This window comes from Kogia breviceps, chromosome 19 (assembly GCF_026419965.1).
Source record: "Kogia breviceps isolate mKogBre1 chromosome 19, mKogBre1 haplotype 1, whole genome shotgun sequence".
In the NCBI taxonomy this organism is placed as follows: Eukaryota; Metazoa; Chordata; class Mammalia; order Artiodactyla; family Physeteridae; genus Kogia; species Kogia breviceps.
This window is the reverse complement of record NC_081328.1, coordinates 13891422-13993219: the sequence shown is the minus strand read 5'-3', so window position 1 is coordinate 13993219 and position 101798 is coordinate 13891422. Positions and strand designations below refer to the sequence as shown.

The following is a 101798-nucleotide window of genomic DNA, read 5'->3' as shown; positions in this document are numbered from 1 at the left end:
TCCGTTTTGCTTATGGTTTCCTTTGCTGTGCAAAAACTTGTAAGTTTGATTAGGTTCCATTTGTTTATTTTTGTTTTTCTATTGCCTTGGGAGACTGACCTAAGAAAACATTGGCATGATTTATGTCATAGAATGTTTTACCTATGCTCTCTTTAAGAGTTTTATATGGGTGATGATTTTAAAGAAAGACATGCAAGTAATGTTTGGCCTGCAATCAGAAAACCTGGGTATAAGGCCTGTTCTAGAACTTTCCAGCTGTGTGAACCTGGGCAAATCAACTGACCTCTCTGAGCCTCAGGCTCCTTATCTGCAGAACAGGGGAAGTAACACCTGTCATCCATGTCACCCAGAGTTCTGATGATCAAATGAGATGATCTGTGTGAAAGCACATTATAAACTGAAGCTCTGCACAAATTGCAAAAATTGTAGTAATTTATTTAGCTTTACTGAAATTTAATATCTCTAACCCTAGGTACTTTTGATGCTAAGTATTTACAAATCACATGCAGTGATTTTATATTTATTTATTTGGTTGCGTCTGGTCTTAGTTGTGGCAGGCGGGCTCCTTTTTTGCAGCAGGCAGGCTCCTTAGTTGTGGCTCGCTGGTGCCTTAGTTGTGACATGCGAACTCTTAGTTGTGGCATGCATGTGGGATCTAGTTCCCAGACCAGGGATCGAACCGGGGCCCCCTGCATTGGGAGCAAGGAGTCTTAACCACTGTGCAACCAGGGAAGTCCCAAATGCAGTGATGTTTTAGGGGATGTGTAAATGTTTTGACAATATACAGTTAAGATTTTTCTTTTAACCTTAAGAGTTTGGAAAGGTATTTTTGATTTTGTTCTGTTTTGTTTTTTAATGAGACAATCTATTCATCATGTTGTTACGAGTTATTACAGTAATAGTTCACAACAAAAGGCATTTTCTGATGTCTTAAAATATAGTTTGGAACATTTATGACTAAACTGCATAAATGTATACATGGGCATTTCATGCATCTTAAAGAGGGGACTCCTATTTTGTATAAATAAAACAGGTTTAATTCTGTCACTAAAGTTTAAAAATAAACATGCTTCATGTAAAACATGTTTCATGGAAAATTTCATATTACTCCTGTTGACAGGTGAATAGTGGAATAAATTTATTTTTCTTAGCTCTAAATAATGTGGAAGAAGAAAGGAAAGATGAGGAAAAAGAAATACCATATATATAATTCAACTAACTGTATATAATCCACACTTTGAAGCACCTCATTGATATGTTCAACACACAAAGTATCCTGAAAATGTTTTTTGTAAATCAAATCATATTTTAAATGCCACTGGAGAAATAACTGCAAATTCTTATGTAAAGTCCCTAAGTTTATCCTTTAAACTTTGCATTTTTCATGTATCAAGTTTGTTTTTGTTTTCTTTTGCGGTACGCAGGCCTCTCACTGCTGTGGCCTCTCCAGTCGCGGAGCACAGGCTCCGGACGCGCAGGCTCAGCGGCCATGGCTCACGGGCCCAGCCGCTCCGCGGCATGTGGGATCCTCCCGGACCAGGGCACGAACCCGTGTCCCCCGCATCGGCAGGCAGACTCTCAACCACTGCGCCACCAGGGAAGCCCTATCAAGTTTTAAGGTAAGGTACACTTATCATATTAGAATTTAACTAAGAGTCAAAGTTTTTTAAAAAAAATACAGCAAATGTTATTTATTTATGGAAATTTAGGTATTTTAGCATAGAGATGGGCTAGCTGCTCCTTCCTAAATATTTGTTGTTTGGACTGTCAGTGTTTACAAATTGTTAGAAATAAATTATCTACTATAATTGTAGTCTTCAGCTGTAGAACTGAAGGACTGAAATCATCTTTTCTCTCTCCTAAATGATAAGGTTCTTCTTAGTTCAGCAGACATAAAACTTTCTTCTGATGACATGCTCCACCAATGCACACTGGTTCCAAATTAGATTTGGCCAATGAAATAATTTCTTTTTGATAACTTCAGGGAAAAACTTGGCATTGGTGATAGAGCAGTTTGGTGTGAATTTTATGATGTGTTGGTAGGAGAAATACAACCTGAAATTCCAATTGAAATATACTGTGAATTATTTCCAAAAAATAAAGACTTCTGAAAAGATGATTTGTTTTGAAACACCTAATGTAGAAACAGTACTGAATGAATTCCAACTGTATGTAACAAAAGGAAAGACATATTTAAGATTCCATCTTTTCCATTGTGGTAAATGCCTACTAAACAATTGAGAGGGGCATTATTTCATTCTAGGAGAGGAAATAACACTTAAGCTCACCTTCCTTTAGAAACTTCGAGATCCCAAGAAAAGTAGAGAAATTAGCTAGGTTTGTTTCTGCCTCTAAATATAGTTATATGAACTTTAAAATATTGTTCTATCGTTGAAATTTAGAGACAGTTAAGCAATGAGGGGGGAAAGGTGATACTATAAAAAGTAAGAAAAAAAGATTTAGAGCTTTTAAAATAGTCCTTCCATGGAACTGAATGTGACAAATTTTAATAAATATCACTGACTTATCTCTGATATTGAAGAAAAGAATTCAGAATGTTTCAATTGGACCAGGAAAGCTTTCCACAGTGTAAGAATATTCCCTGTCTTAATGGGTTTTTTCCCCATATTTGGATTTATAAATTTCAGTCTCTAACATACTTCTCAAACAAGCATTTTCTAAGTTCCCCTTCCTAATTTAGAGCCTTTTGTGTAACTCTCCTTGCGTTTTTAACTAATGATGACTTTAAAGTATACAACTTCTTCCGCTTAGTATAGGACTATTTTGCTTTTATTGCTTTATGGGGATGACAGGTTGTAGTATAGTCTGTCTGAGGAATCTACTATTTCACTTCCCCACCCATCTTGGACAATAGAAGAAAAAAGGGAGGGTAGAAAATATCTTCTGAATCCTGCCTTATTTAATGATATCTTAAGCACCAGGTGTTGATTTATGAGCAAAGAGACATGCTATGAAAGGAACCAGGTGTGGATTGTACCACTGGGTAGCTAAGCATTGTCTAAAATGTGTAAGAAGAGCACAGTTAAGCCACTGCATTCCATGGTTTTAAGCTTTGCTTGACAGTGACCTCCAAATCAGTTATACAACAGATACAATGTATCAGGTCAGCCTTTCCTAATTATCAAAGGAATATGGTTCTAATTCTAGGAGAATAATCTCCCTTTTAAGGGGTATGGGTGGGGTGGGTGAGTTAAATGAAAATTCATACTTACATTTAAATATTGAGATTGGTGGCACCAAATTAACAAGTTTTGTAAACAGCAGGGACAGTGAGAGAGTGACTCATCTCAAGAATAACTTTTTGCCTTAATTTGAGATTCATTATTTGATTTGTCATTCTTTGATTTTGGAGCTAATACATTGACTTTGGGTTCGTTGGGGTCTTTGCATCCATCTCTACATGGGGCAGCCAGGTCAATGAATTTAGGTTACAAGTCATATGCATTCCACACAACAAATGGAATAAGTTTTAAATGGGTTGCAAATTTTTTGGAATAAAGATGAATTCTTTGGACTCCATTACATGTCAACATATAGGAACAACCTCAGTCAACTGAACTGCCTCCATGCCTTTGCTTGTGTCTTGCCCATTTCTCAGGTATTTCTCACTAATAAAATCACAGGGAAAAAAATTAACTTCAGTACTTAAATAACTTTACAATTCATTCCATTTTTATTTTTTACTTTTATGTAAATGCTACATTAGATGTAAAAGGTCTTTAAAAGATTATTTTAAAGTCCATTTACCAACTCAAGTTTTCCTTAAAAAAAAAACCATGGTAGTATTGATAAATAGGGGTCAAGTAAATGCAAACTATGCTGAGGAGAGATTTTGGATTTTTTCTGTCTAGTGACATTTGAAAACTTCAAAACAACTGTATAACACCTGGCTTGACAAAACTTTGAAAATGTACTTTTTAAAAAATGGTATCTTTGGAAAATGCATAAATGTGTGTGGGATGGGGAGAATACATATCTGAATATATTTATAAAGCAAGTTCTTAAATTTGCAAAGGTATTTACCACCGAGTACGCTGCCACTTATATAACCTCTCTCCTTTCAGCATGCTAGAAAGCAAAGAGAATGGACGTGAGGTAGCAGGAAGGAATGAGTGAAGATAATGAAGGTAGGTCAGTTAAGAGTCATTTTTAACTCCCCCTCTCTTTTCCTCTAATATTTTGGGAAACTTCTCAGCAGCTAACATCTATGAGGAAAATATTCTGCTGGGAAAAGCAAAGAATCAGAAATAGAAGAATGTAGGGGGAATACAGGAAGATTGGCCAGGGAATAGTGTTGGGGAAAGGAAGCCAAGGGAGGAAGCTCTATAATTGGATTAAACTAGGCCTCTGCTGTATGGATCTTCTTTCTATAAGGTTGTTAGGATTAAGTTAGATTTATATAGAGGACTGATGTGATATGGGGCCAGATCATTGAGTCCTTTTATCATTGACTAGGCTTTACTCCCTTTAAGATTTTGGTAAGGAAATCTCACACTACAAGGTAAAATTTGCTTCTCTACCTATGCATCTGAGAGTCCCAAGCCACTGAAGGTCAAATATACTTGATCTGTATTAAGGGTTTTATGTGGCGTGTAAGGTTATTCACTTAACTGACCCTTTTCCAATCAGGCTTACTTAGACTCAGTCTTGAAAATTATCTGGAGGGCTCACTATCCTGGTAGCTAACCAGGAAGGGTCAAGGGGTTGGGAGGAGGTTCACTTAAGGCTAACCCAGACTCTCCAATTACTTTTGGGTTGAGGATGTCCTTGGTTTAGGTCAGGGTACCAGATCTCTACACCCTGTGAAAATTTGATTTACCCACTCTTCACAAAGCCAAGTAACCTTAATGGTTAAACTGAGTCATTTGAAGTAGACAGAGCTTAAACCAGATAGTCAACTGAACACTGAAGATGCATTTATCAATATTCATCTTCAAAGTAGTTCATAGCCAAGCCACAGTGACTAATGAAATAGGCCAGACTTGCCTGTGGAACATTATCCTGAATGTTTAGCTGAGAGACAGGAAGATGGCAGTGAAGTGCAGGAAATACTAAAGCATGGCCCATAAAGGAAGATGTATGGGCTAAAGTAGTGTCATTGGAAAAGGAGCAGGTGGCAGAGCATGTTGTAGTAATTATACCCTTCAAATAATAACATACATACAAATTTCAGTAGGTGGAATTTGTTAATGTAAGAAAAACTAGAGGAAATTCATATAGTTTGTAACGGGCCCAAAGTATTAGAATAGAGATAGGGATACACTGGAACAACAGTATACACAGACACACATGCTCACACGTACACATTATTTTTCAGCTTAGCTTCTTACATCTTCCTCTCCTGACTCCAGAGCAGCACACAGGTTACAGGGTTCTAGTAGATTCCAGCTATAGAATTCTATGCTACTCAGGAAATATATGGCTAGCAAGACAGTATCCCTGTTTTCTCCTAAATGGTTTATGCATTCATGAACAGTGAAAGCTTTGGAAGCAAACGATGTTAGATACTGATGATTGTAACAAGGAATGATACAGGAGACTTGCACAGACTTGATCCTAAACCTAATCCTAGCTGACGATATTGTGGTTTTCATCACCTCCATACACACCGTCACACATCCAAAGCAGTCCACTTCAGCTGCATCACAGAGTCTAACATGATAACATGTCTGGGAGGTTTCACAGAAAGAAGTGGCTGGAGGCCGTAAAAGTCTGGGCACCATAGTCTTCTGGGACTGTGTCTCTATAAAGAAGGCCCTTCCGTCGGCAGGCTTAGCTGGCAACTCATTGACTTAGAGGGAGAAGGCGAGGTGTGACTTGTCAGAACTGGAGGAAGAGCTTGTTGGGAAGCCATTTTCCTTTCCTTGATGTTTTACACAGCGTTCAAGTGGATATCCCCACAGGGAATTTCTGTCTGTGTTTCTGGAGTGATACCTTTAATAAGACGCTGTTAGGAAGAAAACATGATGTTATAAATATTCTTATAGTTTAACAGTTTAAAATTTTTTCAATATTAATATTAATAACAATATTTTAATATCAATATTAAAACAAAGGTTAAGTAGCATTTAAATGGCATTTAATAGGAAATCGGAATAGTCATACTTACTTTCCTTAAGAAAGGAATCAGCAATTTATTTGTTTATATGGGTAAAAATGGCATATTCAGGAACTATATAAGCATCTGTAAACTAAAGTCATCATAACACTAATAGGAGAAATGATGGACCTTCAGTAGAACCTCTGCTGGCCTGTAACATGCCTTTGATGGCCTGGGAAAGGGCATCCTTTTCTCTTGTCAGAGGAGGCTTCATGTGGCCCACAAGGCTTGGGGAGCAGAGTGAGCTCTGGATTCTGGCTCCCCCTGCCTCAGCCATGCTCCTTGTGCCCACATACATGCTACAGGCACAGTGCGCAGTGCCGTCAGCCACTGTAACAGCCAGGATGTTACTGATTTAATGAATTTACCTGTAAAGGAGCACTGGTTAGTTCATACAAGGGTGCAAATTATTACATAATTAAATTTTTAAAGATGTGCCCATTTAAATCATCATTCCTAAAGCAATCTCATGTTGACGTAGTACTTAGCACAGGGAAAAAAGGCTGAGAATTTTTACTTTAGAAACAGCTGAGGTACCCAGGAGCTTTGGGACAGATCTGAAATATGCTTGGGCTTGAGTATGAAATATACAGCCTGCCTTGCAAAACTTAGCATCAGTGACATGAAGCAGCTCAGGGATGTGGGGAGCATTGCAGAAGCTTAGAAAACTTTAAGTAAGTTGCTCAGTAAAATCTTTGATGCCAAAAGTCTGTACATATGGTGAGCAAGGCAAAATTGGATCTGAAAGCATATTTTGATTTATTGATTTTAGGTGAAGCTCTGCTACTTGTCCTTTTTATTTTGGATTGAAAAAGTATGTAGTCCCCTTCAGTCTTTTTTATTTCCTGGTTCTGGGGGTTGATTCTTTAGGAAGCAGGGCCTCTGGAATCTTAAAAGTTCCCATTCTCATAGGTAATTAAGTTCACAAAATTGTACATGTTGTGTTCCTAATGACCTTAATGTTCAAGAACTAAAATCTCACACTGGAAATCCATTTAAAAACGAGTTGCTGCAGTGCTCATCAACTACCTCGACATGTCAAGTCATAGAAAGCAAAATTTCACAAACCATCCTTTCCCATAGATGAATCTGTAACCCATAACTGATTAAGGATAATTAGGCCTTGCTAATTGGGAACTGGACACATCACTCTAACTAGTCTTCAGTGGAGCTTTGCTGTGCAGAGAGAGAAGAGCAGTCAGATGTAGGGTAGAGGCAAGACCCGCAGTGAACAACACTGTAAAGTAGAACATTTGGCTTTTGTGCCCTAGCCCTCACCTGCCCATTCTCCTGCCCTTCTGGCTGTTGATCTCCCAAAATGCCAGGTCCACCTTCGGCTTCCATATTTCAGCAGCATTCCAGTTGCCACATTACTATTGCTCTCAAAATTTGCCAGTCCCTGGCCTCTGCAAGGCAGTCATCTAAGCAATGGATCACTGTTGCCATCTTCATGAATGCTTACTTATTAGGGACCATCTTCCCAGGGTCTTTGTGCAGGTTACTAGGGGCTTCTGGGGGGGGCAGTGACCTAATCCAGTCGATGACTCCAACCTTGAGACTTCCAGGTTGCAGATGCACATGATAAGCCTCCAAATTACAGGTGAGCAAGTGGTGGCTCACTCCACAAACTGTAGCCTTGTATATGGCTAGGGCCCAGAAAAGTTAAGAAATTTACTTTTTTTTTCTTTTTAACCATACCAAAATTTTATATGAGTTCTCCCTCCCTCATAGATAGAATGTTAAAGACTATCAAGTCTGGTATTCACAAAAAATTTTAGTCCCTTGGGGTGCTTGGCAAAAACATGGCATGATTTATTCTTCTCAGAAATTAAGCATGCACATAGGCATGTTAAGGCTTTTGAGAAATCCTGTAGTAAAGAGACCTATTTACCTTGCCTTAATCCAGCATTCTCCAAAATTATTTGACCACGTAACCTTTCTCCCCCAGCAGTAACACTTACTGATATCCCATGGAACTACTACTACTCCTTAAAACATACTTTGGAAATGTTAATCCAATTCAATGAGCACATTTTAAAGATGAAGAAACTAAGGCCCAGAGCAGGTAAATGACTTGCCATAGTCTTTTCCCTCCTAGGCCCCCTTGACCAGCTATATCATGATGCTTCCTGGTAACCCACTGTTTCCCATCTGGTGGCCTATGACAAACGTGGCCCTGCAATTGGCCTTACCTCTACTACTAATGGATCTGAGCTCTGTTAATTATATACCTTTGGGTAGCATTTCCTTGTAGCCAACAGGGGGAATTTGTAAGAAAGTTGATCCAGACTTGAGGTACAGTCTGTGACCAAAGAATACTGAAATTTATTAACCTAACTAGAGGTCCCATCCCCGACCTTGGCCTCTGGGTTTGAGTCAGCTGGGCCAGTGGACTATCATGACTGCCATAAAGGACAACCTGAAGGAGCGAGTACAGTGACTCTTGTCTGAGCGTGTATTTCAGGCAACACCAGAGTCCAAGCCCCTTTGGGAGGAATGAGGTTGTGATAGGACTATTTTGGGTGTAGGAAATTAGTAACTCCTTGCAGAGTTACTAATTCTGTTCACCTAGAATTCAGTTTTTCTGTTTGAAAAAAGCAGCAATCTCAGTTCTTAGTAAAGAGATGATGTTTAATGGCCTCATGTTCTCTTGCTTCATGTTTCTTATGAAATGTTTTAGGAAGATGAGTATGATGATATATTTAAGTTTTGCTTCTGAGAGCCCATAGACTAACCCACCTATGCTCTCACATCATTATAGAGCACAGTCCCTCTAGCTTTCCCCCAAATACCACTCTTCTCCTTTGAGCTTGTCTCCTACAAAAGCACCCACCTACAGACTTGTAAGTGGCCACTCCTTCAGGCTCTGCTGCCACAGTCACCTTACTATGGCAAGAAACACAACCAAACAAGTGACGATCCAAGCATTTTCAATTCTGGTAACTTTGCTGGGAATCCTGGCAGCCTGAACACTAACTCTGGCAGTACAGGATGAAAAGTGGCAACTCATCTCTCCCTGACCTCTAGAGCCAATTTCTACATTAGCAAACTATTAGTACCCTGAGGACACAAAAGAGAAGCTGCACCTAAACATGAAAAAGCATTGGACCAAAAACCAGAAGACTTGGATTCTGAGCCTCCCTGTACTGTGTATCACTGGACAAGTCACTGAAATAAGGAAACTATGAGCAGCATTATTCCCAGACTCAGTATCTTTGTCTGCTAATGATACCTGCCCATCCACCTCACAAAGTATTTTGATAACAAAATAAAATAGTCTACACGAAGATGCTGTAAAATATATACAATCTTATACAAATTGTAAGATTCTGTTATTGAAATTTTTACAGCACATTATTCATTTACTGACATGAATCTTGCTAAAATGGCAACTTGTTTTTCACTCCAGTGACTTGAACTAAAACTACGATATTGTTGCAACACCCTTATTTAGTGATGATTTTCAAAACAGCCCTTGTCACACTGCTGTTAGAAAATGACCACAGACATTTTCCATCATAATCTCCACTTAAACCAAGTGGATTTAATTTAAATCCACTTAAATCCAATTTGCGTTGTTGCTCCAGACACCACTGATCTGATGTCCATGCCCAATGCCATGCAGGAGGCAAAGTAGTTTTCTGATATGTTTAGAATGCTATACACCAAGCTGTGTGCTATGGTGCATCCAAATGGCCAGCTCACTCTTTCACCTTTGTACTTGAGGCTTATGGGAGATGCCTTAAGGTTGACAGTGGCAGCTATTAGAGGCTACACGATGGTATAGTTACATAATTATATAAGACTAAGAGCCTCCTGGTGAATTCTTGTGGTGGACTTACATCCTTTGAATAGAGCATAAGAAGAGAACCCTTTTCTCCCCAAACAGTTACCAATCTGAACACACACAGACACACACTAGCACATACCTCCTTAAGTGCCCCTGGAGTGATGATCAGCCGATAAGTTATATACATCGGGATGCAGATGAAAGACGAGGTTCCTATGCAGTAACCCAGGATGATACTCCACTGAGGATAATTATACTGAAAAAGTCGTAGCTGTGGTGGGCTCATCAAAAAACTGCAAATGATGAACTAAAACAGAAATTCCAAGAAACATTTAAAAATCTTCACGATATCTACACAGACAGTCCGGATACCACACACACTGAACACTAAAGCTAAGACACTTACAGGAAATTGCCTAAGTGTGATATATCCTAGATTGAACTCTGACACAAAGAAGTCACTAATTTCTGTGCCTCAGCTGCCAACAATGAAGCCGTTAGGGGCTTATCTTGATTTTCCTCCCTACCCCCCACCTCAACCCCTACAGTGCGGATGCCAAGGCCTCACGGTTATTTAGGGGGGTTACAGCGCCCCTTTCAGGTCAAAGGAGAAGAGACTGGCATCCATCAGGAGTGGTTCAGGCCCCGATTTGTGAGACAGTGGAGGAATAAACTGGGAGACCTCTCCACAGCTCCTGCCAGTCCTAGGGCTTCATATTTCTTTCTGCTTTGTTTTCATTTCCTCGTGCATTTCTCTGCAGTGATTGTTTTTGGTAAGATGGAAGGCACTTAGGTCCAGGAGACATAATAAGGTTCTCAAGACCTGGAGAAGACTCAGGCTCCTAGGTAAGTTCTCCTTCTCCCCCCTGTCCTTGCATTAACCCCAGGCTAAGAACTGGGATTTCAACAAGGATGGCTCTGCCGTGAGGCATCTTGACAATAAATGACTGCCTGCCACAGGTGCTTGTAATGAAAGGAATAATGGAAGGAAAAAGCAGCTCAATACACTTTTTACGTGAAAATTCAGTGAAGATTCTGACCAAGAAAAATTCCATGGTGTGCTCCCAACACTCGGTTTATGAGTTTTCTTATTTCAGTTTGGTTTCCAGAGACAGCATAAATACCAGTTTTTGCCTAGTAACCGCTGTGCTGAAATCGCTATTGCTCTTGATTTAATTTAATCTTATTATTTCAGTCATAAAGAAGACAGTAATGTAAATTATTTGTGGGCTTAAACATCTATTTATATCTTTTTTTTCTTTCTCTTCAGATAATAAAATGGGAAATTGTTAAACACACATTCATCTTCAGAACAGTGAGTCCAGGAGGAAGCTTTCAAAACAGGAGCCCAGCCAATCGCAAACGTTTCTCTGGACAGACTCTCCTCAGCCCCAGACCTGGCTACTAAGAAAGGTAATTTTGGGGTCTGGTTAGGAGCCATCTCTGCTGTAACTCGTCTCATCTTGATGTCAAGTATGTGAAACCTAATGCAGTTCAGGGAGGCCTCAAGCTCTCATTGTGGCCACTAAGTATTGCTCCAGACACCCCCTCGCACATCCCCACCTCCTCTTGCTCATATACGATATTTTTCTTTTTTATAACTTGGCTTCAGTGAAAAAGAATATTTTTAGTAAGCTACTCGTTGTTTACCTAAAGCAGCTTTAAAAAGCCCAAAGCAGGGGATCTGTTAAGTAAACCCAGAAGTGGAAGACAGATTTGCCTCCTCTTAATTGGGCCCTGGAGCACTAGCCTTTAGAGGAAGTGAGTAGAGTAAACATCACAGGAATTATGTCATGTCCCTGAACCCAGATCTGTACCTGGGTTTTGCTGGGCACAGAAACTCATTGGCTGTACACCAGGAGTTCACCCAGTTTGCCAGACAACCACAGAAATGAAAATACTAAAAGCCTGGGGCCAGGACTAGGGTAAGGCATATGAGACATTCACCTTGTGCACAACATTTAAGAGGATGTCAAAATTTTCAGTAATCAAGAAATAATAATAATATAATATTTTAGTGCAATACTTTAAAAAGACAAGCTCTGACAGGGCCAGATTAGGGCAAGGTGAGTGAAGTGAGACATGCAAGTATATGGTTGGATCCTGTGTTTATTTGAAACGTTGGTATTTTGTTCATCAGGGATTTTTTTTGCATTAATTTTGATATTTAAAAACTACTGCATAAAAATAGTATTTATTGGGACTTCCCTGGTAGTCCAGTGGTTAAGACTCCATGCTTCCACTGCAGGGAGCAAGGGTTTGATCCCTGGTCGGGGAAATAAGATCCCACAAGCTGCGCGATGCAGCCAAAAAAAAAAAAGTAATATTTATCTTGACTACTGAGTTTTTTTGGCACCCCCAGAAATTTTACGGCCAGGATGAGTGCCTTGCTTGCCTTCCCTGAATCTCAGCCCTGAACATCATTCCCTCCCTGTGTGGAGAATATGAAAGTAGACAAACAAACAAACATGGCTTCTTCCCTCAGGAAACTAATCCAATATCTCTCCTTCCTTTGAAAAACAAATGAAAAGATTCAAGTAGATTATCAAGAAGCACTGGTAACAATATAATAACCCATTTATGTCAGGACTTCTGCTTCTAGTAATGGCAGACTAGTGATCCAGACCAACCCTCTCACTGAAAACAACTAAAATTTCTGGATTTAAAAATACATTGTTTTAAATTTGCCAAAAAGCAACAAACAGCAAGCTGACAAGGTAGTAAAGAACTACCAGGCCAAGATCTAGAGGAACACTGGAGCCCACAGCACACACCAGAGCCCCCAGGCCCTGAGAGTATCTGCTGCTTGGGGCAAAGGTTGGCTTTGGTTCTAGAAACCTCCAGGGTCCAGGGGAATGGAAGTCAAGGAGGGACTCTGGAGTAGAGAGAGACACGTGCAGCATTATGGAGGCAAGAATGAGCACGCTGTCCATCTTATAGGTTAACATCGAGATGTACAGGTACAGAAAAGCACAAAAAATAAAGAACTACCCCGAGAAAGTCAAAATAGAATGCAAAAAGGGTTGTTTTGAAAAAGGGGAAGGCACAGCTGCATACATGTCCTAAGATGAAATGGATGGTCCAGATATCCTAATAAGCTGGAACTGGACTGAAGGAACAGTCTCTGGCTGTAAAAGATCAAAAAGCTCCTCCCACCCCAAATCAAGTTACAGATAAATGAAAGAGCTGAGAGTAATCCCTGCTGATGTGCACGGAGTCACTTTACCCCAGGCTACCTCAGAGTGCACTTAGGATGTCAGCAGGGTGCTTATCCATCTTTGGGCAAACATCTCCTTCAGACGGGTACCAGGAGGGACGTAGGGGCACACGCGGCAAGGATGGAGTCAGCACTGAACACGTCCTGGCAAACAGGCAACCCTTGGAGCTGAGCTCTCTCATTCTACAATGAATGGATTCTACTTTTGACTCAGATCTACACCTGAGAAACCTGGTGGGGTGTGGGGGTGGTCTTTAAGAAAATGAATATAGAATTACTAGGACCCTTGTTAGGTCCTTCATGAGCAGCACAGTAAATACTTCCCCAGCCTTGAACAGTTCTTGTCATGTGACCTTGGACCCTAAGCCTCAATTTCTCTGAAACTGTGAAATGGGGAACTAGAACTCTACTTCATAGAATTGTTGTGAGAGTTGAAACAGCAATGGGTGTTAAGTTTAGTGTAAAGTCTGGCCTGGCACTTACTGCTCAATGAACGTTATGTGTCATTATCATGGAGCAGGAGGGATGAAATAATGTGACAGAAACCAGAAGAGTGGTTAACTATGGGGGGCACAGTGACTGGGAGGGGACACAAGAGGGGCTTGTGAAGTACTGGTCATGTGTTTGTTTCTTGGTATAGTTTTAGCTACAAAATGGTGCTCAGTTTATAGAATTTCACTGAGATGTACACTTATGATTTGCACACTTTTCTGTATATATATGGTACACTTCGATAAAATTTATTTTTTTATGAGTGTTTGAGGGTGAATCTTTCGCCAGGGCAAGAAGGAGAAGGGAAGTGACAACTCACCAGGAGAAACAGAGGGCTGATGGCTACCCAGCAGATCCTCCAAAACCATCCAGGGCTGAAGCCAAGCATTTCCTTCACATCACTGCAGAACTGATTGATGCCTAAAATCATCCGAAAGAGAACGAGATGGACTGACTGAGAGAGGAACTAGACTGTCCTCCTATCCCTTGACTCTCAGAGAGAGTAGCAGCTCTGGAGTTTCTCCAAAGGAGGTGCTCGGGGGCACCAGTCTGGTCTGAAAGCGAGATGGGGGACTTGTCACAAAAATGCACGTTACAGTAAGCAAAGCTCTTTGTACACAGAGTGGGAGGATTGGTGGACAGCTGGGGAGGGACCTAAAGCCCCCTCTTGGTGCCCACACTGCCTTTCTAGGGTTTTAGCATAGATCTGATGTTATCGTTACTGTAGAAAAGGAACTGGAATTTTGTCTAAAAATGGTGAACCCACTTGACAGAGACTGACTCTGACCATATGCTGGAAACTTTCAAGAGAACATTTTAACCACACTATTGCTCATTCATATGTCAGCTCAAGATAAAGGTTCTTCTCTACGAAGTAACTGGCATGGAAGTGAGGACTCGGGGGAGAAACTGACAAGGGGAAGGAAGGGTGCTCTGCAGTTGCTTCCCTGAAAGTGCCCAGCAGGTCTGTAACATCACACACCTTGAACTTGGTCGTCCAAAGTGCTGAGGAGGTGGGGAGGACTTCTTTCAAAAAAAAAAGCGCTCACATGCAACTCTAAATGTGGGCCCTCCCTTCTTTATATTATGTGTAATGACACACATGCTAAAGCTGTTCTGCTATCATAGAAACTAGGAAAATATTTTCAGAATGAAATCATCACGTCTTGATTTTAAAGATGAAGAAAGGCATCTCTGAACTTGGTTTTCTTCATTTCCATTGCCTGTGTCCTCCTCATCCTCGCTCAGGGGCTCTTGGGATCCTGCCCATGAACCTGTGTCAGCTCGCTCTCTCCGCTCCTGGTGGTTTCACCTTTATCAGATTCCATCCCACGATCGGGGTGCGGGGGGGTGTAAATTGGAGGCTTTACCAAGACAATCCAAACAGGAACATTCTTGCCTCTTCCCTAGAAGATAAGCTCCTAAACTCTGTCTCAGGGCTCTGGAGGGAGTGCTCGTTTGTGAAATTTAAAGTGGGGTCACTCTATGTAACAGCAGAATATTGTACACTCTGCATTCACTGTGCACTAGTTCTTTGTTGTCTGTCCAATTCTTAGAGCCTGTTGGGATCTTAAGCAACCACTGTGGATGAGCTATAGTGAACCACTTCAGCCTGTCTCCACTGGGTAAACATATAAACTCAGAGGAAAAAAACGTCCTCCCAGCATGCAGGCAGTCTGTTGCACAGAGTGTGGAGGAAGTGATGACCTGTTTTTGAAGAAGGGATGCAGGAGGTGACGTCTTGTGCACCGGCCTGCTTTTCCCTGATGACATCAGCCCTTCTGTATTCTGGTGGCTACATGGGCTGGTGTAGGAAGGATCGTGGCTAGTGCAAGGGAGCATCTTACCATAGAACCAATACACAGCAATTGCTTCTATCAGGGCAACAGTGAGCACTGCAGGTCCCGTGGCAAACTCCTCCAGCAGCTTCACCACGTAGGCCCCTCCCTGGAAATGAGACCACAAACCCGGTTAAAGGCCCTCTGAGGCACTGCCTTCTCTTTATGACAGGAGCAAAAAGTACTTCTTAACTTAGGATAATTCTGGAAAATTCTCACCTTGGATCTAACATAAGTGTCCCAGAGCCTACTTCTTGGACTGGCCTTGGCAGGTGGGCAAGATTTCATCCCATCAGACACACCTCTTACCGCCCTACAGGTCAATCTCGTCTTGTTTCCACTCCCCACTAAGCTTTAAGAGACAAACTCAAAAGCGCCTCTCGATCTGTTTTCAACTTTCTTCAATTTACTGAATACCTACTGCGTATTCTACCCCAGAAAATCTACAGTACCAGACACACTGGGCCCAGTGGTCATGGTTTTGCCTCTGTCCTAACTCACAAATCCCTTGGGTCCTACTCAGGGCCCCACAACCCTGCTGAAGCTCCAGAGCCATTGGGGTCATGGCTTGAAGATGTTTATCTACAAAATGTGCCTTGAGTCAGAAGGATACACGCCTACAATGCCTATGGGTACTATCTGATGCCTAATTTACAGTTTGACAGTATTTGCCTCAGCTACCCCCCCAAAAATCAAATCACTGGAGAAGGTCTGACTTCTTTACCATTACAAATTCTCTGGAGGAGACGAAGTGACATTACAAACATGAGATGCCGGCCTCCAGATGTTCAGCATATCAGGACATCAGGGCACTATTCCTATGAAAGCAGCCCTAAGGGCTGGCAATAGACTGAAAAGGCACATCTTAGTTTTCCTCCAGATAGTCTGTCAAGCCTTAAATGTAGCTGGATTTGCTGTAAAATGCTGAGCCTCCAGATACCACGCCCAGATTCTTCAGACGGATGCCACTAGAAACAACTTTTCTTCTTTTCCTTGATGACTAACTTGTTAACAGCGGTGACAACTTCTCTCCCTTTGGCCCCAAAGCCAGGGCACCATGTGGGATGGAAAGGAACAGCTTCTGGTAACATTCTGTTGCCCTAGGGGAGGCTGACTCTAAGTTTAGGGCTGTGGTACTCACAAAAGTCAGGGTGATCAGGGAGCCAAAGAAGCAGGTAATGACCACGCTGAGCACAAACCACTCCCGGCGCTTGGACCAGATGTGTGGAAATTCATCCAGCACAGCTGTGATCACCCCCTCCAAACCTGCAAACTGACAGGGGCACACAAATGGTCACTGTGTAGACTGGGACAAATGTGCTACCTCCAGGACAGTGAACGGAAGGGAGGGGTTAGATTGCCAAGTGACCTGTCAAGCTGACCGTGACCAGTTCCCCCTACTCACCAGCCCTCACTGGAAACATATCTCCGTTTTACCCCATCGTTTAGAACCCATTCCTAAGGACATCAAGGAAAGAAAGTATAGCACGTGGACAGGACTTCTTTACATGAGGTCTCTCGGGGAGACTTTGGTTGCACCAGAAATGCCAACTCAAAGCTGAGACTCATTCCACACTAATGATATGAATGCTGGGCCGCAGGGCACTGAGACACAAGTGTGACCTTGCCCTGGCCTTCAGGTGCTGCCAGTCTGGTCAGGGCACAGTGCACAATGAGTGCACGACAGTTCACATATGCTGAGCTCTTGGCCTGTGCCTGGCACTTTACCCTCATTATCCCATTAATGCCTCTAACGTGCTAGAGGGCAGTAAGCACCCAAGTGAACAGGGGCTGAGGGAGCACCACGAGGGAGCAGCCAACATGGCCTGGGGTGGCCAGGATGGGAAGGAATGGGTATAGCTTCCTTTCCCTCCTCCTCCCCCCCTTCTCCCTCCTCCCAAGAGCCGGATTTCCCTCCCCATTCACTTACTGTGCTGTCCAAGCCCAGCGTGATTAACATCAGGAAGAAGATGATGGCAAAGAACGTGGATGCCGGCATGTTGGCTATGGCTTCCGCATATGTGATGAAGAGCAGGCTGGGGCCTGAGACAGGGCGGGAAAGAGGAGGAGGTGGTCGCTGAGACCTGCCCTACAAAGATGTCTCAGGAGGAACTTGGCCACACCAACAATTACAATTCCTGTCACAAAACCTTACATGTGAATCAGGGTTGGACATGTACCAAATGCTTCCTCACACCTCACACCATCCTACCTGGACATCCTGGGAGGCAGGAAGGGAACAGTATCCACCTTGAAGAGTGTGCGCCCTCAACCAACATGGAGAAACGAAACAAACCTGAGACCTCAAGACTAGCAAAGCTGAGCACATGAATTAGAGTGTCCACTATATAATAATTCAGTGCTTTTTTTTTTTTTCAACATGAGGATTGATATATCTCTGAAGTCTCACAGTGTTTAGCTCTCTCTTTAGCTCTGGAACAGTAGGAGATGTTATATTGATTTCAGAAGAGTCATAGCGGCCTCAGAATAAAGACCTTCAGCTACTTTGAAGTCCTTTTTGATAGTATGAGGGACATGTCTTCAGCCTCTCATGGACTAGATAGGCCGCCCTTAGTTTGGGGCATGGAGTTCATCAGAGCACCGTGTCGGGCTAAAGACAGATGTATGTTTGCAAGAAAGCCCTGGAACTCCATCCACAAGATCCCATAACCTCTTCTTCAACGTCTGTCACTCTTTTTCCATGAAACCTTACCGTATAGTAGAGTGCTACATCATCTACATTTAATTTTTCTGCAAAGGATTAATAATCATATGCTTACTAGACTTGGACCCATCACAGGACCCAAATACACTTTTTTTGTTCTGTTTTGGTTTTTTTGAATAGGAATTGCTATCTATATTTATTTATTTAGGCTGTGTTGGGTTGTCGTTGCTGCAAGCAGACTCTCTAGTTGCAGCGAGCAGGCTTCTCATTGCGGTGGCTTCTCTTGCTGCGGAGCACGGGGTCTAGGCCAGCAGGCTTCAGTACTTGTGGCTCGCAGGCTCTACAGCACAGGCTCAGCAGCTGTGGCACATGGGCTTAGTTGCTCCGTGGCATGTGGAATCTTCCTGGACTAGGGCTCGAACCCATGTCCCCCGCACTGGCAGGCGGATTCTTAACCACTGAGCCACCAGGGAAGCCCCCCACCATTTTTTAGTTTGTTTGTTTTATTTGGCTGCCGCTGGGTTTTAGTTGCGGCATGGGGTATCTTTTAGTTGCAGCATGCATGCGGGATCTAGTTCCCTGACCAGGGATCGAACCTGGGCCCCCTGCATTGGGAGCACGGAGTCTTAACCACCGGACCGCCAGGGAAGTCCCCCAAACCCACTAGTTTTAAAAGCCATCATCCAAGTCATATTTCCAAGCCCACAATGTATTCAAGGCCCCAGTACTGGGTGCCAAGGGAGCTGCCCCATTACCACCATGGAAAGAGTTGAAATTTCCCAGGCAGTAAGTTTCTCTAAAACCTTTGAGAATTTTAAGAGGAACATTTAGAAATAATGCAAAAGTTAGATATTTGTGAAGATCCAAAGAGCAGCAAAGCAATTCAGTGGGAGCCAGGAACCCAAACAAAACCCGAGGTCCTACCTGCATCTTTGGCCACCTCAGACACATCTTCGTTCCTCATCTCAGCCATATACCCCAGCACTGTGAAGATGACAAATCCTGAAACGAAGCTCGTCATGCAGTTCACCACACTGGTCACCAAGGCGTCTCTGGAGCAGAAAACCCAAGGGGCCTGAGACATTTGCGAGTCAGGAATCTAAGAAGCATCTGTCTCCAGCTGTGACAAGGGTGAGTGGGCTGAGCTCACAGGGACTTCAAGCCTGTCCAGGTGTCTCCTCCCCTCCTCCCAGGGCCCAGCCTCTCAGACGGGTTGCATTACCTTGAAGCACAAGCTGCTGTTATCACCACGCATGACATGGGGAGAACAGCAGTCAGGGGTGGTTTTAAGAGATGATTTTGTTGTAAACCAGCACAGCACAGACCTCTGGATTTCAAACAAGGCTTGCTCTGAAGCAGGGCCTGAGTTGCAGCGGAGGCCAGGAGGAGGCCTTGGGCTTACATTTGTGAAGACCTCAGATTTAGACTTTTGACATTATGTGTGAATGAGGTTATAAGAGTGCCACAAAGATATCCTGACACTTTTAAAAGAGGACCTCATACAACTTTAGGCTGCTGTCCTAATGCAAGGCCACATTGCTTAGGGTGCGTGTAAATTCTTTTTTTAAAAAAAAATTAATTCTATAATTATCTTACAAATAGCACAATCAAGACTGCTGGGCATTGCCATCTGTGATAGAATATTAAGACAAAGTTAGCTCTAAAGATGAGGAGTGACATTTAAATCATAATTGGCGCCATGCTCCCTGTTTTGTCACATTTCTGAAATGAGATTTTGACATAAAAATTATGACATTCTATGTTGGTCAAAATAGTTCCATCATTCTTTTTGTGTATATATACATAAATAAATTATCACAATTTTTGTTGTTAAATACATTAACAGGTCAAATCTAAACACTGAATGTATGTTGTGATCTTTGTAAACCTGCTTTGGAATTTCTTAATTTTTCCTGACATATAGAGAATCTCACAAAACAGAAGTGGCCTGGAGCCTCTCTCAACCCCTGAGTGGCCTGGGTGAGGCTATGGTCTGGGTGAGTGGTCAGACACCTGTGGCACCCCTGAGGGTCAGAGTGTCAGTGTGGCCTAAGCCTGACCAGGTTTGAGGCCATCGGCTTGATTGCTTTCCTCCAGACCAGCTGACTTACACTCACTCCACTTGTAAGCTTTGCTTGGGGGGCCCCAGATACTCACTGGTAACAGTTGTTGTTGAATTTGTTGTAGCTCGCAAAAGCCAGCAGGACCCCAAAGCCAGGACCGAGAGAGAAGAAGATCTGGGCGGCCGCATCCACCCACACCTGCAACACAGCAGAGGTAAGGGCCAGGGCCGCGACCCAGGCCATCACTCAGCACCAGCGGGGCCAGTGCCTTCATGCCTCCGTGTGGCTACATGCAGAGGCAAAAAACAGGCTTCTCAGGGCTGGCCACATACCAAGTGCAAACAATGTGAGTTCTCTTCCTATCACTTAGACATAAACCAACGCAGTGGCCTCAACTGTACTTTTCATGCTTGTATTTCTGGTTTAAAGCATCACTGCAGACTTGCCGCTGAACCCAAATTTCAGTTGTTCCTACTGTCCTATTCGGAGGACTAGCTTCAGTCAGTAAAAAGACAGACAGGTGCACACTGCTTTCCTCATTATCTTACCCCTGTCTCCAGGAGTTTCTGCCAGTTGGGTTTCAAATAGAAGAGAACTCCCCTCCAGGCTCCGGGGAGGGTGGCCCCCCTCACCAGCAGGATCAAAAGGATGATGTAAGGGAAGGTGGCTGTTACCCAAACCACCTGTAAGGAAGGAAACATAGGTTATCACCACATGAACGCTGGTGTCTTATTCTTGAAAACCTCCAAGAAAGAAGATCTACCTCCTCTTTTTTTCCTGTAATTTTAGGAGGCAGGGTGACAGAAAGATCACAGCCTTTAAAAATCATACAGGGATCTGATTCCCTGCTTGCTGGTACTAACTACCTCTAAACCCACTCTCCATCTGTAAGATGGGGAAAATACCTAGCAGGAGACAAAGTAGCCAGTGTATAGAAAACACTGCCCATGGTCCATGATGGGTTTTCAGTACATTATTGCCACTATTATTAGTTATGACACTACCAGCGTGTTAAAGGAATTTTTAAAAAATCATATAATGGTTCTTGGGATTGACCCATTTCTAGAATTTTCTAACCGATTTGGTGACGAGAGACTGAAAATCATGGAATGTGTTTGGTGTAAAGGAAAACATGTCCCCCTGTCTCTGGCTATCCAGGCCACTGAATTCTGAGTTAGATCCTCCAGGGCCCCTTGGTAGGCCTGGATCAGCAGCCAGAGCCCTCCTCACCTTGCCAGATGTTTTGACACCTTTCCAGATGCTAAAGTAGATAATAGTGAAGATCAGCATGATGCAGAGGGCAAGCTGCCAGCTGATGCCCCCCAGGTCCTGGAGCCCCTTTGACCGGTGAATCTGCAGGACGTGGCGCCTGAGTGAATGAGAAAGAAGGGCCAGTGACGTGGTCTGAACAGCTACCTGAGCATACTGTGTGTGATACCTCTGGGAGGATGCCGAGAGAAAAAACGGACAGAGCACTGCAAGGATCAAGTGGTCAGCAAGCCTCGGGGAAGAGCTGGGAGGGGCTCTGCCCGTCCTGAAGGAGAGAACAGGGCAGTCAAGCCGACCAACCCTGGGAAGAGCGCTCGGCCCAAAAGCAGGCTTCCCGGTCTCCTTCCTAGGCTGGGACCCAACGAATGACTAACATGACTGGCTTCTGGGTGCATGAGGATTTGTATGTGTGGTTAGTGGGCCCCTTCCCCACCCCAAACAGCTCCCTTTGGGCTGCTATTGCCTGAACTCCCAGTATTAAAAAACTACCTACGCCAGGCATCTTCTTCCAAAGGGTAGATCCCACATATTAAGTGAATACATGAAACCAGAAACTCTTTGCGTAGTTTCAAACTATTGAAGTAGTGGGAGGCTTTGCTTCCGTGACAGCTGGCTGCAAGGAGGACCCAGGAAGAAGGGCAGTTTTGATGCAGGGGAATAATTTTGGAATGTGAAGGTAGTGACTGGCCTGGGCACAGCAGAGAAGAGGGGGATGGCGCAGAGGCCCAGACTGTGGAGCACTCAAGGTAGCCTCCCAACTCCCTCACTCACGTTTACTCCCCCTCCTCGATAGCTTCGTCTCTCGGAAATCCATCAGCCAAGACGTGAAGAGCCCCTGGCTCCCACCTCCCTCCTAAGAAGCCGAAGCCCAGGGGTGTGGCCTGCCCCTAACAGGCCACCCCCTCACTCACATGCACTTACGTATAAAATTCTTCTGCAGGGGATGCTGAGTGGAGCGTCCAGGTGATGTTGTCCTCGGAGAAGTAGTTGGTGCAGTTGCCAGTGTTCCAGGAGTTCTTACAGCTGGTCCAGGGCAGCTGGGCCGCAAAAGAGGAGATGAGGTAGTAGAGCGCCCAGGCCATGATGGTGTTGTAGTAGGAGGCGATGTAAAAGGCAATGATGCAGATGGCGTAACCGATCCCTGGGAGAGAGAGGGTGGGGGAGGCCAAGTTTCAAGGGCAGCCTAGCAGTTAAGTAGGGCATCGGAGGCACTGCAGCCCGGGTGAGGGGTAAAGGTAGGGCTGCCATTCGTTTCATCCTCCAAAGACTCCAGGAGACAGTGGAAAAGTGGCAATATGGTAGATTCCTTATTTGTATTTGCAAGGTTACATGTTTTAGAAAATGTGTACATGTGCTATTAATGCTTTTTCTATTTAGTTTACTTTTAATTGCCATTTATTCTACTTTGCTTTAAACAATCTCATACTGCTTGAGCAGTCAAAACCTTAATTACTCAAGTTATCTCCGAGGGATACCTAAGGCCTAACTGATTCCAGAAGAAGGTCCCCAGCTCGACCCACTGATAGAAATCATCACTTCCTTGGAGGACCCACTCACCCACCCAAGCCTTTCCGTTACCTTTGAAAATCGGGCAGATTTTCCTCCATATCGAAATGCATCCATTTCGGTGGTACTGGCCCAGCGCGAGCTCCATGTAGAAGAGTGGGATCCCCCCGAAGACGGCCATGATAGTGTAGGGGAGGAGGAATGCCCCTGAGGCAGATGAAAGACAGTTTCACCCCCTGCCCACATCTGACCCAGGACAGCCCGGCTGATCTGGACACACACAGCCACCTGATGCTCCAGAGTCGTGTAGCCACCCTGGCCCGAGTCACCGCACACGGTGCTCCCCTGGCCTTAGTCCTTTGCCAGAAGTAGTAGTAGACAGAGCTCCACAGTGAAGTGAGGTTTGGGAGGAGGCAGAGAGTATGTGGAAAGGAAATTGGGTCTGGGAGTCAACAGAAGAGGCCCTAGGACCAGTTCCGCTTCTAACTGCCTGGAGGACCCTTCTCTCTGGGCCTCTTTTTCTTCCACTAGAAACTGACGGGGTTGAGGAGAACTAAGGTACCCAAACCAAGCCACTCATCATAATCACTGGTTAGCTTAAAAACACACACACACCCTGACCTCCTGAATCAGAAGCTTCAGGTATGAGTAAAACAAAGATTTTTTTAAGCTCTCCAGGTGATTCTGATGCAACCCGTACATGGACCAGCATTTGGAACAGATCTCCTGTGACAACCTGTACAACAGCTGCAATAGTCTGTTGACTACTGCAAGTCACTGAATTAGTATCTTTGTTCATCTGTATCCCTGGCTCCAGACACTTGACTACTGATGTTAGGTTATATTTCCATAACTCCACAGAGCCAGAATGCTCCCTCCTGAGCCAGATTCTCAGGTGTGGCTGAAAGTTGCAGGTAGTTTGCTACAGAATGAGAAAGTGCAGAACTGCTGCATCACTGGAGATGCTGGTGTCTCCTGGCTCTTGCGGCTGAGGCAGAATTTGGGTTCGCCATGCTGGGGATTGCTCACCTGCAGCCTGAGTTTCAGCCCAAAGGGTGAGCCGGCTGTGATTTTTCCCTGATAACTTTCCCTCCCATAAAGTGTTCTGAACCTAGAAATCTGAAATCTGTGCAACTCAGGAAGGTTTCATCTAACTTACAATCACACTGGGTAAATCTGGCTTGAGAATAATAACCATGTAGTGTTCTCATGATGACAGTTGTCCAGAGGGTTTGCTTGGCTGGCTTTACAGTAGGGAATGAGTGTAGGGGAAACATCACTGGTGACCCAACCCCTTATATAATGCTCAGGCTACAGGCGGGTCCTCCCAAGCTGGAGATAAGATGAGTCCAACTTCTGCCCCTCCCAGGCCAGGAGCGCTGGGCTTCCCTCAACTCCTTCCACCCCCCACCCTCTCGGAATAGCCTTTGCAGCTGAATGGACCCAGGTCCTTAAGAGATGCAGCAAATCCAGACAACTCTGTGTCAGGTCATGAGGAAATGAGGGGGACACAAACGAATTATCCCTCAAACCTCATTTTAGTTGCCCTCCTAAATCTGTTGCCAGAGCTCCTGTCAAAATAAACGGCTGGGACTCCCCTGGTAGCGCAGTGGTTAAGACTCCACACTCCCAATGCAGTGGGCGCGGGTTCGATCCCTGGTCAGGGAGCTAGATCCCACATGCATGCCACAACTAAGGAGCCTGCGAGCCGCAACTAAGGAGCCCACATGCCGCAACTAAGATCTGGTGCACCCAAGTAAATTTTATAAATAAATAAATAAACTGATTTGACTCCCACTTCTGGTCCTTTTCCTATTCTGATAGCAAGTCCGTTGTCAAAACAGAGGCCCCATACCTACCTGCTCTGCTCTCTGGGGCTCCCATATCTATGCCTACAATCAGCTACTATTTTTCATAATCTGCAAATAAACTGCTCTGTAGGCGTTAGGGATAGTAGGAGGAACAAGACGTCCGTCTCTGGCCTCAAGACTCTTAACACTCTTGTAGGCTCTATAAGGCATATCCATATACGGTTTGGTGCTGGCATTAACGCGGCTGGGTTCAGCTACGGATCACACCCAGATTGTAACTTAAGACTGTGGACTTGAGCTGACGCCCTCTCTGCCCTCACACAGGTCCAAAGGCCCAGCAGGGTCTGGGAACATGGAGCCACTTCCCCATTTTTCCTTTCACAGGTCTAAGCTCTCTGGACTCTTCTGAGCAGAAGCAGCCGGCAGGAGTGAAAGGCTCGGCGTAGTGCCGGTGCTCATTCGCCCACGTCTCACTTGGAGGAGAGCAGGGCTTGTATAATGCAGGGATGAGAAGGGGGCTCTTCCACAGATGGAGCATTGTGACGCTGAAAATCTGGTGAGGTCAGGTTCAGGAGAGCTTTCCTTCAACTTCATGACCCAGAGAGCCACAGACATGCTGACTTAAAGTTTTGGCTTACTGGAGATTTGTCTTTTAGACTAGCTTGAAAGTCTAAGCAACCATGTTCCCAGATGCATCATCAGTTAAACAAGACAGAAAAGACATGATTTACCCTCTGGCCTCCCAAGAGGATCTACAGACCACCCCTGGGTCACAGCCTCTGCTTGCAGCCCATGATACTGACCCCCTCCATTCTGGTAACAGATGTAGGGAAAGCGCCAGACATTGCCCAGGTCCACAGCGTAGCCAATGACGGAGAGGAGGAAATCCACCTTCTTGCCCCAGGTCTCCCGTTCCCCTGGATGAACCTCAGCCACTAGGGAGGTGGTGGCAGCCGGGATGGAATGCTCAGTGTCTTCTGCACCGGGGCTTGGAACTGCGGAGTACCCATTCGAGATTTGGCCGGACTCCGCCTTATCCCCAGGGGCAGGGACACTCTTCTGTAGAACACCGTTTCCTTGACAATCTTCTCCATCCTTATATGCTGATAGCTCCTTCTGGGAATTTAAGGGTGTGGTCTCCATCCTACTAGCTAGTAGATGCTGCTGACGGCCCTGTGCTCAGATCTGTGAGTCTCCTCAGCACTTGATATCAATGGGGTTGAGAGCTCTGTTGGAAAGGCACACAGAGAAAGGAAAACAGAATTAGGCATTTTACTTGTCTTTGGTAACTCATCATACATCTTGAATTACATTAGTTAATGGGATTACGAAGGCATCTGTTAAATGTGAGACACCCTATTTGCTATATGAGACAGAGTCAATAAAATCAACTATGGTCGCAAAAAAAAAAAAAAAAATCAACTACGGCCACTCGCCTTCTGAGATGGATCGCATTCTGCCTGTGGAATGTGTATCTCTCAATAAACCTGCTTTCACTTTACTATGGCTTGCTCTTGAATTCTTTCCTGCACGAAGCCAAGGACCCTCACTTGGTGGCTTGTCCCAGGAACTCATCCGAGACCTGGGACATGACCATCCTCCCACGATCCATTTTCTGTAAACTCTTTACAAAGGATATTAATAAATCTGCTTCTTGCCTATCAAAAAAAGTTTTAAAGTAAAGTAAAGTCAACTACATTTTTCAACCTATGCAAGGTATCAAATCACAACCAAGTAAATGAAAAGGAAAAAACAAAACAACGGGACAAACAAAAATAGCAAATAACCAAGGTTTTGCCTAGGCTCTATTAAGAACAAAGTATTGACCTCAATTTGAGGGACTGGAATCCCACCCTGGAGTTTAGCAGTGACTCAGAAGAACAAAGCTTCACTTCAGCAAAGTTTCACAGAGCACTTACTTTGTCTTGGATGCTGTGTTGGGAAAAGAGTAACAAAGAAGCAGTTTCTGGCTGCAGATAGATAAGCACAGTCCTCTCCATCATTTAAACTGAACACTCAAAGTATATTTTATATAAACTATAGGTGTGACTTTAAAAGGAAGAGAGCATAGGAAAGAGATGAAAAGGCCACCCTTTGCAAGGCACCCCTAGCTCCTTAGCTGTAGACTTTTTCACTCTTCCTGGAGCCCAGCTCTTAGAAACCTTTGGGCAGATTCTAGCTGCCTCCAGCTGTTTCCAGTCTGTCTGTGCCTTGCCTTTCTGCATTCCCATCATGCCTCTGCAAGTCCCACTGAGCCTTAAATGTCACTGCTGCTCACTATTCATTCTTCTTGCCACTCCCCAGCAACTCCTGAGGCTAATCCACTTGTGTTCTGCAACAGTGGGCAGGCAGGGTCACCTCTCATCCACACTGGAAGAGCCAGAGAGAAGAGCGTGGAGGTTACACGTGCCAGTGTGACTGGTGTCTCTGTCCCCACATGCCTCAGGGCTGCCGTGCCTTCGTGTCACTGCCGTGGGCCAGGCTACAGGGAAGTCAGCTCAGCTCTCTGAGACGTCAAACATCGGGTAGAAATCCGAGCCCTTTCAGACTTTAAACCTATGGCCTGTTATAAAGTAGTAAGGAGCCAGGACCTTCCAGCTAATTTCATTCTTCTGGGCTTGAACTTTGTTTCTGCTTAGCTCAAATCACATTATACCTTTCTAGGAAAAGATGTCCAGGGATACTGCTACTGCTATTCATAACTGCAAAGATCTGATACTAATCCTCCAAATCCAACAGTAGGAGGCTGGCTAGGAACTGGTAGCTCATAAAAAATGTGAGTGTATGTCTCCTACCCTGGTGGGGCTTTTGATGACTACAACTTAACTATCCACGTGTGGAAATGTGGAGACAAAAATGTAGTGAGTGAAAAATTAGAACACAACGTATGTAGATTCACACTGATGACTATGCACATAAATACTGGCAAGGATCAGAAATGAACACGGGACGCCACTAATTAGAGTTTCGTGTTTACTGGGTAGTTTCTTTCTGTGAAATAGGAAATAAAAATTTTAAAGGGATTGATTGATGCCAAAAATATCACAGCAACGAGAAACCATCTCTATGTAGCGAGGGTGTGTGTGTGTGCATGTGTTAACGGGGTGGGGGTAGGTGTCCTGGGTTCTACCCTATCTAACTGGCTCCTGACCCTGACCCTATCCCGGGTTCAAGGAGGCAAACATGACCCATAGAAGGATATGAATTTCTGACAGAGTGATATAGATAAAAGCCTGTTCTGCTTATCCTTATGCTGCTGTCCAGCCTTCCCTGGCCCCACCCATTCCCTGAGACCTCAACTAGACTTCATGGACTTTTAAAATAATCACACATCCTCTCATCCACCATGAGGTACCATTTACCAGGCGAAGGGATTTTTATTTTAAGGTGTTTCTGGTTTTGTTTTTGAGAGAGATGAGTTGTCAATAAATTTAAATACACCGCTAAATTAAACTTGAACTTGGCAGTCTCTGGTTGTGTTGTTTGAAGAAGGCCTCTGTACTTCCCCCCAGCCTATATCAATGGCATGTTTTCCACATTAAACAGTAAAGAACTCGCAGACCAGATGGCAGAAACAGAGCTTTACCACATGCGGATGGCCAGACGGCACCCAGCTGACAGATCCTGCCTGTGACAGAGGTCCCCCTTCCCTGGTCTTTCTTTTTCCACCTTCAAAATTTTACCCCAAATTTTCTGTAGAAACATCTTCCCATCTGCAACTTTCCTCTCATTTAAATTGAAGCTCAAAGAGCAACTGTATCACCCACCCTTTCTCTGGCATGTCCACCACAGTCTCTAGAAGGCAAACATCACCCATCTCTGAAGAATACATTGGCGGGGGAATAAACATTTAGCCATACAGTGGCTCCGTCACCCTCCTGCTGCAAAGAATCATGTGCATTTTTCTAGATTTCATCTACTTCCTCCCCTGGGGCACTCTGCAGGAAGTTGGAAAATGTGTGTGGGCTGGTGAACTTTGGTTGCGCAATGTATGTTCTTCAGGGCTTCAGCCCCCAAGGTATTTGATCTTGATTTCTCGGCAACTGTTATGAGCAACCCCTAGAAGAATAATACACCAGACTATTTTTGCTGAGCATTACAAAAGGTCTTATTTCCTAAAATATCCCTCAGCACTATAAAAAAAAAATTATCAACAGCTGAAATAGCCCAAGTCATAAGAAAACCTGTTCAGAGGGTCCTTTAGCCCAATCATGACTTCAGGTTGCCTCTCCCCTGAGGCTGGTCTCTCTCCATCCAGCTGTGCTTTCTGGGGTTCTCTTATTGGGCTCCTGCCCCAATCATAGAACCCGGGGTACAAATAGATAAGTTACAGCCACACAAACCACCAAACAGGCAGGCGATGCACATCTCCTTTTCCTCAAATCACTCCTCTGCCTTTTAGAAGAAAGCTCCTCCCAAAGACTAATCTGTCATCCAGGAGCAGATGGCCGGGCCTGGGTTCCCTTCTGCCTACAGGATGCTGCCTGTGGATCCAGACTCCTTTCCCATTTTCCTGATTCTACAGAGCACTGACCAGCTTTTCCTACTGAGACCAGCAGATAGCAATAGTTGAGAGCAAGCTGGCCCAGGAATATAGAAGGAAGAGATGTTAAGAAGGTTGCTTTCTGGGCTTCCCTGGTGGCGCAGTGGTTGAGAGTCCGCCTGCCGATGCAGGGGATATGGGTTCGTGCCCCGGTCCGGGAGGATCCCACATGCCGCGGAGCGGCTGGGCCCGTGAGCCATGGCCGCTGAGCCTGCGTGTCCGGAGCCTGTGCCCCGCAACGGGAGAGGCCACAACAGTGAGAGGCCCGCGTACCACAAAAAAAAAAAAAAAAAAAAAAAAGAAGGTTGCTTTCTAAGAATGTTGTCTTGAAAGCTTTCTTTTTTAAAAGGTATTTTTGTCCTGCTGGGTGGAGAGACTGCAAATGAGTCCAGTATTACACCTGTGTCCTCTTCCAGGCAGACTTGAGTTTCTCCATGGCCAGAAACAGCCCCAGAAGCCTTCCTGTGCACCTTGAATGTATGCCATTTTCCTGGGCTGAGCAGGTAGGATGACAGCTCGACACGGAGGAGCCTCATCCCCCAGGGGTCCGCACACGAGGGGCCGAGCAGTGACGCATTTGACAGAATGCTCGCATTGGCCCAGGGAGTGGGCTAGTTCACTCCGCCTCCCCTCCATCCCCCAGTAAAAAGGACTGTTTCTATTTAAACTTCTCCTGATCAAATCTCCATTCCTCTTTCCACGAACTTGGTCTCTGTAGCCAGGGGAACCAGTATCTGAACAAGCATGTAATTACAGCGATTAGTCGTGAAACCACCCAGCCCTTTGGAAATGCCCGTGACCCTACTTGTCTGTTTGATGCCTCAGCATGTCCTAAGCAGAAACACTATAGAAATTTTGTACTTTGACTTCACATGTCCAAATCAAAGTGAGTTCATTTCTCAGGACACTCAATTTTCATTTTCAAAAAAAAAACAAACACAAAAACCAAAAAAGAAAACCCCCCAAAACCAAAATGAATTATGAGTTTACCACTGAGATAAGATTAATTATAGGTCATATACCCAGGTGGCAATTGGCACTCTCTATTCAGAGGGAGTCTAAAGTTCCCAAGACACCAAGGATGATAGGAGTTACAGAGTCCTGGTGCCTGTAATGCAGTAAACACTGGACCTGGTCCTCTGCCACAGATTGGCACTAATTCAGCAGATACATACTGTTTGCCTACTCTGTGCTAGGCTCTTGCAGACAAGGCAGGCTCAGTCCTGCCTTCATGAAGTTTATGGTGTAAGGCCAAAATATGACTGGTAGGAAAACGCCAGCATGCAGAACAAGGGAGAGGCTGGTGCGGCTTCCTCGTGCTGTCACGCAACCTGTTGTAAACCAAGATTTCCGCTGACTTGACGCAGCATGTTCAGATACCTTGCATTTTTAGCTTCCAAGCTGCCCTTGGGTTTTAAAGGTCTTCCTTTTGTTGTTACTGCACAGCTTCTGTCACAGGATCCTGGATTTTCGCTGCTTCTGGCTCATGTCTTCACAGTGCAAAATGGTGGCTTGTATTTGTACCTGTTGAAGGGACCGTTGAGTTCTCTGAGGGTCATAAGCCATGGGACTCCGACTCGCCTTTCAAACAAAATAGAGACTTCATGATCTGAACAGAGAGAGTAGAGAAAATCTCCTTGTTTTTTGGACGTAAGGGATAGAAATGAACACTATCACAGCCATCTCCTTATCCAAAGAGTGCCTTGTATGAGACAGTTTAATTTTTTGGAGAGGAATTAAATAGGCTATAATCTTCAGGGCCATTTGGGCCAGTTACCATGAGAAAGGAAAAGGGTCTCCATCTAGAACTTTCCCTGGGGGAGGATAGCTTCGAGCTTCTCACCACACAGGGTGTAAAATTTAGAGGATTAGCCATTTGTGCTGGGGTTGAGATCACTCCAGAGGCTGGGCAAAAGTACAATGGATTATTTATTTTGACTTTAATAAAAAGAAGTGGATCTGGCATAGATAGGCATAAATAGCCCTGCTGTAGTGAACACGAACAGGAAAGCCTAGACTAATTAACTTCCTGAGGTGTCTTTTTTTTTTTTTTTTTTTTTTTTTCCTGAGATGTCATTTTTAACAGTCCTTGCATGTCCACAATCCATGGCTCTCCTGTTACACAGATCTGCACTGGAATCCCAGACCCATCACTTACTGGCTGTGTGACTTTGGGAAGGTTGCTTAACCTCTCTGAGCTTCACTTTCCCCACGTGTAAAAACAGGCCCTTAAAATTCCTGCTTCCTAAAGGTTGTTGTGGAAATTAAATAAACGTATGACAAACACGTAACTCAGTGTCTAGCACACGGAAAGCATCAATAAATGACAGTGAGTTGATGGCCACTAAGCCACCACATATATGCAACCCATTATGCTTTTCTACTCCTCACCCCAGTCCGTGAAACCGGGGCCCACAAGGCTAAGTGATTCATAGCCCACAGCACAAGTGGGCCACTTGAGCCAGAAGCTACAGCCTCCGTCCCCTTCCATAGGCCCTCACTGGTTCTTGCTTGTTCCTCTCAATCAGTGGCTTGGAGTCACTGGGAAACTTGTAAACAGCAGATTCCTGGGCTGCTCTCTCGGAGATTCTAATAAAGAGATTCATGTGGGTGCTGCACTGTTAACAAGTACCCCAGGTTACTAGGGGCAGGTGGGCCACTGAGCATGCCTAGTGCATCGCCACCCTGCCCCTTCGCTCCCTCTAATCATCCTGCATCCTCCAGGCGTGGCTTAAGTTTCTATCCACCCCTGCCATGTAGCTTTCTCTCACCACCCCAGCCCAAGATGATCTCTCTCTACTCATTTGTCATTCCTCACTGATTTTCAAGTATCATTAGTTATCCTTTTATGTCTAGTTGCTTTGCATCCCCCTGGAAGCAGGGGCCACGGCTCATACATTCTGTACTCAAATACTTGCTGATGGGTGTGTGCACTGCACAGCTCCCAGCACAGAGGGTCTATTTCAGGTTTCCTGGGCATGGAACCCAGGGAACCACAGCTGCCATGCTGGCAGGTGTAAGCCTCGGGTGAGGCTCTACTCTTTCTTCCCGGGGTCCCAATCTCAGGGGCCTGCCCCTCCTTCCTCCTCACCCATTAGGAAGACCTGCTGTGCATCTCGGGGGCCGAGGGAGGACTGTCACAACCATAATTTTAATGAACTCTGGATTGGAAAAGACTGACATGTCTAGGACTAAAGAAGAGCACAGGTTGTGCTTTTAGAACATCGAAACAAGTACCAGCAGGCATGTCTGTCAAAGGTCTGTGTTCCAAACATTCATTTGTGAGTCATTTGTCTGGTACTTGCAATATATTTTCTACCTACAGAAAGAAATGTCGTAAATGGTGGTTAACTTCCTAACCTAGTTTACAAAATCCTAGTTTAACCATAAAATACAAAAACACCTAAAATGCAAGCTGTAGAACACAGCATTCTTAAGTACTACAAAAGGGGGTGGGAGGTGACAATTAAACTGATTAGAAGTTGTTTATTTTAACATTCTTCCTGGTTCCTGAGGAAAACTAAATTTAAGGAGAGAAGGATAAGGAGGGAGAGAGGCTTGTGTATAGAATCTGTGGAGGTGCCTTTAGAAGTTGAGGACACAGATCCCTTATTACATTTAACTACACAATGTACAACTTTTTGCAGAAAACAAAACTGCCTTCACTCTGTTTCAACATGGACAAGGCCAGGAAAGAGGCTTGGGAAACTCAAACAGGTGGTGTGTTAGATTAGGCAGAATGAGGAGTCCCGGGCTTCCTTTGTGGCGCAGTCGTTAAGAATCCGCCTGCCAATGCAGGGGACACGGGTTTGAAACCTGGTCTGGGAAGATCCCACACGCAGCTAAGTCCGTGCACCGCAACTACTGCGCTCTAGAGCCGCGAGCCACAACTACTGAGCCCATGCGCCACAACTACTGAAGCCTGCGCGCCTAGAACCTGTGCTCTGCAACAGGAAAAGCCACCACAATGAGAAGCCCGTGCACCACAACGAAGAGTAGAGTTGCCCCTGCTCCCCACAACTAGAGAAAGCCCGCACAGCAACGAAGACCCAACGCAGCCAAAAAATAAATGTAAAAAAAAAAAAATCATTAAAAAAAAATTAGTTTCCTTTAAAAAAAAATGAAAAAAAAGAACGAGGAGTATCACTTACACCTTCTAAATACTCTTTTATTGTTATAATGCAGTTTATGCAATAAATAGAAATCAAGATTTTAAAAAACATGGGAGCATTTCCAAACACAGATTTTTCTTTTCCTTAACACAGGTATATTACGAAGACTACTTTTGTGTGAAACAGACACGATTAGACCCACAAAGAAAGCCAAGAGAGGGAGAGATGGGAGAGAGAGAAAACCAGCCCCAGGGAGAGGGTGTTATGAAATGAGGGCAGATTTACCGGTGGCAGCTGGTGGAAGAGAGAAGGGGAGGAGAAAGGGATTCGAAATGGAATTAGATACAATGTGAGTGAAGAGGAAAGGAAGGGGGAACCCGGCCCATTTCTCTGGGTGGGGCAGGGAGGAGAACTAAATGAGGGGAGAGATGGGGTCCAGCAGCAGAGTAGGGCAGGGTACGGGGGCCACCTCTGCAGCTACAAGCTGCTTGTGACTTGTGTAACGTTGCTCAAAGGTGCCTATGCTCTTAGGTCAAATTCTGAAATGTGCTTTACAATGTGTCACACACACATGGTTCGGGAACATTCATGAAAAATCAGTTCATCATTACACAGAATTGATCTAGTTCTCAGATGCACTGACATGAGGGCAAGAGGTCATTTCCCATCCCTAGGATCTGATGGTCTCAAAAAGTAACCCTCTGAGCTAAAACGGACATCACTGAGGTAGTGAGGGAAATCTGAATATGGGCTGTATATTTTATAAAATATTTTATCAATGTTAAGTTTTCCAAATGTGATAATTATGGTGCTCTGGTTATGTTAGGAGGATGTCCTTGTTCTTAGGAGACACGAGCTAAAGTATCCAGGGGTGAAGTATTTGGATATCTGCAAATTCTCACAGGTTCAACAACAAAATTATATATATGTACATATATATAGTATAATTATTACATTAGTTATATTATACATAATGTATCAAGTTATATATATGTTAACATGTGTAAAAATTAGATATGTGTCTAATTAGAGAGAAAGCTCAGGCCCAAATGTGGCAAAATGTTAACAACTGGTGAAGCTTCACGGGGCCACTTTGCCAACTTTTCAGTTGAAATATTTCAAAATTTAAAACTGGGGGGAGATGGGATTGGGCGTATTCAGGGTGGTATGGTCGAGGGGTGGGATAGGGAGGGTGGGAGGGAGACGCAAGAGGGAGGGGATATGGGGTTATATGTATATATATAGCGATTCACATTGTTATATAGCAGAAACTAACACAACATTGTAAAGCAATTATACTCCAATAAAGATGTTAAAAAAAAACCAAAAAACTTATGATTACCAGGGGGTTAAGGAGGGAGGGATAAATTGGGAGATTGGGATTGACATATACACACTACTATATATAAAAGAGATAACTAATAAGGACCTACGGTAGAGCACAGGGAACTCTGCTCAATACTCTGTAATGGCCTACATGGGAAAAGAATCTTAAAAAAAAAAAATGGATATATGTGTATGTATAACTGACTCACTTTGCTGTACACCTGAAACTAACACAACATTGTAAGTCAACTATACTCCAATAAAAAATTTTTTTAATCATAAAAATAAAATAGGGGTTAGAAAAATAATTCTAACCCTCGGACGAGCTGGGAAACCTCCAGTCAAACCTCCCTGCTGCCTGGAATAGCATATCTCCTCTCTCCCCGTCTCTTCCCTCCCCTTTCCTTCCTGCCCCAGCTCCTCTCCTCTGAAACAAGGAAAAGAGTCAGCTAATTTAGCGTTTAAAACAACACACCCAGCGGAGAGAAAAAAACCGATGCGCAGGAGACTCAAGTTCGAGGCCTGGCCTGGAACTCGGGGCCGTTGGCGAACTTCAACAAGCCACGCAGGACCCGGAGCAGGTCCCCAGGAGGCCCCTTCCAGCTCGCCCTTCCCTAATTCTAGGGAATCCGTTAGTTAGAGGGAAAAAAAATCAGTTGATCTTATTTTCGTGCAACAGCTCCATAGCAAAGGAAATACCATCTTCTTTTTCCTTGAATATGCCCCGAAAGACCACACGACAACACGAGAGGACAAAGGCCCACTGAATGGCTCCCTCTCACTGAGCCCACCTCCCAGGCTCCAGCTCTGGATTTGCCCAGGGTACACAGGTGGCTCTCCTACATCTGCCACCGGCCTCATCACAGACCCTACCTCCTCCCTTCCTACCTCAAATAATGACACAAAGAAGTGGACCTCAGGATTCCAGGAGACCTTCCAGTGCCAGACCCCAGGCACTGGCAAGTGGCATGGGGACCCTGGCGGTCGACCTGGCCCTGGGACACCACCTCCGTGTCTCCACGTCTCTGGGGTTCATCCCTCACTCTGCAGTCCAGGAGTTTTGGGGGTTAATGGAGAGCTATCCTGTCCTGGCTTTTAGAAAGCCTAGGGCTTACAATATCCACTATCAAGTGCCCTTGGCCCCGGGCTGGGGTGGCAGCAAGGGAGCTGCTGCCAGGTTCCAGGGGAGCCAAAGGAAAGAGGAAAATAAGGCAGCCGGACCGCCTCTGCTTGCACGGGCCTTATCTCCACTCGCTTCGTCACCCCGTTAGACACCCGGCTGGGAAAACACTTGGTTTACAAAAATGTTGACGTTCAGTAAGGGAGCCTTCATCTTCCCAGGTGCTGACAGCTGACAAAGGTCAGGCAGGAGGAAGTGCCCCCTGCACAGAGCCTTTACTCAGAGATCATTTCTGCATGTGGACCCACGTCAGTTCGCTGAGCTCTGCCTAGAAATGGGGGGCTGTGCTGGCCGACGCTGGGTCTCATGCCCACCCTAGAAAAGCAGGTCACCCTCTGACCAGGGCAAGTCATTTATGCCAGGGTTCTTTAAAATGCTAAGTTTCATCTATTTTCCACCTGGGTCTATTTTCCATCTTTCCCTCCTAGAAGGATGGCGGTTCCCTCTCCTTAGGGCGCTGTTTGGCCGGGTTACGCCCAGCGATGGGATTCCGTGCAGGCAAGTCGGCATCACTTGCCTGAGGAACAGAGAAACGGGACGCTTGATCAGACCTTTGACTCCACTCCCAAGCCTGTCCCGTGGAACACCCCCGACCTCAGTGGAGTGCGGCCCACTGGCAACAGCTCAGTGACTGCAAAGAAAAGCAGCCCAGCCCAAATCTCTACCGTCTGGGGGCCATTTCTCCTGCCCCACACCCTGGGCAGTTTGCAAAGGGGATTCGAGGAGTCTAAGAACTCAGGCCCCTGTCAGCTGGACAGGGTTGAGGTGCAGGACTTAACTTGTGCATGTCAGTGCGCAAAGCCTCTGCCTTAGAGGGAAAGCCGGGGGTCCCCAGAGGACCCTAATCTGATGGAAACATCTGGGTAGAGAGTCCTGGCCCCCAGGCATTTGGCACCATCACTTCAACTCGTGTTTGCTTAAAGCAGAGAGGCTAGGCTCACTGTCACAGAGTGAGTGGAGGGGATGTGGACATCATGTTAGGCAGGGCCCCCACCCCTCGCTTAGAGCTGAGGACCTCGAGACCCAGAGGAGCTGATCTGTGGTGGGGAATAATTAAGGTCTGAGGTACGTTCTTAAACTGACAGAAACATGACTGCATAATTTTCCCTTTGGCCATCCAGGCATCTTTATTTAAAAAGTCAAGTCATGACCATATCCTGTTGATTCATTAAGCCAAATTACAATTAAACTTCTTCAGGCAACCCTGCCTTTGTTCTCCCAAATTATACCATTCGAGGAGTGTGAAGGAGAAGAACTGCCATTTACTGGCTTAATGTCTGGAATTACCTGCATTTCTCTTTGGAGGGGGACACATCCAGGATGTTTTTACAAGCCTGCCATAGAGACAACATCCTCCAGCCAGGCACCCCATTCCACGGTCACCCCGCCCATTTGTGACTCTTTGACATGCCTCTCCGAGTCTCATCAAAATTCTCAGACAACTCTAAGAATTCCCCAAAGAGGAATTTCCGAGGTTTTGCTGATTCCATTAAAACTGCAATGTTATTCCATCCCCACCGCCCACCCCTGCTATAAATATTTTTAAGCAAGGAGACTAAAAGAGATGGGTTTGAATATCTGTGCTGGTGTCACATCTCTGAAATGTCCTAGATGGATCACCCGAGTGTTGAGGGGACTTTTGATTAATTGTGAAGCAGTTGCAACCTGCTCTTACTCAGGTTCAGTGAAAAAAAAAAAAAAAAAAGGAAAACCCATGCCCCTAACAGCTTGCACAAACCCCATAAGAACCTGCATCTCATCCACGCTGGAAGCAGCCACCCCAACCTGAGTCTGCGGTAGGAAAATCTGAACCTTTGAGCACCAGTGGCTTCACACAAAAGCGAGCAACGGGACAGAGTCAAAGCGGTGTGTTTCCCTCCACTCCCAAAACCCAAACAGCCATGTGCCGTGGCGCCCTCCACTTCCATTAAACACAAATCCCAATGTTGCTTTCTTAGACATTTTTCCTATGTAACTGAAGGCAAAACACATTAAATATTTGATCTCGTCTTACTCTGATGAGAGCTAGCAGGCTCATAAATAATCCACTGACCTGGTTCATTTTTCTGGACAAAATTGATCATAAAAATACATACACACAAGCCTTTGTGATGTCTGACTCTTAGAAATTCCACCCCTCTGAAATTCTTTAGAACCCCAACTGAAAAAGAAATTCATTATGCAGAAGACCCAGGGCAAAAAGAAATGTGTTTCTTAGTGTTCTTTAGCTCCAGAGAGCCTTTTCAAAAGCAAATTTGAATGTACACATTTTTCAAGCAACTGATGGTTACACACTTCAACCACGTAAAACAGCTCGCTGGAGTTTGGGGTTTCACATAAATTCTGAATGACTGAGCATGCATCGGCTCTGCCAAGGGAAACTACCCAAGCGCACGGAGACTCGTCCCACTTATGTGTCATTCAGAGATTTCTCTAGATATTTGGGCATTTGCGTCCACCAGGACTCTCCCCCCAGAGATGCCTGCACACAGCCCCCCGCACGCGATGGCCGTCAGTGAAGAGCAAACAGAAGCCATGGGTTGAAAGTAAAGCAACTTTTCCTCCCGACCGCAGGACCGTCCTGAAGGGCTCTCCTGGGCTACTGGGCCACCCGAAGCCGGGCAGCCGGGGACGAAGGAGCGCTCCGAGCCGGTCGCCCGCCCGCCCACGTCCCCTTGTCCCCGCGGTCGATTCCGCGCGCGCGCACCCTGCCCAGAGCCCCTGCGCCGGTGCCCGGAGAGGCCGGGCGGGATGAAGTTCGGGAGAGAAGTGGCCATTAGAAGCCGGGAGGAAAGCGCACCCACCTGCCGGGAGTCCGCGGAGGCCGGTCCGGGGCTTCTGAGGCGGGCGACCCTCGCGCCCTCGAGGCACCGGGGCGCCGCTGCCTGTGCCGGCGCCGGCGCCCGCGAGGCCGTATTTGTACTCTCGGCCCCTCACATGGTCTGATCTCTAGATATCCGCCGCCAAAGAGCTCTTAAAGAATTTGTGCGTCACTTTTGAGCCGCAGAAACTTTACATTTCCCCGCGGCTGCGCCTCTGCGTTCCTCCTGGGGAGGGGGAAGGATGGGGGATGGTGGGGTGGGCGCGCTCACCGGGGAGGGGCCGCTGGGGGTGGGAGTGGAGGGGGAGCCGGGGCCCGGGGAGGGGAAGGACCCCTTCCCTCCAACACACACACACACACGAACACTCGCTCCCCGGAAGGGGCAGTGCCCTGGGAAGAGAGGGAGCCGCGGGCGGTGAGGGGCGGGCAGCAGGCCGAGAGGAGCTAAGAATCCTGACCCTCGTGTTCTTAAACGCTTGCGGGGGAGGAGCTGCTCCACAAGCCACAGGTGTAGTTCCTCCCCCAGCAAATTGCTCCCGAATTTTTATTTAGTTTTCGGCTCAATGTCACTTTCTCAGAAGGATCTCTCTTGACCACCGACACCCCCCCATCACCCTCACCCCGCATCCTGCCCTGTTTTCCTTCCTGGGACTTAGCCCCTGGCTCTCTGTCCGGCTCTACCGCTGGGAGGTGAGCTCAGCCAGAAGGGACCTTGTTTAATTCCTCGCCCTTCCCGGTGCCTCCAATAAAGCCCAGCCTAATGGCTCACAGTAAATACTTGCAGAAGGAATGAATGAAAGAATTCTTTCCCATTTTGTTAACCAGCTACAGGTAAAGCAGTATCAGAACAGTGGGTGGTCATCTGGAAAACGTAGTATATGCCTGTGGTGTTGGGCGAGTGGGTGAATCGTTAACAATATTTTAATTATCTGAAGAGGGTCAACATGTGTTGAACCATGTGAATACATTGCTTCGATAATTTTTTAAAATTAAGTTTAAAAGTGAACTTAATGTTATTATATTTTCAGTAAAATTATTTTTTACATTTGAAAAGAACAGATGCAGTACTTGTTCTGGGATGTCCCTGAAGCTGAGATGGGAGGGTGAAGGCTGACCCACCTACTTCTCCCTAGAGGAGGACAGGGTCCCAGCCAAGTAGAAGGCAGAACAGAAACAACAATTGAAAGTTTGCAGCCCCTGTACTTGGATGGAACGGAACCCAGAAAGCAGAGCTGGCAGCCGGCTGAGTTGAGCTGGAGTCTGCAGGGACGGAGTTGGAACAACTCCGTTCCCGGGCGTGGGAGGTGCCCCAACCTGGGAGGAATCAGTGTGAGGTTTTGGCGCCACCTAGATGTCAGGGTGGCGATTGCAAGGAAAGCGGGATGGGCTTCAGAGAGCACCGGGCTGCTCTGGCGAGCTGGCTGGCGATTCCCGGGCAATCTTGGGCATTTCATCCCGTGGCCAAATCCCAGGGTGACAGGGTCCACATTAGGCAGCGCCTCCCTTCAGATGAACACAATGTGTGAGCACTCTGCGTGAACAGGGACTACACAAGTGTAAGGTGTGGTTCTGAGGAGGGGACTGGGGGCAGTGGGTGACTCCAGCCCGTGGCTACGGCTCTTGTCTCTCTACCCAGTCTGTCCTCCACGTTGGGTCAACGTGACTTTTTTTTTTAAGATTTTTTTTCATGTGGACCATTTTTAAAGTCTTTATTGAATTTGTTACAATATTGCTTCTGGTTTATGTTTTGGTTTTTCGGCCACGCAGCACGTGGGATCTTAGTTCCCTGGCCAGGGATGGAACCCACAGCCCCTGCAGTGGAAGGCGAAGTCTTAACCACTGGACCGCCAGGGAAGCCCCCTCAACATGACTTTTTAACACCATTCCAGAGTCTCATGAACCTGTTGAACACTCCTGGCCTTCTTTCGAGGACCTAATACCCATTCCTGCCCAGCCACCCCGGCCCCTCTCAGAACCGCTGTTTTGGGGGGGGGGGTGCTGGCCTAGAGAGTGGGGCTCCCGTGGACCTGGGTTAAATGCCAGCTCTGCCCCTGTGCTGTCCGTGGGGGGGTGCGTTCCCACACAAGGTGAATCCCTTCATCTCAGCCAGCGCGGCCTTCAGCTCCTCTGTGAGTACAACAGGGATCACGAGGATGGCGCGCACCGCCCGCCGCAGGGAGGGAAGGGGCTGGTGTGTGGGAGACCCCACCCTCCCTCCCTCCCCAGCCTTGGACCACCCCAGGCCAGTCTTCTCCCCACTCGCTCCCTGGCTGAGGGGTGCTATCAGAAAAAGACATTGGGATTACCCAGGCTGGACCTTTCCCTTGTTCCTCACCGCCTCCCTGGCACAGTCCATACGGAGCTATTGCAGACGGTCCATCCTCTCTCTACACATGTGCTGTCGCCGCTTCTTGTCCCTGTGGGTGTCATCCCAGAGACCAGTCGGCCTCAGCTGCCCCCCTTGCCCTCAACAAATCCAGCCTCTCTCCTCCCTAAAGCGAAGTCTTCCCGTCTTGCTTCCCATACTCGTTGCCACTTCCGCCCTTTCTCCAGCATCCGGACTCCCTCCCTGGTGGAGCTCCTTGGTTCCGGCTCCTGGTCCCACTGCCGGGGGTGGGGGGGCTCCCCTCGACCGCCCTTCCTCGCCTCCCGGTCGGGGTGAGTGGACAGACATCATCCACTGCCCAAGAGAGGGCAGCCCTGTACCCTTCCCAGCTGTCCGCCTCCATCAAAGCTCCTTCACGACTGAGCACCTGCTCCACACCAGGCCCCGAGGAGGAACACCCTCCGCCCTTGGAGGTCAGGGAGAAGGGCTGTGCTGAGCATGGAAGGCACTTGGGAGCCCTGAGCGGGAGAGGCGTTGACGAAAGCAGTGATCCCGGGGAGGACTGCCACGGGCTAGAGGAAGCAGACGGGTTCCTTAGACCGTGAGTGCGGGTGTGAAGCAGGTGTGAGGCAGGCAGGCACCGACACACACGGGGGAGAGACGGCAGTCAGACACCGAAGGAGAACCTGTGGGGCTCAGCGGCTGGTGTCTGGGGAAAACGGTGCATCTGTCAGTGACGCCGTGAACCTGGGCGATCGTGGTTCAGCAGGACTTACTCTTTGTTCCACTAGCTCTAGATCAGAAACAGCGGGGCCTCCGGCCTGCTCTGAGGCTGCTGAATAAACACAGTCTCGCTCTGAGAGGTAAAGAGCACGTTTAAGTATTTCCATCCTCTCCCCGGCTCTCTCTCCCTCACCACACACAGACACCGCCACCAAGGAGACCCACTTCCCTGCGCGTCTCAAGGCCCAGCAACTGTTCCCTTGTGGAGACAGGCTGGGACACACGGTGTAAATCACAATAATGGAAGACAAGGCCCGCCCACCCCTCCCTGTGGGCTTTCTCAGTACTCCAGTCTTTAGTGTGTCTCACAGGACCCCCTGTTTCTCCCGGGACGTGGCATTGTTTTGGTGATGGCGCCCACGGTCAACCATGCGAGGGGTACAGCACCTCCAGGGCAGGATTCGCTGCCACTGTGAACCCTGGGCTTATGCCCAGAGATCTACATAGGAGCCCCCCGTGGGAGGCTCTCTCTGATCCAGATGAAGCAAGGCCAAGGGGAGGAGACGAAAAGCCCTTTCAGGAGTGCCAGGAATATGACATACAGGGGGTGTGGGAGAGGAATGCCCCGAGGAAGGCAGAAAACATTTGGAAGTAGATGACTTGTGTCTTTGGTCACCTTTTCCTGGCCCCCTCTCTCCCATTCCTTATGAGCCTATGCTAAACAAACCCTGTCCCCCCACATTTTACAGGTATTGTGACTTCCCCATGCTCTTTCTATGATATCTTTGAACCAAGGTTTTTGGTGTTTACTTCCTTGCTACAGGCTTCCCTCCCCTGACTCTAAACACCTCAGCCGGGGCCACATCCTGGAGGGCAGTTGTTTTTACAACTTGGCTGAGAAGTCGCAGCTGGGAGAAGCACAGAGTACCAGGACGGGACCCCAGCCCTGTGCACGCACAGACCCGTGAGAGCCCTCAGACGCCTCCCAAATGCCCACCTCCTCTGCCAGGCTCTGAGTTCCCAAGGGAAGGGGCTCTGCCCCTCTCCACGTCTCAACACCCAGCACTGTGTCTGCATACAGCAGTCCCCATAAATGAGAACTGGCAATGAACAACGAGGAAAGTGCCTTTCACTCTTAGCAGACTTAAAGTGTCCTAAGAACACTTAGTGAGTAAACCGTGGCATATCTGACAATGGAGAAACAGCCAGCAGTGAAAGGAGTGAGGCAGTTTTCTCTGCGTATTGAAATCGCTTTAAGTATGTAGAAGAAACTGGGAATCGTAAGTGCCTTGGAGGGAAGAGACATTAAAAGTAGAAGGGAAAAAAAAAAAAAAGTAGAAGGGAACCCTGCTTTTTCACTGTATTCCCTTCTGTACTACTTAAATATTTGCCATGTGTAGGTAATATTTTTATAAAACCTTTTCAGAAAAGCAACATTTAAAAACATTTATAAAAGTTTTTTAAAAAAAGGAAGGAAGAAAAAAAAGAGAGGGGAAAGAAAGAACACAGGAAGATGTTCTAAGGGCCCCAAGCTTGTGGCAAAACAGGGGAAAAGCCTGGAAGATTCTCAGCTCCACTTCACGCAGTGCAGACGTGTTTCCTTCCCAAGCGGGGCCAAATTACTCAGGACCACTGTAATTTTCTTTTGTTCCCTTAGGAAGGAGGCAAATATTTTCTCTATTTTTCTAACAAGGATGCTGTGAGCCAAGAGGCGACATCCAGGGCTTTACTCAGGATCCGATCAAGAGGGACAGAACTATTTTTAGAACCAAGTCCTCTGCTTCCAGCCCCTGATGTCATTCCTCTCCCGTCCATCCCACTCCCAGCTTTCTTGGCCTGCTCAAGATTACAAAACACTCACCCTCTCTTTAGCTCTTCTTCTCCTCCAGGAACTTCAAGATAACTTGGGCCTCTGCATACAGGGAGATTTTCCCTTAGTCTCTTCTTGGAAAACTGATCACCCTCATCCTTGATGTCTGTGGTCACTGTGGTCAGAAGCTAGTTTAAAACCGGTCAGCTTTTCTTTTCCTTCTCCAACTTCAAGCTCTTTCCTAACTATTATGGTATTTACTGGAAAACTTCAGACAAGTCATCTGCTTTTGCAACTGGCTCGGGTATATACATCTTATTTTCCCAACTACACGGCATGTTTCTGGAGAGCAGGGGATTGCTTTAAGCCCCAGAGGGCCTCACAAAATGGACACACTGGAGAAGCTCTGCGAGAACTGGTTATTACCAACGGCTCCCACTTACTGAGCCTCTGTCTCCAAGGCACATTATCTGTAGCCTCTTTTGTTCTCTTCCTACCACATATGGCTAATACACAGTCTTTTCAACCCTTTGGCTATACTTTGCTGTCAGTGTTATTTAAAATATAGTTCTCCTTTTCAAGCTGTGCCTTTTCCTATTTAATACATTTCAAAATGCTTTTCAATACAGATGGTATGGAGACTGAGGCTCAGAGAGGTTTGGTGACTTGTCCCTGCTTACATGGCTCCAAGCAGCTCAGCCAAGCCGTCTGCCTGAGTCCAAAGTCACTGGGATACTCACTCTGCTGGGCTGATTTGAAGAAAGAAAGGTGCAAAGCAGTGAAAAAAGTGGAGTAAACTTTTGAGGGTTTCCCCCTCTCTTCTACTCCCCTTATGCCAGTCACCAGGAAAGCTAGACCTTTCTGTTAAGCACTGAAATATGAAGATCCACAGGGGCTTTGTTCTCATTCTAGTTGTCCCTACTCAGCAAGTTATTGGGAAGCCCACTTCGGATCTATGTATAAACTTTTTTTTTTTCCTTTGGCTGCATTGGGTCCTCGTTGCTGCGCGAGGGCTTTTCTCTAGTTGTGGCGAGCGGGGGCTACTCTTCGTTGCAGTGTGCGGGCTTCTCATTGCGGTGGCTTCTCTTGTTGCGGAGCACGAGCTCTAGGCACGCGGACTTCAGTAGTCGTGGCACATGGTCTCAGTAGTTGTGGCTCGCGGGCTCTAGAGCGCAGGCTCAGTAGTTGTGGCGCACGGGCTTAATTGCTCCGCAGCATGTGGGATCTTCCCGGACCAGGGCTCGAACCCGTGTCCTCTGCATTGGCAGGTGGATTTTTAACCACTGCACCACCAGGGAAGTCCCTATGTATAAACTTTTAATTGAGTATAGCTGTCAGAATTTAGGGCATTTTCAATCAGGCAGCCAACCGTATTTACCGTGAGCTGGGCTTGTGAATGCAGCGGCAAGCAAGACAAAGCTCCCGCCCGTGGGGGGCTGACAGGGAGTATCGGCTTTGGGGAAAACAGAAGTAAACATATACATAAACAAGAATTTCAGAAAGTGCTAGAAGTGAAGGAATAGATCCCAGTTACAGTATAGAGAAAGACAGGTATGGAGGTGGTAGACGCAGTGGGGAGGGGGCAGCTGGCTACTTAGATAAGGTGACCAGGATGGCCTTGACCTTCGAGCCATGACTTGAATCATAAGAGGCCAGCCTTTAGGCTGAGGGAGGAGCTTTAGGAAGAGGGAACAGTTAGGAGGTGGGAAGGAGTTTGGTGTGTCTGAGGGACAAAGCGGGCGGAGGGCAGTTGGTTGGAACAGAAGGGAAGGGAGGCAGCTGAGTCCCGAGAGGCGGGTCAGGGCCACAAGGGAGGAGGCTGTGTGCTTCTGTCACTGAATGTGTCCAAGGACAACTTAAAGGGTTCTTTATCCATCTTGGGGCAGTGTGGACGAGATAACCTATAAGGGCCCTCCCAGGTGACAGCACACTGGTACTTTCCACCGTGTACCCACCCTGCCTCAGCTGCTCCATACTTCTGCAAAGCAGATAATTTTTAAAAATAAAACAAAAAACTGTCTTAGGATAGCCTGAGAGATGGTTCCAGAGCCCATTCCATCCACTTCAAGAGGAGCTACTACAGTTTTTCTACAGGAGTAAACAAGAGAGAGAGAGCAGGGAGCATTCAAACCGTACCAAGAAAGACGAGTGCAGAAGGGTTTCCCATCTTTACACAATCCTGTTCCCAAGTAACTGCAGCTTCTATGAATCAGATATTCCCTCCCTCTCTTCCTTTCCCTTTGTGGTAATGTGTAAAGGGCTTGGATTTTGAAAAGGAAAACAAAGCAAAACAAAACAACTCTGGCCACCTGATTCCTAGTTTTCAATCAAATTGTGTCACAGACCCCAAGGAAGAATAGTCATCTTCATAAGAAGCAAGACTGGTTCTGAACAAGTTGTCCTAACTATGGGAATGCGCATCTGATATTACTTAAAAGGAAAAATCCAACTTAACCAATGACTACGGCATAGTCAGCAACAAGGCTCACCCCTGGCACACGGCCAGAGAAACGGGAATTTAAGTGCAAGTGCCCTGGCATTGCCAACAGCAAATAAGAATTCAGCTACTCTTAGACAACAAGCCAGGGCACATAGATGGATCCACAACCACATCCTGGAGGGATGTCTCATCATCAGGTCCTGGCTTCTTGGATGTGTAGGGTCAGCATGACTCTACATGTCTCAAGAGGAATCCTGGGGCTGGCAAGGAACTTCCAGAGGTGAGAGTGTCATTCAAAGAGTTACAGGGGAAGACAATTCATACCTTCTCCTTTCCGAGCTCACCCAAAAGTCAGCAAGTTCTTCAAATTCAGATGTCTGGCTAAAACTCTGGTGCATTTCCTTTAATCTTCAGCAGAGAAGACATACCCACCATTCTTTGTTTCTCTGCATAGGATCCTAATTTTATTTGGAAAATAGATTTTATTAAATATTTGGTTATGAAGATTATCTTTTTTATATATTGTTGGATTTGGTTAGTAATATTTGATTAGGAATTTTGCATCTGTTTATGGGGGAGATTTGCATGTATTTTTTTCTTTTACTATGTTTGTCGGGTTATGGCAGCCTCATAAAATAATTCTTTATGCCATAAAATAGTTCTTTACATCTTTCCTCTTAATCTAATCAACATTCCCCAGAGAACACTTCCAATCTCCTGTGCACTAGGGTTCTGGGAGCCTAGTATGACTGAGGACACAGAACCCCTTAAGATACTTTCATCCTCAACTCAGTTTCTGACCTCTAGGCCATAAACTATTTTTCTCTATGGAGAATAAATCTTCAATTGGCTGCTGCTGAGAGGGGGAGGGGCAGTCACCTAGCTACCCAAAGCAGGGAGGGAATCTAACAGACATTCAGTAACCCTCTTTTTACTCCCAATTCCCAGAGTAATGCTCTCTGGTGCTACCATATCTGAGCTTTGGGGGGATTATGCAATTATAAATTGGTTTGCTTATCACTAGCTGTCTCCACCACTGGCTCAGGATTCAACTTTTTCAGTTCTGCTAAATCTTTCAATGTCTCAATCTGCTTTTCAGTTTGTTTCTTCTTTCCCTTCTTCCCGGGGTTTGGGGATTTATGTCTTCCAAATAAATCCCTTTACTGTCACTTTTGACAACATTAAGGGTATCTTCTATTTTTCAAATATCTGCAGTATAATAGTATCCTCCTTTCAATTTCTTTTGTGTCTGTGTATGTACTTTTTGGGGATCAGTCTTGCCAAATATGTTAATTTGCTTCTTTTTTTTTTTTAGAGAACCACTTCTAATATAAAATGGGAAAAAGGACAGTCTCTTCAGCAAGTGGTGCTGGGAATGTTGGATAGCTGCATGTAAATCAATGAAGTTAGAACACACCCTCACACGATGCAAAAAAATGAACTCAAAATGGCTTAAAGACTTAACCATAAGACATGACAGGGGCTTCCCTGGTGGTGCAGTGGTTGAGAATCTGCCTGCCAATGCAGGGGACACGGGATCGAGCCCTGGTCTGGGAAGATCCCACATGCCGTGGAGCAACTGGGCCCGTGAGCCACAACTGCTGAGCCTGCGTGTCTGGAGCCTGTGCTCCGCAACAAGAGAGGCCACGATAGTGAGAGGCCCGCGCACCGTGATGAAGAGTGGCCCCCACTTGCCACAACTAAAGAAAGCCCTCGCACAGAAATGAAGACCCAACACAGCCATAAATAAATAAACAAAATTTAAAAAAAAAAGACATGACACCATAAAACTCCTAGAAGAGAGCATAGGCAAAACATTCCATGACATAAATTGTACCAATGTTTTAAGTCAGTCTCCCAAGGCAACAGAAATAAAAACAAAAATAAACAAATGGGACCTAATCAAGCTTACAAGCTTTTGCACAGCAAAGGAAACCATAAACAAAACGAAAAGACAGCCTACAGAATGGGAGAAAACATTTGCAAATGATGCAACCGACAAGGGCTTAATCTCCGAAATATATAAACAGCTCATACAACTCAACAACAACCCAATCGAAAAATGGACAGAAGACCTAAATAGACATTTCTCTGAAGAAGACATACATACAGATGGCCCTAGGCACATGAAAAGGTGCTCAACATCACTAATTATTAGAGAAATGCAAGTCAAAACTACAATGAGGTACCACTTCACACTGGTCAGAATGGCCATCATTAAAAAGTCTACAAATAACAAATGCTGGAGGGTGTGGAGAAAAGGGAACCCTCCCACACTGTTGGTGGGAATGTAAGTTGGTGCAGCCACTATGGAAAACAGTATGGAGGTTCCTCAGAAAACTGAAAACAGAACTACCATATGATCCAACAATTCCACTCCTGGCCTTATACTCGGACAAAACTATATTCAAAAAGATACATGCACCCCTATGTTCACAGCAGCACTATTCACAATAGCCAAGACATGGAAACAACCTAAATGTCCAACAGACAGATGAATGAATAAAGAAGATGTGGTATATATATATACAATGGAATAGTACTCAGCCATAAAAAAGAATGAAATCATGCCATTTGTAGCAACATGGATGCACCTAGAGATGATCATACTAAGTGAAATAAGTCAGAAAGAGAAAGACAAATACCATATGATATCACTTGTATGTGGAATCTAAAATATGGCACAAATGAACCTATCTACAAAACAAAACAGACTCACATAGAGAACAGACTTGTGGTTGCCAAGGGGGAGGGGAGAGGGGGAAGGATGGACTGGGAGTTTGGGGTTAGTAGATGCAAACTATTAAATTTAGAATGGACAACCAGCAACGTCCTACTGTATAGCATAGGGAACTATATCCAATCTCCTGCGATAAACCATAATGGAAAAGAATATAACTGAGTTACTTTGCTGTACAGCAGAAATCAGCACAACATTGTAAATCAACTATACTTCAATAAAAAAAATAAAATGAGAAAAAGAAAGCCAAAAAATAAAAAGAACCACTTATGGGAATGTTGATCCTATGTTTAATTTCTGCACATATCTTTCCTATTTCCTTCTACTTTCTTCAGGGTTTTTTGTACTTCTAATTTCTTGAAATAGATGCTAAACTCAATTTTTAGCCTTTCTTACATTCTAATAAACTTTTAACTCTATAAAATCTAAGTACTATTTTATCTGTGTCTCGTTTTGATATGTATTTTTATTATTGTTCACGTTAAATTTCCTTTTAATTAGTTATTAGTTATTTTTCTTTAGTTTTTATAGCTTTATTAGTTATCTTTTAATTTTTGGTTTCTAACTTGATTGCATTGTGGTTTGAGTGTGGTCTGCATGGTAACAATCCATTGACATTTGTTGAGATTGACTCTATTGCCCAGCATCTGCTCAATTTTTGCAGAAGTTCCATGTGTGCTCAAAACAGAATTAGTAAGGACTTCTCTCGTGGTCCAGTAGTTAAGATTCTGTGCTTCCACTGCAGGGGGGCTTGAGTTCAATCCCTGGTCGGGGGTGAATGAGAGATCCCACATGCCATGTGGCATGGCCAAAAAATTTAAAAAAAGAATTAGCAGTTGTTAGATGTGGTAGGATACTAGATGTCTATTATATCAAACTTATTAAATGTGTAAATCTTCACCTGATTTTTTTGGTTGCTTGATCAATAATTGAGAAGTGTTAAAATCTTCCATTATGATATTGGGTTATTTGTTTTTCCATGTAGCCATCAGTTTTTGTTTTATATATTTTGAGGTTATTAGGTGAATACTAATTTAGAATCCTTCAATTTTTCTGGAGAATCAAGTGAGCATATAATTATGTACTGATTCTATCCTTAGTAATGCTTCTTGTTTTAAAGCCTATTTCCAGAGCCACTGTGCTGTACAATTCCAGGGAGGCTGTGAAAAACATATCCCAGAATTAGTCTAAGTGGCCATAATTTTACTGGTTATTAAAAGATAGCTATACCAAATTTATTTCGGTTAGTACCTGCCTGATATATCTCTTCTATCCTTTTTTATCCTAGGTACTGATGTCTCTTGTAGTCAACTTATGGCTGAATTTCTTTTAAAAAACCCATTTGACAATTTGTCTTTTTTCTGAAACATTTAACCCATTTATAGACATTGTAATTATCAACACATTTAGATTTCTATCTTATTTGGACATGGTATTTGTCCTGTGTTTTCTTTTCTTCCCCCCAGCTTGTTTTATTTTAAAGTTAATCAATATATTTATCTTCTTCCTCAGTGACATGAGGACTTTAGAGTATGTTTATTTTATTCCAATCATCTCCCTCATGATCTATTTTCATGTATTTTGGTTTTATCTTTTTTTGAACCCTGTAAGACTACCCACAACCTCTTCTTGTTTAGGTGGTACACGTGTTTATCACTTTGATTCTACATTCTTTTGTTGAATTTCAGACCTTCTATATTAGATCACTATTGTTCTGCTTGGGCAAGAGTTTTTGACTGAAAACGTCTGATTTCACCCTTGTTTCCCCCCTCCCCACCCTTGTTCTTGAAAGACAGTTTCACGAAGTATAGAATTCTAGGTTCATGGTTAATTTCTAATTGTACTTTGAAGGTACATTCCACTGTCTGCTGTCATATATAGTTGCTGATGAAAAGTTAGCTGTCAATCTAACTGTCTTTTCTTTGGAGGCAATCTGTATTTTCTTCCTGGATGCTTTTAAGATCTGTTCTGGGGTTTCATCATGATATGTCTAGAAGTGGATTTATCCTGCTTGGAACAGGATTATTAGAATATTGTAAACACTGATTAATGCTTAAGCCTTTAACTAATGTTATCTTGGGAAGTGCTATGACAAACAATATTCCATGCTAGAACTGAGAAGGTTCTTAGAGAGCCCGAAAGGTAGGGACTCAGGCACTGATGGATATGTTGATTAGGGTGTTGTATTTATTTGCTTTCAATGAAAGAAAGGCCCAGTCTTAGTAAAATACATACTCTTCAGCCCATTCTAAGGCTGGACCTAGCAGAGCCTTACTTCCCACCCTTGTAGAGACCCTGGATCTTGGTGAAAGAATGGTTAAGTGGCAGGGGCACAAGCCCTCTGCAGAAGCCAGTGAAGATCAGCACAGGCTGGGAAGGATCATATATCCCACAGAGAAGCTAAAGCAGGGCAGCCCTGAACCATCTTGCTGTTTTTTCACTGTCAAGACCACAAGTCACCAGGTTGCCTTCCTTTGTAGCTAAACAAACACACACTTCTTAGATCAAATAAGCCAACATACTCTCACTTAGGAAAGTGTTTTATTCAAAAGCTTCTCAGCACCATCTAGTTGTCAGAACGAATGGATACGCCCACCCAACTCCCAAACCCAGAGGCAGAAGTTAAACCATTTGGTGAGAGCTCCCGCTAATGATTATAATTCAGATCATGATAAGGTTTTGGTTGTTCTCTCACCTACTTTCTCCAACCCTCTACTTAACTGTGACTCAAGTAGAGCTGTGTTCCCCTGCAGTTCAGAACAACAGGAAGGAATCATGTCAGTTTTGATCAACCTCCCAATCCTGGGCTATTAGAGGCACATGAAATTACCTTGAAAAATCCGAATCCAGTGACTGCCACCTAGGAGGGACAGTGTTACTGCCAGGCAGCATGCAGTTTTGAGAACTCAAATATTAGGGCACCCTCCCCCCACTCTACTCTAGGAACAAGGAGCACTAAGTCTGTTTTCTCTCCACACACCTCAATTGCTCATCCTCTCCTGCCTTATAAAACAGACACTGAACCAAACTGGTGTGACAGAGTTAAGACAAACAATTACATCTGATTAAAATGCTAAGAGATCCTGAGCTGTTGGAGATGAGGAGAGTAGATAGTATGACCTGATCTTTCCCTTTTTTTCTTTAGAGAATATTTTGTTTCAGCATAAAGCACACTTTCCCAAAGAGGTTCCTGGAGGAGAAATCCAAGAGTCTGACTGTGTCCCGTGGGAACACACAGTCACCTGTGTAACTCTGGCTTCAGTCCCTGGATCTGTCCTTTGCAGCTACTTCAGGTCCCATGGGAGGAGGAAAAGCTGGAGGCAATATCACTCGGCCAAAGCACCCATGGGGTCCCAGGCTGGCAGGACAATGGGTTCCTGCTCTAGTACAGCTAGCACCTCTTCAGGGACATGCTTCCTGTCCACCACCACTTCGTAGACATATTCAGAGAACCACTCATCTGTCATGCACAGGTAACCTGGAGAAAAGAACAGAAGGCTCATGAGTCCAGAGGGTGAGGGGCAAAGAGCAGAAGACTTACTGGCACTATAAGAAAGTCTTTTACAAAATTAACATTTGGGGCTTCCCTGGTGGAGCAGCAGTTGAGAGTCCACCGCCAATGCAGGGGACACGGGTTCGTGCCCCGGTCCGGAAGGATCCCACATGCCGCGGAGTGGCTGGGCCCATGAGCCATGGCCGCTGAGCCTGGGTGTCCGGATCCTGCGCATCCGGGGCCTGTGCTCCGCAACGGGAGAGGCCACAGCAGTGAGAGGCCCGCGTACCGCAAAAAAAAAAAAAAAAAAAAAAAAAACAACTAACATTTGTACATGTTTTTCAGCTTTCCCATCTATAATCTCACTTAATCTGATTAGGTCTTATTAGCAACCCTGTGAAGCAGACAGGACAGGATGGCTATATTTTTACCAGTTAGAAAACTAGGGCTCAGAGTAACTAAGTGATGTACCCAGGTCACATGGGTTCAGAAGTTCAGGGCTGGGCCTTGGACCTAAGGCTGCCACCAGATCCTGCTATTCCACTGCCCAGGCTGCCTTGCTGAAGGTGAGCCAATGACCCTAAAGGTAGGTGGAAATGTTTCTTGTTCATACAGCCATACATACATAGGGGGTTAATCTCTAGGGTGAGAAGGGCAAGCATACCAGTTCGACTCTTACCTTACCCACCTTCTCAGCATCTGTGGCTGCTGTCTCTCCTCCCTCTCTACCATAAATTCCTACAACAATCAGCTAAGCCATTAGGGGGATCCTGATGGGGCCTGACCATCATTCTCAGGTAGCCACTTATTTCCAGATGATACTGGGTGAGTTGCTGCTTTCTTAGGAGGAAATCTGTGGTGAGGATCAGGCAGAACTGACGACGAGACAGTTGCTCGACCTATTTTCCTCACAAAGGCCCTGGGATTGATGGATCTCTCCAGTGGCAGGACTGTAGAGGGGCTCAGCTGTACTAACACCCCAGGCTGAGAGCTTAGCTGAGGAAAAGCGTGGCATCATCAGGTACCTATCCTAGACACCTGCCTCTTCCCCTCAGGGAGATTGCATCTCAGGCTCCACTAGGAAATCACAAATTCCTCTTCAGGATCACGTGTCCAACAAACTGAAACGGGTGGAAAATGCTTCACCTGAGCCACTGCTAATATGAAGAGCAAAATTAAAGCAAGAGATGAAACAGTGTGTATTTAAAACAAGGATGGGCCAGGGAAAGAGCAGAGAGGACAAAACTGTGTACCTACACAGGGGTACTGCGTGCACCTACACACCCAAGGACTCACAGGAACTAGCAATCTTCCTCTTCATCATCATCATCTTATCATATCTGGCACATGCTGTACACTAGACACTTGAGCAATTTTCCTCTGAAAGTGTCTGTGCAAATCTAGGTCTATGCTATATCATTTCCCACTACACAGGACCAAGAGGAAGGGAGAGGAGGTAAGTATTTCTCCTAAGGTGATCTTCTAGTACGTTGGTTCTCAAACTTCCTGGCCCCATGATCAAGACTGTACACTTAAAACTACTGAGGACCCTAAAAAGTTGTTTATGTGGGTTATACTTACTGATATTTACTGCAGTAAAAATTAAAACAGAAAGTTAAATATATTGGTGCATTTAAAAATAAGAATTAAAAAATATGAATATTAATAATATATTTTTAGGAAAAATATATCTTTCAAAACAAAATAAATTTTAGTTAGGGAAGTGGCATTACTTTACAGTTCAGAAGATAGCTGAATTCTTGTACCTGCTTCTGTGTGCAATCTGTTGTTTTGGATGAAGTAGATGAAGCAAACCCGGCCCCACACAGATACATTGTTGGAGAAGGAAGACCTTGTAGACGCCCTAAAAGGGTCCCAGGGACCTGGCAGGGGCCCTCAGACCACACTCTGAGAACTGCTGCTCTAAAAGCAAGACTGATTTAAATAATTAAAAGGCATCATGACGGTTAAGTCTAATTTTATAAGCTAAATGGTGTGACAGAGGACATTATTTAACTTGAAAACACAACCGCTTTGGGGAGCTCATCTACGCCCAACTCTGCTCCCGCGACAGCAGTCAAAGGCGGCTCATCCTGATGTGGCACCGCACATTTACCGTCACCAGAAAATGTCCAGGAGAGTGCACAAGGGCTCTCATCCCCTCACGATCCAGTGTTCCTCTCTCAACAGGAGATTCAGGGAAGAAGAGCACAGATAAACGCTGTAGCCCGTGCCATTCCAAAGTCCCTGGCCCCTACCATCACCTACATTTACTGCCACTAAGTTCTAGCAACCAAAGCTTGGTCATGAAGGGCCAACCAGTACCATTTCTTGCTGCAAGAAATGTAAGTTAAGTGCTTCCTGAGAAAGTCAGCATCTGCCTTGTCTAAGAGTTCTCGTGGGCAGGAGACGAGGCTACTAAACGCTACACCATTTGAGACATTAGGCATCCTTCCCCTCACCCTAATGCACGCTGACTAATCCCTCAGAGGAGCTCGGGGCAGGGAGGCAGGTGAAGGACAGAGGCAGATTCATGTAATAAAGTTCTGTATCCTTATGACAATACTATCATCACACAATCAAATGAGTCTTCAAAGAATGCCCAGAGAAAATGGACAATAAGTACATCTACACCATCTTGTTCCAAAAGCAGGAGATAAGAGTAAGTCCTTACAAATTAAAACTCCTATCAATTGTAATCCACCCTTGCAGTGTCCCTGCCAAGAGGGCCTGCCTTGATTAGTCTCTCTCTTCAGGATATGAGTTCTTTGGGGGCCCACAGAAACCTCACAGTCTAGGTGGCTGCCAAGTAACTACGCCCTGGGTAGGTAATGAACTTGTGGCCGCTGTAACTGTTGATACTGCGTGTCCTGGAGTTTGACTGAGAAGATTAGGATCAGCGTGTCTAAAACCCAAGTGAGGGCCGTGCAGAGGAGCAGCAAGGTACCCACTCAGGCAGGATGAAAGAGGCCATTCCGATTTGAGGAAAGTTGCAGCTTCTAGCCCTTATGTACTCTGGCCATTAGAAACTGGTGTTCCCCAAAGGAAAAAGGAAAAAAGAAAAAAAAAAAGGAAAACAAAAAATATCTGCTCCAAGGATCCTGAGGTTCAGGGAACAAGGCATTCAGGGAAACAGATAAATGGATAAAGAAAGTCAGCTTTAGGAACTAAATTAAATTTTGTTTAAACTTTAATGTCTTGTTTACATGCTATGAGGAAGAAATAAAATAAGTGAACAGGCCCCCAAAGACACTGGCAATGTTTCTGTATTTGTTAAGAGAAAGGGCAGTATCAGTCTGTAAGGGGAAAAAGTGTCTGTGGATACAGCTCTAGGCCGGTTAGGCCAAATTCACTCAGAAACAGAAGAGTTTCGAATGGGTTCGTTTAAGGGAAAGAAGAACTTTACCCTAAGAAAATAGTTTTCTGAAATCCTGCTAAAGATCTAAACTTTAAACCTCTTAGACTAAATTAAAGTGATAAATATATTATCATTTACAAATTAGACATATTTTTTGCTTTGTTCTGTGAAGTATTTCACCTCACTAACAAACTATTTGTGGTTAAAAAAAATATATATATATATATATATTTTTTTTTTGCTATTTTAAAAAAAGGTATGACAAAATCAAGTTATCAGCTCTGCTGTGATGGATCTGTCTGGCAGCACAGACTTAAGGAAGCCAGACGACTGAAGCCTCATTAAGTCACTGCCAATCTTTCACCTGATGCTGATAACTCAAGGCTGAAGAAAGGCTCCCAGAAAGGAAAGCAAAGGCTTTAGTGACACTTGTCTCGTATTTCAAACTTCCTAATAAATAGTGAGAAACCACTTCACCCAACATTAATCAGTCATTTAAGATGAAGTTGCAAAGACTACATAGTAACATGGATATAAAACCAAGTATATAAAAATGGCATATCCTGTATAACTATGTTAAAAATCCAGATACACAGGGGGAGAAAACATGAAAAAAAAAAGAGCAAAATGATAATTTTATATCACTGGGTAGGTGATTTTTCCCTCCAAATTCTGAAATGTTATATTGCTTTTTGATTCCTTAAAGATTACCCAAATAATTAATGCCCATTATAAAAAATTCTGGAAACACAGGAGGAGGAGGAAGATGAGAAAAAGAAGGAAGAGGTGGATGGTCAGAAGATGGATATAAATTTTAAACTGCCAACAGTCCCACCACCTTGGGACAAGCCCTATTCAGATTTATCATCCTCTGATAAAAGTTTCTACAGATACTCTGCACATTTAGATTCTGTACATTTAATAAAAATGAGACATCATACGTGCTCTATTATTAGAGTACCACACATGCTGTTTTCCAATATTGCTCTTTTCACATTGATAAAAAAATACATCTATCTACATCTTAATTTTTAAGCTGAATTTGTATGAATAAAACCAAAATGTATTTAATCAATCCCCTACTGTTGGAATCTGGATTGTTTTTTTAGGCTTAGAAACAACACTGCTATAAACATTTTTGTAATTAAACCTTTGTGTACATCCTTAATTATCTATTTAATTTCCTTATATCCTCATCAATACTTGGTATATATAATTACAACTTTCTTTTTGGGTCCAATATGAACTTTTGTCTGTGTGTGCTTGCTATTTACAGTTTCCTTTTATAAAGAGTGTGTTTCGGACCTCTGCCTAATTTTAACTGGTGTGTTTGTCATTTTCACAGTGATCAGTAATAGTGCTCTCTATATTAATACGTTATAATGATTGCAAACTTTTTTCTTGTTATGCAATTTGCCTTCTAATTTAGTTGATGATGTATTTTCTAGTATATTAAAATTTTTTATATTTTAAGAAGTCAAATTTATCAATCTTTTCCTTTATGACTTCTAACTTTTTTGTTATGCTTACAAACATTTTCCTGCTACTATATTAAAAAAATAAATAAGAGAGAAAAGTAGGGTTCGTGGTAAGAAAACATAAGAAACACAATCTCAGTGAAAAATCCACCACTCAGTAAGGCCGCGGCGCAGCCTAGTCCCCAGCTATGAACATACACAATTTCAACAGGTAATTAAGTAGAGACAATCTGTCAACCACTTCTGTTGGTTACCCACTGTGTAAAGCATGCCTTACATTTGTACAGAGTATGCTGCAGATGTACAAAAAGACACAATCCCCATAGAATGGAATTTGGCAATTTGAATTTGAAAAAATTCAAATGCATTTACCCTCTTCACTAAGCAATGCCATTTCTGAAACTTCATCCTACAGACAAAACAGTACTTACATGCAGACAATACATGTTTATTTAGGCACAATAATAGTTAATATTTATTCAGCTCTTACTATTGTCAGGCACTGTTCTAATCATCATATGATATTAACTCACTGCAATATGGTTTGTAATAGCAAAAGCATGGAAATGACCCAAGTTCCATTAGTAAGGGAACTGGCTAAATAAAGTATGGTACATCCAGACTATGGAAGATAATGAAGCTGTACTGATGTGAAGACGTACTGACAGGCCTCAAAGACGTGCTGTTAAGTGAAGTGAGAGCAGGATGCAGAGTGGGGCCTAAGGTACGCTACCTTTGCTGCACGAAAACACACTGGAAGGATACAACAGAAATGAACAGAAATGGGAAACTGAAAGAAGGGGAGGTGAAAGGAGCAGAGAGTGACAGAGATGGAAACAATATTCCCCTTTATATATTTTTTTGTATTTTGATTTTGGAACAATGTAATTTTATTATTTATTAAAAGAATTATATCTTAGAAAGCAAAATCAAACAAAACACACACAGGGATCTATAGGGAGCTTAGACTTCAAAATGCAATTTTCCATCCACTATCCTTGTTTTGATCTTAATCCTCACAGCAACACTACGAGGCAGGCGGGGTTAGTGTGAGCTGTTTAAAGTCACATAGCCAGTAAGTAAGGAAAGCCCAAACTCAAATCCAGGCCTTAACTTCAAATTCGGTCTTTTCCATGGGGCTCAGCTTCCGCACTTGGGGTGGGGGGGCAAAGAGAGTGGCAGGCAGTTGTGACTTTGGTCAACAGATAACTGCTTAATCTAGCTCCTCATCTAGGCACTGCCTGGAACCAGGTCCCATCCGCTCACACACCCCACATCAAGAGCCACGAGCCCAGGTTTTGTGGGGTCCATTTATGAGGTGTTTTGTATCTTTAAATCAAAGAGATGTCAAGTGTTCTAAGTGCATTTATTTAGAAGGCCGGAGAACAGGATGAGCTGGACGTTTTTCAAAAAGAAACAAACCCACTACTTATGAGACAGATATCTGGACAGTGATCTGAGGAGAAGCTTCTTTTTCCTCCAGAGTAAAACACAAATGTCTGGTCTGCAGTTCAGGTTCCTGAACTTTTTGCTGATAAGAGAAGGGATACTCTTATAGCTGGATATTACCTGTAGCCTCTTTCAGAAACGAAGTCTACAGAAGATTCTGTTTCCGTGGTAAGAAGGCAGAGTGGAAAATGTGATTGGGAAAGAGAGTTGTTTTGGTTTATGGGTTGCATTTTTTTAAACCATCAAACCACAACAAAGTTCAGTCTGCAGAAGTGCACACTTCCTGAGGAAGTGCCCTCTGCTAAGGAGCCCAGAAGAAGCCTGTCCACCTCTGGGCTGAGGAGAGAAGGCAGCACAGCACCCAGTCTGACTTTTTTGTTTCCCTGGACTGTGAGCGTGACCCGGGCGAGTCCGGGGCCACACAGAATCCCGCCGGGGTCTCTGATGTTGGACAGGAGGAGAAAACACAACTCTAGGTGTCACCCAAGGGTGTTTCCTCACCAAAACTCAATGACTTCTCTCTAACCCCCAACATCATTACTCCTATTTGTTTCAGGCAAAGCCTGCTTTCTGATCATTCCCCAAAAGCTCCATTGACGGCAGGCCACACTATTTCTTGGCCCCAGGCCTCGGACCGGCCTGAAGCGTGCTCCACAGGTCAAGAGCTATGCTTCTCAGCTCCCCTTTTCCTTGGCCTTCCGCTTCGCCTCCCAAAAGAGCCACCACCCTAACCTCTTTCCTAAAACTCTGGTCACCTTTTAAGAATCACTAAGGAGCCTTCCCTGCTCCAATCACTCACCATCTCTCTTGTAGTTTACCCCCTTTATTATTTTGCACTTATAATTATAAAAGCAATTTGTTTTTGTAATTGCAAACACCATACGGAACAAGATTTACAGCCTCAATGGCCCCAGCACAATTCCTGGCCTCCCCACTCCCTGTACCTAGCATTTGAAAGAACCAAGTACCAAATGTTCCTGATGTGGCATTAATAGCACAGTTGGGCTTCTACCCTCACCCCTCCTAAAGTTTCCAAAACCTGCCTTAAAGGCCAATCCCAAAGCCTCTCCCACCGACTCATTTTCTGGCTGCCCCACTGTTTACCACCGAGTTCTCCCTGACATCACCTAGTTCCATGACTTCTCCCTAAGCCCTCACCCATTTCAACAACCTCAGCTTCAGTGTCTTTCTATTGTCCCCCCACTGAGGGGGCCCTACCCGCTTCCTCCTCTTTTGCCGTCATCTGCCTTCTTGGAGAAATCATCCCTTCTCTTGCTTTTCTTGGTCTACTTATCCTATATCTTACAGTCTGAGGAGCACACCATGAACGCCACTTTTGTCCTATCACAGCCCTCTTCAAATCCCCTGCCATGTTCCAGGTGAATAAGTATAATTTCCTCTGAGGGTCAGAGACATTCGTTCCACCACGGTCTGCGCACGGTTCCCTGCATCCCATCAATAAATGTGAGGTGATACTATTGCTAATGGGTTTTCCTGGGCACTAGGTTTATTCGCCTCCACTGCTTTCTTTCACGCAACTAAGCCCACATGACAAGTCATCCATCCAGTAAATTGGTACGTAGTCCAGTGGTCACACGAGGGTCTTGAATTCCTAGAGACCTGACACTAGAACCACGGGCAAGTTAAGACAGCCCTCTCCCAGAGGGAAGGATTAAGGAGCCTTATGTTCTCACTCTCCTGCTCTCACCTGTCTACAGATAACATTAACAACAGTAACCACAACGGCTAATATTTTCATGAACTTCTTATATGCCTGGCACAGTTCTCACAACAACCCTACGAGGTAGGTACAATTATTAACCCCATTTTACAGATCAGAAAACTAAGGCTTATAAAGGTTAAATACCATGACCAAGGCTACTCGGCCAACAGGAGGGACTGCCGGGATGTGTTCCCAGGCATCTGGTGCCAGGTTCTGTACTTAACCTCTATCCTCCTCAAAGCAGTACAAACACACCTGCGAGACAACTGGTGAAAATGACGGAGCCTCTCTATAGGAGAAAGCAAATACACACACACAAATCTGTACTAAATGTGAAGAGATTTCTCCCTGAAACCAATGCCTGCTTGCAGGTTACGAGGAGCCTCTGTCCCATAGTTTGTCCCCCTCTCACAACGGCAGCTTTCTGCTAGTCACACACTTTGACAAGGAAGCAACGGTCAGTCTTCGTCTGTTCCACTCACATGAACTATTTTTTAGCTTGAGTCATGCAGGCTCGTTGGTTAATGAAGATGGAGGATGAGGAGTCCCTCTGAAAGAACTCAGATACCCGAATTCGATAGTAGCCGTGCTTTCCCCAAGCCTGGAGAGACATGAAAATCCTGAGGTGACAAAACAAATTTGTATCTTGCTCTTTTACAGGAAATCAGAAGCATCCACTTTTAGCTCATATAATTTTCTCTTATTTCTGCAAGTCCAGCTCAATATTGTCTATAATTTACATTATCTGTGCTAGAAATCCACTAAATCTCAAACTGATCTGCAAATAACCAGTTGTCTTTCACAGGTAACATACATTTTTAGGGAAGCTGCCTGTGTCACATTAAGAAAACTGAATTCCAATTCTCTCTCTGACACTGTGCAACCTGAACAAGTCAGAACCTCTCAGCATGTTTTCATTTTTTCACATCAAACATGCGTGTTCATATCCTGAGTTACTCTACATGATGCTGTGAGGGAAAAAAATACAAATACATTAGCAAATGTTGAATTCTTATGAAGCAAGATGTTATGAACTCTATGTCCTGAGTACCTCTGACAGAAATATGGAATATTCATTGAACTTTTTAGAGTTATATAACAGTATACAGTTTGATGGCTATATATAAACTATAGGACCTCATAAGGAAATAGTCATTAGCTGTGTTACTGATAGACAGATGTGAAACCATAAGGAGACAAATGACTGCCCAGGATCTATAATCAAGAAAGTAGTAACTGTCTCTCTTGGTTCCACCATATAACATCATATGAAGGATATGATGAATTTTGTGCCTAGTTTTGGACATACTGTTCCCAAAATCACATGACGAGGCAATTTAAAGGCCATACTTTTGGTTTTTAGAAAGCAGCGTAAGTCCAGATGTAATGTGAATGAGCCACATACATTTCTTTCCAGATTAATCTCTAACATGCCAAAGCCTCTTTAACTGAAATCATCAAGAGACTCCCTTTTATGAGGAAGTCTGGAAATTTTACTAAAATGAAATCAGGAACAGAAAGGCTTATTTGTAAGGAAAGATGAAGAATGTGAGTTAAAAACAACTTCAAAGTTGAAGCTGAAAGGCACAAAAGCAATTTGAAAAATGAAAACTAATCTTGGTTCAAAATGAAAATGTAGAGAAACAAATTTTTAAAAGATAAAGATTTTCCTTCAATGACCATTGCAGAGTTAGAAAATAATATTCCTCCTAACCTTACTAAAAAGTTGTATTATTTAGCATATTAAGAAACTAGACTACAAGCATTAAGAACTATGTTATGATAATTCTACCTGCAGAGAGCTCTGATGTATCAGACTTTAGAACTGGAATATCATCTCATGACTAAGTGAACCAATCATAAAAAGAAGTTCCATAATAAGACTGGTTCATTAGGGAGACCATCCAAAAATTTAATTTACTGAGTATCAACACTTTTGTTATATGCACGGCAGAACGCTGATAACTACTGAAGCTGGGTTATGGGCACGTGGGGACTTCTTAATACTATTCTGTTTATATATGCTTGAAACTGTCCATGATAAAAAGTTTTTAAAAAAACAGAAACAAAAACAAAGAACCATGTTATAAAGCAGCATGGACAAAATAATCCTGGGAAACTTTTGGTGGTTACATACAGTTTTTCACTTGCCCAGCTCACAATGTGCTAACTCTGGACACAAACCACTCACGAGATGCTCCATCCTCCCCTCCTTATTCAGAGTCCGACACAAACAGTGCTCTAAGAGCCCTTTCTCCTGACAGCAGACATTTACTCGTCTCCAGATACTTTATACAAGTTTTATGTCCCTGTAGCCACTAGTTTCTGGTCACCAAGGTCATAAATTGATCTGGTATGTCCATGAGTAGACTAGATGTTACTAGAACAGGGAAGCTTGGAGGGAGCACAGTTTAGTGGTTAAGAAAACAGGCTCTAATGTCAGACTGAATTATAATTCTGGCTCTACCACTTTTTAGTGAGATGACCTGTAGGTCACTTTGGCTTAAAGATTATGCTCTTCTCAGATGAATTTCAGACTAAGAGTAAGAAGCAAAAAAGGTTATCACCCCTATTTTAAGTTTTTAAACATTTTGCAAACTACTTGATTCTAACAAGCCTATCAACTTTTCAAAATGAAAGACAATGTAACAAGTCCCAAGGTCTGTCTGTTCCCTCATTCAACTATGAAATCCATTTCTAATATGATCCATAAACACACAGTCAAGTACTTCAAGAAGCAGGGGAGAAAAGAAAGCCACGTTGGTTGTACACCATCTTAGATATGTATCCAATTTTCAGTCCATCTGACTAAGAATACTAGAATTCCAGAATACTAGAACACTTCACCAATATGAAGTAACCCAATGGCTTCAATAAGATAAGAATGAATTTCTCCCTTTATGTGTCTAGTGGTCAGAGGTAATATTTGTTCCCTTGGGGAAACAGTCAGGTTATCTGATTTAAGTTGTAGTCTCATGACCAATGGGAAAGACCAAAGCCAGAACTGGGCAGAGAGAAAAGGCAGCCTGCCCTCGTATCTCTCCTCTGTTCACCTCCAGCTTGTAGTATTATCAACATTGCCTTTTGAGAAACCATCAATCTTAACAAGCAGAAACCCCACAGAGAACAGTAACAAACTGTTAACAATGTTATCTACAGAAACAAAATCCTAGACAGGTTGTCCTGTCTCCTGCAAGAGCACCAAAGAGGTTCTGTCTCAGACATGGCAGCCAATGCCCACCAGGATGACAGGCGGAAGGGCCCTGCGGGGTAAACACACACCGCCAGCATAATAACACGCTGCGTATTCTCCTGAGGTCAGGCCAAGTGTGCCAATTAAATTAGACCATGTTTTCTTTCCTTCCTTCCTGTTAAGTCAGAAAGAACATTACCAAGAAACACATGAGAATAATTTATTTTGGCTTTGAATGAACTATTCACTACCCCCACTCAGTTCAACTTATCTTTTGTCTCTCTATTGAAATGCTTTCCTCTGTATAATCTCAGGCATTTCAGTTATTCGAGAACAACAAAAAAGTTAGTCTAGTCTTAACTAGACAGCTGCAGGTTTCACTAGGAAGGATTACAGGCAGACCACAGGGATCAAGACCCCAGCTCTTGGGACGAAGTGAGAGAGTGGCAGGGACATATATACACGACCAAATGTAAAATCGATAGCTAGTGCGAAGCGGCCACATAGCACAGGGAGATCAGCTCAGGGCTTTGTGACCATCTAGAGGGGTGGGATAGGGAGGGTGGGAGAGAGACACAAGAGGGAGGAGGTATGGGGATATATGTATACGTATAGCTGATTCACTTTGTTATAAAGCAGAAACTAACACACCATTGTAAAGCAATTATACTCCAATAAAGATGTTAAAAAAAAACCCCAAAAATCAAGAAGGGAGTATCACTGTCATTAAAGTAAATTTTAAGAAGTAAAATGGTGATATAATGCAAATGTAAAATGAACACGTGTTAAAGATTTTATTCAACTCTCTACAAGAGTGAACAAGTACGATAACACAACCAGTTCAAAGAGCCAAAGGACATTTGAAAATGTGTGTGTGTTATAATTATGTGTGCTTTATAATATAAATTATAAAATTTGTATAATTATGTAAATAATTAAATGTTAGAGTTCTGGGTTGGAAGCAAAACTGATTAATGTTTTATAGTGCAATAAGCTATAACCTTTGAACTTAAAAAAAAAAAAAAAAAAGACCCCAGCTCTCTCAACATAATAATAGAATGAGTAAGTCAGCAGAAGCAAAACTTTTATTGAGTTAGGAGTAAAGAGGTACAGTTGAATGGAAAAAAAATAAATTAGCAAAGTGGCCTAGAATCTTCTTTAAGAGTAGGTATTTAGGTTCAAAGTAATAAAGACAATAACTCACGCTACGCAGAACACAGAGCTTTTGCCTGACTTTACAAGTGTTTATCCTCTCTTAAATGGGTATCACTACTATCTACAAACTCAGTGACTGTTATAGATAGAAAAATATCTCAGAAACAAGCCAAAGGGTCCAGGCTGGTCTAAACAAACCATAACTTTAGTCCTTTTCCTAGACACTAATCTTTACAATAACAAACCATTTACAGGGACCAAATAAGACCAAAAATGAAACAGAAGCTACCGAGTTTCATCTGAAACAATAGCTTATGTTTTGAAATGTTACAAATACAAAATCCTTCCAATTCAAGACAAGCTTTTCCTTTGCATCCACTTCTTAACCACCATCAACCTAACGGATATAACTGAATTCTGAGTTGTTTGTTTTTCATCTTTTTGCTAGTTTCCTTATATCCACCTCTACCTGATCCCAACATTTTTGTGTCTTAAAATGATTTATCTTATAAGAAATCACCAATTAAAAAATATATTGCACTTTTTAATTCATAATAGTTAATTTCGCAAGTACCCTATAATCAGAGAATAACAGAAATCACAGATGGGGGACATGCAACTACCTGATGATGATATGCACCAACAGACAGGCACCAACAGCGCTGATATTCGTTTACATATAATCACTGAGCTGCTGAGGTTCACAGCAGATCCCAGGGATAGTTAGCCAAAATCCACCAATGAGCATTTCATAGGGAGATGAAAAGACTTGGAATGACAGATTAAATGGCCTCTAGGTGTTGGCCATCAGCATACTCATGTCTTGTCAAGGCTCTTCTACGACAGTAGTTTCCAAATATAAACGACTGAAGCCCCATCTGCTCACTTCCAAACCTCCAGCTTTTACCCTTGGAAATCTTAGAGCTCCAAAGAACTCAGCTGGAAAATCACTTAAACAAAGAGGGAAGCAACAGGTAAAGAGTTGCTGAGATCGCTATTTTCTTTTTCTTTTTTTTCTTTCATTTTGTTTTACTTTTTTAAAAGAAAATTTCTGGCTGATTGCTGCTTGGGTGAGATAGCTGAAGTCTGATTCCAAGTGTCTGAGTAATCTCACTGGATTCCATACCTACTTCCTTCCAGTCTTCTAACTAGTCTAGAGAGCTGTGGTTAATGTGTCCTTCCTAGCCAGAATCCACTGGCTAAAAGTAAGAAATATGGACTCTGGGAAACAGCTGCTACAGGATGTGACCAGCACATAACACACAAGCAAATACATGCTGACATGCATAATATTCTCTGGTAGTTGCCACTTTTTGGTTTGAAACTCTAAAAATTAAAGCATAACAATAACCTTAAAAGGCTTTTATCTACTAAATCTACTATGAAAAACAGTCTTAAATATGGTCTCTAAGATTTCAAGAATATAACCTAAACAGTTAATCAATGGTGATCGCTGGGTAGCAGGATTATTAGAGATTTTTTTTCCCCTCTTCTGGCTTATCTGTAGTTTTTAGTTTTCTACAATTCATATATTACCTGTGGTTTTTCTTGAAGCCTAATTACTATAATTTACTTATGACTTCTGCCTGCGTTTTGACCGTCAGAATAAAACCGTCTAAATGGTAACCACGGCATTCTTTTCCTCTTTAGACTTCACAACTTCTCATGAGTCTCCAATACATGCCTAAAGTTTCTTGCCAATCCCATCCTCCCACTAGAAAGCTTCTGATTTTCTAGAGAGTCAGTGCAGTAAATGAAAATGCACCAAACTCCATACAGCAAGTGTCCTGGCAAAGGGCACTCAAACTTCTTACTAGCCAAGTGATTCTGGTACAAAGGTCTACTAGGGTCAGCATGGTTTGGAACAAATGCCAGCACATACTGATCTCAGAGCCAACCAGGGAGTTCAGGCCTACTATGCTGGTCGTAGGGATCCTGGGGTGAAACTAGATCCTCAGATTTTTCTCCAGAATAGTCTAGCTAATAATCTAGCTAATGGGACCAATTACTGAAAAATAAAAATGATCCACACTAGGGTAGCTTTTTCTTCCCATTAGGAGGCAGAGAGTAGAGCAGACCTAGTCACTCTGAGTTAGTATTACCAGATTAAGCTTACCTTTGTGGCCATGGTCTTCACCCCACGAATTTTCCACTCTCCATTTCACGAAAGCACCCTCCTGATCATCCTGCAAAAGAGTGGATGACAGTGTGTAGTCTGAAACTAGATCCGTCCTGATGAGGTGTCATGTAATTTTAGCTCTTATTCAGCCACTCAGAAGAAAGAGCCTTCCCTATACAGCAATGGTATACATGACCAGGGCCATATACCTTCCACTATAACCAAAGGGATAACTCTAATAGAAGTGGAGTTTGAACTTCTTGGGGTGAAAATGCAATAAACCCAGCAATGCGATAAATACTATTTTCTCCTTTACATTCTATTGCATACAGAAAATAGGCACATTAAAATGCCTCTTGGCTAAGAAAAACAAAATATTAAATTACTGAAAGCAGTGAACACCATCTAAAGCCAGAGACTCTTGCTTTTAATTAATTAGCATTCTTTGCAGAGGTATCTCACTGTATTTATTTTAGAAATGATTCTAAGACCTAGTCAAGAGTTTAAAAAAGAAAACAAACACATTCTCATCAATACAGCCTACTTTTCTTTCTTAGGGGAACCGAGTAATGACACTCTCCAATGTGTTCTTTCATTGATTCAGTTACACAAATATTGAATTTAATACAATAGAGATTGAATGGCAAACCAAACACTACTTTCATAAAACAAAACCCAGGCAGTTCCGTTCTCCTTCTATCTTCATTAATAAAATAAGTTCAGTTTTCACATTCTTAAAGGGACAGCGATACTCATCATGATAACCTTCATTTAGAGTCTTTATTACAGTGACACGGAGAGGGATAAGAAGGCTGCACTTGGGAAAAGAGAGTTCACTCTCATGTTTACCCAGGGCATTAGCTGATGTCAAAACAACTTAAATCTTTGTAACATGAGAAGAGAGCTGGCTCGGAATTATCTCCTAATGATTTCATCCGTCAACTCCCACCTGCATAAAACTGCATGAGTCTCATCTACATGGGACTTGACTTTACTCCTGACAGTTTTCTTGAATCTCAGTAATTTTCAGTCTCAGAAATAGCCAACAATCAAACCCACAAGATTCAAACACCCTTATCTGTACTACCTACCCCTTAATCTTAGCCCCAGGTACCTTTAAAACCACATGAATAAACTATACATTCTGGGGCCAGCTTATTAAATGTTTTGGTTTTCTACTCCCTGCATTATAGCCCATCGTTACTTTCCTTTTAAATGTAACTGTTAGAATCTATATCACCTAAAGTCATTTATTTTATTTTATTTTATTTTTGCGATACGCGGGCCTCTCACTGTTGTGGCCTCTCCCGTTGCAGAGCACAGGCTCCGGACGCACAGGCTCAGCGGCCATGGCTCACGGGTCCAGCCGCTCCGCGGCATGTGGGATCCTCCCGGACCAGGGCACGAACCCGTGTCCCCTGCATCGGCAGGTGGACTCCCAACCACTGCGCCACCAGGGAAGCCCTCAACATACTTTTTACATCCAATTTCCTGAAGCTCTGCATAAATCCAGTAATGGGCATGGAGTCTACAAATTACTGTTATTGACATTTTACTGCAGAAGAATCTGAATGACAAATGAAAGGAAGGTGAGTCTGAACATAAGTTATCAAGATATGAACACTTTCAGGGCACATTTTAATTCCTTATTAAACTGAAGTTATCCTCTCCCAAGTTCCCTTGCTGACCTCTTTTCACAACAAGAATTTCCAAAGTTACAGAAAAGCAGTTACTTCCTTACTCCCTGCTGACACAAATTCTGCTCCTCATGGAAAGTTTCTATTTTTATTACTTCTGAGCATCCAGCCAAACCCCAAGTGAGGCAGGTACAATGTCTTGCTAACTTTTAACAGAAATCATATACACTATGAAGAAGCTCTGCTGGAATAAATGGTCGGCAGGAGCATGAAAATCCATCTATGCAAACACTGGAGTGGGCACGCTGAGGGTCATACCTTTTCTGAGACAGCGGTGAAGGTCATGGCGTGGGTCATAAGTGACTCACCAAAAGTCAGCCTCTCAGCTTTATTCATGTTCTTCAGGGAGACACCAAACACTAACTCATGGTCATAGCTATAAAAGAGAACAATAGCACAGAATATACAGAGTACAGTCATGGGGAATAATTGGCTTCTGGTTGTAAAAGGATCATAGAACCTGAAGGGACTTTGCAGCTCCAGATATATTTGGGCTGTAGCTCTTTAGACAACATGGTACATGCAAAATTTAGTCTCTCAATGGGATTCCATTCTCTCTGTGTCACAAGAGTACTCAGAAAAATACAAAGTTATTAAACATAAATTCCCCAAATCAAAAAGCTGACAAGATAAGCTTGCATTGTCATTTTGGCAAGAAAACTTAAAAGTTTCTGAAGTAATTTCTTTCAAAAATGGTCTCTTTTGAACGGGCAGAAACACTCAGTTTCTGAATTCATTTAGACCACTGCTAACTGTGAAATTTAAATAAATAGTGTCAAAATATTGGAGAATATTTTCAAAGTTTAAAAAACCTCATGAATTCTTTTAGCAGATTTCCTTTCTCCTGTTGTTAACTGTCAAGATATTTACTCAATTTCCTACAAGTAATAATTACTTACAAGTAACGCTAAAGTGATATATTTTAACAGTCCAGGAATTTGAATGATTCAGTTCACAAATGAATCTTCATTGTCACAAACAACCAGGAGGAATGCTTTAAAGTGTGTACGCATATTAGTCCTAGTTGTCATAAAGACAAAATACATAAGGTATCAAAGTAATAGAAGTAGTTAAGAAGGCTCAAATAGCAAACAAGACATCTGGAAAACCTTTCATTATATCCCCAAGTGCACTAAGGAGATTTACACAGTAATCAATTACTATTACTTCCTTTTTTTCATTTTTTTTTTTTGCAGTACGCGGGCCTCTCACTGCTGTGGCCTCTCCTGTTGCGGAGCACAGGATACGGACGCGCAGGCTCAGCGGCCATGGCTCACGGGCCCAGCCGCTCCGCGGCATGTGGGATCTTCCCGGACCGGGGCATGGACCCGTGTCCCCTGCATCGGCAGACGGACTCTCAACCACTGCGCCACCAGGGAAGCCTATTGTTTTTCGTAACAATAGGCTTTCGTAATCCAACTTTCTTTCTTTTTTTTTTTTTGGCTGCGTTGGGTTTTCGTTGCTGCGGTGAGCTGGGGGCTACTCTTCATTGTGGTGCGCAGGCTTTTCATTGCAGTGGCTTCTCTTGTTGCGGAGCACAGGCTCTAGGCACACGGGCTTCAGCACTTGTGGCACATGGGCTTAGTTGCTCTGTGGCATGTGGGATCTTCCCAGACCAGGGATCGAACTGTGTCCCTGGCATTGGCAGGCGGATTCTTAACCACTGTGCCACTAGGGATGTCCCAGTAATCCAACTTTTAAGTTGCCTTTTTTAAAAAAAATATTTATTTATTTGGCTGCACCGGGTCTTAGCTGCAGCACACAGGATCTTCATTGCCACATGCAGGATCTTAAGTTGCAGCACGTGGGATCTTTTAGTTGCATCATGTGAACTCTTAGCTGCAGCATGTGGGATATAGTTCCCTGACCAGGGATTGAACCCGGGTCCCCTGCATTGGGAGCGTGGAGTCTTAGCCACTGGACCACCCATGGAAGTCCCTTAAGTTGTCTTTTAAAAAGTAATTATTGTACAAAAATAAAGACAAAAAGTATGTAGTATCTTTGATAAATACTTGGTATCAAATACTTGGCATCACATTGATTATATCTTTTACAATATTACTTTGAGTGTTACATTATTTGTTTTTTAATCAAAAAAAATTTTTGTTAAGTGTCTTTCTCATGTAGGATGACTTTTTAGGAACGTCCAACAATTTCAACTCAGATATGAAGTATGATCTTGACTTCCCAGGTTAGAGCATATAAATATGTGGAGTTTCTACTATGAATCCTCAAACTCTACAAAATAGAAAGAAAGAGATCCACCCTCAGGCCAACCTTAATCTTTGAGTGAACCTGAGCTGAGTCACTTCATACCAAGAGTGCACCCCAACAGTCACAACCCACAAACGATTTTCTATTTTAAATATCTTGCACTCACACATTCATGTCACTGAGGCCCAACTTGCCATTGAAGTGTTTTCCAACATCACAGCCAAACCATACAGCCTAGAAATAGAGGAAAGAAGAAGAAAGAAGTCAACGTAAGTTCTTCCTATTACACCAAAGAGGTTGGAAGAAAAGGTTTTAACCCCTATGCAAAAGACAAAGAAACAATACCAACCTCTCCATCTTTGATGGAGGCAGCAACCATCTTTTTCAATAAGTCAATGGGCTGGTTGTTATATAGAGTTTTCCTGCCTCCAACCATGTTGCTTAAGTACTCCACCGTGTAAAGTTTGCTGTACTTGTGGTGGGGCCGAGGGTCATTCACCAAACAAATCTATTGAGATCAAGAACATGTTCATTAGAACATAAAACCGGGAGTGTCAAGCAAGATACAGACCTCTCCTTTAAGTTCATATATTTGTATCAAGCTTAGCGCCTCTGCCTGCAAGAACAAGCATTACATTGTTAAATAACCGAGAAACAAAAAAAGGTGGCAAGGTCATGTGAGAGAGGTCCCTGTATATTCTAATTAGCATAAGGGACATATTTGGGAGTTGCATCAACCTGTTTTTTCCTACTGGCAGGAATCACCCCAAAACTAATTCTGCAGAATTGTGTGCACTGAGTAAGGCAAGGTGGCGATTCACGAGTCCATCACTACAAGACCCCTGCTCTCAAGTCACCAGAAAGGCTCAACATCTGGCAGTACCACAGCTGAGCTGGGACTCCAATCATAAAACAACGTCATGTGCTTTTAAGACGGTCAAGACGCCAATGAAGAAGGGGCTCTAGTCATCTTGCTAGGCAGGTGGAGAAGCCCTGAAGTGAGCGGGAAGAACCAGGATGGGACACTGCTCCCTTCCGCAGGAGAGTCCCGAGAGAGGCCCACGGTGGAGTGATGCTCTGAACCCGTGGTAAGAAACACCCAATGTACTTTTATTGTCTTCGCACCTGACAATGACTCAGGGCCCAAATCAGGGGAGCATATGGGACTGAAACTGACTGCTGGCCCAGAGTGAGAAAAATCTCTGAAGAGGAGCACTGGGGATCCTAATATGACCAACTGAATTGGTACATAAAATACCTCAGAGGAAGGAGGAAAAATTTTGTTTACTGTCTAGTTTGATGACCATGCACGGTAACCAGGAATCGTGTGTTCTTTCTTGTAGTCAACAGGCATTTGAAAGTAAACAGCCAGTGGCTGCCAGTGCCAGTCTCCAACCTTGTCTTCCATATTGAAGAGTGGCTTGACATGTTCCCTGTAAAACTTCAAGGGTGTTATGGGGCCAATCTTCTGATAGTTTTTATCTTTGTCTCGATACTCCCAGGTAAACGTCTCTGGTGGATTACCCAAACAGATGCACACCACTCTGAATATCTGGAAAAAAGGAGGACAGGTGAGCGATGGCTAGGGGGAAGCAGTATTTTTTATCTCTTCATTTTCTTCTAGCTTGGGAAACACAAGAAATCAGTGGCTAAATTCAAGCCAGAAATTTCACAGGAAATCTAATAATGCTCCAAAAATTGGAAGGTTGGTGTCCAGGATTTGATATCAGCCAACTTCTGAGTTCTTAAATAAACACTGTGAACAATACAATTCTGAAATGTTAATATTTAGTGCTTAGTATCTGCCCTGCAAGTTAAACTTCCTTAGCCAAGAAATCACTCACCACTGATACACAACAAGACCTGGGTTGCTGCTCTGCTGATTATATTTCAAGTGACAAATAATTACATACATTTTATAAATGGATTTCCTTCCCTTTATGCTTCTAGGTTTTGCTTTGATTGTGACAGGGGTCTCTACTCACAGAAAAGTCAACTAACTTTTTGGTGGAGCTTAGATGACAAGGTCTATTGAAATTATTATTAGAACAAGACTATAAATTTAGTAGTAAGGTACCAGTTTTTGGGTTGTGAGACCTAAACATACTGTCCAATTATGTCATAAAACCTTCAATTAGCATTATTACAATCCAAGGATATTTCAATATTTTATATTATTTTCATCTTATAGAAAGACAAAAATAGAAGTATAGAGACGTACCTTCCTCTTCTGTATCAAATTTGCTTTATCTTTTAAAAAATACACACTACAATCTGCTTCTTCTTTCTCCACCCCAGGCACCACCCTAATCTAATCTTATTACCTGTATTATTTGCTCCATATATTTGTATTGATATACTCCAATACAGTCGAAAGAAACGGATCCTGTATTTATTGAGTGTGACTATTTTGTGCTAGACACTATATATCCGCTAGGTTAACTTCATTCTCACAGAACTCTCTCAAGGCATAATTTCCCCTCCTTTTTCTTTTCTTCCCCCAAAAGAGACTGAGACTCAAAGAAACTAAATAACCTACTTACGATCACATAGCTAGTAACTGGCAGAACCATGGTCTAAACTGACGTCACACACTGTCCAAAAAAAAAAAGTATTGCTCCATTGGTACAGGGTTTAAAACAAAAAAGGGAACATTTATTGGCTGTTTTCTGTGCTGTACTACAATCTTTAAATATCATATCTCTCAATCCTCTCAAAAAAAAAACGGTAGGTATTAGTCACATTTTACAGATAAGGAAACCAAGGTCCAGGGAAATAAATAGCTTGACTGAAGTCCTAAAGCCAATAAAATGTAAAATTAGGATTTGAACCCAGGTCTGACCTCAGCACTATTTCTATAACACCATGAATTAAGCATTTATCGTTTACTGTAATTTTCTGGGTTTCCTATAACCTGTCTCTTATGAAAGGTCATAAACCTGTCAAGGATAAGGACAAGGCCATGGATATTTTGTATCTCCTATAGCATCTAGCACTATATCTGACCTAGGTATGATAACTGACGTGAACACTGTTCCACTCTCCACCACAGGATGAATAATTTCAGAAATACCACCCTTTCTTCAAGTCACTTCCTTGTTGAAGATTCAATGATGCTTTCCTATTACCGCCCATAACAAATCTAAACTCCATGACCTTATTTATTTGTCTTCTTTTTTTTTTTTTACTTCGGCATAACATACATTCAACAGGTATGCAAAGTGCACTCATCTTACATATACAGCTTGGTTCAATTTTTTACATAGGTATACACCCATGTAACCACCATTCAAATCAATATACAGAATACTTCCAGGGTTCCAAAGGTTCCCTAGCTCCCTTCCAGTCAATAACCACACCTTCCCCAAGGTAAACATCATTTTGACTTATATAACCACTGATTAGTTTTGCCTATTCTTTAATTTCATATAAATGGAATCACAGCATATTCTCTGCTGTGTATGGCAACCTCTGTTGACATAATGCCTGTTAAGATTCACTCATGGTGCTGTGGATATCACTAATTTGTCTTTACTGCTGTGTAAATATATTATAATTTATTCACTCGTGTTGGTGGACATGTGAGTTGTTTTCAGTGTGGGGTTATTTATAAAGCAGCTAAGAATATTTTTATCCAAATGGTTTTCCAGGGGCTTGAAGGAATTTCCATACTCTCCAGCAAAGGAAGAGAGTTCCAGTTGTTCTAACAATACATTCTTGCCAAACCTGGCACTGTATTTTTAATTTTAGCCATTCTGGTGGGTAAGTAATGGTATCCCCAATGTGGTTTTAGCTTGCATTTCTCTGATGAACATGGTTGGATTTTAAAGGCTCTCTGTAACTTCACCCAACCTTATTTCCCATCATGGAGCCTACTCACCTGTCAGGCCTGTCTATATCTCTCCTTACTGTCCACTCAATACACTCAGCTCATTGTCACCTTCATAACTTTACTCTTCTGTTCCTCAAAACCCAATCCTACTCCCACGCTATAAAACTCAGTGCAGGGATTTCCCTGGCGGTTCAGTGGTTAAGACTCCACACTTTCACTGCCGAGGGCCCGAGTTCAATCCCTGGCCAGAGGACTAAGACCCCGCAAGCCATGTGGCACAGCCAAAAAACAAAAATTAAAAAAAAAAAAAAAAAAAAAAAAAAAGCTCAGTGCAGGATGATCCTTTTCTAGAAAGTTTTCACTAATTAAATTTTTATGTCAGAAGTACTCAGAGAAGGGAGAAATTAATGTGAGCTAGAAAAATTAACATTTGATTCCATAGTGTCATTTGTGTTTCTCTACTGTCTCCCCTGCTAGACTTAATCTACCAGGGACAGAAACTAGACCTTAGACGTATCCCAACAAACACTAGAAGAACCACATTAAAAACAGTTTTCTTAAATTGAAAGTTCTTCTCCAGTGACTGATGTAAAACTTAAATTTAGGAGTTCAAACTGGGCAGACCCTAAAAGCAGAACAAAAGGGAAGGCTTAGAGAATAAAACAAAGCTATAGCCTGTAAGAAATAAACCTTTCCTTCCCCTCCTCTCCTTGGATCCCAACTCTGGAGAACTCGGCTGTCCTTAACCTGATAGACCCCACCCTCTTCCTTCACTTTACCCTCCACTCCCTTCAGAAATATCGGCTCCTGCCTCTGCTCTAGAAAGAATCACCAGAGAATGATCTATGACGGCCTGATTTCTTAATACGTCCAACCCCACCACTTTCAGCCAGAAAGACCACTTAAGGAACTTAGTTTCTGATACTCCTTAGCTGTACATTAGTAGCTGTTTTGAGAAGCCAGGACTTCTCCAGACTGACCTTTAGGTAAATTCATTAGATACCCCAGTCCCTATCAGGCTTTAGGGAACACACGTCCAAGATCCCCCAACTCTAAATCGGCATCCATATGTCATCATCAGCCACTGAAACCGTATTTATTTCTCTTCATCGTCTCCAGTGCATTCATTCTAGGCCTCAAAAAGCCTTGGGACAGACTGGAACCTGATACCAAGGCTCAAACTTATTCTCTGAACCAAAGCTAGAAAACTAGACATAGGCCTGCCTATGACATTAGGCCTATAATTAAGGATAAAAAGACTCTTAATTCATGCGTTATTTTGGAAGACAGAGCCTGACTCTATCGTCTTAACAGAAAAAGATTAACCTACAGATGAAGTTATGTTTGCCTTTCATTTTATGTTTTGTTTCCCAAGAGAGAATCTTCCTTTACTAGGATTTACTTTGTGTTTTATGAGCCTGAACAGCTGCTCCTTAAACCACCTCTCTTTTAATGTTGTATCATTCTCCGGTTGGTTTCTAGTACAGAAAAGCAGCAGCAGGGTATCACATTAGCAACTGTAATTGAGCTAATCTAGCCATGGATTAATGAGCTCTGTTTGGGATTCATAAGGACCAGAGAGTCATTTTGTATTTGCTCAGCACCAAGGCCACAAATGGCACCTTTCATCATGAGGACACTGCCACTGGTAACTAAAGACAATGACAATGAAAGTATATAATCAGAACATGTTTAAATAAGGAAGGTTTTACAGACTTAAATGATGTGTATTTTTAACTAGTAATCGTTGTCACATGTGTATGAACATTTTAATTTTTATTTTTTGCGGTACGTGGGCCTCTCACTGTTGTGGCCTCTCCCGTTGCGGAGCACAGGCTCCAGACGTGCAGGCTCAGCGGCCATGGCTCACGGGCCCAGCCTCTCTGCGGCATGTGGGATCTTCTCGGACCGGGACACGAACCCGTGTCCCCTGCATCGGCAGGCGGACTCTCAACCACTGCGCCACCAGGGAAGCCCGAACATTTTATATGGGGTCATCTTGATTAATTCTCAGTCATCCAAGGGCGATTTATCCAGTTCAGTTAGGCTCTGGCCAAATAAAGGAGGCTAGGGCTAGGCCTAATGAAGATTTAAGACAACTAAGTGAATTTCTGTTTACTTTTAAACCCATTCTAAATATAAATCAGTGTTTGTTTTACACTATAATTTACATATACCTCATTATGCATCATTTGTCTCCCTATCTAAAGTAAAAAGTGTTAAATCATTCCTTCCTTCTCCCCAAAAATGCATTAAAGGAAACCTGCATTTTAGTTATCTAAATGAATTCTATGATTAATCTTTTTGGAATACAAATACTTATGCCCTACTGCATATGATTTATAAATCTGAATTCTTATCAAAGATACACATAAGGCATGAATGAGGATAAGGGTGACATCTCTTTCTCTTGGATTTTAGTAAAACTGTAATTTGAGACATGTTGCTTTGTTTACCATGAGTATTATTATCCAAAGCCATTCAGATTCAAGTCAGTTTATAACACTTTGGAAGGAATATTTGGCTCCAAGTCAACTAACAATAGTTAAGCTCTAATTTTTTTTTTTTTTTTTTTATTGGCGGTACACAGGCCTCTCCCCGTTGTGGCCTCTCCCGTTGCAGAGCGCAGGCTCCAGACGCACAGGCTCAGCGGCCATGGCTCACAGCATGTGGGATCTTTCCAGACCGGGGCACGAACCCGTGTCCCCTGCATCGGCAGGTGGACTTGCAACCACTGCGCCACCAGGGAAGCCCCACAAGCTCTAATTTTTTAAAACCCTCCGAAGTATAGTCTCCAGGGCCCCTGATACTACATTTCTTGATAAAAGGCTCTGCTGTTCTTAAATAATATTCCCGGTTCCCAAAGTATAAAGCTGGCAGTGAGCTTTGGATATCTGAGTCTGCTCTCTGGTGGGCAACTTGGGAGTGTCACCTGCTTCTCACAAGATGCGCTTGGTATTCAGGACAAAAAATGATACTGGACACTGAACAAAAGTCATTATGCAGAACTGAATACTGGTGAATAATAAAACCAGGAAAGGGAATGGAGGAAAGAAAAAGGACACAGAAAGCATGAATACAGGACATAGGGAAAGAATGTGTGGACCCCAATTTAAAGACAAATGACGTGGGGTGGAGTCAATTCCTATACCCATGGCTAAACTGGGAGACAGACATCAAGTGAGAGGAGGAAGGCAGGATGCAATAGTTGAGAGTCAGTCATGAATACTTAGAAGGGTGAGAGTTGAAAGCCAGCTACAGGCAGACGCAGAATGGAGGAAACTGTAATAATGAGAAATGTTAGAATGGGAAGGTAGTGCAATGGTAACAACCAAGTTACTTGTAATGGAGCAAAACTGATAAAGCTAAAAGATTTCAGTGCTTGGAACCACTGCAGAGGTGACAGAATATTAGAATCTTCATTTGTATTTACAATACTGTATTGCCTAGTAAAGTCTAAAGCACTGTAGAAATATTATTTACTTCTATTGTTATAAAAACGCAAAGCTACAGTGCCATTAAGAAATCACCTACTCTGACTTTTTAGTTTCACTGATGGAGAAATTATGCTCATAGGTAAAATGACCTATTGATCACAGAGTAGAATGACCGCAAGGACACAAAAGTGGTCGAAGAATACAGCTGAACTTTGAAGAAAGTTCAGTGCTAAGGGTAAATGAACCAGTTACAAGAGGGAAGGAGTAGAGACCTTAGTGACTGCTGATAATGCAGAGAAAGGAGAGAGAAGACAGCTCTCTACTGCTTTCTGGTGGGGAATGAAAGAAAGGCAAGGATCTGTTTTAAAAACAAAAATCTTACCTGTGCCTGCAAAAGCAGGCAGAGAAGGAGATACTTTCTGGGGGCACCAAATATATTGTCAGGCAGGGAAAGACATAAAAAGGTACACTTAAAGGGTATGTGCCCTTCTGTGATGTTAAGGGAAATGAGGTCATACAGATGATAACTAAGAGTCAAATGATCATCTTGAGACTCCTTCTAGAGTGGTGGTTGAATCAAAGAAATAGTTAGAAATTCAGACTCTCCAGTCCCACCCAGACCTACTGAGTCAATCTGCACTGATCCTCAGGGGATTCAACTGTACATTAAAGTTTGAAAGCACTACTTTAGAGCACATTTATTCTTTCCCTCCTCCAAAACCTCGCTTCTTCAATTACTGCTTCTCTCATTCGCATCTGCTATCCCTTACCACACACCGGTTTCCTCATCACTGCCGAAAAGCCCTCTCCTACCTGTAACCCCTCCCACTTCAGATACCATACAGCACTCCAATTCTTCCCTCTTCCTTGTCCTCCACATCAGCAAGTCCCGACAGCTTCACTTCCAAGATACACCCCCACATGTATGTTCATTTCTCTTACTCCTCACTCTCATCAATCTGGTCAGAACCACTAGGATATCTCATCTACATGACCACAAGAGCCTCCTAACTGGTCTCCCTACTTCCTCTCCCACTGTTTTACCGTCCATTCTCAAAACAGCCAGAGTGGCAAATTTTTAAAACAAAAATTAAACCATGTCACTCCTCAGCTTAAATTCCCCGGTGCCTAGCTCACTTAGAATAAAATGCAATATCCTTACTATGGCTCACAGGCACTATATTAGCCTGTTCTCATTTCCTCTGAGATCTACTCCAGCCATTCCCACTCTCTTTCCAAGCTCCAGTCACACTGCCTTCTTTCTGTCCCTCAAAAATACCAAGCTTCCCCCTGTCTTAGGGCTTTTGCCCCCACTGTCTCCTCAGCCTGCTATGCTCTACGTCCAGATCTCTGAATGGATGGATTCTTCCTGCTATTCACATCTCAGCTCATATGTGACCTCAGAAAGGCCTTTTTATTTTTTTGGCTGTGCCACGGCTTGCAGGATCTTAGTTCCCTGACCAGAGATTGAACCCCGGGGCCACAACTGTAAAAGCCAAACCCTAACACTGGACTGCCAGGGAACTCCTGGAAAGGCCTTTCTTAACCACCCTATCAATCACCGCATTCTATGTTCTTCAGAGTACATATCACACCAGATTGTTTATTTACTTGTGTATCGTCTGTCTCCCTCCACTAGTATGTAAAATCCATGCAAGCAGGGACCAGGTCTGTTTCAGTCATCACTGCACCCACAGTGCTTAGAACATGCTTAATATTTAGTAGGTACTCAATAAATACTTGTGGAATAAATGCGTATCAACTTCTCTCCTCTGCACTGCCGAGCTTCTTGAAACTCCCTGCCTCTCTGGCCATGGTCTGACTCCTCTCCACCTAGCTCCTTCCCTTCCCCATTCCACACACCCCTACTCAGGAATCAGCAGCCTTTCCTCAGTCCTCAGAGTCTCTGGCCTTTCTGCAGCATCTGACACTGATGACCAGCACCTACATCACACAGTTCTGGCACTCGCTTTTATAGAAATAGAAGTTTTATGGAAACAGATTATTTTCCAGAATTCTGTACTCAGACCTATTCTATCCTTCCAGTCTCCCTCAGGAATTTCAATAATTCGCAAGGTTTCAGCCACCTGTATTAGCATCACTATCACTTTTCTAGATCATTCTCTTTCCTGAACTTTGGAATGATTTCCATATGCTTGAAACCCATTTCCAAGTGGACAGTGCCTTGGGACTAGGCACTCTGAAGTCAGTATTCCTCCTCTTCACGTGGCCTCTGAAAAGAGCTTCTCTTACTGACTGTGTGACCCACAGCAGCATTCTCCCAGTTGCCGGGCTTAAAACCTTAAAGTTATTTGTAATGATGAATCCTTGGCAGATAAGCTGCCAAGTGCTACAGATTTTTCCTCTGAGATCTCTCACATTTCTCTCATTTCCATTTCTATCGTCACTATCCTCGTTCAGGCCAAATTAGTACCACCTGGACTGCTGCAGCTTCTAACTGGCCTTCCTGCCTCTCTTCCTTCCAGTTTCACCTATTTAACTAACTTAATCTCCTGAAGTGCAGCTTTACTTCAAAAGGGAAATGCAATTTGTGAACATAATCTATTTCCTTCAAGAATATCAAGGGAGGGGCTTCCCTGGTGGCGCAGTGGTTGAGAATCTGCCTGCCAATGCAGGGGACATGGGTTCGAGCCCTGGTCTGGGAAGAGTCCACATGCCACGGAGCAGCTAGGCCCGTGAGCCACAATTACTGAGCCTACGCGTCTGGAGCCTATGCGTCGCAACAAGAGAGGACGCGATAGTGAGAGGCCCGCGCACCGCGATGAAGAGTGGCCCCCACTTGCCACAACTAGAGAAAGCCCTCGCACAGAAATGAAGACCCAACACAGCCATAAATAAATAAATAAATAAATAAAAGAACATCAAGGGAAAGGTCAGTCCCCTATTCAGTGTCAGAAATGTCCTCTACAACTATCAAAATAATAATTCCTTTCCTCTTTCAGAATCCAAAAGAGAAAACCATATTAGAAAATGTTACTTCTTAGCAGCAGTGGCTCTTAAACCAGAATCACCTGAGAAGCTTTTAATGGTATAGATGCCACAACTCAACAAATGCCAAAACAAAATTCACCAGGAAAACAATAAGAGAACAATGAGATGGGGCTAGCCCTACAAACACTAAAACACTATAAACAGCTTCAGTAACTAAAATACAGAGTTACTGGCAGATGAATAAACACACTAAATGAACACAATTGCATGCCTGGAGACTTTAGAAATGATAGATGGCATCTCAAATTAAGGGGTAGGGAGAGGATGGACTATTTGAAAAGATGTGGGTCAACTGGGTAGCCTTGAGAGGAAAAAAGTTAGATCCATATCTCACTCATACCCTATGCCAGGATAAATTCTAAATGGATCAGAGATTCAAACACAAAAATCAAAACTCTATAAGTACTAGAAGAAAAATGGAAGAATTCTTTTATAATTCGAGAAAAGCTTTTCTAATTAAAAACTACAAAAAATTTCAAATTTGACTATATATAAGTAAAAAATTCTGCATAGCAAAAAAAATCATATCACAGATAAGCAACAAGCTAAGAAAAAAATTTTGCATCTCATATCACAATGGGCTAATTTCTGTAACATTTAAGGAATACCTAGAAATTGATAAAAGACCACGAAAAAAAAAAACAAGGATAAGAATACACAGTTCAGGGCTTCCCTGGTGGCGCAGTGGTTGAGAATCCGCCTGCCGATGCAGGAGACACGGGTTCGTGCCCTGGTCCGGGAGGATCCCACATGCCGCGGAGCAACTAAGCCCGTGAGCCATGGCTGCTGAGCCTGCGCGTCCGGAGCCTGTGCTCCGCAACAGGAGAGGCCACAACAGTGAGAGGCCCGCATACCGCAAAAAAAAAAAAAAAAAAAAAAAAAAAAAAGAATACACAGTTCAGAGAAAAGATGCTTAGCCCCACTCAAAGTAAAAAAATATAAATTAAAACTACAATGAGATGGTTTATCTATCAGACTGTTTACCTGTCAACTGTGTACCTTATCAGATCAGTAAGGATCGGATTGTTTGATAAATGCACTGCCTTGATAAATCGAAAGGGAAACAGGTTCTGTCAGATATTGCTGATGAGAGTGTAAATTGATAGACCCTCCAAAGAGGTTAATTTGCGATTATATATCAAAATTACAAATGTATATTCTCCCTGACTCAAAAATTCTATTTCTATTATGTTTTTTTTAAAAAAAAAAATCTCTGGAAGGATGACTAACAGCTAAAACTAATAACAAAAACTAATAAAACTAATTTGGGGGTACATAGTGATTGGAAGGATGGAGAATAGGGTAAGAAGACTTCTCACTGTATATCTTCTATTTTTGATATTTATGCTAAGTGAAATGTCAGACAGAAAAATACTGTATGATATCACTTACATGTGGAATCTAAAAGGTACAACAAAGTAGTGAATATAACAAAAAAGAAACAGACTCACAGATACAGAGAATAAACAAGCGGTTACCAGTGTGTGGGGGGAGGGGCCATATAGGGACGGGGGAGTGGGAGGTACAAACTAATGGGCGTAAGGCAAGCTCAGGGATGTGTGTAAGACATGGGGGATATAGCCAATATCTTATAATAACTATAAATGGAAAGTAACCTTTAAAAATTGTATTAAAAGAAACTACAGGCTTTAGAGAAAGACTAAGAAAATGAAAAAACCAAGTTATAAAACAGTGTACAGGATCCCTTTTTAAAGCTATTTTTATATGATCTTAAATGAAAAAAATATGGAAGAAAATGCACCAGAGTGTTAGCAGTGATAACCTTTGGCTCACAAGGACTTTCTATGTCATCCTCCCCTGAGTCAGTTAGTATGTAACTTCTTATATTTAAAAAGTTTTAAAGCACAAGCATTATTCATGCTCCTGGTGTAACACTCAAAAGCCTCTAATGTGCAACAGGGTAGAATGATTAGCAAATGTAATTCAAATATGTTGTATGTTTCAAACTAAGAAGTTAATTGTTCAGTTGAAAAAATAAAATAAATGGCTATACCTCAGAAAGAAAGATAACTAGGCCCTGATCTCAAGGAAAATGACCTTGACCTTAGGTCTGAAGCAAGCCTAAGCCCATATATTGTTTTTAAGAGCTGAGAGCCACTGCTATAGAATTTCCTGAGTAAATCATAATGACTCCTTGTCTCTTCCTATGGCACTGATAAATATTATTTCTGGTCTTTGTTTTATGTTTTGTTTTTTTTTTTTTTTGGTGGTACGCGGGCCTCTCACTGTTGTGGCCTCTCCCGCTGCGGAGCTCAGGCTCTGGACGCGCAGGCTCAGCGGCCATGGCTCACGGGCCCAGCCGCTCCGCGGCATGTGGGATCCTCCCGGACCGGGGCACGAACCCGTGTCCCCTGCATCAGCAGGCGGACTCTCAACCACTGCGCCACCAGGGAAGCCCTTATGTTTTGTTTTTTAACAGACAGAATTTTGGTAGAGAATACACTTAATAATCCTAAGGGAATCTGGAGGCTAAAAGAGAGTAGACACACTAACACTACAAAAAAGTGACTACAGGGTTCCAGATCTGCCTTGTCTGTCATCACAACAAACCTACCTTTCTCTTCTCTTAGAAAGAATGCCTTTAGCATAAATACATTTCATTCAAAGCTATCTGAGCTTCATGGCTGTTAAGTCATCATTTTGATATGCCTACAAGGCTAGGCAAAACATAGGTACTAATTTGTGCCTTTAAAACCACAGCGAGACTCTTCATTACATAAGAGTAAGATTAAATAGAGAGTTATCTAGGGGACTGTAAAAAATCTAAAGACCTATACCACACAGAATTCTGTAGTCAACAGTTTACCTAGAATCATTAAGTAAACAACCCTATTTATAAAACATCCATACTCAGGACTTGGTAAGGTGGTGTTGTACTATTTTTCCAAGGTTAGGAACAGGAGAGAAAAGATATGTGAAATATACCTGCCCTAATTCTTTTTTTTTTTCTTTTGGCCACACCACAGCACATGTGGGATCCTAGTTCCCCCAACAAGGGATCAAACCTGCATCCCCTGCACTGGAAGTACAGAGTGTTAACCACTGGACAGCCAGGGAAGTGAACCTGCCCTAATTCTTATCAGCTAATCCCAGAGTCAGAACATGGATTTTAGACATATCATTTAAAAGATCATTAAAGCAAACATCTTAAGCCAACAGAATGCTTGTGATTTGCAGTAAGTATTATCTGAGCCCGTTTCCATAACTCTTTATAGAACCTTCATCCTTACTACACTCCACCATCTTACTATAAACATAAATAAAGGCAAATTATGCAGGAGATATGGCCTCAACAGGAGAGATCATTCCAAGGAGAAAGGGAAAAAACTAACATTTATTGGACTACCGCTATGTACCAGGCACTATGCCTTATATACTCTTATACTTCCTTATTTGATCCCCACAAAAATCCAATGAGAAATATATTTTAAACCCCAAACGGAATCTCAGACAGTTTAAGTATTTTATCCAAGATCACAGAGCTGTTAAGTGATAGAGCCAGAACTGAAACCCATGTCCTACTCCAAAACCTATTTTCTTCTACTACAATCAGACACCTCTCTTAACAAAGTACACTTACGGAGTAAAAAAAGAGGTAAATACGAGATAATTTAAATGTATCTAGCAAAATGAAACCTCTGTATTCATCCACTGAACAATATTTAAGAAATGAATATTGTATCAAGCTAGAAGTGTTACACTTGAACAAATTGAGACTTCAGAGCTTCAGGAACCTCACGTGGCTGTTAAACGAGGAGATTCGATAGCCTGACTCCAGAGACCATGCTCTCGACTACACTCTGCTGTCTCTCTAAAATTCAAAGGAAAACATAAGTGAAGCATTAATGTTGTGCACTGCAGTGAAAAACTTTAGGCCATCTTAATTCCATACAGTCTTGAAAGGACTGTTAGTTGAGTGATTCCTAGTAATGGGCCCACTAGATGAAAAAGGGAAATGTCTGTACTTTTCTCAAAGTGATTTCACAGTTTTATACATATTCATCTGGATTATGAATAGTATTTAATAATAAAGATTTTCAACTGCCTTGAAAATAAATATTACTGACTTACATTTGTTTAATGCTTTTTAAGTTTTTCAAAATGTTTTCACATACATTATTTTAACTGTTATAACCATCGATAGCTTCTCATCTTTATTCCTACAAAATAAAACCAAAAGACCTGGCATCTACCTAAGATCCCTCACAGCTCTGCCTTTCTAGCTTAATTTACTACCAAACACACTCACAAAATGTTATGTTTCAGCTATCCTGTTCTCTGAAGATCCCACCTTTGTTCATGCCACTGGACATGCAATTCCTGTTGTCTGGAATGGTTTTCCCAGTTACCATCTGGTATATCTTTACTGCTCTTTCAAGAGCTGGTTCCAATATCTTCCCCATGAAACCTTCAGTTCACTGAATTAGTCACTCCCTCCTCTATGACCACCAAATCCTTTATAACACATCTCTAGCATAGGATTTATTATAATTATTCATGTGTTTCTTTTACCAAGAGGTTGAACTCCTTGAAAGTAGAGACCATGTCTTTCTCATCTTTGTATTCCCAGTGGCAAACTCATAGCACATATTCAATATTTATGAAATGAATAAGAGTGAATTATAGAATAATACATTGGGAAACAGAAGATATAAGTACAAGTCCCATACTAAACAGCAAAGTTTATACCTTAGCCTTTTCAGCTGTAAAATAAGTAATTTTCTTTCTTTTATTTTTCAAAGATTCGATAGTTTATTTTTTATTTATTTATTTTTGGCTGCATTGGGTATTCGTTGCTGCACGCGAACTTTCTCTAGTTGGGGGCGAGCAGGGGCTACTCTCTGTTGTGGTGCGTGGGCTTCTCATTGCCATGGCTTCTCTTGTTGTGGAGCACGGGCTCTAGGAGTGCAGGCTTCAGTAGTTGTGGCATGCGGGCTCAGTAGTTGTGGCTTGAAGGCTCTAGAGCACAGGCTCAGTAGTTGTGGCGCACGGGCTTAGTTGCTCCGTGGCATGTGGGATCTTCCCGGACTAGGGCTCAAACCCCTGTCCCCTGCATTGGCAGGCAGATTCTTAACCAGTGTGCCACCAGGGAAGCCCTTTCTTATTTTTTAAAAAAATATTTATTTATTTATTTATTTATTTTGGCTGCACCAGGTCTTAGTTGTGGCATGAGGATATCTAGTTGTGGCATGCGGACTACTTAGTTGCGGCATGCATCTGGGATCTAGTTCCCTGACCAGGGCTTGAACCCAGGTCCCCCACATTGGGAGCTCAGGGTCTTACCCACTGGACCACCAGGGAAGTCCCTAAAATAAGTAATTTTCAATTCAATTCAACATTAACTACAATGACCACGCTTTGCAATCAATGTAACAGATAGGAATATTCTGAGAGTTCTTTAGAAGGGACACAAAAAATCCAAATAATTGTTATTACCTCCTCCATCATGGCATCCTGTGTGGCTGAGATTTCTCCTTTGGTTGCGCCACTGTGTACCAGGTTCCTTAGTCGTATACAAAATTCTCTCATCTATGATAGAAACTTATTCAGTTACCCAAATTCAACTATAAATGAGCCTAATAGACCAGTGCTAGCTCTATTTTGAAGTATAACTCAGCCAAGAGCACAGGCAAAATTCATAAAAGCAAATGCATTTTTCCCCAACCAGTCCACTTAAACACAGAGCTAAAAACACTCTCCATAAGGAGAAAAGACATGGATCATTCCCCAAAACTACTAGATGGAACTGCTCCTGCTCTGCAACTGATGGTACCCTCTGTGATACATGTCTGGGGATGGGGAAACCATGTAATTCCATAATGCCATCACCCTCAGAAAAAACAAGAGACAAGCTGATTATGCCACTAAGTCACTCTAATAGATTTCTTTGTGTGTGTGGTACGCGGGCCTCTCACTGCTGTGGCCTCTCCCGTTGCGGAGCACAGGCTCCGGACGCGCAGGCTCAGCAGCCATGGCTCACGGGCCCAGCCGCTCCGCGGCATGTGAGATCCTCCCGGACCGGGGCACGAACCCGTGTCCCCTGCATCGGCAGGTGGATTCTCAACCACTGTGCCACCAGGGAAGCCCTCTAATAGATTTTAATTTACAATTTTACTGGTTGTCCATTTCTTCTCTGTAAAATCATTATGACCATGGCTATGCCAACCCCCAATATACTTTTCATTTTTGTTGTTTTCAATTTTGAGAGATGCCAAAGATAAAGGTGAGTCATAAACCTAACCACCATGCTAAGGAGAATCCTGCTCCCACCTAAAATGGAATCCAATGCTATACTATTAACGACCTTTTAGCCTGTGGATGATATTCTCCAGTTTCCTGGATGGAAAATAACCTACTTCTAATATTGAGGAAACACATTTACAGTTTATTTTAAAATGTAGTCTTTGTCCCAGGGATGGCAAATCCAATTTTAGCCTCATAGATCAAGACAGCAGATTCTGGCAACTCCCATTTCTTAAAAAAGATGTCTGGCTGGCAGAGCAGCATCCCTGTAGGATTCAATCCTCCTTGGGAAAATGGGTTATGCAGAGAAGAGAGAATGATTCATTAAGACAACTGAGGCAATAAAAAGCAGTTCAGTGACTACATCAAATGTTAAGTGAATGGATAAACTACACTGATATAGTTTGGGGAAGCTGCAGAACTCTGCATACTCTTTGAGGAAGTCTTCCAAAGAGTTCTTTTTGGTTTTACTAGAACATAAAGCTGCCCCAGTCCACCTCCACTAGAACCAAGTTACCATGCTTGTGACTGAGAATGGGACCTTCTTTCCTCAATACCCATAAGAAAATATTAAAATCAATAGAAATAGGGCTTCCCTGGTGGCGCAGTGGTCGAGAATCCGCCTGCCGATGCAGGGGACACAGGTTCGTGCCCCGGTCCGGGAAGATCCCACATGCCGCGGAGCGGCTGGGCCCGTGAGCCATGGCCGCTGAGCCTGAGCGTCCAGAGCCTGTGCTCCGCAACGGGAGAGGCCACAATAGTGAGAGGCCCGCGTACCACAAAAAAAAAAAAAAAAAAAAAATCAATAGAAATAAAAGTGGGAGATTTTTTAAGAGAAGGGGAAAAAAAACACCCTAATCTCAATTATTTTTAAAGTTAACATGAGGCTACATTGCCTTGGATAGACACTGAGTAGCTATCTTATACACAGACTGTGTATACTGAAATGTCCAGGAATGTCCCTGGAAAATCAGTTAGGAGTTTTTTTGTTTTTTTTTTTGTAGTAGGCGGGCCTCTCACTGTTGTGGCCTCTCCCGTTGCGGAGCACAGGCTCCGGACGCGCAGGCTCAGCAGCCACGGATCACGGGCCTAGCTGCTCCGCGGCATGTGGGATCTTCCCGGACTGGGGCACGAACCCGTGTCCCCTGCATCGGCAGGCGGATTCTCAACCACTGTGCCACCAGGGAAGCCCCCAGTTAGGAGTTTTAAGGTAAGTATACTACATGCAATCCCAGCCTGCTCCATATGCTGTACCTTGTGATTCAGAATATCATTCATCCTTCTGGTTGCCTCTGTTGTATAAGATTCAGGGAAGCACTTCTTAGGGATAACACCATATTTTTCTAAAAGAAAACCAATTTTAATGTTCAATAAAGTAAATGTATACTCCAGTGTCAGGAACTCTGGCAAAAATAGCTATTGCTTTTAAAAACAGGCCATATTTTGCTAGTCTAACTCAGAAAACTTAATGACCTTACAATATTATTAAACAGGTCATTTAATCTGCCTATTTATCCATCTATCTTGAATTAATTCTGTTCTTTTTAATCTAACACACTTTGTAAAGTCTTCAGCATGATGAAGTTTCTCCAAAAGACAATTTTTTGAATGAGGACATTTTCAAACAGTTGCAGTTTCAATGCGTTTCTTGATTACATCAATGGATAAGAGAGAAACATTTTCATAGAAAGTTAGTTCTACTTAATACAACCTTTTCTTCTCTAACTCAACCTTCACAGTACCTATCTCCTTACCTCTAATTTAAGAAAGGTACTTAATAGGTAGGAGTTTGAGATAAAGGTTCTTAGAGCTAACTGTATACCCCTCTGGGGACCAATTCTACTCTGTACTTAACCACCAAAGAAATGGTCTATGCCTAACTACAGAGCATTGCTTGATCATGCTGGGTTTCAGTTTCATTAGAGAAAGGCTCTTACCAACAACATTGACAAGCATATCCCATTGTCCTCCATCATTTGCAGGATTCGTAAGCAAATACTGCACCAGCCTACCATCCTCAGGCTCCTTTTTCTGGGCTGTGTCCACAAAAGCATTTAAGAAGAAATAACAGCGTTCAACCTAGAGTAAGAGAAGTTAAATAAAATTAAAGGAGAAGAGAGCTAATATCTTTATTGACATTATCAACAGAATATGAGTCCTGGAACTACTGTAGACCCAACAGAGTAGGTTTTTGTTTGTTTGTTTGTTGTTGTTGTTGTTTTTGTTTTTGCGGTACACAGGCCTCTCACTGCTGTGGCCTCTCCCATTGCGGAGCACAGGCTTTGGACGCGCAGGCTCAGCGGCCATGGCTCACGGGCCCAGCCGCTCCACGGCATGTGGGATCTTCCCGGACTGGGGCACGGACCTGTGTCCCCTGCATCGGCAGGCGGACTCTCAATCACTGCGCCACCAGGGAAGCCCCAGAGTAGGTATTTTTAAACTAAAGTTGGTAATTACATAGCAGTATCTCTGGGGCTTCCCTGGAGGACCAGTGGTTAAGACTCCACACTTCCACCGCAGGGAGCAAGGGTCCGATCCCCGGTTGGGGAACTAAGATCCCACATGTCACGTGGTGTGGGGAAAAAAAAAAAAAAGCAGTATCTGGCTTCATAAGAATGTCTGAAGTGTTTTCCTTTATCTGTGTGTACACATTGTAATAGTTTATTCAAAACAAGGCACTGCTTTATTCTGAAACAGAAAAATCTGATATTTAGAGTCTTCAATCAATAAAGATCTAACGGACACATATAACATACACTTTAAAGATAAAAACCTGGAATAAAATTATTTACTGTTTTTCAGACAAGTATTACCCAGAGAAAGGGACTTAGGTCCTAGAAATACAAATAATCTACATAAAGATGCTAAAAGGGGAAATCACTGAAAACAAAATAAAAAATTTTAAATAAGAAAGAAACAAGGACGTAGTAAGGTGAGTCATCAGACTTATTATTTCATTGCAAAAAGTATCCACCTACCAACCAAAGTAGTTCTGCCTTTGAAAAGAGTCAACTTTTGATACTTCGGAAATCAGAATAAATGCTGTCCCATCTATAATGGAAGGCAGACTACAACTAGAAAAGCAAGAAATGAAGAGACAGTCCCTACCAAGGTTGATATTGAAACAAAAAGAATATTTCAAGATCAGTCCCATACCTTGTCCCAGAAAAAGAGGTAAGACTGACTAAATTCAAATTCTTCAATATTTAATTTTTTCATGAATGGAAGTCTCATAACATTCAGACAAGAAAAGATCCAGCATCGCCCTGAAAAAAGAAAGCAAATCAAGAAATTATGATGAATGTTCACATAGATTACATTGTTCCAACTGTATTTCCCAACACTGAATCCATGACAAGATCTTGGACAATTTAAGACCAAATCAGAAAGAGCAGAAAGATACAAAAACAAAAACAAGAAATGTAGTACTTACTATCTGTAATATATATGCAAAGGTTTATATCCTTAACATATTAAAAAAATCTCTTTACGTATCACACAAAGAATCAATTACAAATCACCTAAGAAAAATTACATTAGAAAAAGAAATACTGGTAGAGAAACATGAGCAAAGATCATGAACAGCTAATTTAATAGTCAAAAAAGATACAAATAGCCAAGAAACATTTTTTTAAAGTTCATCATAAGACACCTGTTGAATGGAGAAGCATTATTTTTCAATTAATAATGCCCAATATTGTCAAGGACCTGGGGAAACAGCATTATTATACACCCTGGATAGGAATCTAAACAGGCAAAAAAATATCTGAAGGCACTATGGCAATATGTGGCAAAACCTTTAAAAAGTCTCTACCCTTTAATGTGGAATATACAGTATATGCTTCAATGTAAGATGACTGTAACATAAGTCAACCCCCGTGCCCTGAGGATTTTTTTTAAGTTAGTTTAGTTAACTGAATTATATAAACACTTAAAAATATAGATGAAATAGTAACTGTCTGCCTATAATACTTAATTTAGTAGCTTTAATATTTAGATATTTAAAATCATATTAATATAATAAATTGATGTAGAAGCATTGTTTTTTCCACTTTCACATGTCATTTTCACACTGATCCACACTTTTCACGTGCATCTTGGCATCAGTGCCTTTACGATTATTAGATCCACTCTTTCAAACAGAACACATCATCCTTCTTCCATCTACTATTTTTGAGTCACAGCAATGCTTTGAATCCATGCATAATGCTGTCACTAAAAAATGTTATGCCACCACCATATAATCATATTCGTCATTTGTCCTGTAAGTGGATAATCACAAACTCCACAATGTCACCATCTTCTGTACTTCTGTACATTCTGTACTTCATCTTAAGTGATCTTTAGAGGTCTATTTACAAGGATATCCAACATTTTCACGTGAGGTCATGTCCTAGAAAAATACTGCATTCAAATTTTCTGCTTTTTAAAAAACCTGATTCAATCAAATGATCTACATAAGCATCCCAAACTAGCATGGATCAAGGTCATTTCAGAGTAATTAATGTCTTTGCCAAAACGTACTTTACTTCAAATTAAATTAACTGAGAATGCTCATTATCAAAGTCTTTGTAAAGCCTCACACATAGGGTAACTCTTTTCTAAGGAAGATTCAGAGGGGAAAAACCTTGACTGGGCATAACTTTTTTACTAATATGAAAATACGTTCACAATATATTGGTAAGTGAAAAAGGTAGGTAGGTTACCTAACAATATGTAAGGTATCACCCATATTAAACACACACACACAGAATAAAGACCTGACAAAATACTTAACTCATCGGTATTTTGCAAATATTCTACATTGAACAACAGTAATCTTACAAGAAGAAAAAATAATTAAAAATAAGTAACTACACACAGTGTTTTTCAAAAGTCACTAATGGGGCTTCCCTGGTGGCGCAGTGGTTAAGAATCCACCTGCCAATGCAGGGGACACGAATTCGAGCCCTGGTCCAGGAAGATCCCACATGCTGCGGACCAAGTAAGCCCGTGCACCACAACTACTGAGCCTGTGCTCTACAGCCCGTGAGCCACAACTACTGAGCCTGAGTACCACAACTACTGAAGCCCACACACATAGAGCCCATGCTCCGCAACAAGAGAAGCCACTGCAATGAGAAGCCTGCGCACCGCAATGAAGAGTAGCCCCCATTCACCGCAACTAGAGAACAGCCCGCGTGCAACAATGAAGACCCAACGCGGCCAAAAATAAATTAAATAAATAAAAAAATTTTTAAAAAGTCACGAATGACTTAGTATAGCTCATCTTTACCTTGCTTTTATCTGTATGCCACCTCTCTCATATGCACACGATTATTTCCCAGTGAGGAAATCTGGATGAACTGTTAATGTGAAAACTGCAGGAAAATAACCTACATAGCTCATGTGCTATTTGTACCTTTTGCAAATAAAAGTGACACTACAGGATACATAAGACATGACCTGTTCCAGATGAACATTTCCAGGCTTTTCCCTAAAAGGGCACTGCAATCTAAACCATGTAGGACCACTAATAACATTACTAACTGGATCTAAATGGATAACTTGTAGCCTGACAGACCACACCACCCCAAGCACTTTCTACTGTGGCAAAACATTAATTATTGCAAGATCATAATTTTTTTCTTAAAATTTAAAAATGAACTTTACTGAGGTATAATTTACATACAATAAAATACATCCATGTTATAAACATACACTTTTGAGTTCTGACTGGCTTTAAGCAAGCACTGATCTGCTTTCTGCCAAAATAAATAGACTGGGAGTAGTTTTTAAATGGATAGACTTTAAAAAGTCCTTTTAGTACAATTCTGCCATGAGAATATCCTTATTTAGATTCCTGAATAACCCGTCTTTCACTGTAGCTGTTTTTCTGTTTTCTAGTGGTGCTAGACAGCAGATAGCAAAGCAAGAGCTCTTGACCAGCAAGGCATGAGAAATGAGTAGGTTTCTGTATTACAAACTACTCTACTGGTGGTAACTTAGCCCATTAGCACATGTGTTCAAATTGCAACCAAAAGGTACACTTAAAAATAACACTTGATGACATTTTGATGCAATTACATTGTGTCTTTTCCATCCCATACATTTGTACATGGCCTTCAGGGCAACGTGGAGGTGTCCTCTAGGGCATGAACCTTTTTGCATGACGTGTTTCGTACCAAAACAGATCATGCAAAAAGGTTAGGTGATTTGTAATTGATTCTTTATGTGATTCTTTCGTACATATATCGCCAAGACATGGGGCTGCAGTCACATAACTTCAAGACAGAATATCGTGAATTACATTCAAACAGATGTCCATGGGTCAGTCAGTCACTTTAGTGCTCAAATCAAATATACTAACGAACCACAGAGCACCAAAACAAGTCACAAAGTAACGTTGTTGGACCTGCCTGTACTTGGCGCCTGTTCTCTAAAAATTTACTACAACTTCTTTCTATCCGAACCTCTTCTCCCCTAAGACCATTCTTAGGTAAGACACCACAATGGGACGCTGTCAAGAAAGTCAAGGGAAGTGTGCAAGAAGTTTGAAGACCTCACCTGAGCTCTTCTGGTTGGTGACGGGCTTGCCTTCAGGATGCACGGCGTGCTGGAACACATGCTGAACACCCTGGACCGTGGCCCTCTTCAGACAGATGTCCAGGAGGTCGTGGGTGGTGCCGACATTCTGGGCCAGTACGAACTGCGGATCGGAATTCAGTTTCTGAAACAGAGCAGCTACCTTCTCCGAATTCAGTCCTGCTAAAAGACCAAACGGGATTGATTATAACATCAAAAAGAGGCTGAGAAGAGCTGATCCGGGACTCCCACACTCGGGCTCTAACTTGGTAAGAGCATCCCGAGGTGACCACAGCAGCGGAGAAGCCCTTCACCGGCGTCCTCGCCCACGATGCTGCCTCCCTCCGGGCCGCTCCAGCCCACCCAGAAAGCTCTACCCGCACCATCGCCCCGGGACCCGGCCCCGGCCCTTCCCCGCCGCCGGGCCTCCGGAGCGCAGCTGAGTCCCCAGAGGCCACCCGCGCCCCGCGGCTTACCCTCGGCGGGGAAGAGCGGCGCCTCACCCGCGTCGTTCATGGCGCCCACGCTGCCCGGCGGGGGAACGGTAGTTTCGGGGTCCTCAGGCAAGAGCCGGAGCTGCACAGCGTTTCGCTGCCTAAGCTGCCCGACCTGGCTCTCGCACCCCGACCGCCGGAAAGAGGAAACCGGCTCAGCGGTGGCGGAGGGCTGAGAGAAACGGGGTCCGCGGAGGGACAAAACTCCCCCCACGCGTTGCTGAGTCAGCGCCATCGGGGCTGGCCCCGCCCGTGGGAGGGCCGAAGGGGCGGGTCGCTGACGCGCTGCAGCCGCCCGCGCCCCCGCCCCCGGCGGGCGGGTCCCCCTCGGCTCAGGCCCACGCTCTCCTTCTGCGCTGCCCGCTGTCCGCCCCCGCGGCGCCGGCGTCCACAGCCAGCCGTGATTACGCTTCCTGACCACCGGGGCGCCCTCCTGGGCTAAGGTCAGCCCCGAGCGTGGAACTCGAGGGGTTCCATGCTGGGCCTGGAGACCGAATACCCTAGCATTGTGAAATTGGCCCCATGAAGCCTTTTCAGAGGCCAAAAGGGGGCTCCAAGGCGGTAGGGCGGGCTCAGGGGCCGCATAATTAATCACTGGGCTTAGAATGGGTTGACTCGTTTCAGAAATGAACCCGAAAGCTCTTCCAATAGGCATCCTTCTATGACCAGTCACTGCACTTTCAATGGCAATGTTTTTGTGTTTGAAGGGAAATTGGAATCAAGCTCTTTCCTGCCCACTCAGTTGCTACCAGCGTTCTACAAACATACATACTTCCCTGCTGGTGCAGTGGTTAAGAATCCGCCTGCCCATGGAGGAGACACGGGTTCGATCCCTGGTCCGGGAAGATCCCACATGCCGCGGAGCAACTAAGCCCATGCGAGCCACAAGTACTCAGCCCTCGTGCTGTAACTACTGAAGCCTGCGTGCCTAGAGCCCGTGGTCCACAACAAGAGAAGCCACTACAATGAGAAGACCACACACTGCGTGGAAAAGTAGCCCTTGCTCGTGGCAACTAGGGAAAGCCTGTGCGCAGCCAAAAAACCCAAAACAGCCAAAAAAAAAGCAAAAAAACCCCAACAACATAAAAAACATACAATTGCTCATTTCGAGGAAACTACCCATTCTGGGCTTCATGGAGTCAGTGAACATCTCCTACCTAGCTAAGGGGAGTGACAGAAGTCAGTCTGATGCATCGATACTGTTTGCCAACCCTCTACAAAACCTTCAAATGAGTGGGCCCTCGTCCCCAGGCTTTCAGGATAACTGAGAGGTTTAACAAGGTTTTGAGATAGTGAAGCCTTTTTATGTTGTTTTTCATGCTCTAAAATCTCAAACCTTAGTGAGATGTTGGGATGGGACCCAAAGGTGATGAAACAAATCCAGATAGCTCTGTCTACCACTGAAAAGCCTGACTCTGCTACTCAGAGCAGTGAGAGTCTTCTGTGGAACCTAGCATCTAGGTCCTAGATTGAAAATAATCTCTGATTCTAAGGAACTCTAATATCTGGGGAAAAACCATACTCAGACACCAATCAGTCATTTGAGAAATCACAGTCTCTGTGTCCCTAGAGAGACCTAGCCAAAGTTTGGGGATATGACATAGCAACTGTCTCCAACAGGGCCCATCAGCTGTCCCATTCTGAGATTCTTCTGATGTTTGAAGAAAAAGAACCGGTTGAAAATTATGCTGAAAGAAATCATTGGTCCTTTCACAAAATGATGTTCAAGCATCCTGCCCGATTCAACTCATAAAATTTTATTCAATATCTACCATGTACAGTCACTGGGCAAACTGCTGATGATATGGAGACCAACAAGCTTAAACTTGCCCTTAAGAAACACACAATGTAGTGAAAAAGATGCAAAATGACTTTTGGAGAATCTGTATTAACATAACAGTAGAGATGTAGAAGCAGTGAGGAAGGAGCTGTTAATTGGACCAGAGGTGCCTGAAAAAAGGGGTCACAGTGAGCATAGTCTTAAAGAGTGGATGATGGGATTTCACAAGGCAAAACACAGAGGAAGGGCATGCAAGGCACCAGCAAAGGCACTGGGGCATTAAAGCATGTGGCAAAATTATGTTCAAGAAACTGTGCATCATAGTCTGATGTGGTTAAGATCAGGGAAGGTGTTTAGATCAGGGACAAAGTGTAGGACTGGAAAGGTAGGTTTGGGCCAGAATATGAAGGGTTTTGTATACCATGCCTGAGTATCTGGACTTTATCTTATGGTTAACTAGAAGCCAACGTAGGTTTTTGAACAAGGGAACAATATGCTCATTTCTATGTAAAGAAAGAAATGCAAGAGCAGTGGGGAGAGTGATTTGGAGGGGAGAGATTCTGGACCTAGGGAAACTAGTTAGAAGGCTAATCCAGCAGTGCACTTGGGGAATGATAGAAGCTTTAAACTGTGGAAAAGGAGGAAGCACAGATAATCTGGAAGTTTTCACTTGAGTGGATGCATGGTGGTGTCATTAACTTAGAGAAGGAATACAGAAAAATGGATATGTTTGGGAATATGCAAGTGAGTGGATAATGAAATTCATTTGGGCCTTGGCAAGTTTGGGATGCCTACAGGACACCCAGGAAAAGAAGTCCAGGAGGCAGATTAAAAGATGTCTAGAATTACATAGGTCTTCGAACCATGAAAGTCAACAAGGTTGCACAGGGAAAGAGAATAAAGCAAAAAAATATGAGCACCAAGAATTGTACCCTGGGCGGCTGCACGCTGTTGTGCAGGGTGTTAATGGCACAAGGGTACCAGGCTGAGTGGGGTGAATGCGACCTGAAGCCACATGCCCTGCCCCAGGGCTGTGCCCGATCAGATTTTGGTGCACCTTTTAATGCTTGTTACAAGGATGCCATAAGGGGGTACCATTCACTCTGGAAATAGTGGCATTAAAGAATAGGTGAAGACAGAGAAGCCAGCAGTAAATCACAGAAAGAGCAGTGAGAGAGGGAGGAGAAGATCCATGGAGTTATTCCCTGGAATCCCAGGAAGGCAAGGAGAAGATAGTGAATGGGCCTGAAAGCTCCAGAAAAGTTTGGTAACTATGTCAGAGGCAACCTTAGAGAGGACAGCTTCAGTGAATGGTGGGGTGTGCAGAAACCACCACACTGCAGTAAGTTGAGAGGGAAGGAAATACCAGGGAAGTTCTTTTGGGAGAAAAGGAAAACTAATGTCTACCTGGAGGGTGAAAGGCAGGAACCAGTACAGATGAGAGATTAAATATGTGGCAGAGAAGGTACAATTGCTAGAATATAAGCACTGGGAAAGAGGACGGATGGAATCACTGGAGAAGGTGGAGGGGCCACTTTTACTGCTACTGCTACCCTTTTCATGCCAATGACTACATTTCCCCACCCCATGCCCAGAAATTCCTATCATCATCACTTTGCCAGGTCTCCTGCTCTGCCCTCATTGCCAGGGTGTCACCCTTAGTACCAGTTTCCCACCCAGCAACTCACACCCATACACTCAGCCCCTGTGTGGGCATGGAGAAGAAGAGCAGAGGAAAGCTGGTTTTCCAATGGGTCTGCCCCAGACGACCAAGCCAGGAAGACGTTTCCCTAGGAGTAGGGTTGTTCAGACCTACCCCTCTAACTCCATCCAGAAAAGATACTGTTGAGCCCTGTGACATCTCATGGAACAAAGCTGCAAGAAGCAGAATTCTAGCATGAATCCACAATTTTAGAAAAGAAAATGCATATAAATTCAGTGAGTGGCATCACCTGTCTTTGCAGATATGCCTTCTGCCTATTGCTTCTATGGGGCTTCCCTAGTTAAACAGATCCAGTGTCAAGGCAAATTAAAAAATAATACTAAAAATATGTAGAGAACTCCTAAGCATCAGTAGGAAAAAGACAAAAAACCCAATAAAAAAATGGAAAAAAGACCTAAACAGGCATTGCAACGCAAAAGGAAGAATGAATAGCAACAGTAATGTTGGAAATGCAGAATAAAATTTTAATAAGATGCCACGCTATCTCTTGATAGGCAAAAATTTGAAAAGCAGGTATTAAAAAGTAATATTGGCAATTCTTACACACTGCTTGAGGAGACATAAATAATATTACCAAGTTGGAAAACGTTTGTCAATATTTGTAAAGTTGAAGATGCAAGTACTCTATAGCCCAGAAACTTTATTCCTGGGTTTGTATTCAAAAAGTACACTGTCCAGTATGGTAGCCACTAACCACTTGTGGCTGTTTAAATTTATTCATTAAGATTAAAGTTAAAAATCTACTTTCTCAATAGTAGTAGTCACATTCCAAGTGCTCAGTAATGAAGTACGGCTACTATATTGGAGAGCATTAGATATAGAACTCTTTCATCATCAGAGTAAGTTCCACTGGCCGGCCCTGCCCTAGAGAAATTCTTGCATATGTGCCCTAGGCGTCACAGTCATGACTGTTTATGTGAGCATTGCTGGTGATTGCACAGAACCTGGAAAAAAAATCCAATAGTTCATCAACAGGAGTGTGTGTGAAGTGTGAATTGTGACATATTCATACAATGGACTGCTACAGAGAAGATGAAAATCAGCGTGGGTGAAGTTCAGAAACATAATGTTGAGTGCAAAGAGCGAATTGCAAAGCAAATGACACACAACCACTTTTTAAAAGTTCAACAACAAACAAAATTACACAATGTATTGTTTAGACATACAGACAGACATGGTAAAATAATTTGTTTTTAAAACAAGGGAATATACAAGCAGCTCATGCAGCTCAGTATCAAAAAAAACAAACAACCCAATCCAAAAATGGGCAGAAGACCTAAATAGATATTCCTCCAAAGAAGATATACAGATTGCCAACAAACACATGAAAGGAGGCTCAACATCACTAATCATTAGAGAAATGCAAATCAAAACTACAATGAGGTATCATCTCACACCGGTCAGAATGGTCATCATCAAACAATCTACAAACAATAAATGCTGGAGAGGGTGTGAAGGAAAGGGAACACTCTTGCACTGTTGGTGGGACTGTAAATTGATACGGCCACTACGGAGAACAGTATGGAGGTTAAAAAACTACAAATAGAACTACCGTATGACCCAGCAATCCCACTACTGGGCATATACCCTGAGAAAACCATAATTCAAAAAGAGTCATGTACCACAATGTTCATTGCAGTTCTATTTACAATAGCCAGGACATGGAAGCAACCTATAGTGTCCATCGACAGATGAATGGATAAAGAAGATGTGGCACATAGATACAATGGAGTATTACTCAGCCATAAAAGGAAACGAAATTGAGTTATCTGTAGTGAGGTGGATGGACCTAGAGTCTGTCATACAGAGTGAAATAAGTCAGAAAGAGAAAAACAAATACCGTATGCTAACACATATGTATGGAATCTAAAAAAAAAAAAAAGGTTCTGAAGAACCTAAGGGCAGGACAGGAATAAAGATGCAGATGTAGAGAATGGACTTGAGGACACGAGGAGGGGGAAGGGTAAGCTGGGACGTCGAAGTGAGAGAGTGGCCTGGACATATATACACAACCAAATGTAAAACCGATAGCTAGTGGGAAGCAGCCACATAGCACAGGGAGATCAGCTCGTGCTTTGTGACCACCTGCAGGAGTGGGATAGGGAGGGTGAGAGAGAGACGCAAGAGGGAGGAGATATGGGGATACATGTATATGTATAGCTGATTCACTTTGTTATACAGCAGAAACTAACACAACAATGTAAAGCAATTATAATACAATGAAGATGTTAAAAAAAAGAAAACAAGGGAATATTAAACATCAAATTTAAGGTGGTGTTTGCCTTTGGGAAAGAGACACAGCCAGCTTCAAAGGTATTGGCAATATTGTGTTTCTTAAACTGGTAGGGGGTACATGGGTTTTCATCTTATTTGTTACACCTGATTTCATACATTATCTATATTTTTGTATATATGAAATATTTCTTCTTTAAAAGGTCATTCTAGCTGCACTGTAAATGAGAGACCGAAGGGAGATGGGAATGTAAGCCGGAGACCTGTTAGGAGACTACAATTGTCCAGGCGAAAGGTGACTGGTGACCTTGATCAAGAGGGCAGCCGTGGAGATGAAAGGAAGTGGATGAAAATGGGATATGTTTTGGAGGTGAATCACCCTAACCCCAATCCTAACCCTAACCATTATGCTCTGGTAGAGGTTTGCATGGTGTAATGTGGAGCATGAAAGAGGAATATGTAAGTCAGACCAGGAGCTTTAGGGAGAGCTCCTTGCAAGAGAGAAGAAATGATTTGAATTTGGAACAATTAGGGGTTTGTTAAATGATAATGATTGAGGAAAGGCATTCTACTTGGAAGTAATGGCTTTTTTTTTTTTTTTTTTTTTGTGGTACGCGGGCCTCTCACTGTTGTGGTCTCTCCCGTTGCGGAGCACAGGCTCCGGACGCGCAGGCTCAGCGGCCACGGCTCACGGGCCCAGCCGCTCCGCGGCACGTGGGATCCTCCCGGACCGGGGCACGAACCCGCGTCCCCTGCATCGGCAGGCGGACTCTCAACCACTGCGCCACCAGGGAAGCCCGGAAGTAATGGCTTTTAAGAAGAATTTAAGGCAGCAAGTCTCTGTCTGGGAACTGAAGACACTGAGCATAGTTGGAACCAAAGAGCGAGAAGGCAGGGGCCAAACGCGGAGAGCCAATTGTGTCCATTGGGGGTTAAGACCTTATTCTGGAAGAGGCAGGGAAATTGCCCTTGTTTTTCTTTCCTTTTGCCAGATTCTTGTGAACAACAACAAAATAAGAACCGATATAACGCTGTGAAGATCTAGCCACAAGGAGGCCCTACCTGGGCTCCTCTGAAAATGCTTCTCTTTGAACTAATCGTTTTTAGAAAATGATCACCCGTGATCATCAAAACCTAAATTGTAGAATCACAGAAAGATTGAGATGAGTATGAAAGGAAAAGAAAGGCACATGGAAAAGAAGATGATGGAGAAGAAAAAGGAGAAACTGGACTTGAGAGAAAATAATAAACATCATTGGAGACCATAGATCCCAGTTTCCTTTTAGGAATGCTGTTAGACTGGTTTTCCTTAATGGTGCAATGAACAAATCCAGAGCTTTCTCTATTTCTTCTTTTGTTCATGAACTACATTCTTTGCTATCTTAAGCAAATATTTATGTGTAATAATTATGACATTCTTGTACTCTTTTCAGAGGTGTTTCTTGAGACAAAGTATAAAAATCTGAGAAATAAAGTTAACACGAAGGAGGTGGTGACTCAAATCCACCATTTCTAATGCACATTCTTTATAATATTCTCTCATCAGATTCCCATTTGTGCATCTCATTTTTCTTTCATTTAATTTTCTTTCTTCCTTGTTCCAAGAATAATTCATCAGATAAAAGTAAAACTGAACACATTCACAGGGCAAATAAAAAACTAAAAAAAGGTAATATGCATCTCACCCTGAAAGTAGATGAAAAACTTGTCCTCTCTTTTTAGGACTAAAAATAGAAAAGAATATGTTCCTTAAAACCTCTCTGTTAGAAAGCCTGGTTTCTTCTGTTA

The 101798-nt window shown here is 43.3% G+C and overlaps 2 protein-coding genes across 6 annotated transcripts; both read right to left on the bottom strand.

The window, feature by feature from the left end:
• Positions 1 to 854: 854 nt before the first annotated feature.
• Positions 855 to 39228, bottom strand: SLC6A4 (solute carrier family 6 member 4). 2 transcript variants are annotated; one of them, XM_059046306.2, is made up of 14 exons: positions 38738 to 39228; positions 25576 to 26000; positions 23034 to 23168; positions 22377 to 22596; positions 21417 to 21555; positions 20735 to 20869; positions 20281 to 20384; positions 19048 to 19175; positions 17389 to 17501; positions 16600 to 16731; positions 15468 to 15567; positions 13940 to 14040; positions 10051 to 10218; positions 855 to 5968 (listed from the first exon to the last, which is right to left on the bottom strand). In XM_059046306.2, the coding sequence occupies exons 2-14, from the start codon at positions 25913 to 25915 to the stop codon at positions 5894 to 5896; spliced, it is 1890 nt and encodes a 629-aa protein (XP_058902289.1). In that variant the 5' UTR covers positions 25916 to 26000; positions 38738 to 39228; the 3' UTR covers positions 855 to 5893. The 2 variants fall into 2 exon arrangements, 1 of the variants encoding a protein (XP_058902289.1); XR_010838250.1 differs by having other exon boundaries at positions 3673 to 5968; positions 13940 to 14174; positions 38738 to 39199.
• A 12087-nt stretch (positions 39229 to 51315) lies between these two features.
• BLMH (bleomycin hydrolase) lies at positions 51316 to 94536 on the bottom strand. 4 transcript variants are annotated; one of them, XM_059046314.2, is made up of 12 exons: positions 94258 to 94536; positions 93764 to 93961; positions 90374 to 90483; positions 89155 to 89296; positions 88472 to 88560; positions 86411 to 86503; positions 72069 to 72224; positions 71022 to 71180; positions 70839 to 70906; positions 68717 to 68834; positions 66759 to 66828; positions 51316 to 52271 (listed from the first exon to the last, which is right to left on the bottom strand). In XM_059046314.2, the coding sequence occupies exons 1-12, from the start codon at positions 94508 to 94510 to the stop codon at positions 52120 to 52122; spliced, it is 1608 nt and encodes a 535-aa protein (XP_058902297.2). In that variant the 5' UTR covers positions 94511 to 94536; the 3' UTR covers positions 51316 to 52119. The 4 variants fall into 4 exon arrangements, with proteins under 4 accessions (XP_058902297.2, XP_058902296.1, XP_066878107.1 ...); XM_059046313.2 differs by having other exon boundaries at positions 93764 to 93964; positions 94258 to 94517; XM_067022006.1 differs by lacking the exon at positions 86411 to 86503 and having other exon boundaries at positions 93764 to 93964; positions 94258 to 94510.
• Between the last annotated feature and the right edge of the window lie 7262 nt (positions 94537 to 101798).

What these genes read in the sequence shown, in the direction of transcription:
- SLC6A4 (XM_059046306.2), bottom strand. Translation starts at nt 25,915, where the DNA reads ATGGAGACCACACCCTTAAATTCCCAGAAGGAGCTATCAGCATATAAG. An exon ending in TTCAACAACAACTGTTACCA is followed by an intron (nt 19,176 to 20,280) that starts GTGAGTATCTGG and finishes TTTCTGCTCCAG; the next exon opens with AGACGCCTTGGTGACCAGTG. An exon ending in TGCTGTGTATTGGTTCTATG is followed by an intron (nt 14,041 to 15,467) that starts GTAAGATGCTCC and finishes GGATGATTTTAG; the next exon opens with GCATCAATCAGTTCTGCAGT.
- BLMH (XM_059046313.2), bottom strand. Translation starts at nt 94,510, where the DNA reads ATGGCGCTGACTCAGCAACGCGTGGGGGGAGTTTTGTCCCTCCGCGGA. An exon ending in AGGATGCCATGATGGAGGAG is followed by an intron (nt 72,225 to 86,410) that starts GTAATAACAATT and finishes CCTTTTTTCCAG; the next exon opens with ATATTCAGAGTGGTGTGCAT. An exon ending in TCACCGCTGTCTCAGAAAAG is followed by an intron (nt 66,829 to 68,716) that starts GTATGACCCTCA and finishes ACTCTTTTGCAG; the next exon opens with GATGATCAGGAGGGTGCTTT.